Genomic DNA, 114730 nt, shown 5'->3' with positions numbered 1-114730 from the left:
TCGTTTGCTCGCAGCCACCCGCGGCTCCCAGGCCCGTATGATTTCAAGCTCCCCTGAGGTTGCTGCAAAGTCCTTCAAGGGCAGGCTGGGTCCCCGAGGGTGCAGAGACAACGTAAAGCTTGGGGCAAGACAGAAGGCACTGGGGTGGGGCCATGGCTGTCAGCTAGTGTTCTCCCCGGGAGTGCCAGCTCCTTTCTCCCTCCCTCCGCACCAGCCTGCTGTCCAGCACATCACCTGGATGGAGCAGGGTCCTTTTAAGGAAAGGGAAAACTGGTTTCCTCCCGACTGGCCACCTCAGCCCTTCAGACTGTCTCTTGTCCCTGGCCGGGACTGGTGACATGCCAGACAGCTCAGGAGTGTGAGGGGACCACTGATCAGTTCTGATTCTGCTCCAGGTCTCCTCTCTTGGGAGGATCCTGCATGCAGACTAGGATCTGATCCAATGCACTCCCTAAACGTGCAGTGAACTATTTTTACAGCTGAACAGAGGGACCAACTGAGATTAGGCTGATGCTGCCAACCCTCTGCTAGGCATATTCTATCTAGGAAAAGGATTTGTTACCAAGCAGAAGAGACATGAAGCTGCAGGCTCTTTTCTTGTGCAGTGAGGCATGAATCATGCTGAAACTTAATAGTATGGGGTTCGGAGGGAGTGAAAGGCCTGACCAACTGCACTGCAGGTCCCAGCAAATCCTTGTCCCTGCCACTGTGGCACAAGCTGGTGGCCAGGATTCTCTCTAGCAGCAAAAAAGAAAACCTCCTTTACAATTTCCAAGAGAAGTGGTGCTGGCTCCTACCCTGGGGGTCTTTAAGAGGAGGCTAGATGAACACCTTGCTAGGGTTGTTTGACCCCAGTGCTCTTTCTTGCCATGTCAGAGGGTCGGATTTGATGATCTGTGAAGGTCCCTTCCAACCCTATAAACTATAATTAACTATAAAAGCACTGCTCACCTGACTTCCACATGTCCCAACCTTTTAACTGGGGATGGTGCCTCCACCAAGGCAAACTAGGATTTTGATCTATTTTCCTATTGTTTAATTATTTCAAGTTCTTTGAAATGAAGCTCTTGCAAGGCAGACCTTGCCTCCTGAAGCATCCTTGAATGCTCTCAACATAGGCTTTCAATTCTCTTGAGCCCCTGGACTAATTGTGAAAAGGAAAAAATAAAATCACAGGTCATCCATTATTTCTTAATATAATTTAAATCTCCCCAGAAGGGTAATAATGAGTCACTGCTTACCATGATCCATTTGGTGCATGAGGGAATTGTTTCTGCAAGTAATGATAATTGCTTGCCCCATCACCTAGGAGCTTTGCCTGATCAAAGCTCATGTACAGGACTTCTGTGAACTATGCCACCTTCTCAGCAATCTTGATGTTGCTGCTATTACCTGCATTACAGGTGTTAGGTAGGTTGGCTACTGATAAAATGAGCAAGAGACAAGTCTACAGCTTGACCTTTAAATTATTTACACCCCAAAGTACAAGAATAAGCACTTATCCCACAACAGCGCAATACAGACTTTTACTTACACTGTCTAGAGCAGTAGGCATTGAGGGCTATAGGCCATATAGACGTAATAGAGTGGGGGGGGAAAGGTGAGGGGAGCATTGCTTTCTATGTTAAGGAGCAATACACGTCTTCAATAATCAAATTGAAGGACTGGGTCAAAAGAAATCTCACCTGGTTCAATGAACTGCCTGTTCTCCAAGAGTCTGCACAGTTCTGTCTGAAGGGTACCACATTTAGCATCAGATTCTTTTCAAGGCCTCTGTGGATTATACTATCTGGTTATCTTGATAACAATGAAGCAAGATTCATGGGGTAGTCATATATTTTATTGGTGCACCCTGTACAGCTGGGAGAAAGGTCAAACAAGCTTTTGGGCATCAAGTGCCCATCATCAGGTCTAGGAAAGAAACAGGGATTTTCCAAGCTAAATGTAAATTAGAAAAATGGCTTTTATTTAATGTTATTATGTTAGTGATACGAGCACTTGAAAGGCAATTGGACAGTTATGACATGCGGAGGAAAGAGAAGTTAGCAGAGGGAGAGGTAAGAGACAACTTATCATGAGATACGTTATTATGGGGAACACATATGAGGCCCTGGCATCACTAGAGGAGAGTGCAGCAAAAGCAGCTGCATCCACAGCCACCACCATGCAGATTGAAGGACAACTGGATAAGCGGAAGAAGAGACACCGAGTCATCATGATGGGCAACTCCCTCCCAAGAGGAATGGAGGGAGTCTTCTGTAGGCTGGATCCCACAGTATGGGAGGTATACTGTCTGCCCAGAGCCTAGATTCAGGACATCACTGTGAGGATTCCTGACCTCATCCGGCCCTCCAACTATTATCCCATGGTCCTCATCCATGTGGGTACAAATGATACAGCCAGGAGTAGTCTGGGCTGAATCATGAGTGACTGCAAGGGTCTGGGGGCCAGGCTTAGGAGACTGGGGGTGCAGGTGGTCTTGTTGATCCTTCTGGCCAGCGGTCACAGCCAGCAGAGACAGCTGTATTAGAGAAGTCAACTTGCAGCTCCAGAGTTGGTGCCATCATGCAGGTTTTGGCTTCTTCAAGCATGATCCACACTTTCATGAAAGAAGCATGCTGGGACAAGACGGTCTCCATCTCTCTTTAAAAAGTAAGAATCTGTTCTCTTACAGGTTGGATGATCTCCTGCACAGGGCTTTAAATTAGGTGCACTGGGGGGATGAGGATGCAGAAGACAGAGGACACCTAAGAACAACAAACGACAAGCCATGCACTGGAACAGTCCACGTAAGTACTGAGGGGCCGATAGGCATCAGGACAGGAGAGTACCAAGGGCACCTATCGGGTGACGTACGTGTCTCCATACTAATGCTAGAAGCATGGGGAACAAGCAGGAAGAACTCACACTCCTGCTTGCAAACAAAGACTTTGACCTGATTGAATTAACTGAAACCTGGTGGGACCCTACCCATGATTGAGCAGTAGGTATTGAGGGCTATAGGCCATATAGATGTAATAGAGTGGGGGGAAAAAAGGTGGGGGGAACATTGCTTTCTATGTTAAGGAGCAATACACATTTTCAATAATCAAGATGGGATCAGAGAAGGGACAAATTGAGATACTGTGGGTCAGAATACAAGAGGGTCAGGGTGAAAGGGACTTGGTAGCGGGAGTCTATTACAGACCATCACACCAGGAGGATGAACTAGACCTGGAATTCTCAAGACAGCTCTCAGAGGCAGTAGGCTCAAGGGACATGGTTGTCATGGGTGACCTTAACTGTCCTGACATCTGCTGAGAGGAGCAGTCAGCTAGATCTGACCGTTCACATAGGTTCTTAACCTGCATACAGGACCTTCACTTAATGCAGGAGGCATATAGTCCCACTAGGGGAAATGCTTTACTGGATTTGGTATTTGCTACAGGAGATGACCTGGTGGTAGATCTGCAGGTACAGGGTAATCTAGGAGATCGTGACCACCAATTGTTAGAATTCACTATCCATCAAAAGGTGGGAAAGATAACCAGTAGGCCACAAGTACTACACTTCAGAAAGGCTAACTTCAATGAGCTCAGCAGGTTACTAAGTGAGGTGCTGAAAGACAAGAACCTTGGTAAGATGGGAGTCCAGGAAGGGTGGTTGTTCCTCAAGGGAACAATCCTTTGGGCATAGAGGGGGACAATCCCATTGCACATGAAGGGGGGCAAAGGGGCCAAGAAACCCTCTTGGCTGAACAGGGAAACCCAGGAAAGCCCAGGGATGAAAAAAAGAGGCCTACAGACTGGAAGCAGGGGGTAGCCACCAAGGAGGAATATAATATACCTACTTGGCTTGCACTTGCAGGGAGTCAATTAGAAAGGCCAAGGCAGCAATGGAACTCAGGCTGGCAACAAAAATTAAAGACAACAAAAAGTCCTTCTTCAGGTATACAGGGAGCAAAAATAAGGTGCATGGTAACATAGGACCCCTACAGGACAGACTAGGGCAGGGGTTTTCAACCTTTTTTAGTCTAAGTACGCCCAGTGGCCAGAAGCCAAGCGGGGAATAGGGGCAGAGCTTGTGGCCGGACACAGAGCAGGGAGGTGGAGACAATGCATGGGTGAGTGGGGACGGAGTGCCACTGCCTCCCAGGACCAAGGCCGGGGCAGGGCAGGGAAGCTCACTGGACTAGGGGGAGGACAGTGGCGCCCCTCTGTGGGGCAGGGAAGCTCACTGGACTGGTGTGTGGTGGTGGCAGCTGCTGCGTGTGAGCTTCCCCACCCCACAAATGGGCACTGCTGCCCCTGCCCTGCCTTGGCCTGGCCCTGCTCCTGGGAGGTGATGGCACTCCATCCCCACCCACCTGTACCCCCTAGGACCAGTCCAAGTATCCCCAGGGGTATGCATACCCCCGATTGACAACCCCTGAACTAGGGAAATTAGTGACAGGGACAAAGCTGAGCTCTTCAGTGAGTTCTTTGCACCAGTATTCCTGAACACAGATAAAGACATATCTCCAAACTGGACTATAGACAAGCACAGAAGGGACACCAGCCTACCAACAGTTAGCATCAACCTTGTGAAGGGACACTTGGAGGGGCTTGATGTGTTTAATTCAGCAGGTCCAGATAATCTTCATCCAAGGGTGCTGAAAGAATTGGCCAGTGTCACAGCACAACCACTGACAAGAAAATACTCATGGCTCTCAGGACAAATCCCAGAGGACTGGAAAAGGGTCAATGTAGTCCCTATTTTCAAAAAGAGGTGGAAGGAGGATCCAGGTAACTATAGACCAGTTAGTTTCACCTCTATCCTTTGAAAAAATTATGAAGGATTATATTTGTGGGAGCCCAGCAGGAAAAATAATGCTGAAAGGCAGCCAGCACGGATTCATAGCAGGGAGATCCTGCCTGACAAATCTTGTTTCTTTTTAAGAGCAGGTCACAAACTGCTTAAAAGCAGGAATTGCGGTAGATGTAATATACCTAGATTTTTAAAAAGCCTTTGATACGGTGTCTCATCCCATTCTCATAAATAAACGAAGTGGCTGTGATGTAAATGATTACATGGTCAGGTGGGTGACGAATTGGCTTATGGGATGCATCCAGAGAGTGGTGGTGGACGGGTCGGTATGAACCTGGAAAGATGTGGGCAATGGTGTCCCCCAAGGCTCAGTCCTTGGACTAGTGCTGTTCAATATCTTCATCAGTGACTTGGACGAGGGCATGGAGAGCACTCTGTCCAGATTCACAGATGTCACCAAATTATGGGACAAAGCAAACACACTGGTGGACAGGGTATGGATTCAAGTAGATTTGGTCAAGCTGGAAGATTGGGCAGAACAAAATAGGATGCAGTTTAACAAAGTGCAAAGTATTGCACCTTGGGAGAAGGAATCACCAACACTTACAGACTGGGAGATGATTTCCTAAGCAGGACAAGAGCAGAAAGGGATCTCGGAGTCATAGTTGTCTCAAAGATGAACATGAGTCAACAATGTGATGAAGCAATCAATAGATCTAACCACACTTATCATGCATTAACAGGTCTAAGGTGATACTACTCCTCTATGTACAATGGTAAGGCTGCAGCTGGAGTACTGCATCCAGTTTTGGGCACTGTACTTCAAGAGGGGTGTAGATAGCCTTGAGAAGGTCCAGAGGAGGGCCACTCGTATGGCTAGGGGCCTGCAGGTAAGGTCCTACAAGGAGAGATCGAGTGACCTGGATCTCTTCAGCCTCTGCAAAAGAAGGCTGAGAGGTGAGCTAGTGGCCATCTACAAATTCGCCAGGGGTGTCGGGGACAGCAAGGAATAGGAGATACTTTATTTACCAAGGCACCCCTTGGAGTAATTAGAAACAATGGCCACAAACTGGCAGAGAGCAGATTTAGATTAGACATTAGGAAGAACTTCTTTACAGTAAGCATTACCAGGATCTGGAATGAGCTTCCAAGGAAGGTGGTGCTCTCTACTACCTTGGAGGTCTTTAAGAGGAGAAATGGACTTGATCTACTAAGGTCCCTTCCGACCCTAAAAATCTATGAAATCTATGAGCCATAAAACCACTGCCTGCTAAGTCCATGGTTTTTGGCATCCAGACAGCATTTATATTCACCAGCCATTTTCCAATAACAAGAACCAAAAAAAAAAAAAAAATCCCATGTGGTGCAGTCACATGCAAAGTGGTATCTTTAGCAGGAGACTTGACGCTGCTGAGTGAGTGCCATCTTAAACTGTGAAGAGCAAGGAGGATAGATGGAGTTAGAGACCTACCTCCATGACTAGCTTGATTCTGCCATGGAATTTGATGGCAATGAGGGTAAAGTAGTTTTCTCCAGCTGGGCATTCATAAATTGTAAGGGGCTGGAAGGGACTTTGCAAGACCATTGGATCCAGCCCCCCTGCACTAGGCAGGAAAGACAACTGGGGTCAGGTGACCCCAGCAAGGTGACCGCCCATCCTCCGCTTGAAGATTTCCGGAGTAGGTGACTGCACCACCTCTAGAGGGAGTTTATTCCACAGTCAGGGCATTGGCTGAGCATCATCCATTCATCTTAAAGAAGTACCTGCTCAAAGCCATATTTCTCAATAGACTTCTGCAAATCTTTGAAAAGAATCCCCCAAGGTTTAAATAGGTAAAGATTCCCCAAATAAGAAGCCTGCATTGATTATATTGGCAAACTTGTATCATAAGTATGTCAAAGGATGAACAACATTCCCCACCTCCCTCTGCCGACTCATTTCACTGCAGAGCAAAGGAGCAGCTGTGTTTTATTCCAGCCTTGAAATGTTCTTTGTTGTTTTCTGATGTTATCTTGTAGTCTGTGGGAATCAATGTCATTTGATAAAGGCTGAACTGTTGTTTTGCGTCTTCTCCCACCATTAGCATTCTCAGCAGCTGGTAAAAGCTACACTTGAAATGCATGAAGGAGCTAGAGATGCTTTTAAATGTTCTTGAACAGTCATTGAAATTATAAAGGCTAGTTACAGAGGGCTGTACAGCACTAGTGAAAGCTGCAGCCCTCTGAACTGTTCCCAATAGCAATAGCATAAGGGACCACTGACTCAGCAGTAGCACACATACCATTGTGCTGTGAACTTCTGCAGTACTGATGGAAGCACCCACAATTTTATCATAATTGTCATGGGATGGGGTCCCTAAGGATGGCTGTGTTACCCCTAAGGCCCCCCTGACCATGCCAATTCGGCCCGATGGGCACCCTCTATTCTCACCCGCCACGTCTTTTTGTATTTTTGTAATATACGGAGGCTGCCTTCATGTCCTGTTGGACACAGTTTTGATGGATTTCCCTGAACCCTGTGGTCCCATTTCAAAATGGGTGTTTCAGAGCACCCTAACCTTATGGGCTGTGTGTGGCTCCAGCTGCCCCTTTACAACGCCCCAAGTCTCGCAGATGGTACCGACATTATCCGGTCTAGGCTTTGTTGTAATGTTGCCCCCTTGTCCTGCCTGGTCTCGCCCTATGCTGGGGTCTGTGCATCCCAAATGCCATACCTTCTCTGGCACCAGGGTCCCCACGCTGCAGTGGGCCCCCAATGAGGCCTCCTCCTTCCACCAAATAGCCTCACCCAAACCACTGGTCTTATAAACAAAAATCAACCTGCAAGCCCCCAGGCTATAACATAAACTCCTGGGTAAGCTTTTTGAGAGAATTATCATAGCGCATGTCCTTGAGGGGCCAGCAGAGGAGATTATGCTTATGGGCAACCAACATGGATTCATTAGAGGCAGGTCCTGTCAGACCAACCTGATGGCCTTCTATGACCAAGTCACAAAATCCTTAGACGCAGGGGTAGCAGTGGATGTAGTCTTTCTGGACTTTAGGAAGGCCTTCAACACTGTCTCTCACCCCATTCTCATTAAAAAACTAAGGGACTGTGGCGTCGACACCTACACAGTCAAATGGGTCACTAACTGGCTGGAGGGCCGCACCCAGAGTGCTGGTGGATGGGTTATTTTTGACCTGGTGGGATGTGGGCAGTGGGGTCCCACAGGGCTCAGTCCTCAGGCCTGCACGGCTCAACATCTTCATCAACGACTTGGATGAGGGGGTAAAAAGCACCGTTTAAATTTGCAGATGACACTGAGATGTGGGGGGAAGTGGGCACGCTAGAAGGGAGGAGTAGGCTGCAGTCAGACCTAGACAGGTTACAGGAGTGGGCGGATGAGAACAGGATGGGTTTAAACACTGACAAGTGCAAGGTGCTGTACCTGGGGGGGAAGAACCAGCAGCATACCTACAGGCTGGGGAACTCCCTTCTCATCAGCGCAGATACAGAAAAGGATCTTGGAGTCATTATTGATGCCAAAATGAACATGGGCTGACAGTGTGGGAACACGGTCAGGAAGGCCAACCGCACTTCGTCATGCATCCACAGATGCATCTCAAGCAGGTCCAAGGAGGTGATCCTCCCCCTCTATGCAACACTGGTCAGGCCGCAGTTGGAGTACTGCATCCAGTTCTGGGCACCGCACTTCAGGAGGGATGTGGACAACATGGAGAGGGTCCAGAGGAGGGACACTTGCATGATCAGGGGGCAACAGGGCAGGCCCTACAAGGAGAGGCTATGGGACCTGAACCCATTCAGCCTCCACAAGAGAAGGCTGAGAAGGGATCTGGTGGGCATTTACAAACTAGTCAGAGGGGACCAACAGGCATTGGGGGAATCCCTGTTCCCCTGGGCACTTCCAGGAGTGAAAAGAAATAACGGTCACAAACTGGCAGAGGGTAGATTCAGACTAGACATCAGGAGGCACTACTTCACTATCAGGGTGGCTAGGATCTGGAACCAACTTCCAAGCAAAGTGGTGCTGGCTCCTACCCTGGGAGTCTTTAAGAGGAGGCTAGATGAACACCTTGCTGGGGTCGTTTGACCCCAGTACCTTTTCCTGCCATGGCAGGGGGTCGGACTTGATGATCTGTCAAGGTCCCTTCTGACCCTACCAACTATGAAACTCAAGCCACCCAGCTATAACATCACTCAAGCCACACAGGGGGTACTCTATCCCTCAACAGTACCAGAAGCTGCACCTGCAGTTAGGCCTCTTCCCTTTACTTCCTCTGGGAGAGCTCCTTCCCCCTTGGGTGCTGGCAGAGATCTACTCTCCTGGACTCTGGCCTGAGGTTTATATACGAGCCAGGCCCTGCCCCTTCTGGTCAGCTGACTGCTGGCAGGTGTGGGCCCACTAGCTCGTTCTGGCTGCCCTGGTAACCAGCAGCTAGGGCTCCTAACTCACTGGTAGGGCTCTCCCCCTAGCAGCTCCAGGCCTTAAAAGGAGCAGGACACCCTAGTGGCCTGTGACAATAATACCAGCGCCATGGGATTGTGAGCTTCCTCTGCAGCAGTGGCACAAGTGTTTGACAGCTCTGCAATAAGACCAGAGTACAAAGGGGTGAATCAATATTACCCCTTTTCTTTCTGTCCCAGAGAGAAAGAGAAACCAGTCAATTTGTACTGATTCATTATTAGAGCAGCAATAATCATCACATACCAAGAATTAGCTCAGTTAATTATCAGACAACTAATTGGCAGGCCAGCCCAAGATCACCTATTGACTCCTGGTAGCCAAAGAGCATTATGAAGCATTATAGATTATGGAGAAGCCTGTTGCCTTCAATGAGGGCTGAAGGAATCACACCTCTAAAACTCAAGCCTTGAGTTTCTATCAGCAGAGTGACACAGGACTTCTCAAAAACTGATGCTGGCCTGAAGCAGAAGTGCCTTGCCTTACCATGCTTGTTTGGACCCTGAAAGAAGGGTCTGGCTTGACCCCTAAAAGTGGGCCTGGTCTCGACCAAGCAGCAGGTAATGTCTTGTACCTGGAGGCCACTGCTGCTGGGTACTTCAGGGAAGGTCTGATTATAACTGAACCCCAAGGAATCAGACAGTACAGCCTGGGTCTGCTGGGCTGACAGTCAGAGACCCACCTTCTTACCCATAAGCAGACACCATCTGGCAAAGGGCTCCCCATGCCAACAATATAGAGTACAGGGCTTTCCATGCCTTCAATGTAGAGGTACTCTTCAAAATGTGGTACCACAGCTCTGGCCCTGCAATGCTGCCCTGGCCCCTGGAAGAGGATATCTGAATGGACACACAGTAACTTTGCCATAAAGTGCCCCTTGGTCTTCTTGCATGGGTGGACAGTGCACAGCTCTCCAGAGCATGCCAGATGATACTTTGCAAAGCATGCCAGATGATGCTTTGCAGCTCTTTGCCCTTTCAGATACATCAGGCATGTCTCAGCTAGTATTAAATTAAACTGCATCTGTGCCTTTGTACATGAGTAGCTCACTATTTAAGTGAGCCAACTCAAGGAGGAATGGGAACAGCAGATCCAGGATAGCAAAAAAGTGGAGTGATGGTGGAGAACACATTGCACGTGAGCTTACTGCACATGTGGCTGGCAGCTGGGATGAGCTCTCAGCAGTGACCTGGGGAGGGCAGTGTGGCTGCACCATTGTTCTGCCCTGGCACTAAATGATTAGTGTTGGCCTAATCATTTCTGCAATACTCCTGGAAATGAGTTTTGCAGAAATGATTAGGCCAACACCAAAGGATCAAGCAAGGTGTGAGCATACTGAACAGCCAGATCACTAGGAGGGCAGGGTGACTGTTCTGAATGCTGTCATGATCCCTGGATTCAGCCTTTCCCCTGAACACTGTCATGGTCTTGGCACCAGCACTCCATACAATGGGACTTGCTCTCAAGCTGCTGGAAAGCCTCACGTAGTCTCATCAGACTTTTGGTTGTCAAGTCACAGCCTACCAGTGGGCAAAACAGTCAGATATAGATCACGGGTGTGTCAAAGGGAAAGGAGGGGAAGAAACTTTGGGTTTCCTGTGTCGAGTAGGAAGGAAATGTACGGGCAAATGTCTCTTTGATGAAGAAGTGTAGCTAATGAGCATGGTCCCCTCTGGTGCTGTTGTGTTGTTTTTTTACCTATTGTTATGGGGGTCACTGCTCAATAGCAACCAGCACCCACTCCCAAGAAACGTGGAAGAACAAAAAGTCACAATAGCATATGGAAGGTCCAGATACATCTGTAATATGCAAAGCGGGGGGCCTTGCTGACTGCCTCATTCACCTGCTACATGCCTTTGTTGAAAGACCCCCGCTCATGTGTTTCCTCACTCCTCAACTGTAACAATGGGAACACTGTTTCCCAACCCCTCCTATTCAGTGGTGCCTACCCAGATCTCTAATCCGGTATATTTCTATCAAAGTCATCCCCAGGGCCTTGGAGACTATTTTTTAAAGCTACTTTTGTGGGGTTGGAGGCCTCAGTGAAAAGATGCTAATTTACTCTGGCTTAGTTTCTACTTATGTGATAAGAGCAGTAAGGTAACTAGGGTTTGGCAAGTAGGGCACAAACTAAGGGGGGCACTGGAATAGAGGCGGGGGGGGTGCAAGTCTCTTGCTATGGGAAGTAAGGGCAGGAGTCCCCTTATAAGCCTCATTCCCTACTCACCCCTTCAATAGGAGGCACTGTTGAAGTATGGGAGGTGTCAAATGCACCCCCCACCCCACCCCATCACTGCTGAGAGCTCATCCCAGCGTTCCAGCACCCAGGAGGTTAACACCACCCACTGTATAAACCCTGTTATGTCTGGGAACTGGTAATGGTGGAGGCTGCCAAGGTAGCAGGAGTGTGGGAGGGTCCACATACCCAGCAGCTGCCACGTTAACCCCATATCATATGGGGACCCCTTCCCCCACAGCAGCAGCCATTTCTTGCTGGCCCAGGGAACAAACCCTACTGGGTAGGCCTCTGAGTAAGAGCATGCAGACAGCCAATAACTATGGAGCAGCTGACACACAATAAACCAACCCCCTCTCACCCTGTGATATATTGTTCATATGTCTATACCAGTGTATATTACTGGGTTCAAAACTGTGCTGTTCAGGCAAAGCCCTCTGTGTCTGTACCTGGGGGGGAAAACTTCAGCTAAGGGAACAGCAGAGTGATAACTGGAACCCTACACAGATAGAGTGTGAGGCTGCGTAAACAGCAAAATGAAAAACAACACTGAAAAGGCAGAAAAGCTTAGGATCCTTTGGTTTAGAGAGGAGAGAGGTGGGAGGAGAAATGCATGGAGGCATCATGTAAGAACTAATAGTGATCTCAGATTTAATCTGTTGGAAGATAATCTTTTCTCACCTCTCTCAGGAAAGTGTTTGCTTTGTTTAGTGCAAACTAAACATTGATTTAAGCCTCTTCTGTTTCTCTCTAATTTGAAGCTGCTGTGCCATGAGCTGGTGTGTTATCCAGTGCTCCTGAGACAGAGAGGCTCTTTGCATCTCTCTCTGTCACTCTCCTTTTAAAATAAAGAGACAAGAACATTCCCTCAAAAAGGAAAATGTGGTTTAAAAACATTGGTTTCCATGCAGATGGCACCTTCCCAGCAGGAACTTTTCTGAACAAAGGAGCATTCATTAATGTATCTTTCCTAACCCACACTCCCCATGTTCACTGACAGCCTCTGCCTTCTATAAATAATGCCATGTTCCCACATACCTCCACATAGCACACCCACTGCATTCCTCACCAGAGCATTATAATGCAAAACCCCACAGCAACCACTTACCCCCCTGGGAAAACAATGCATCCTACAAATCACAGATGTCTAACAGGCATGCATGTTAATGCTACGGCTGTAAGAGTTAAGGGATTACCAGAAGGGAGAAGAGACACACTCTGGAACACCAGAGGAACCCTGCAGCTGGAGAGGGTGCTGAGCCAGGGCTGGTCTCAGGACCTTGCAACCAATGCAATTGACTGGGTCCCAAGCCCTTGCGGAGCAGTTTCACAGCTGCGGTAGGGTTGCCTAGTAGGGCCGTGCAAATTTTTGCTGGCTGTTTCAACTCTGTTTCAATTTGTTTCAAGCTCAAAACAGCGAAATGGAAACAAAATGAAGGGCTTTGAAACAGCCTTCAAACAAAATGAGGGCAGTCGAAACGTTTTGGAAGTTTTGAAACATTTCGAGTTTCAAAGCTGAAGCTGGGCTTGCCTGCAGGGAAGCAGAAAGTAAGGAGAGGGAGAAGGAGAAGGAGGGAAAAGAGGGGATATTGACTGTGACAGTTTGGCTGCCTGAGATGCTGCTGGTGCTACTTTGCTGCTTGCAAAGTTATTACCTGTTGTCATTTAAAGTGGTGGACCGGGCTGAGGCTGCAGGAGGCCTAACTGGGGCATACTACCATGTCGTGTAGAGCAGTGCTTCTCAAAGTGGTGGTGTGAGGCACTGGTTGCCGATCTGCAGCGAGTTGCCAGGAAAGAAAGAAGTATATTTTTAGAAGCATAACATTGATATGTCATAGTGCCACAGTTCATACGTTCCAACACTTCAGGTGACGTCACGTTGTGCGAGGTGAGGAAAGAGAAAGAAACAGCCCGTCGTGCATTTGGGTAGCGCTGTTACATGAAGTAGCTGCCACCAGCTAAACTGGGCACCAAAAAAATTGCCAGTGTGCCACATCAGATAGCTTGAGAAGGACGTGCGCACGCACACACCATGAGTTTTGCTTGTCAGCAGCTTGAGGTGCCATTTCGCAGAAAACCCTGCACCAATCTCCTTGAAACTCGGCAGGCTTCATGCTCTCAGAAGGGGCTACCATCCCTGCAAGTGTCATCCAAATCAAGCAAGAAATGACAAAGTTGTAGGCTGTTCCAGGCTTCCCCATTATAGCCTATGGGCAAAACGTTGAAACAGTTTTGATTCAAGGGAAGCAAGGGAAGGAGCAGTGCTCTGAAATGAAACCAAAGGTTGAAACAAAACACTGTCCCGAAACGGAAGTCGAAACAAAAGGGTGCTGTTTCTCACAGCCCTATTTGCCTCGTAAAGAGTGGAGGCTTCCTGGTGAAACTCTCCCCCCAGGTGAACCCTGCCCCTGCTCTGACTGTTACCACAGCACCTGTTCTGGCGCATTCAGGTCCTTCCCCCGCTGCTGCCCTACCAAGGCGAGCAAGGTCTCACCTGAACGGGGCGGGCGCCCCGCGCTCAGACCAGGCAGCCGGGCCGGCGGATGAGCCCGTCTCGGGACCGGAAAGGCCCCCCCGAGGAGCCAAGCCCTGCAGGACCGTCGCTCTCCGGCGATCAAAGGAGCGAGCAGGGCAGGGCAGGGCAGGGCGCACCGCGGGGGGCCCTGCCGCCCGCTCCCCTTCGTGCTACCAGCCAGCGGCTTTCCTCCAAACTTAGTAACGTGTCAGCTCGCGGCCGAGCCGGGCCCGAGTGCACTCAGTCCCCTCCGGCTGCTGCGAGCAGGTCGCTCAGTCGCCTCCACTGACGTGCTGCCGCCGGGCACGGCTCCCAGGCCGCCTCAGCGGGGGGCAGCCGGGGACCGGAGCGGGGCGGCGGCAGCTCGGTGACTCGGCGGCGGGGGGACGTGGCCCGGCCGGGAGCAGAGGCGGGCGCGGGGTGCCGGGCCGGAGCTGGGTCCGACGCGCACCCCCGGGCCGGAGCTGGGACTGGAGGCGTTTCCACTTCCCCGCCTGGCGGCGCTGCGCTCCCGGGGCTGTGCGGCCGCTGCCCTGGTGACGGCCTCGGCCCGGCCGGCGGGTGCTCCTCCCCGCGCAGGGGCGGCTCGCGGTGCGCGGCCGAGGCGGGCGGGCGGGCGGGCGCTGCCATGGCGGGTCCCGCGGTGCCGTGCCGCGTGCAGTACCTGGAGGACGCCGACCCCTTCTCGTGCGCCAGCTTCCCGGAGCCGCGGCGCGCGCCCATCCACCCCGTGCTGGAGGCCGTGCCCCTGGGCGCGCAGCTGCCCGCCCTGCACAGCCTGCTCGGCGCGCCGCTGCCGGTGAGCGGGACCGGGGCCGGGCGGGGGCAGGGGCAGGGGCAGCCGGAGGCCGGGGACGCTCGGCTCTCCTGCCCTTGCGGTGGGGACGGGGCGGCCGGGAGCCGGGGCCGGTCTGCCCCTTGGTCTTGGCGGCGGGGTGAGTTCACTGCTCGCCGTGTTGGGCCGCGAGGAGAGATCTGGGCCCTGGGTCCCCGTAGGCATCTCAGTTTCACGGGGCAGCTGTCCTGTGCTTCCCCTGAAACTTTCAGGCCAGAGTCCTCGTCTCCAGCAGGGACCTTGTCATGCTCGGAGGGACAGGGACGGTCACAGACAGTGCTGCTCGCCAGCCTCCTAGCACAGATCTGTTGTGCAGACCTGCTGGTGCTCCCGCGGGGCAGGAGGGGCAGCACTACCGCCTGGGTTTGCAGCTAAACCTTGCCCGGTGGCAAGAATTCGATGCTGCCGTTCCCAGGCTGTGTAAACCAGCAACACTTGCAAGTGGCTCTGGAGGAATGCCTAACAAACACAGCTGAATGGGAGGTTAGCTTGAATCTGTGTTATTCTGGCAGATGCGGCAGCTTCTTACTGCACTGCAATAGGCTTCTAGCATGGTGTGGAAAATCAGGGCTCCTTTTATCATAAGAAAGGTTGATCTACATCTCGGATCCTAATGTTCTCCAGCAGGGCTCTGAAATTTTAATTTGTGCCTTTATGGACCAATGGTCAGAGCCGCCTTGTGTTGATGATAGGCCCCTCAGACTGCGCTGCCACTTCGGCTTGGAGGGTGAGCCGCAGTCTCCCACTTGCTGATATGTATCATTGCCCACATTGCTGTATGAGCTGCTGCCATTGGAACATCTTCTGGAGGCAGAGGGTTGGATCCCCTGACCAGCTGGCTCACAAATAAGGATGAGAGAGGGTTTACTCTCCAAATGGCAACCTAGGTGATCAGCCTGAGGCATGAGTGGCCAGGCTTGGTGTGTGGCTTGTGACAGATCAGGGAGAGAACAGGCCGCGGAGAGAGGGCAGGAAGCAGAAGGCAGAGCAAGACGTCTGGTACAACACACTAGGAAGCAGAGAAGCAGCTTGGGTAGGGGAAGGGGATTGGAGTGGCACTTGATGAGAGTGTGCAACTAATTTGTGGCACACCTGCCAGAAAGGTTGATCCCCCACTGTTCTCTGGTATATTTTTTACAAAGTCACAGGGCATGGTAGGAGAGCAGTGAAAGGGTTTTACAAAAGATGTGAGTTTGAGCCTTTCTCTGGACTTGGGTTGAAGTCTTCCCCTAGTTTAGGTTGGGGAGTTAAAGGTGGCTGCTCTCTTGTGTGGTGTTGGCTGCAAAAACTTGTGTGCCTTAACCACAGCAGCTCAAGATGCTAGTCTCAGGTGGACCTTTGCCCTTTTATTTCCTACAAAACTGATTCCCAGATCATTGAATCTTAGAAAATAAAGCTGGAAGACACCTTTGGGAGACCACCTAGTCCAGTGGTTCTCAACCTTTTTTGTACCAAAACCCATTTGTAAATGTTGATGACCAGTCCTGACCCAGTGCCCCTTACTCCTGACCTGCTGTCCCCCACCCCAAGCACCAGCCGTCCAGTGTGTAGGGTGGGGTGTGTGTGGTGCATGGGGGGGCCCCAAGCAGCCCCTTGCAGCCTGGAACTGCCAGCTTGCAAGGAAGAAGCCACGGTTTTTCCCATTTTTAAAGTTTAAAAATGGATGAACAAAGTTTGTTTGCTACTCTTTCATATATTCTTGCAACCTACACATTCTGAAACACTGACCTAGTCCAACCCCCTGCCAAAGTCAGGATTGTCCCTGTCTAAACTATCCCAGGCAAATGTACCTTAGCTTCCAAGGATGGAGATTTCATGACTTCTCCACCCCAGTGTCTGTAGGTCCTAGCATGCAAGGGAATGCGTGCCCCCGGTGGCTGAGTGGGGCATGGTGGTGGTGGGACCATGGCTGCGGTAAGCGGGGAGCTCCTGCAGATGCCGCCGGCGCTGTCGGCGGCAGGGGTGGGGTGTCGAGTGCTGATCAGGGGTCAGGGACCACCCACAGACTCTTGCCAGCAGTGGGGGCCAGCAGCAATCTCTGACCGCTGGCAGATGCTGCTGGTGGTGTCGGGGGAGGGGGGGCTAGCGACGGGCAACTGCCCGCAGGCGCCGCTGACAGTGTTGGCGGCACCTTTTTGTAGGGGGTGCACCACCATGCTCAGGGTGTGCATGTGCACCCCCTATGCATTGCCAGTGGTGTGGCGGGTGTCACATTCACACTCCTTTGTTTTCCCAGCTTGTTCCCATGCTCAGAGTAGCTAACTCTCCGTTGTTGCAATTCAAGCCCCATCCTTTCTGCAATGGGTGCAGATACAGGTGACATACAGGAGGGAGAGACAAAAAATGACACGAGCAGTGCTGTGGCTGCTCATAGACCAAGCTGGTACAGAGTTGGAAGAAGGTGAATGAGGAGCAGATAAAAGGGATCTATGGAGTCCTCCAGAGAGGTATTAAAAACAAGAATAAGTTTGACTTGGTCCCTAAAAAGAATGAGCCAGCGGAAGCATCTAAGGATGAGAGTTAATGTTCAGGATATCCAGAATGTTTGTGCTCCATTGAATATGTCGGGAAAACGGCAGCCTCCAGAGAGCTTAGGATGTTGGAGGGGTGTATGTGAGCAAGGCAAGAGGAGATGGCTTGGCAGATGGAGGATAGTGACAGCAGGCTTGCAGACTAACAGTGACTGAGGGAAGGCCCCAGGGGTTTCTGGAGTATTTATTTGGGCCTTTCCTTGCAGGCTAAGATTAGCTGGAAACTGTTTTGTTTCCTTTCCTGAACTCTGAGTGATGAGTTGTCCAGGAGGAAGTGGATAACCATTGTTATGGTAAGTTTGGAATGCTGTCTAATTCCATGAGAGCTGTTCTCTAAACATAGCAGAAGGTTTCGCAGTGAGTAACTGTTCTTCTGAGAGCTCAGAAAACAGACTTTAGGCTGGGTTTTACTTTTCCTTAGAGAATGAGTTGTTGGAACAGTCCATCACACCTTGTTTTCATGATTCTTTTCCTTTGTATAATACAACTGAGCCTGGTTTTTAGTCTGAATGTCTTCTATAGTACTATAGGGACACATCCTGGCCAGCATGTCACTTGGCAAACAAGCAGTCGGTGTGTCTGGAGTCTGTCTCTGCTGATTCCCAGAGGGAAACAAAAAGGTTGTGGCTCTGGGTAGAGACTCCACACAATGTCAGTTTTCCTACTTCAAAGTGCTGAAAGAACTTTAGAGAAGCAGTCTGTGCTGAGATGACAAACCCCTGTGTCATGCCCACAGGGCTATTCAAGGTGAACAAAAAAGGTATTGAGAGACTGCTGCATAGCATCCTGGAGTCTGCTTAACTGCATGCCAGGAGCCTATAGAGCAGGGAAGGGTGTGAATAGGTAAGAATGAGCAGTGTAAGCAGGGAATTCTTGTGCAAAATAAAGACCACTTATATCTTCCCATTTCTGTGCTGCAGGCAGTTTCCTTTGGCAACAGGGAGTGGTTTGTCTTAGCTGATAAGGGTTGCTTGGCAAACCTTATGTTGATCTGTCAAGTGAAGTTCCTTGGACACAGCCCTATTTTCTGGAGCAGTGAATAAACTGGGGACACTTCATCTGTGTCCTATCATCTTTGCTTGATGGAGCAAAGTAGAGAGCCATAGCCATGTCTGATACGGGGAATGGAAAGTAAGCATCTGTACTGACTGACTGCAGCTGTAGAGGTACCCTCTTGCAGTAATACCTGCATTTAGAATAATTGTAGTGGGGAATCCCTCCTACCTAGAGCTGGTACATCTTATCAAATGCTATCCATGTAGATTCCATGTTATCCATATATCCTCTCCTCCGGGCACTCCCCAATATTTTTTTTAATGGCTCATCACTGGAGATGAGCACACCCTGCCCCATTGCAACGTATATTGCATAAGTATGTGATGTTTCCTCACAATATGGTATCCTTCAAAAAAAAAAAAATCAAATGTATGAGCAGCAGCAGAATAGCAAAGGCACGCTTAGATTCAGTGACGTGTGGTGGCAGCCATGTTGCAAGGTTCAGGATTAGGGTCTGTTCAGATAAATACCTGGGCTCTGAGTGCTCAGCTTTGATCACAGAGTCCAGAGATACCTCACCACATAAGAAATTCCTGCCCCCCCCAATTATATCTTTTACTCTTCTATGCATATGAAACATTATAACCAGAAGGAAATATGACTACATCCTGCTTGCCACCAAAAAACTTCAAGGTAAACAGACTATTCCAACTTTTCTCTCAGCCTAACCTGCATAAAATGAACTGTTCCAAACAGGAGATTTTACCACACCTGGAACTCTCCTATGAAATATGAACTTCCATTTCAGCCTAGGAGAACGCTTACAATCTTTTCTCCTTTGCCTGATGAAGGGTGTTTGTGCCTGAACACTTGCAATTAAATAATTTGTTTTGCAAAAATCTAGTTGGTCTAATAAAATATCTACCTCTAGTTCTTATTCCTTTCAACTTTGCTGCATTCCTCAGTCAAGCCCCATGATCGTTCCTCTGGTTGTTTCTCCAGGAGACATTATCTTCCCCTTGCCTTTATCCTGGGAAATGAGGAAGGCTACAGGGTTTTCACTTATCTCCAGTGTCTTGTGGTAATCCCACTATCTCTTCTCTTTAGAGGTTTCCTTTTTTTCTGTGTCCTTTGCAAATTCCCCTTCCTAGCAATTTCTTTTTTCCCCTGAAGTAGTGGGTTGCCTTTCCCATAAGGATACAGGACAACCTAGAGTTGTTAATTTGTTGATATAGGCCCTGCTGACCCTACCTCACATAGGCACAGATGCATGGGGCATGCTTCTTTTGGCTTCTGCCTGTATTGCAGATACATTCCTGATGGGAACAGAGTGAGGAAAGAGAAGGGGCTGGGAGGTGGGGTGTATTCAGCTGTGCTCACTGAGGAAAGGATCTTCACCTACATAGTAGCAAGAAGAGGTTGCTTTTCTCAAAGCAGGAGAGTAGAGAAGGCAGGCAGGAGAAATGCACCAGATACATTTGACTCTCACATGAGCTGAGAAGCTTGGCATGTCTAGAAAGTAGACCTTGTTGTTAGATCTTCCTCTGAACCAGACAAGCTCCCTTTTATCCACATCTGCATATATTTTTTTTTGGACTGAACCAGTGGAGTCTCATGTCATTGAAGTCATGCGATATTTTTTCCTCAGTGACTAAACAGAGTTAATTTGGGAACAAACAGCAAACGCAATGCCTGGTGGAGCAAACTTGGATTTCAGGCGTTTGTTTTCTTCTCTGAGCTGGACTGTATTTATAACAAGACCTTTTATCTTGAGCTGCGGGGCATGTAATAAACATGGCATGAGAGTTTGAATGGCAGAATTAGAGATTTCTAGAAGGGCTGTAAGTTTCTGTGGTATTTCAGAAAAGCTTGCTATGTGTAAAGGTGGGTGTTGGTTTTGTGACTACCTCATAGGAACATAATTATAAGGAGGGTCCTGGTTTTCTCTTTTAAAAATTGCAAATTCTCTGACAAAACCCCAAATTCTCTAATTAAAAAACCCCAAATCCACCTTTTTCTGTGATTAAAATGAAAAGCAACTCTGTATATAGGTATCAGTTGAACACAATGTTTTATTGATATTTACAATTTTAAAGCAATTTGGAAACCTACCAGTGCCTCCGTCACTATAATAAAATAATTTCTAAATATCTATGCATTTTGCCATTTGATTTTGGGTTTTTTATCATGGAAAATCAAAGCTCCCCCTGCAACTTTCACTGACCAGGGTGTGGGTCCAGCTGTGTCCGTCTGTTCCCCACCTCCCGCTTTGTGGCATTGAGTAGCCCTGATATGCTGGCACCCTGCCCATGCCATTGCCTCTCGCTCCCCACCCACAGCCCCTTGCTCCTCCCAGCCCTGCTGGAGGGGGCTTCCAGCTGCCAAGGCTATGAGGCCAGGGTCCTGGGTCCACAGCCCCCTGACCCCCGCAGCAGCACCTGAGCCCCAGCTGCCACACATGGGAGGTGGCGGCTGCTGCAGCAGAGCATAGTGCAGAATCCAGCTCCCTCTTCCCCCATGGGTGGTTTGGCCAGAGCAGAGCCTGGTGGAGAGGGGGGAAGGATGTGGGCTGCTGGGAGCCCTGTACCACCATGGTGAGGTGCCCCCTGCCCACCCATCAGCAGCAAGGGGCACAACTCTGTGCCATCACCCCTGCTGCTGCTGATCAGGTAGGGGTTGCCTCACCATGACTTCACAGGGCTCGCAGCCATGGCTTCAAGTTTCCCCACCCTGCCATGCCAGGTCCTGTCTGCTGGGCTGCGGAAGCCCTCGGGGAGGGCAGCAGGATGGGAAGCCCAAACCTGCAGCAAGCAGCCTGCACCCACCCCATCCCATGCACAAATTTGGGGGGGGTACTTCTCTGCCCCCCCAAGGCTCCCCCTGGGAGTGTGCAGAGCAGCAGGGAACCAGCTCCCCCAGCCTCCTGGACGAGCCACCTACAGCTCTGTCCCTCTCTCTGCCCAGGCCCTGTGCCCACGCATTCCAGCTCCAGGCCCCCCAAGTCCCAAGTATTACCCCAGCTGGGCAACAACCCCAGCCCTGGCCAACTCCCTCCCTCCCTCACTATGGGGGCCGCAATCCTCCCCACCTCTCCCGACCTACCTGTGGGGAGCTTCGGGAGCTGCTCTCCATGCTTCCTGGTGGCTGTGTGCATGCGTATGTGCACACATGTACATGATGCCTCCTGCCTGACCACCCTCCTTTCGCTCCCCCCAGCCCCTTGCAGCCTGCAAGGGGAAACCCACTGTTTCCCACGTTTTTCTCCTTGTGGTAAAACCCAGATTTTCTCCTATTTTTCCTTGGCAAATGGAAAACCTGAATCCCTGATTATACAGCTCTCTTCCCACTTATCTGTCACCCGGTTCCAGAGCTCAGTAGTTACATTTTTGCAGGTTATTGCCCATGATTTTCAGTTTCATGTGAAACTGCCTCTTGGGGAGCCGTATGGAGGGTCTTAGCCATATGGAAGGTCTTCTGCAGTTCTACTCTGATTGCAGACTCCCTGTGTTGGATTTACTTTTTCCAGCCTTCCCAGAGCACCCAGTGGAGGTAGAAAGCCAAATGTCACATCAATTTGACATTCTTGTGGAGCAGCCCAGTTGGCCTGGAAGAGCTGTCTCCTGCACAGTGGCCTTTTTGGTGGAGTTAGTGCAGTAGGGAGTGGGTTGGCCCCATATTTTCTCATTCAGAGCCCCTGTACCTTCCCTCTTGTGCCACAACTGGAAAAGAACAAAGCTTTTCAACTGTTGTCTTCAGTGACTGATTTAAACCTTCTTGAGGAACCATCAGTAGGCAACAGGTGCTATCTGAATTAATGGGAGCAAAACCTCCCCTAGAATAAGGCCATTTGACTTATCTGCAGTTGTTCTCAGGGCTTGTCTGCATGAGATTTCCAGTGGTGTTGCTACTTAGTGCCCTAATGTAAAGTGCGTCTCACCTGGTCACTTACAAAACTTAACCACCCTGGTGCAGCACATCTACATTAGGGGTTGGCCTTGCTTTAATGGCACTGATGTAATTCAGGCATGTCAAATAAGGTTCAATGGGCTGGATCTGATCCATGGAGCCCCTTTTTTCTGGCCTCCGGTGCTGGCCTTGGGTCTGAATTAACCTGGACAAGCCCTGTGCGCAGAACCCTGGACATGTGCCGCACATGGCACCCATTCCAGTCACTCTGGAACCAGTGCTGCACATGGTGTCCATAGGCACTACATGCAGCGTGGGTCCCAGACTGGCTGGAGTAGACACTGCGTGTGGTACAGACCCAGACCAGCTGCTAAGGGACGCTGCACGCAGCATGGGTCCTGGAATGGGTGCCGCACGTGCCTCCAGCTGGTCCAGAATGCGCGCTATGCACGGTGCTTCAGGCTGAACTGCACTGTCTTGACAGCACAGATTCGAGAGTGGCTGTAGCAGGGGCTGGATCTAGCTTGGGGGGAGGAGGGCAGTCTGTGAATTGACTCCATGTCACTCAGTTTGGCACCCCTGATGTAGTTACACTGGCATGAACTGAAAATGTTCTTCATTTAGAGCAGCTCATCATTCCAGGTAACAGTGAGATTTCACCCCTGGGCAGATTAGCTTGCTGTGCCCAAAATTATTACATGAACAGTCAAATTTTCCTAAGGAATTTGCTCCAAAAATTCATCTGGGATTATTAAGTATAAAACTTATTCCAAGCACTGTGTGCCATCAGTGTTGTGCATGATTCTCCAGAACAGACCTGTCTGATTTCAGACACCAGTAGGACTGCTTTTTGTTTAGTGAACTCAGAAGCAAATTCCCAAACTGTATCCCAAAGCCATGGGCAGGGACGTAGCAGGGACATAACCCTTGTACTTTCTAGTAAATGTTCTTCAATTATGTCCTGGAACTAAAAGAGGAACCCAGCTAAGCAAAGTGACACAACAACATACCCTGACCCAGCAGCATCCCCACACAGGATCCCCAAAGCAGGGCTTTGCAGGCTTCCTTCCTTCACCCCTCCACACAGCAGAGAAAGAGAAGTGACTGCAGCAGAGAGAACAAGGTGTCTGCAGCAATGGAGAAGGGACTTGATGGGCTTTTCTGCCCTGATGTCAGAAGGCCATTACTGAGAAGGGGCAGGAAGGTTTACTTTCTGTGGAATGGCACATCTTTTCCTTCTCACTTAAAGACCTGGCCAGAGTGAAAAGGCTAAGCCTCTCCTATATCTGAGGAAACCATGGATAGCTTTGTGCCTAGCCCATCTGAATTTGATTGGGCTGAACCACTTATGAGTCGAACTGTATCATAGAGCCAAAGTGCTGTTAACTTCCCCTTACTTGAATGAAAGACATTGTTCTGTGCGACAAAAGTAATGCGGACTCCAGAGTATATATCATTCTCAGTGCTATAGAAATGCATCTCAGAAAGCCTGGATCTCAAAGCTTGAGAGATTATTCATTTGCACTGGAACCCCGGGGCCATTTCAGTAGCTAGCAGGCATACTGTCTGAATGCTCCTCATGGTTTTGGTTCATGTCAGACAACATTTCATCTTTCTGATATGAAATCCACTGAAACTTAGTGTTTTAAGTAGAGGTGCACTGATGCATCGGTCCCATATTGTATCGGCACCAATATAAGGAAAATTGACTGTATTGGCAATCAACTGTTTTGGGCTGATTTGGCCTATAATGCCACTGATAAATGCCTCATGTATGCGCGCAACCGCAGCACAGCATACAGGCAGCCAAGAGCACAGCCTGGCAGCATGGAGAACAGCTGGGTCTGGCTGATAAGTCTGTTGTGAGGGAAGGGGAGTGGGGGCAGATTGAGGCCCTGCAGTGAGGGAGGGAGTGGGGCTGGGGCTGTGGCTGGGGCAGGCGCGGCACAGCATGGGACAGAGCCGCGACCAGCTCATGGGGGAGGCAGCTCCCGCTGTTGCACATACCCCAGGAGGGCATGTGCCCCCAGATCTATGCGTGGGGTGAGGGCAGGCTGTCGCTGTGGGCTGGGGCTGTGCAGAGCTCTTCCTAGCAGGGAGCTGGGCTAGGCTGCTCTAAGGGTGGGTGGAGGCAGGGCACTGGGAGGGGGCTATGGCAGATTTTGGAGTGCCTGCCCCAAGCGCAACCTGGCCCAGCCCCACCACTGGGAAGAGCCCAGCGCCGCCCTGGCCCGAGCCCACAGTAGCAGTCCACCCTTGACCCGCGCATAGATCTGAGGGCACATGCCCCCCATGCCCTCCTGGGGTGCGCACAGCAGCAGGAGCTCCCCCCCCTCCCATCCCCCTGTGCCCCACAAGATGAGCTGTTTGCAGCTCTGTCCTGTGCCTCAACCTGGTTGTCCAGCGGCTACTTCTGTGTCAGCCCTGCACCACTCCCTCCCTTACTGTGGCTGCCTCGATCTGCCCCCTTCCCTAACCCCTTCCCCCACAACAGACTCACCAGCCAGATGCCGCTTTCCGTGCTGCCCGGCTGCATATCAGAATCAGATTGGTATCGGCCAACGTGACTCATTAAAAATCGGCCATCGGTATCGGCTCAAAAATTCTCTATCAGTGCACCCCTAGTTTTAAGACATCTGGAAACTGTGCCAACAAAATTGTAACATTGTGTTCTGCATCATGTATGATGTGAAAACCTTTGTTATTATTATTTGCTGATTTAAGCTGATGTCATAACCTTTTTTAATCACCCTAAATCTCTTCAGTGTGGTTAGATGGCTCCATATACTTCACAGTTTATATATTTTTTAATCAGCAGTGTCTGTGCAATCATTTTTTGTACAAATGAATATTAAAGTAGCTAGTATGGAGCGATGATTGATTTTTCAAGTCCTAGTCACGGCACATGTAGCTTTCTTTTTTGCAATTGCAAAAGGTTGTAACAATGTGTTGGAGACTATCCCTTGCAGAAGCAGCAAGTTATTTTAGTACAATGTGTAACCTGTCCTGTCTGGTAAATTAGTGTAATTTGTAAGATGTTTTTGCACTAGTTGTGCTAGTAAAATTATGAGCATTTTCCCACTCAAAGCTGCTCTGTGGTTGCAGAAACTTTTCTTTTTACTGGCAGAGGAACACCCCCTTTCCGGGCAGAAGAAAGTTTCTGCTACCTACTGGAAGGAGGCTTATGTAGATAAGCCTCTACTTTTTTGCCAGCTGCAGTGGGCCTTTCAAAAGCTGGTGCCTTCCCAGGGTGTACTTTGTCCTCTCGCAGCGCACGTATTGACTTGAGCCAGGAGAAGCAGCTTAGTGTATACAAGGCCTGTGGTGGGAATTTCTTGTGTGATGACATCAAGTAGGCCCCTCCTCTTGGCTCTGCAAAGCCTTTTTCCCCCTCCATTCCTGAGACAGCCCATTATTTTGGTTTCCTTTACCCAGCATTTCAGCGGCAGCTTCATGCTTCTGTGTTTGCTGGCATGCAGAGTGCAGCCAGCCTCACTGGTTGTCCACTTGGTGAAGTACAGATCACCTTGCGGGCACCTAGTGTTGTCTATGTATTAGTGTCAGTTGACAGTCTTTTAAAAACATGTGGTTAGCCAAGCCAGTGAGGTTTAACTGGATCAAATCCCTGTCTAAAAGTACAATCAGGACTCGTGGATATCTTTTATTAGACCAACAAGATTTTTGCAAAAACATTTCTTTAATTGCGAGCTTTTGGGCACAAACACCCTTCATCAGGCATTGGAGAAAAGATTGCAAAAGTTCTCCTGGCTAGAAATGTAAGTTCATATTTCATAGGATTTCACAGAGGAGTCAATAGATGGAAAACTCTGGGCAGTCAGTTCATAGCTGGTCTGAAGCCGCTCACCTCCTGTGAGGATCTGTGATGATGCAAATTACCTTGAAACAATATCTTCCATGTGTCAGGTATTCAGGTTGTAGCCATGTTAGTCTAGAGGAAAAAGCAGTTGGGACTCATAGTAGAGATGTCTGAAAGTACAGTACATATATCAGTTTACCCAAAGTCTTTAAAAGTGTAAGCTATCTACCAGGTGCTGCTGTCATCAACAAAGGCTGGGTTCAAAATGTGGAAGTTCCTCACAAGACTACAAGTCTCCATTCAGAAGGCTGGGGAAGCACGTACCTCTCTTGGTAGACCGTAAACAAAGAAAATAGTGATTAAGGGCAAAGGGAATGCAATGTTAGTTTGAGAAAGCATAAGGACATCAACAACATGAAAATAATAAGTAAATCTTCCCCCCAGCATTTTGGGCCAGAGACCTTTGTCTCAGTTTTTTCATCCACTAAAGCTAAACTGAGAAAAAAATGCTGTCAGGTAGAAGCTTTCTTATGGGATTTGTACCAGTTTAATTGCATTGGTTAAAAAACAATTTAATGTGAGACCAGTATGTGCAACTTTCTTGTATGGATAAGACCTGCTTGTCCCAGATTTCTGGTTAAAGGGATATTCTCAGCATTGATAAGAAGCTGAACGTTACAGCATTCCTTGTGATACCTACCAGCCTAACTAGCCTGCTCCAATTATCAGATTGGTGCTGTGCCACTGGCAATTATTTTGTTTTGTAATAGTGATGGAAGCTGTGACTTCTGCCAGTAACATTATTGCCACCTCCTATCCCACTAAACTGACTACACTGACACTGTGCTGTCTTTGGGTCATTAAAATGCAGATGAAAATGAGAGCCCAGAATGTAGCAGTTTCCAGTGCTTTCTGGATCTCCGCAGAACCCACACCATTTCAAAACCCCAGATGTACCACTCCCCAGGACATTGCTGGTCCCAAGTATAGATTGCAACAAAACTTGAGGTATTCAGTTGCCCAGCATGGCTCTTGTGCCCCGTTGAACCATTATCCTTTCACCAAAACTATCCAGATCCGATACAGACCTCTTCAAATACTTCTGCAAGAGAGTGAGCTTATATACCTTGTAAAAGGAAGGTTAGATCCAGAAAGGGATGGTCTATGTATAATTCACAGCTGTATCATGGGCCACAGCATACAGGTCCCCTGCACTTGAATGAAGCATGGAAGCATATCACATTTTCAGCCATAAATGCAAATGGATTCTCAGCATTAACACTTATTTCCATCAGTCAGATGGCAGCAAATAGACTTCAGTAACTAGACACACTTGAAATAAACACTAGGGAGAGGTTGTTCAGTGGTATAGTCGTAGGTGTTTTATGCTGTCTGGTATTTCTAGCTTTAAAAATAAAAGATGGGGGGGAGGGAGAGAGGTTGATCCTTCTGTTCAATCACTTAAAGCCCCACCATTAATTCATACCTCTGAGGCTGCAGATGAAAGGCATAAAATGAGAGCTGTGCATCATCCTGCCCAGCTCTGTGGCACATTAGTTGTAAACCCAAATCAAGATAAGGGTGTGTACAGAAAAGCTTGGTGCATGTTTTCTGTATTTTAGAACACTTTTCTGAGAACAGGGGAGCCTGCATCAGTCGTTACTTCGTAACTTTTGTGTCTATCTGCTCCTGTAGCCATTCCAGGGCTACATCACTGTAACTGTAACCCTGAATGAAACACCCTTAAAGTTGCCAAGGTTTTGCTATATTTGTATCACTAGAGAAGCATGAAGTCCTAACAGTTACAGTATAACAGCTTGTATTATTTAATATTGCTGCAGTTGTTACCACTCTCTGTAGCCTAGGACAGACCTGTATGGGAATGCAGGGGCAGGCAAAATACAGCTCACAGGCCAGATCCAACCTGCCAGGTTATTCTGTCTGGTCCACAGGGCCCCTCCAAAAAACAATTATTACTGTCCTGCGGCTGCCCTTCAGAAAGCCAGCGGGAGGCAGGCTTTCAGAGGTCACACGCCATCGGACCGGGCAGGCTGCGTGTGTCTCTACTTCTGTGTGGCTTCCAGCACTCCAACCGGGAACTTCATATGGAGGCACCGAGTGCAATGGCTTGCATCTGGCCAACTAGTGAGTGGGGAGGGGAACTCCTGCCTGCAGGAGGGAGTGTGGGGTTTGTGTGGGGCTCCCCCACCACATGCCCCCCCCCTTCCAATGGCACACAACCTGGCAGCAGCTGGCCCTTGGTGTGCTCATGACCCATGGCAGGCAGAGCCCCCCAGCGACACGTGGCTCTAGTTGAACTCCTGGGAGCTGCACATGGTGCCATAGAGCCAGCCTGGCCTGAATCACTGGTGCACACCTTTGCACCAGACTGGGCTGGTGCCATGCCAGCACGTAGGGCTCCCAGAATGCAGGCGGGAGCCATGTGCCATTGAGCTGGGCTGGCTCCGTGCCTCCACACGGGGCCTTCAGCACTCCAGTGGGGAGCCACACTTGAAGGCAGGCTCCACACTGCCATGTGCAGCTCCCTACTGGAGTGCTGGAAGCCCCATGTGGAGGCCCAGCCCAATGGCACATGGCTTCTGCCTGCAGTGCCAGGAGCCCTGTATGCTGGCAGAGAGCCAGCCTGTGAAGGCATACACCAGTTGGCTGGGCTGGGTGGGCCCCATCCATCTATGTGAAGCTCCTGGGATTCAGCTGGAGCCATGTGCCACTGGGGGGCTCTGCCAGCTGTTGGCCAGGAGTGTCCCAAGGGCCCACTGCCTGCTGCTGCAGCCAGCGGTGGGAGGGGGGTATGGCGGGAGGACCCACACCCTCCCACAGACCCCATACCCACACACACACACCCCTACATGCCCTCACACCCCTTCACAAACTCCACACACACCCACATCTCCAAATCCCACACCTCATACACTCCTACACACAATATGCAAGAGTAAGACTTTATTTTGAGCTATTATGCAATCGCCTCTATATATACTACACAAATGCACATAAATCAGGACAAAAATATTTTTAAAAATACAATTAAAATATGTTATAGTAGTCATTTGATTTTTAGTAGTTGGTTTTTTTCTGGTTCCAAGATGGCAAACACACTGGTGTACTTCCAAGGGCAAAGGGAGGGACTTCTGGTGGCAAAGGTTAGGGTTTACAGGTGGGATTTCAGGTCTCAAAATGGCAATCCAGGGGCAGGACACCTGTCAAGGGCCAAGGCTACTTTTGAGGCCCTCCACAGCTCACCAAGAGTCTTTAAGCAGCTCTGCAGCTGAAATAATTGCCCACCCCTGCAGTAATGTTTGTCACCTTGCATGAGGTTTGTCTCAGCCTGATTCCCCAGTAGTTATCCACACATCTAAAATCAGAAAACACGCTTTGTATACACCCCTGTATCCAGAGCAGTGTTAGAATTATGTAGAACTTCAAATACTAAGTTGCCCCTGTCTGTACTATGTTACCCTTGTCTGCACTATACTTTACTGTGTCAAGTATATAAAATCCAACCTGAACAAAATTCCTAGGTATATAAATAATGAGATCTAGCCATGGTCAGAAAGGACAGAGGAGGGTTTGGTGGTTCTGGGCACTTCTGCAAATCTTTCTGTTCAAGACTATAAGATTTCTGCTGCTGCATTTCAATATGTTCATGAGACCCGTGTCAAATTGTGTATATTGTAGACTTGTGTGCTCAGCATTCCAAGGGCTCACTCACTTGCCATCTATTCATTTCTGTTGTGTGGTTTGTTTTGTCTTAATTTTATAAATCATGACTCTTGCTTGAATCTGTCCCATTTCACTGCAGATATGGGATACCAGCCTTTTCCCATTCCTAGTGCTAGCATATGAATAGCATCCCATGGTGGGGGCACCTGTAAGTGTACTCAACACCTGTGACTAGGGGGATTTCTTCTGAACCAACCAGGGCACCTGCACTTCAAATTTTGAGAAAGTTATTATCACCCTGTGAGCAGAGTGCCTACAGGGTATTCAGTCATTTTGGGAACTGCTACTGTGTTATGCCATGAACAGGCAAAGCACCTGGGATCTATGAAGTGATGTGATGCAAGAATTTCTTTAAATATACTAAGGATTGGAAAATAAGAACCATGTGGGCAATTAGGAGCACACTAAAGTTGGGAAAATGGCTGGAAAAAGAAATAGAAAGAAGTGGCTTCCTCAAAGCTGTGTTGGATAGAGACTATTGACAGCCAGCTCATGGAGTAGCCACTTGTGTGACAGAAGGCAAACAAGGAGATCAAAACTAGTGGAAAGCCAATGTTAATGCAGAAATGGACCAGTAAGTGTGTAGGGGCATGTTCCATTCTGTGGTGCTGGGATGGGCACATTGGTGAGCTGTGGGTTCTAGCAAGTCTTTTAGTAATGAAAAAGTACCAGGTGTTCAGGGAACAGTAGCTATTGTTTCAGGATTCAGAAAGAAGCTGTGGGAAAGGATGCAAAAACAACATACCTGCAGATGTACACCCTTTTATCTTGTACAAGGTTTCAGCATATTTGTGGTGCTGTTGCTTAAGGCTGCATTTGAGAAAGAGCAGCTGTAATAGGCAGGAGCTAGCTAGTAGTTATAAAAAACAGATCATGCCATAAATCTGACTGTTTTCTAAAATAATGATCCTCTTGAAATCCCTGTTCCTGTGTTTCACTAAATACCCAAAGATTGTAAGGAAATTGTTACAGCCCCTTACCCACAAGCTTCTAGCTTTATTTGTAGAGAAGAAAAAAAAAGCAGGATTAGGCACAGATTACATCAGGACTGCATCCAGGCTGTTATCCTGGGCCTCTTGAATAAATAGCAGTGACTGTGTGTAGCGTGGCTGCACACAGAGCAGTTAGATTACTCCACCTTTACAGCCCACATAGGAAAGATATTGAGTTAAAAACATCCCTGAGTGTTTGGAACCACTTAAAGAACTGAAGCCTGAGCCCTTCATGGTCCTGTATAGTATATATCTTTCTTCCTTTATCTGCTTTGCAGCATTAATTAAATGGAGGCAAATAAAATGACACTTTGTTTGTCTACATGAGAAAAGTTTAACTAAGTGCATGATTTTCAACCTAGTGCCAATCCCTGTGTGGTCATTCTTAGTTAACTTAAGTCTGTTCCAGTTAGCTGCTCTTATACATAAATAGCATATCTGCCCACAGTTGACTCACATTTAAGCAAATCAAGCTCAAATCTTGTGTTCAAAGTGATATGACCTCATCATGAAGACAATGCCTGTTCTTTGAAACAGTTTGAGGAATTCTTGGAACACCAGAGACTCGAAAGAACAGGTTTTGGTCTCCAGATGCACAGCTTTCTCCACGCTGACTAGACTGAGCAGTAACAGGGAAGATGTCAGGTGATGTTCACTTTGTGCATTTCCAGCTTTGACACCTACACAGAAATCCTCTCTTGCCCTTTCACTGTTAGGCAGAGACCTCTGATAGTAGATGACTGCTCACATCTACACCACAACAGTAGACAGTATGAACTTCTCTAGCCCCAGGTGAAGTTGGAGAGAATGTGAGCAAGTAGGTTGCTGTCTGACCTGATATATCTCTGCCTCATAGAACGTGTTATACCCAGACTGTGCTGGGAATGCACGTTATGTTAGGGACAATCCCAGACAGTAGAATTGATTCTTGCTCAAGATCTGCAAGGAAATGCATCACCATATGGTGCTGAGTAGAATAAAACCCTACGGTTAAGATGTGGCTAAAGAGAATACCATTAATCTGAGACATGGAACAAATTACAGCTTGACTCATAGTCCCAAGACTAGTTTGGAAAATGCTGGGCTTTAATGAATCTCTGATTACAATATATATATATACATATATATGTGTGTATATATATATATATACATATATATGTGTGTGTATATATATATATATATATATATATATATTCTAATATAATAAAGGGCCTTGTCTGTGTGTCTGTCAGTAATGCTTTTGACCAACTGCGCATGCACTGCTAAGAAGGCGGGCGGCAATTGGCTGCGTGGGCCCAAGTTTGAGCCCCTGTGGCAGCAGCGAACACGCCCCAGCTGACCAAGCAGCAGGGCTTCCCCATGCCTCCCTGCCTCGGTGGTGGTGCCTTCCCCCCCCACCTGTCCCCAATGCCCCCCAGAACAGCCAGCAGGGAGGGGAGTGGGGAAGTGGGAGTCACAGTGGTGGCTGTTCTCAGGGCTGGGCGGTGGAGAGGGAAAGGAGTGGGAAGGGGGCCCTAACAACAGCTGGCAGGGAGGGGGACGCAGTGGGGAGGGAGGGAGATGAGCAGGGAAGGGATGTGGTGGGGGGGGGGAGGGAGAGCAAGGAGGGGAAGTGTGGGGAAGCCCTGCAGCATGCAGGTTGGGAGAGGGAGCTATTTACATGGCTGGCCCCCAAGGGTGATTGGGGGGCGGGCAGGGAGGGGCCATGTAAATACTCCCTGAAACCCTGTCATTCATGATAGGCAATTGGCTATTATATATATAAAAGAACAGGGAAAGTAATGTCTCCAAGCTGCATCAGAACTCCTGCAACCAGAGAAGTTTCCCATCTGCATTTTGATTCCTGAAGACATTGATTTTTCCCACCTTGCTGCGATAGATGCAGGGTCAGACTAGGGAATAATGTGAGCATGGTCTGGAAATGAGTTCTGTATTGTATGTCTTCTGTGTGGTGACAACTGTGTGACTTGTGCTGTTACCTTTGTGTAATTATTTTCTTTCAGTTGTGAAAAAAAATTAGAGCTCCTGCAATTTGATTATTTTTTCTGGTTTGATTCTAATTTGCCCCGGGAACTGGTGTTACCTTCAAATGCACTTTTGCAACATCAGTTCTAGATTAACTTGCTGTAAGAATTGGAGCTACTTGGCCCCTAACTGCTGCACAACCTTGTCATAGGAAAGGATGGTCTACAGGAATCCATTTGTACACTGTAGAGATATCAATTGCCAAGTGTATCAGAATAATTTTTTTAAACATCATGGTGAAATTTCTTCCACCCTGCACGTTTGTGTCAGCAAGGTACAGAGATGGGCATGGAGTTTCTTGTACAGCTCTGCTCCAGCAGGTTCAGTAAGGTAGAGAGGAGGTGCTGGATCAGGGGTGGGCAGTTATTTCAGGTGGAGTGCCACGTGAATAGCCCTGCCCCTTGACATGTGCCCCGCCCCCTGGTTGCCATCTTGTGACCAGAAGCCCTGCCCTCTAGCCACTGACCTTTGCCACCAGAAGAACCTTCCTTTGCACCCAGAAGTACGCCTTTCAGCAAGAGGTTTTGCTGTCTCAGAACCAGAAAAATACCAAATTATATTCTAAAAAGTGAACATCTAAAATATTCATTAATTTGATTTAAAAAAATATTTTTGTCCTGATTTACATGTGTTTGTGTGGTACATAGAGGTGTTTGCACAATAGCTTAAAATGAAGTCTCACTCTTGTATATTGTGGGGGGTGTTTGTGGGAGAGCTCTGGGGATGTGGGTGTGTGAGGGAGTGTGGGGTGAGGGAGCTTGTGGGTGTATGGGTGGGTTTGGGGCTTGTGGGAGGAGGGTGGCTGGGGTGTGAGGGAGTGTGGGTGTGGAGGTCTGCATGTGGAGGTAGTGAGAGGGAGGTTGTGGGTGAATGTGTATGGTGTGCGTGTGGGACTCACCCTACAAACACACACCTCCCATCTTGCTCCTGGCCCTGGGATACTGGTGCATACCCATGCTCCTGTGGTCCAGCCATGCAGTCGGGAGCCACATGATGCAGAAGTAGCTGGTGGGTGGGCAGGGAAGTGGTGAAGGTGGGGGAGGGGGGCAGTGGGAGTGAGCGGGCTCAGCAACAGCTGGGCAGGAGCACAGGGCCATGCCAGTGTCCCAGGGCCAGAGGGGCCCAGAGCGGGGCAGCAGGAGTGCAAGGCCTGGGCTGGCAGGGGTCTATGGAGCTGGGCCGGGCTGTGCCAACAGAGAGAGCAGGAAGCCAGCCTGGCTTCAGAGCCCCTGCCGCCCTGGCCCCACTGGCCCTCCCGCCCCGCTGTCTCTGTGCTCCACGTGCCTGCTCATTGCCATGCTTGCCCCCCACACCTGCAGCTGCTTTCATCACTTCCCTGCCTGCCTGCCCAACACTCCTGCACCACGTGGCTCCCGGCTGCATGGCTGGACCACAGGACTCAGCAGGAGCTGGCTGCTCATGCTGCCCCTGTGCTGGATGATGCTAAGGAAACAAGTGAGACTTTATGCTCAGAATGAGGAGGAGAGATTTTTGGAGGTGCAGCATGAGGGAGCACACACATGCATGTGTATTTCAAACTGTCATTTCAAACCCATCTTTTCTTTCTCCTCACTGATCTTCCTTAGCTCTGTTGGGGAGACTTTTTGCAGCCCAGAATTCCTGCCTCTCTGCACACCTCTCTGTGTGGTTACCAGCCTGTTCCCTCCTGAGCTAGGCTTCCTCTGGCTGTCTCTGCCTAGAGAGGGACATCAGACCAAGGAGCACATTGTTTCACTACAGCATGGTCACTTACTGCATTTTTCATTCAAAAACATGGCAGAAACCCCTTTTAATGTAAATGGGGCATTAAAACCAAAACATCAAAATTCAGCACTGCGTAAAGAGGCTGAAGGAGAAGAATTAAGTCCCTGAGGGAAAAGGGGATGTGTAGAGAATGGCCGGCTCTTGCAGGTAGATTGTGTGAGTGTAAAATTCACCTTGGCCTCATCTGTACTTAAGAGCAGACTCTGTCTCAGACCCATAGCAGGCCAGGGGCAGGTGGAGGGTTAAATGGACATACAAGAAAAATAAAATACCAATCCATAATGCCTACTTATTTTGGCCCCAAAATTTCTGGGTCTAAATTAGGCTGTTTGTTTAATGTCTCTCCAAAGCCCAGATAGAGTGGGGGCAAAGTAATGTTAAGTTTAGCTGAGCCACTGAGAAGCCCTTCCTTATTCCTGCTCCGCATACATCAGATGCTGGAAACAAGGCTGCTTCCCATTTTAGAGCGGTGCTCAGAACATGCCCAGAGCTTCTCTTGGTTTCAGTCATGCTTACTGACATGTACCTATGGCCACTGTGAGGCAGGTATGCTGCCATATTTTCCAGACTTGGTGCTCACAGGGTAGGAGCAAGTGGGAGGGCATGCTACTCAGTGGTGGTGCCAGACCCAGCTTGGAGGCAATGCAAACATGCCCTCTGCATTCCTCTCGTAGTGCACTTCCTGGATGGGCTGGGGTGATGGTGGACCCTCCCAGTTGTGCTTTCTGCTATTGTCTGACTGCTCTCTGGAGGTGGAATTGGCTGGTGTTTGGCAAGTAGAAACATTGACAGCGAGCACCACTCCTATACAAGCTGAAGGGGACAGCTGCCAAAAATTTGTTGAGCTCGTTACAAAAGCCACCTGAGGCTCAGTTTACCTTGTGGAAAACATGTGAAAGGGGGGCTATGGTGGGAGCTGGGCTGACCACAGGACTGTTTGACAGCTGCCAGCTCCAGTCATTTGTCATTAACTGCAAGACCGTCATTGTGAACTGATGCTTCCAGTCTGTTCCCTCTGGAGTCTGCTGCCTGCACAGTGGCTCAGAGCAGGTTGGTGAGGAAGGTGTGATGGCTGCCCCCCATAGGGGTTTCCATGTGAATATGCCCTTTCAGAGTCTTAGAGTTAGTCCCCAGGTACATGGAAATGCTTGTACCAGACTCTTGGTACTGTCCAGTGGCAGAAGATCATGTTGGTGCAGATAAGCAAGGGTAGTATTCTTTGGGCCAGTCTGAAACATTTTAATCCTGTAGTCTCTGCAGTTGTTTTCCCTGTTAATGCCCCTCCCCCTTGCCTCGTAAAATGTTGACATCCACTTGGAAAAGAGGCTGTTATTATAACCTTCCCAGTGCAAACCAAGGCATTGGGTTGTCTCCTCAACATGTGCATAGACAGCCTGAGAGTTTGAGTATCAGCCCTAGGACTCACCATCCTGTTTACAACAGTTTGCAAAGTCTATTCAATTCCCACTGGTTTCAAGTTCAAACCATTGGGGTGAAGAATTAGGCCTTAAAACAAGCAAAAGTAATTGTGGTAGTTCTTGTATTCCATGTAGCTTGGCTATGTTTAACACAGAACCATTTGTCCCAGGACCTGCCCTACGATGAGCTCTGTGTATCTAGAAACCCCAGTCAATGCTTTTAGCTTACAGTAAATTCTGAAAATTTCCACTCATCACAGACTGGAAACATTAGGCTTCAGTTGCAGCTGCTCTGAGAAGATGGAGCGTGTGGGCTGGCAGAGCTGTGAGCTCCTGGCTGAGTGAGGAGGCCCCTGCCGCACTCCAGTGAGCTCGTTTTGCTAAGTATTACCCCAGCTAAAGGCTTTCAGTCCTTTGAGTGAGTCTGCTGCAGCTGGTTGTAACCTTCAATTTTCAATCCCACCATTCTTTGGCAACAGGCAACTATTCTACTCTGGCTTGGGTCCAGGGTGGATATCTTTAAGTGTCAAGTGAGTCTAGTGACATCATTCCCATCTGCCACCTATTCAAGGTTAGATTTCTCCCTTCTGTGACTTGCACCTGCAAATGCCTCAGAAGCAACTCAAGGTTCAGTATGGTCATGGTAAAAATGAGATTTATTCTCTGTTAGTAGAGAATCTGCATTCTTGAGCTAAATGGGAGCTTGTTGAATGCCTATTTGCTAAGTAGGAATGTAGGACCCTCTGCCTTCCCCAAGCTCATAGTCATAGGTGGTGGAAGGTTGGGGCTAACGGGGCTTAGCCCCCCGCAATGCAGCCAGCCTGGGTGCAGACTCTGGGTGGCTGCAGCGGGGGAGAGGGGTACACACAGACAGAGACAAGCAGTCAGACCCTGCAGGTGGCAGGGAACTCAGCCCAGCCCAGCTGTGTGTGGAGCACTGCCCAGCAAGTAAATGTGTGGACAGGAAGGGGTGTGGGGAGGGAAGGGGCATGGGATGGGGGCAGATTGAAGCCCCTGTGCAGAGGGAGGGGGTGAATGGGGCCCCGGGGTGGGTCGTGGGATGCTCACTGCCCAGGTGGCTTGTCCAGGGGCATAGGGGGGCTCCCGTCACTGCCCGCACCCCTGGGGCAGGCACAGGGGATATGTGCCCCTGAACTGTGCTGTATGCTTCTGGTGCCCCAGCAGCACAACACGGGCCAGTGTGCAGGAGGCATGTGGTATCACGCCGCTCCCAGGGCACTGGCAGCAGGGTGCAGACCCCTCCACTCTGCACATAGATCGGGGTGGGGTGGGGGTGGGGGTATATGCCCCCTGCGCCTGTCCCAGGGATGCCTGCGGCAGCAGGAGCCTCCCTGCACCCCTGGATGAGCTACCTGGGCTCCAAACATCCCACGATCTGCCCGGGGCCCCATTCACCCCAGCTCCTGCACCTGTCTTTGCCCCACTCCCTCCCTCACCGTGGGGGGCCTTGATCTATACCCCCCCCATGCCCCTTTCCCACAACAGACTTACTTGCTGCGGGGGGGGAGGGGGGCGGTGCATGCATGCATTCACTCACCCAGCCCCCTCCCCCCCCCAATCATATTTTCTTCCTCTCTTTCTCTGCCTGTGCTCATAGCAGGGCCTCTTGCCCTCTCCCCATGCTTCTGTGGAGTCAGCCCAGTCACACTGTCCAGGTTACACTGTGGCCATATACATGCCTACTCACTGCCATACAGGTCCCTTCAGCCAGATTTGCCCAGCTGTCTGTTAGTCCATCACATGTTGTCTGTAGTCCTTCTGTATTGGAATCAGCATTTGGATCGGATGCATTTCTCAAATATTCTAGATACCTATATGCATGTTTCTTGGCACAAAGTCACTTCACCTGTGTGGAATGGGGTATGGATACCCATTCCCTCACCCCTGTTCAAGGCTAGCTCCTATTCTAGTTCTTCACTATCCTTTGAAGTGGCATTTCTCCCTCTCTGGAGGGGCTCACTTGAAGCCAGTTCAGAATGGCCTTGAATTCCAGTTTAAATTGGCAGACCATTTTAAGATGCTTTCCCTCCATAAGTGTTTGATCAGTGGAAGGTGATCTGTCATGCTGATGACTGGAGGGGCCCAAGAAGCTGTGATGGATCATCTGCTTGTCACAGGCATGGCTCTAATGGCATCACAACCAGCTGTATTACTGCCAAGTCTGGACTTGTGTCAGGGCTTTTACTCTAAGTGTCCTGGTGTTTTGCTTGGGTGGACTTAATTAAACCAACCTGGGTTCCTGCTGCAGTCTCTGCTGTCCAGTGCAAGAACTCCTGCCCTGGGCACTGCTTCTGAAAGGTTCCCAGGATAGTCAAGCACATGAATCCTCAGAACAGCTTGTGTTTGTCCCCAGGGGCTGGTGCTAGGAGACTGCATTAGCCTTGGGGTTAAGATCCTAAATGAGAGCCCTGTGGTTGGAACATCCCTCAGTGGGAATTGCACTCTTGCCAAGCTCACATGGGAAACTAGCATCTGAGTTTCAGCAACAACAGTGAAAAGGGGCTGGCTTCCTCATCAGTCCAGATGCCCCAAATAATAGGCCCCAAAAGGAGGCATGACTGTTAACCCTAAAACACTGTGCTCTATTTACTGCTGGGCTATAAGGCTGGCACTACTTTGGGCTGAGTAAGGCTGGGAAGAACTGAAGGGCTTTTCCCTGCTGCATTTCCAGAGCAACAGTTTCTAGCCCATCTGGGAGAATGTGTTGGGCCAGGACTGGTTTGGAGGGGAGAGCACCAATTCCTACTAGTTCCTTCCTAGTCATCATCCTGTCCAAGTATTGACCCAGTCCAAGTGCTCAGCTGTGGGCAGAAATGGCTGGTCACAACTTGCAGCAGCAAGGCTAATGTTGGCAGATTACCAGATGTCCCCCTCCCCCCCATAATGGGGGACATGGGTGCTCCCATGCACAGATATTGGTTGGGCCTTCTGGGTGGTGCTTGGCCTCCAAATAAAGGGCTAGAACATGGGCATTCCTGGATTCTCACTGCACTCTGTTCATGCAGTCATGCTGTCCTCTTCTGTGCCATTAAGGTATTTTTGGCAGGATGCCTGCCATCTAATATTGGGGTATGTCCTTCAGGGAGAATAGTGGAAGGAGCAGCCAGCTGTAACTGAGATGAGGGATGAAATAGAGCAATTCTGCCTTCCAGTTGTTGGCAGGAAGAACAGGAAGCACTCCCTTAAAGCAGCTCCAGTGAGATAAAACAAAGGCTCTCAGCATCTCTGAACAGTATGCAAGTCGGTGGGGTGGTGATTGCCATCTGGCACTTGGCCCTAGAACTGTGGCAAGCAGGTCCTTCAATATGTGGCCACACTCTGTTGGGCTGAGTGGCAGTAGATTATTTGTCACTTTGGCAGATAAGGTCATTTTGGATACATCAAATTTGTGCAATTGCATGTCCAAGCCTTGTTCTTCCTTTGATGAAAGATACCAGGCAAAGGCTGCTGATGCATGTGGCACGTGGGCTGTATCCTGATGGGTCTGCACTGCTTGACATTAAGCAAAAGGAAATGAGTGGGAGTGCCTCTGCTTTGATTGGTCTCACTTAAAAGGCAGCCAAGGTAGCAGTGATCTCCAACTGCTATCATGAGGCAGCTGGTGATTTCGGCTGCTCTTCTGCCTATACATGGAACAGGGTAGCTTTGCACTTGGTGATTGATCTTGATGCAGCAAGCCCTTCTTAGTATATCATTGCTTGCCCATGCAGCTTAGGTGGTGGTCCAGCCTCAATGTATTTGGTGATAGCCTCTTTTTGCAATAGAAACTATGTTAATAACTGTAGCTACAAACATACCAACCTTAGCTATGCAGTGTACTTAGTCTGCCTGGATTCTGGTGATTTTCACATGCAGAATACGAGTGCTTTTGAAGATTCAAAACTCTTTAAAGGTTTGATGCCTTATTTTTGTATATGTGTGTTTAAAAAAAAAAGCAGACAATTTTAAACAGGATCTGCACACTTGAGTTGGAAGACAGCAAGCATTGGTAGCAAGTAACATGCAAGCAAGGAATCCTAGACGTGATTTTCCTTGTGACCAGTGACCTGTCCTGTCCATGGAAAGCTGACTGTAGACAGTGAGTGAGAGGAGATGTCATAAATGGAACTGGGCTTGCTGAAGGTCACATTACTGATACCATTGAAGAGCAAACTTTCCAAAGCATGGGAAAGGCACGGACTCTTCGGTATAGGATTTGCCAACTAAAAAGAGCAGGCTTAGTGGTCTGAACGGCAACTCCAAGGGACTACAATCCAGTTTGACTGCCCAGTTCACCTAGTGGCTGCATGCAGGTGCTGAAATGGTCCAGAGTGGGGGGTCTAGGGCAGGGGCGGGCAATTATTTTGGGCGGAGGGCCACTTACTGAGTTTTGGCAAGCCATCGAGGGCCACATGACAGGCAGCCAGGGGGCAGATAAATATTAATTTTCTACATTTTTTAGGGGTCCCATGGGCTAGACAGAATGGCCTGGCAGGCTGCATCCGGCCCACGGGCCTCATTTTAACCACCCGTGGTCTAGGTGCAGAGGCCTCTGGGGGAGGGCAGCAGGGCAAGGAGCCCAATCCCACAGCAGGCGGCAGCCCTCCCCCCATGGGCTCTGCTTCAGCCATGCCACCCGTGGGTGAGGGGGAGCTGAGCTTCATGCTGTGCTCCCTGCTCACGGAGCAGATTTTTCTCATGGTTCATTTCATTATGATGTAACATCAGAAGGGAACTCCAAGGTCAGCATTTCTCAATCTGTGGGTCGCAAGAATACATGAAAGGGACATGAAGAAACTTTAGAAATTGATTGTCCCTTAAAGGAAAGAAATGCAGGAAATGATGGCTTTTCCCTTGCAGGCTGGCAGAGTGCCAGCCTGCAAGGGGCTGCCTGGGCCCCCCGCCCCCCACACACCCACCCCCTGCCCCACACATAGAGGGGCTGCAGCCTGGGGATGGAGGGCAGCAGGTCAGGAGCAAGGGGTACTGGATCAGGACTAGCCGTTGATGTTTACAGATGGGTCCTGGTACAAAAAAGGTTGAGAACTATTGTTCTAGGTCAGGGGTCGGCAACCCCTGGCATGCATGCCAAGCGTAGCATGAGAGGACATTTTGCTTGGCACACCATGGTGCAGCTGTTTGGAGCCTCCTGGCTGCAGCTGGTCCTGGCTCTGGGGAACTGCTGCCAGCCGGGATCCCAGGCTGCTCCCAGCAGACAGCTGGGATGCTGCAAGCCCTGCTGGGAGCACCCTGGGCTCCAACAGCTACCCAGAGCTGGGGTAGCTGCTGGCAGCCACAGAGCCCAGGCTGTGGGGCAGGGGCTTTGGGTGGGGGGCAAGGGGCAGTAAGGCTGGGGGACAGGGGCTTCCGGTGGGAGGGCAAGGGGCACAAGTAGGGCATCCTGCCATGTACCCCTTGCCCTCATTTTGTTTTTCTGCCATGCCGGCACTCTGGCACCTTCCAAGGTAGGCATTGTGGTGTTTTTCGGCACTCCAGCCAAAAGACATTGCCTACCCCTGTTCTAGGTCATTGATTCCAGTCCCTGCTGTCTGAGGGGACCACATCCTATTATCTCTTTCATACCAGCTTCACCTTAAATCTAGTTGAGACTTTTGCCCCTGGTACTCCTTTCCTCACTTTTCATTAAGGGGGAAGTGGGTGAAAGCAGGAGCAAATATAGGATGGTGGATGAGAATGAAGATAAGGAAGCAGAAAGTACCACATCTGAGGTAGAAGCAGAGCGGAGCTCCATGTGATCGGACCAGGTCAATTGGGTAAATTTGGTCCTAGAGTTCTGGCAGGTCTGGCAGGTGCAATCACAGGTGTGACAGCCAGGCTGCCCCAGGACCTCTCTCCATTTTTTCTTGTACCAGCATTGACCTTTGGTTTAAAAATAGCTCTTTCCTCCTCCAAAGTATATTTATAGAAAACAATCCCGTAGGCTCTTTGCCTCTGTTTTGTTAGGCCAGACAAGCCAGCTTAGTGTCCTCTTGTATGTTTGGCTCTCCATTCCTCGGATCATCCTCCTCTGAACCTGTTCCAGTTTGAATTCATCTTTCTTGAACATGGTTCTTCAAAAACCTAGGGTTCATTTACCTTACAGCCGGTAGTGTAGCCTTGCTACACTATGGGTATTTCCCATATTTCTGAGCTTTTTTGGTTGCCACATGGGACTGAGAAGGAATATTTTTCCCTCCTGTTGTTACACATCTCGGGGGGCAAGGGCACCTTTCTCAGAAGCCCTGGGGATGGCTGCAGCTATGGCTGGGTTTTATGCTAAGGTGGATCAGTGCTATAGCTGGAACTAAGACCTGGAGGTTTCTCGCTAGAGGGTCTTGCTCCTTCCTTCAAGGTCAAACCCATTACCATATTTTGTCTGGGAGGAATTATCCCACATTAGGGCTATGCCTTCCTCTGTAAGTGAGGGGTGGAGGGGTGCTGTGGCTGCCTTCCTTGATCTCTTGAGCCTGTTTCAATGACCCTTGAAGCAGCAGGACATCGGATTCTGTTCTCCTCCTGCTTTACCTGTGGCAGGTTAGGGTACTATTCCTTGTGGTTGTCTGACAGTGTTGCCTGTGTAGATTTAGTAATAGGGTAGACAAGGATTTGCTTGGAATGGTTTGGATAGGAAGCATTGATTCTGCCTCAGGCAGTTGGTCAGACTAGATGACCTTCAGAAGTCCCTTCCAGCACTGCTTATCTATTATTTTGTGATCACATGCTTTAGCGCAGTCCAGATTTCTTACTTTCTAGACCAGAGGTGCTCAACCACTCAGTGGGGTGCTGCATGTATGTGCATGCATGCGCGCACACACACACACACACACACACACACACACACACACCAGTGCTCTCCCCCCCACCCTGCCCTGGCCTAGGGGTGGTGCCCACCCCACATCTCTGCCTGCTGCTCGGAAGGGGGCAGGCTGGGCAGTGCAGGCAGCTCTGCCTCCCTACTGGACTGCACCCCCGGCCCCTGCTTACCTGCCTCTGCCTGCAGCAGTGCCACTGACTTGGCAGGGGGGTGGGGGGGGTGCCAAAATACAAGTTCACCCAGGGCGCTATTTTCCCTAAGGTAGGCTCTGCATGGAGTCATAAATATAAATAAATAAATATGGCAACCCTTCCCCACTGCCAGATTCCCAGACCATAAGCCCTGCACAGCAGGTTGGGGGCAGGTCATGCCCCTTTCCCCCCACTCCCACAGCCAGATGAGGCTGGGCCATGGCCCTCCTGCCAGGCTGAATGGGCCTTGACCATGCCCCCTTACCCCGTGGGGCCAGATTGGGGCTGCTCAAGCCCTCTTCCCCCTTCTTCCACCTGTGGGGCTGAGCCACACCTCTTCCCTCTCCCTGTGGGGCCAGGTTGAAGCCAGGATGCCCCCTACCCTGCTCTGCACTCTTGGATGGGGCCCTCCCACAACTTCCCTGTGCTGGATCAGGACCCTCAGCCAGATCTTGCCTGTGGATAGCCTGGGCACTGTCTGTCCAGCCCACTGGCCAAAAAGGTTGAGCACCACTGTTCTAGACAAAGGAGATTAATCTATCAAGAAGCAGAATAGGTGGTTTCCAATTCCCTAACTGTCTCAGGTTCCTCCCATGGTGCTGCTGAGAAAGATAAATTCCCTGCCTGTAGTAGGGGCCTGGGTTCTTAACCCTACCCATGGCAGAGATGGCAGCCAACTCATACTGCCTTGCCATAAGGCTTGTATGACTGATCCCTATGAGTTGTCACCTTATGACTCAGAGAGCATGCTGTAAGGCTGCAGATCTGTGCTCCAAGTCAGAAGGCTGCACCCAAGACAGGCCTTGCGGCTATGATTTTGGTGGTTTGCTGTCAAGCAGCAGTGAACTAGGCTGGAAGCTGAATCAGGGTTTAGTCACGTATGTGGGTGAGTCACTGGCTCCTTGTGCAATGAGGACACGGTGCATGTCTTTTCTGTGGCTCCAGGCTGTGGTTGGTCACATCTCCCGAGTTTTTTGGGGTCTTTGTTCCCCACCCACTTTTATTTCGTCTTAGAGCCTTTTCTCTCACCTGCTGCCTGTCCAGTCTAACGGACTCTGCAGCTTCTTGCCCAAGGGCTGTTAGACATAAAAGAACACGTGTGGTTTGCCTAGCTCCCAGAAGAGGGCCGCCTTCTCTGAGGGCAAGAGAAAGTGGTAGGGGCAAGGAAGCAGCCCATGAGTCCCCTAATCTTGGACCTGTCAGCTTGGAGGATGGGATGGGCTAGGCTGCCATAACTGAGGGGGCACAACATAGAGTTTCTGGACTTATTGCTGAATTAAAGCAAGATGACCCAGTCGCTGAGCAGGCCCCGGCACACTGCATGGCTCCAGACCCCTGTAAAAGAGGATGGTAGGATCTGAGGGAGAGGGAAATACATTTTATAGGTAATGAGTCGCATGATCCAGAGGTAGGAGCAGACAGCTCTGGGAGTCGGACTCCAGGGTCCGATACCTAACCTGTTGCTGACACTGTCCTCCCTGCCTATGAAATAACCGTGATGATCACCATTGTAGTGTGCTAAGAGCTCTGCTGCTGTTAGACTGGGTGCTTAGCGCTAACCTTATTCTCTATGGCCAGCTGTTCTCTTTTCCCTCCTATCAGCCCTCTGCCCTGGGCCAAACCCCACAATGACCTGTAGGTGTGTTTGTGTCTGTAGCTGGAGGACTGCACACTGCAGGTCTCGCCATCGGGACACTACCTGGATCTTGAACTATCACTGCTGGAACAGAAAGATGAGCTGGAAGGGTTCTATGAGGAAGCAAGGTGAGCTATGGGAATCATGGATATTCCTGTCTGAACAATTGGGGTGGAGCCATCCTGTAGCCCAGTGAGCCACTCTTCCCTAGCACAAGACCTCCCAGTCTCTCCCCTCCTTCCCACGGTTCCTCCAGATGCCCAGTGTGCTCCATTCTTATGAAACATAAGGAGCCAAGTTTTTGGTGCTTGTGTCTTTCCTGGCTGCTCAGCAAGACAGAGCAGACAAGTATGAGGCCTAGGTGGGCAGAATGAATGACTGGAATTGGGGCTTGGTCTGGAAAAGTCACTTGGGAGATCTGCTCCTTTGCAGACATTTATATAGACTTAAAATGTGCTCCTGGGCCAACAGGCTAGGGCCATGCTTTAGGGTGTGAGCAAACTCAGGGCCAGAGTAGCAGGCACTGGCTGTGGGTCAGGACTGAGATACTCTGAGAAAGGATTGTGGAGACTCCAGGATGTGACTGGGTGTCAGGCTAGGTGGAGGCTCCAGGGTGTGACTTGTGTGCTCTCTCCTCTGTGTGACTGCATACTCTTACTGCCCTGAGAGCAGCTATAGCTGTCCTACCTTGTGTGTCCCAGAAGCACCTGGCAGCTTAGCATTTCTGCTCTCCTTGTTCCTGGCCACTTCCTCATAACCTGTTGCAGTTCTTAGTGGTGGGACTGGGTGCAGGCATGTATCCTCTAGAACTGGGGATGTGGGGGGGGTGGTAGAGGTAGAGGTGACTGCTGGGGAATCTGGGAGAGAAGAGGTGGTGATGGGGAGGGCGGCAGGCATTGTTTAGTGTGGGTCTAGGATTCATGAACATGTAAACTCCTAGTAGGTATACTGTAAGCAGGCTCTGGCAGCTCATGAATGAGGCTATTGGTGATGAAGATGTTCATGGTGACTTATTTGCTTTCTTCTCATTCCAGCAAAGGGAGGCGACCAACTCTTATCGTGCGCACTCAGCTTTCTGTTCGAGTCCAGGCCATCCTCGGTGAGTCATTCACCTCCTAGGGCTTGGAAACTCTGCTCTGAACCCAGTCTGTTTCCATGTTCCTTACATTCTAGATATTGGCTTTAACTGGTCCAAGACCACATAAACCAGTAGCTCGTCACTGTTAGAGTATCAGAGAACAGGGCTGTTTGGGAACTGGTTAATCCTGGTTTCTTAGTTAATTCCCAAGTGGTACTGGAGACTAATGCAGATACCTGACTGGCAGGTTCCTTCCCCATCATCCAGTGTGCATCTCTGCTCTCACTGGCTGCATGTCACTGTTGGACCAAGTTGGGTTCTTCAAGCCCCTCTCACTAATGAGGACCTTGTGAAAAGCAAATACCATAGAGAAGGAAGTTCTGAGTAAGCCACAGGTGCTAATTTTGACACTATGGGTGAAGCATGACCTAAAAGTACTGCCAGCATGTGATGCAGTAGGCTCGCTAGGCCTTTCAAGGGCAGAGCTCTAAGCAGACCTCCTACTTACGAATCCCCTTGGGGACAGGAAGTAGCTCAAATAAGAAGCAGGGGAGCAGGTGACTGCTGCAGAGACACGCCCCGAGTTGTGATGTGCCTGCCTTAGATTTTGCAATAGCACAATGAAGAGCCAGGTTTGTAGAGCCTGACATGAAAAGAGCAGTGAAATTAAATATGTATAGATATTACTGACCGTTTCCATTTGAAACGGAAAACCCAAATCCCTGCTTATCACTGTTGCCCTCACCCTGGGGCCTCTGTGGCCCAGAGGGTGGGACCCAGCACAGCAGAGCACAGTGGAGCCAGACAGGCTACAAACCCTGCACTATCATGGCCAAGTGCCCCCTCCCTGACCACCAGCAGCAGGGGCATGGAATTGTGCCCCTTGCTGCTGCCTTGCCAGGACAATGTACAGCTCCCAACAGTGGCAAGGAGCTTCCCTGCCTGGCCCCCATGTGCCCTGTCATGTCAGGTACTGCCTACTGGGCCACAGAGGCCCCAGGCGGAGGGCAGCAGGGCAGGGAGCCCAGTCCTGCATTAGTCAGCCTGAATCCATACCCATCAGGGGTACCAGCAGGGCCAGGGGTCTGTGGCTGAGGAGTGAGGGGCACCAGCAGGGATGTGGGGTTGTGGCTGGGGAGTGAGGGGCCTGGACCTGTGTCCTGGTGAGTGAAGGGGGCAGAGTGGGCTCAGGTGTTGCATTAGCTGTGTGTGGGCTCAGGGTGATGAATGTGCTCCTGGTAGTGTGTGCTGTAGCCCAACCCTGTGCCCAGGGAGGGTCTGTCTCCTTGTCATGAGGCTGCCCATGCTAGTTGAGGGTTTCATGGCGCCAGTAGAACAACTATTGTGGGAGTTTATGGTTGCCCTAACATGGTAGCAACTATCATTTCCATGTAGGGGGCTGAAAACTGAGATGGAAACCTGAACAGTCTTCGCAGCCATGGACACTGGTGGAGGAAGCCTTGGGTTGGGGCAGTGTGTGGCTGAACTGCCTGGTTGCTGTGCTCTGAATCAACAGGAACTTTTCACAGAGTCAGGCACTTTATTGCTAAATAGAGACCATTGGTAGTCTTGCTAGGATGTCACAAGGATGTGGGTCACAGAACAACCAGTGACACCCTGTGCAGCCTATGGCCAACTGTAGGTGGGGTTCATTGCCTTGGTTGTTTGGGTCTCCTGATACCCTCATCTGCAGACTCTCACTGTATATGAGACAGTTTAGTAGTATGAAAGCAGATGCCTTCAGTGGCTGGGACACTTCCTTATAAGTCTGCACGTTTCCCTGGTGGTGTCCTCTCAGTTTATGCAGGAGAGGATCTCTTTCAGGTGGTGGGGAAGCTGGAAGTGATGCAAGTCCTATTTGATGAATGGGTGTTATCCACAGAGCACCAGCATTTCAGCCCATACCATCTTGCTAGTGTTCCCCGGGGCTTTACATAGCTCTCAGTGGCCACCCTGAAACTCCAAAGGTGGAGGAGTGGCCCTTTAGGCTGCATCAGCAGAACAGGTCTGAGCTATGTCAGGGTGATATTGCTGACCCCTCCAGCCTCAAAGGAGTCTGTCTACCAGCATCCAGCGCCAAGGAGAGGCTAGACCAGGACAGAGGTGGCCAAGTGCAGCCTGCCTAGTGGGATCTCTTCCCCCTTTCTGTATGCTGCATCCTCTGCTGCTTGTCCCAGGCCAGAGGTGGCCACAGCTCCACAGACTATGGTTGTTTACCCTGAGAGCTCGTCTGCACTGATAAGCACTGCAGGAATTTCCTGTGCTGTCGTGCCTGGCTTTGGCTGAGGCATGCTGCAGGGCTGGAGGTAGACTGCACATGCTGCAGGACACACCAAGGCCTGGTCCACAGTCCAAGTACAAGGCTGCTCTCAAGTACAGCAGCTGAATCAGTGCAGGTGGCTTGACAAGAGAAAGAGGGTGAGTCTGGGAGCATTGCAGGGTGGAGAGCAGTGTCCCTTGGAAGGGGCTGGGGGGAGGTATTATAATGGAGGAGTAATGGAGGATGGGATACCCCAGCACAGGTGCTATGGTGTATGGTGAAGGCTGCAGCCAAGCAGATGGTGTCCATCTTCTGTTTCTGCTGCAGGATCCAGCACTATTTTCAGGGGAGGAAGAGGTGCTGCTGCAGCAGTACTAGGAGCAGAGCGCAGCCTATCCTCTTTGTCCCGTCTGCACCTCCCAGGGATGGCCTGTGTTGAGCTGCATGCTGGGGGAGATGAGAAGTGGTGCGGGCTGCAAGGAAGAGGGTGGCAGTCTGATTCCCTAAACTGACTGCCATTCTGCTCCCTCTGTCCTGAGTGTGCGATGGGCTCTGAGCAGCTCAGGAGAAGCAGTACCAAAGGAGGCCTGAGGGCCTCTTGTAGCTGGGAACACTTTGGTCTTTGGGCACCTGTAGGCACCCTCCTCAGGAGCTGCAGATGTCTCCAGGAGCCCAGTCCTGGCTCTGTTATGGACTCCCTGCATTTCTCTCAGTTCTCAGTTTCTAAGGACACCACCTGGGACAGAGGCTCTGACCTTTGACCAGGTTTCCACCCTCATCTGATGTCACAGTCACAGACAGATCCTGAGGAGCAGGGATCCTGTTTCCCTGTAGATACCACTGGTGATTCAAACAGAACCAAGGTTCTTGTACTCACTCAGGGAGAGGCATATCTCACAAAGGGAAACCAAGACACTCCCACTGGCACAGGTTGGTCTTGGAATTTTGACAGAGGTTACCAATGGGGCGTTGGTCTATAGAACTATAATAGTGACTTTCCCAGAAAGGGGGGGGGGGGGGGTTCCCCTGGCTAGGCTGTACTATATAATGAAACTCCTCCTTTCACTGTATTTCTTCCTCTGAAGAGTAGAGTAGGGGAGATCATCATTTCAGAACAGAAGTGTTTGAGGAAGAGAAACCTGAATCTGAGCTGAGTTACATGAGGTAGGTTCTTTAACAAAGAAAGCCTGAGCTCTCTGGTGGGTGCCACTGGTAGCTGTGTCTCCATCAGGGAGAGAGCAGCACAGCAGTTATTTATAACCCTCTGAGTGCTGAGTAAATGCATCCTGGTTGGGAGCATGGAGCTGGAGCAGCTGAGGAATTTCTGACAGTGTTTCCCTATTCAGTACCTTCAGCTGGCACCCTCTGTGTGATAGCTGCCATTTCCTGCACATCATAAACTTTAATGGATGTAGCCTCAGTCCCCCTGGAAATACATGGAAAAGTCAAACTGCATCCCTTTGCCAAGGGAACTCCTCCCTATGTCTTTTGCTGCCATATCTGTCACACGCAGGATATCATGGAACATGTTACCAAGTGAGGGTGGATGAAGAACACCGACGACCGTAGGCTTCCCATTTCCTTTTCCTCCTACCTGTGGTGCTTTAAGTGTTCTCTTAACCCCTTTTGCCCAATCTGGAGTCTCCAAGCTCATGTAAATGTAACCCAGTGGCTCTTGAGGACCTAAGGGGTTAAGCTTCTTCAGCACAAAGATTTGCTGTACCAATATTTTTGCTTGTTGGACTGAAAACATGTTGCATACTACAAATATTCTGGGTTGTCCAGGCAAACGCTAAAAATAGCCTTGGAAAGAACAAACAAGTCTCTTGTGGACAAGAAACCCCTAATGGTGGGTCAGGCATCCAGTTCTGGGAACCAGCATGGGAACTTGGAACCAGTGCATCCCCCTACTTCGTTCTGGGTGGGAGGAAGAACAAGTATTGCCCAGGGAGCTGTGACAGTGAGACATGGGCCTGTGGGTCTTCAGCCATGGCCTCTGGTCCTCTTGGTCCAGCTGCACTCAGATCTTTTCTCGCCAGTACCAGCCAGTTATTGAAGATGCCATGAGATGACCTCCAGGGGATTCCCTGGAGCTGCTTGCAGCTCTTGCTCTAAACCAGGGGTGGGCAAAATATGGCTCATGGGCCACATCCGGGGGTGCTGGGCCATTCTATCCAGTCTGCAGGGCCCCTAAAAAATTTAGACAGTCAATATTTATCTGCCCGTGGCTCCTGTCACCTTTGACAGGAGTCAGGGGCAATAGGACCTAGGGGAAGTCCCAGCAGGCTCCTGCAACAGCGGGGCCCACCTGCCCCCCGCCCCCTCCCCCAGCCAAAAGCCCCTGCCTAGCAGGGGCTTCTGGCCTGGGACCCTGAGGCTGTTAGTGGCTGCACCGGTGTGGGAAATTCAGGTAAGAAGTGGGGGAGGCAGAGGAGGACCGTGGGGATTGCCCCAGTCCTCGGGGCTGGGCCAGCTCCTGCTGAACCCCATGATTTGGCCATGCAGCCAGGAGCCGGAGGGCAGGTGGGAAAGGGGTGGCGGGGTAGGGGGGAGTGGAAGCGAGCAGGAGCACGGGGCCTGTGTCGGTGTCCAGTGCCAGCAGGGCCCAGAGTGGGGCGGTAGGAGCACAGGGTGGGGGCTGGCAGGGGCTGTGGAGCCAGGCTGGGCTGCATCAGCAGGGAGAGCGGGGAGCTGACCCAGCTGCATAGAGTCCCTGCCAGCTGGGACCCCGTGCTCCTGCTGCCCTGCTCTGGGCCCCACCGGTGCTGGCCCTGGGACACTGGCATGGGTCCTGCGCTCCCGCCTGGCTGCTGCTGGCTCCCATGCTCCCGCTCACTCCCAGTGCCCTCACCCCAGCCCTACAGTATAGGCGCGGAGCAGCGCTCAGCCCCGACCCTGCACACCCTGCACTTGCCCATCTGGACTGAGCAGTGGCAGCAGGGAACGAGCTGGTGCTTAGCATGGGGGAAAAGCACCCCCACTCAGGGGTACACTTCCTAAAAAGGGGACTGCCAGGGGTACACTTATTTTAAAAGGTTGAAAACCCCTGCTGTAGAGGGATGAACCAATTTCTGTGCTTAGGACATCCTGTCAGACAGCAGGAAGTCCGAAAGGAAACCGGCCATACAGCTATAACAAATAATGAATCCCAGCTCCACATGTTGTCCTGCCAGACATGAACCAAAGGCCATGTCAGAGGTGCACCGAGACAGCAGTGTTAACAAGTCAGCTCTGACAATGAATCACACATACTGCCCATAGGATTGGCCAAGTAAAACACACAAAGTGAAGCAGTGCTGCCAGCTATGTGAGAGCAGAGGGTCAGGGTAAAGGTGTTCTGTCCCCCAGCAGCAGTTAGCAGAAGCTTTTTTTCCTAAACTGGAAACTGGGCTTTAAAACACTGGAGAGTTACAAGCATAAAGCTGAAAATGGAGGGTGGGAACTGAGTTGCTTGAAAAGCAAGTTTTGATGAAGCCAGTCTCCGGCTGACCTGGTAAATGGGATGGGGAGATGCAGATGTTGCTGGTGGCCATCTAACAGGGGTTTTGATGGAATTCAAAGCCTGAGTTCAGAGGTGGGTCTTTCAGATTTTCTTCAGCATTGGCTTTTAAGCCCAAGCCATCTCTCTTTTGTTGCAGCTGGTTCATCACTACTTATAGCCAGGGATCTTGGTTTTCTCTGATAAAAAAAAATCCCCAATTTTCAGGTTAAAAAAAGTAACCCCAAATCTACTTTTTTATGTGATTTAAAATGAAGCACGACTTATATTCTGTGCTTAGGACATCCTGTCAAACATCAGGAAGTCAGAAGAAAACCAGCCATACAGCTATATTCTTTGCTTTTCTAAAGCCATAGAAAAGCCATACTCTGTGCTTTTTTTAAACCACAGAAATATAAATATATATATAAGTAGTGTTTCATTTTAATCATGGAAAAATGTGGGGTTTGGGTTACTTTTTAAATCCAAAAATTGGGGATTTTTTTTATCAGAGAAAACCAGGATCCCTGCTTACAGCTATGATGAGAGCCACAGGGACAGATAAATATCTCCAATGTCACAGTGAAAATGCTGGTGAATACCTGTGCCCTGGCTGTGTGTACTCCTAGCCCTCTGGCTACACTTAATTTCCTTAAGTCAGGGAAGGTGAGATCTAGGCTGCTCAGTCTTTGTGCAGGTCCTCAGCACTCTGTCTTTCTTCTGCTGGAGCATGGTTGCAGGCAGGCTCTGCAGAGCTTCTGGATCGTTTCTGCATCCACTGCCTGAGATTCACTTGGCCTCTTCATGCCCACTTCCTGACTCTCCATAGAAGCTTTGTAATGTTTCCTCTGTACCCACATGGCTGATTAAACCTTGTTTTACACACATTACGGCATGAACAGTACTTCTCAGGAAAGCTTAACAAAGCTCAGGCTGGCCCTCAGAGGCATCCTGGCAAGGGCCTTCTCCAGCTGTAGTAAATGCTTGTGCTTACATGGTATTTAGCAGCAAGGCAGGTGCTGCCCATGCAGGAAGTCTTGGCACTTTATTCCGTGCCCATGTTATACATATGTTGAAGGGTGTCTCTCAGCATCATTATGTCCCTGCAGAGGGATATGAGCAATCTGCAGCTCTGACCATGCAAAGCTGTTGCAAGAATAAGTAGAACCTGGGGTAATTCAGCCAGAGCTTGTCAGCCCCTGTGTTGGATTAATTGAATGTCTCCTCAGCTTACCTTGCCTTTGTTGCTGGTAACTGCCCATTTTGAGCTTTCCTCCTACATCTGCAGGTTTTGAGTTTTGATTCCATATTGTGATCCGTAAGTCCTCACCCTGCAGGTGAAGCTCCAAGGCAACATTTTACTACCTACTGCAGAGCTGGGAAGACCCATCTAGGTTAAAGAGAGCCTCTTTCCACTGTTCTACTTCAGCCTCTTTACTGTGGAGATCTTGCTTCTAGAGCAACCACCTCTGCTTCCCAGATAGAGCCATCAGAAAAAGACACCAGTACCCTTTAGTCATACTCAGCCCCTTTGGACCAGCAGTAGACCTCTGTTCTTGGTGACATCTGGCTTTAACCGTCCTCATTTACATAATGAGATTTCCTGCTGTGCTGGTTTCAGACCTAACCACCGCTAAGCAAATATCCACAGGCTAGAGGGAAATCCAGATGAATAAAAAACTTGAGCCTTCTAACACAGTAACTGGCTGCTTCTCAGAGCAGAGGGAGTTTGAGCTAGGAGTCCCCAGTCACTGTTGGGCATAGGCTTCTCTAATGTTTGTTGGATGAGGTGGGGCTGGAGTCTGCTGATAGCACTGCGTTCTTACTGCAGCAGAGATGTAGCTTTCACTGCAGTTGACAGTTCAGTCAGATTGATCAGCTGTGAAAGCCTAAGGCTGTCAAACCGTGAGGAGTGTTGCCATCGCCAACCCCCACCAAACCCCTGCATGGCTGTGTTCTGTAATGTGCCCTGACCCTCGCCCTGTCCAGGACACTGGATTTCCTCTCACTCTTCCTGCAATGAGATGAAGGATCACCCTGCATTCCCAAGTTTGGTCTTGTATCTATACTGACAACAGGAGGTCTCAGATAGCCAAGGGGCCAGGGCAGGAGAGGCCTCTAAGCAGCATCAGTGGCACATTTCTAGAAGTCCATGCAAGAGAGCCTCTCAGGAGCAGAGGGAAGGGAGCAGCAAAACGTAGATGTAAGGACTTGCTCCCCCACCCATAGACATCTGTTATTCCTGTGCTCTGACCTCCAAGATGCTGAGTCTCATGTCACTGGTGTGATGTGCTGTGAGCTAAGAGAGGAGTCAGTAGCTCTCGCATGTCAGATCCTCAGCCACTGGCTTCAGAGGGTAGGAAGGAATCTGCCGCCATGTACAAAATTGCACAACCTGCCATGTGTGCTAAGGAGAGGCTTTGCCCGTTCTCTGGTTTACCCAGGTCTGATTGCACCAGGAGACCAGAGGCCAGCCAAGACAGAGCCCTTGTTTGATGCACCAGGGTAGATTCCTTGCTGCCTGCAGTCAGATCTTCTCATTGTCACTTTTGCCAGATAAGAATGAACATCATCCTCTCTGAAGTGGGGATCGTGTTGGTGCTTGACTTTCCTGCACCTCTCAGGCTCCATGGTCTGCAAGGTGCTTTGCACCTCAGAGGCAGTGCAGACAAATGTGACAGAGAGCACTATTCTGCTCAGCCACACTTTGCACTACTCAAGGTGCCGAGGTCAGAGGAGGTCAGCGGTTGTGTTTCTGTCATGTCCTATGATTTCACCTTTTGCCTGAATGGAGAGTCTTAAGCAATGCTCACCTGTGATGGCACAGCACCTTGTCATGCTGCCTGCTCAGGCCAGACTGGGCATGAGCCCAGGTGCAGCTGACTTCTGTTGCCTCTTTGTTAAAGGCGCAGAGAGGCTGTTGCTCAGCAGAGTTCCTGTTTCTTCTTTGTTCAAGAAGCCAAAGGAGATATTTGTTTCATTGTTGTGCAACAAAAAAAAAACATGAAACAGGAAGATGACAAGTTCAAAATAGCCAGCCCAGGCCAGTCCCCAGCTGTTTCCTGACTGCCACTCAACCCATCTGCAGCTCCCAAGCCCTGAGAATGACTGGGCTGTGGGGGCATAAAAGCTCCACATTAGTGGTATGGAGGGAAGGTGTGCAGGCGGGCTGCCTGCAGCCAGAAGCGGGAGGAGCGTGCTGCAGAAATGCTTCTGAGGCCTCACACAGACTTCCAGGAAGAACCACACACAACTCTGGGCGGAGACTGGGTAGGGCAGTTTCACTCCCCAGAGAAGTGCTGCCAGAGCTACTCAGGGCTGGAAACAGCGGCTGGGACTGAACCTCCACCTCCACCTCCGCTGCAGGCACTGCCTGCAGGTGCAGTGGTGGGCCAAGCTTGGTGTCATGGTGTGGGGCAGCTTGCTGTGGAGGTTTTCTGGGGGCAGATTTTGGACTGGCTTCCTGACTGCTGCTACTCCTGCTTTGCTGGCAGGCTGACTGGGCCCTTCATCTGACCCATGATATATTTGGCTAATGACCAGGGATCCTGGTTTTCTCTAATTAAAAAAAAAAATCCTGAGTTTTCAGGTTAAAAAAGTAGCCCAAAATGCACATTTTTTGTGTGATTAAAATGAAACACCACTAATATATAGAGATATGTATTAGTGGTGTTTCATTTTAGTCATGGAAAAAATTGGATTTGGGGTTACTTTTTTCAATCTGAAAATTGGGGATTTTTTTTATCAGAAAACCAGGATCCCTGGTCATGAGGCCCTACATGTTGAAGAGCATCTGGTGTGGGGTAACAGGGAGTGCAATACCCTGGGGCAGGGCCTGAATGATTTGGTTTTCAGTTCTGAGGTGGGTCGCTACCTTGGGTCTGTGCTTTGGCCAGGAGGGAGCATTGCTTTAGCTACTGCATGAAGGCGCTGGGATGGCGGGGCTGGGGCCTCTCTCCTCCCAGGCTCTGCTGCAGCCAGTCAGTTTGGGAAGCACTGGGCCTTGCCAGCCCATGTGAGTCAGCAGTTTCAGTCCTCTCCAGCCTGTTGGAGTTTATACGCGTGACCTCAGGCTCAGAAAAGTATTTATGAGCTGTGGCTTCATGGTAGGGTCATCTTTTGCACAGTTTCCAGCTCTGTGCCTCATGGTGGCACTTAGCTCATCATCCTGCCTGTATTAAGAGAATGGGCTGCTTTCAGTTTTGGGAAGGTGGATGGGAGCTCTGCTCACGGTGTTTGTATAATCCTGTAGGGGTTTTGGCAGAGAGGGCATCACCCTGACTCCAAAGTCCCTCCATGTATGGGGAGCAGAGCACAGCAGTTATTTTGTGGTGGGGAACTGATTGCCATGGGGGGTGGAGCAGGGTGTGAGCTGGTTCAGGGGGTCAGATCTGTCCCCTCTCTGTGAAGACCTCTGTCCAAGCTAGCCCAAAATTAGTCCTTTGGGAAGCTTCTGAAGCAGCTCTTTCCATCACAATAAACTTTTTGAGCCCTGTGCTTCTCTCTGAGGGCACCAATAGTGTCCTGCCTCTAAGGGTTAACGCCTTGTTAAGTGTCCCCATGGGGGAAAGTCACCAGCTGGTAGGAACAGAAAAAGCCAAAGCAGGGTCTGCTGTACTGCAGGGGAAGGAGTGACATTGGGGCAAGGCAGATCTGCAGCCACCTCTTGTCTCAGGGCTGTGCAAAGGAGCCCCCCCACACACACACACGTGCGTGTGCACACACAAACACTGTGAAATCAGTGTCCAGTCAGAGCCTCCCATCTTTCACCTGTTGTGTAGCTTGGGAGAAGGCTGCAGAGATGACCAGCTCCTCCAGCCAGTCTTAGCACTTGAAGATGCCACTGAAGCAGGGACCTCCAGCCACTCTGACAACCTGGAGCCCGCTGCCTATGCTCTGTGGCTGAGGCGCCATTCACTCCCAGTTCTTTGCCTCCCTGCCCTGTCTCTTCACCTCAGCTGCCCTCCCCCTCTTATTCTTATTCCTTTCCTTGGCGCACTCACTCAAGTTTCTTTCCATTTGGCCAATCCCCCCCCCCACTAAACTTATCTTACAAAAGAAGCTGTCCTGCCCAGGGCCATCCCTGGTGGGGGGAGGGGTGAATCGGGGCAATCGCCCTGGGCCCTGCACTTGGGTGGCCCGCAGAGCCGGGCAGAGAGGCGGCGGCTGCAGTTTAGCCCACCCGCCGCCTGGCAGGTTGGACGGCTCTTTGCCTGTTCTGGCCAGAAGTTCCAGCCACCGCGGCCGGTGTGCCAGGGCTTTCACTCCGGGCCCGGCATAAGTGTGCCAGGGGAGGGGGAGGGGGGCCCCACACCCTGCTGGGATCATCTCTGGTCCTGCCATTTGGTGCCATTGCACTGTTCTCTCTGACAGCTTGTTCTGCCCCTTCCCCATGGGGTCCTCCTGGGCTGTTTGACCGCCAGCTCTTTGGGGCAGGGATCATCTGTTACTGCATGTGTTGGGCACCTAGTGTAATGGGGTGTCATGTTTTGTACCCCTGAGGCGGTACCATAGCAGCCATGGTTGATCTCACAAGGTGACGGGAAATGCTTTTGGTGCCTGATACACTTTCCAGCTCAGCATCAGTGTGGAGTTGTGGGAAGCTATTCTTAGCTTGGGGCTGACCCCTCCCCCTCCCCTGCCTGCCTGTGTGCCTGGCTTGGCTGTACCTCCCACCCCCACCCTACCCCCAAGGGATTTTGAAACTGGGATAAACCAGCATGATGGTGGCCATGTCAGTTCCTAGGGCCAAACCAGCAGACAGGGCTGTGCTGGCTGAGGACACTACTGCCCTGCCTCTGACTCCAAGGGGTGCGTCTTGGCCAGCCTGTGCTCGCTGGCAGCTTTGGGGATAGTTTACATCCTTAGCTGTTGCTAGGGGAAACCTGAGGCCCCTTGTTTAAAACTGCCTAATGGAATAGCTGTGTCTGTCTTGTCCCATTTCAGAAAAGCTGTACAACTCCCAGGGGCCGGAGCTGAGGCGCTCTCTTTTCTCCCTGAAGCAGCTCTTTCAGGTACAGTCCCTCAAACCCTGCAAAGCATCCTGGAGCCAAGCCCTCAACCCAGAGCCATGGGACCTCTTGAGCCTGCTGCTGTGCGCCAGGGCTCGTGTGCTAGTGTCACGCTGCACTGGGGCACGCCGGAGATTCTGGGCTCACCTGAGGGGCTGGGGTACTTCACAAGCCAGTCTCCTCAGTTACTAATATGAATGAATACTGAATGTCACTGTTTCATGCTGCCTGCCATTTTGCTGGGCTGCGTGTTCCTGTTTTGTGGCAGCTGGAGGTTGGGCTGCTGGAAGTTGGGACTTGGTGCTTTTGGCCTGGGGGCAGTTGGGGTTTGTTATATAGCTTCTTCCCTCTGCATGTCTCTACCATGGGGAGGGGGGTGTACAGCAGGAGCCTTTGGACTCTTTGTCTTTGTAGCAACTATCTCTTCCTCTGGTTGTTGCCTTAGTGTCATTTGTAACATTTGACTGCAGCGGCCTTGCAGATGATCTGGAGGTTCCTGCTGAACCGATCTGCAACGAAGTAGTTAATGTTGACATTTAGCCTGTTGTCTTAGTGTGGGCAATGTGAGGTGGCCCCTTCCTCTCCGAGCCCTGCTCTGTGCAAATGAGTCTACCGGTTGCACTGCGTGGGCAGCCCTTGGGCTCCCCCAACTCTAACACCCTTGTCTATCAATCCCTGCCATTCTTTCCCATCCCCACACCATTGCAGGCTGCCGCTAGGGGAGCTGCTCATGAAGTCGCTCACGCCCTTGTCTCAGGCTTGGCCTCTGTCTTGTGGGAGTAGATCAGTGAGCTCTCTGGTTTGTGCTGCAGGAGGATAAGGACCTGGTGCCGGAGTTTGTGAACCTAGAGGGGTTGACGTGCCTGATCAAAGTGGGGGCACAGGCTGACCAGAATTACCAGAACTACATCCTGCGAGGTTGGTAACTGGAGCAGCCCTCTGCCCAATGCCATGGGGTCATGTCTGGAATTGGAGGCAGTGGGAGGGGGAGAGACCCACAGCCCCCAGTGGCAGCACCTCCTAGCCAGGTCCTCATGCATGAGGAAACTGTGATCATGGAGCCAGGCTGGGGCAGGGAGAGAAACACATTTCCTCCTACTGAGCCATGAAGTGCCATGACTCTAACTGTGCTTTTCCTTCCAGCACTGAGTCAGATCATGCTCTTTGTGGATGGGATGCAGGGGGTGATTGATCACAATGAGACAGTGCAATGGCTCTACACGCTGACTGGGAGCCTGGTGAGTTCCCCCAGCTATGCACCCCTGCTCCGCAAAAGGATTAGCTACTGCTCCTGGGCACATGCTGCCTGTCACTGTTCTGGGGAGCCTGGCTTTGGCCTTCCACTTACCCTTCCAACACAGCCTCCTTAGGGAGTGCACTGGCACAGTGCCTCAGCTGTGCACCTTGTCATGTACCCTCCCTAGCTGGGTACCTGTCCCAGCACAAGACCTGTGCTTCGCTTCCCTTCCAACTAGGCTCTGCACAGTCATTGAGGGCTGTCTACTCAATGCTCTGTCCTCAGGCCAAGTGTAATGGTGTAGTATATTTATATGCCTGTAGGGCCACTGTCCCCAGGCTACATGTGCCTTCCAGTGCCTGGCAGAGAAGAGCAGAGGGCAAGATGGACAAGAGCAGGCTCTGTACACTAACCTCTGGAGCAGGCAGCATTGTCCTTCTGGAGACACAGCAGCTCACTGGTGTCTTACTGGAGCCTGCTGCTGCCCAGCTTTGGACCAGGAGTGGCTTCTATGTCACAGGGAGCCCTGCAGCCTCCTCTCCATGATAAGGGCAAGGGTGGCTGCAGTGACTTCACTCTCCGATAGGCTCTGGACTTGTAGGGCAAGTGTGGAGCCTTTATCCAGCTCATTAAACTTCTGGCCTCAGCAGAGTATGTCCCCCTGTCTCCCCAGTACCGCCTGGTGGTGAAGACAGCACTGAAGCTGCTGCTTGTGTTTGTGGAGTACACGGAGTCCAACGCCCAGCTTCTCATAGAGGCTATCAACATGGTGGACCAGAAGAGAGGTGAGAATGGTGTCTACACACCCCATCTGGACCTGGAGCAGAAGTAGATGGGGCCTGCCATGCTGGAAGTGCCTGTTTTCTCTCACTTCCTGCAGTCTATATGCCTGGAATTAAAACCTGTGTGGAGGCCTCTTGCTGGGCCCCTTAGAGGGTCTCTAATAACCCTTGTGGGTCTATTCTGGAAGGCACACAGGTATGGTACCAGTGTATATGTTCATGTTTCACTGAGAGGCAGAAGCAGTCCTGACCCTTCTCTTGCCCTTGGGGTTACCCCTGTCAGTATGGGGGTGGGGGGAAAAAATAGGGTGGGAGGTGCCATAGCCTCAACTTGGAGGTGGAAAAGGGAACAGGGCATTGCTGGTAATCAGAACCTGCTCCTCATTCTCCTGCACTCAGGACTGCATCACTTGGACAGCTTGTGGATAAGTCTTGTAGTGCCAGGCTAATGCTGGCTGGGCAGTTTCAGCCAGCATTATAGTCACAGCAGGCATGCCATGGCTCAGGCACTAACTGTTTGTTCCCCATGTGCCCCCTTTCCCCTCTTCCTTCAGCTCCCTTCTGTGTCAGTCCAGTGGAGAGCAGCCTTAGTCCTGGGACCACCTCCTTGACTACTAAGCTATGGGGTGTCAGGGGCCTTCTTGATCTGAGAAGGGAAGTGTTGGTCTAATTCTGTCCCTTCATGCCTCCACGGGCACAGAGCAGCCTCTAACTTCAGGGGTGGGCCATTTTTCCAGACATGTATTTGTACTGGTGATGCTGTTAGTGCCCAGCTCTCAGAGAGCCTTGCACCAACATTTTGTGGGTGCCATCATGGTCACCAAAGAGCATGGCCATCCTTCAGGGGAATGGGCTGAGGTATCATATTGGAGAGAGACAGGGATAGAGCAGGCTGTGGGTGATGTCCCAGGTAGGAGAAGGCACTGCCAAATGCTCTCTAGCACTAACAGACTCATTGTCCCAGGAGTCACAGGGTACAAGGTTGCTGCTCCTGGGGCTTGGTGTTGCTCTCTGAGCACTACTCACTGCATGAGCCTGATGCTCCATCTCAAGGATGTGCCAGGCAGTGCACCCTGTGCTTGGCAGTCCCAGCAGGTCAGGGCATTAGTGGTATCTAAAGTTTGTTGAGGCGGGGAGAGATCCTTCTTTCCACCATCTAAGAATTAAAACTGTATGAATGAAAGCATAGGCACAGGCAGGAGGGAGATAAACCTGATTTGAGTGCCCTCTTAAATTTTGTTTGTGGCCCTTTCATATATTCTTGCAACCCACTTTTGGATTGCAACCCACAGGTTAATAAACGTTGTTCTTGAGAACATGCCATATGCACTCTTAGCCTTACACTAGTTGCCCTACCTCTGGCCAACTCCATGCGGCATACCCCACCATGGCATGGTCTATATATGGTGACAGGACAGGAGCTGAGCCAGGGCCCATGTCAGAGAGACAAACCTTTTCCTCTTGGCCAGGCATGGAGGAAATGGAACGTTTGTGGTGGCAACTAGTGTTGCGTGGGCTGCAGGAAGGCCAAGCAACCAGCAAGAACTCACACAGCAGGATTCCTGAGAGAGCAAGCGTTTCTGCTGTCATCTCCTTTGGCCTCACTACATTTACTTATGCCCAGCGCTGAACTGGAAAGCCCTGGCAGTTGAAGTGCAGTGCAAGGAAAGGAGTCCCATGTGGGGACCCCCTGTGGGGTCCAGGAGCAGTGCCCTCAGAGGAGCTGCCCAAAGCAGGTCTGTGATTGCTGCATGGAACAGGCAGAGCAGTACAGGCCCTGCCATCCCCCAGGGATGCTCTGGCTGCTCAGCATTGAGGACCCAGGGAGGACAGGTTCCAATGAGGAAGCTGGCTGGAGCAGGAGACCTTCCCAGCCACAGGACAAATGTGGCCAAGCTCCCAGGCACTCTGCACTGTGTGTGCCTGGCTGCTCCTTGCCACCTGATTGATGGCACTGCAGGATGTTGTGTCTGGGACAGAGCCCCTTGGTGGATGCTGAGACATGGAATCCCTTTTCATAGCTCCCTGCAGGCTGCAGTCCTGGACCACTAAACCTCCCTGTCCACATGTGGTGCATGCCCTGCAACTTTTGCCACTTCTGCCCCCCAACATTAGCCTCTTCATCCAGGCTGAGTAACTACAGAGGTGGTACCATGTGGCTCAGTGCCACCCTGAAGGATCCTGGGGAGGTGTGTGGGACCTGGTGCTGGGAGGAAAGGCCTGCCCTGTACATAGGGTTGTCTGCCATGTATGTGTTGCTGTCTCCTAGGTGCAAATCCATGGTCAAACCTGATGGCAATCCTAGAGCAGCGCAATGGGGCTGACACAGAGCTGCTGCTGTTCACCATCATGCTCATTAACAAGGTTAGTATGACAAGGGTAGGGGTGGCCTTAGACTGACCTATGCTGTGCCACCCCACTAGCTCCTTCATGGGGTCTGATTTCCCTCGACTCCTCCAGAAGCAAAGCACAGATGTCTGGGCCTCAGTTTTTTCACAGCCTGGAAACAGCCTCTCCCCACAATCTGAAAAGGCCTTGTAGCCACAGAGGCTGCTTGGCTGGCTGCAGTGCCCATTGATGGCCCGGTCCCGATTGTGTTGCTTTGGTGTTTCTCAGACACTGGTGGCCCTCCCAGACCAGGACTCATTCTACGATGTGACGGACTGTCTGGAGCAACAGGGAATGGAGAGCATCATGCAGCAGCACATGAACAGCAAAGGCACTGATCCTGACTTGAAGCAGCAGTTTGCAATCTATGAAGTAAGTTGTGTTGCTTCTTGCAGTGCAGGGCCCAACCCCCATCATGTGCTGTTCCTAAGAGTGCTGTTGTTCTTGATGCTATGAAGGGAAAGACCCCACACTTGAGAGTCCCATCCGCTTATACTGGCAATTCTGGGAACAGGGTGGACACCCCTAGCATAATGTTCCACCTACCAATGAGATGCCCTCAGGAGTCAGAGGAGGGCATTGGCCTGAGCATAACTGTCTCTGGGGCTGCTGGCACCCAGACACTTCAGCCTCACTGAACTGAAGATGTGCCCCCCACATACTGAGATTGCATAGAGAGGACCCATGCAGTCGGGCCCTGGAGGAACCTGGCAGAAATCCCATTCCCTCCCAGTAAGCACTGGCATTGTGGGCACATACAGTAATGTTGTTGACAGCACCTTGGATGCCTCTTGCTTGACAAATGTCCTACATCCTGAGATCCTAGCCCTTCTCCATGAGGAACACAGTAGCAGTATTTTTTGTCAGTCTCAGCCTTGTCTCATCTTACTGAATACCTCTCCAATGGGAAATGCTCTCCCTGTGGCACCACTTCCCTTCCTTGTCCTCCTTCCTCCTCTGCCACTTTCCCTTCACTGGCTTTGTATCTGTTTCTCTTCCCTGGTCTTTGTCATCTCATCTCCATTCCATCTGTTTAGAATGATGATCAACAGTGAAAGAGTGAATGATGAAATGACAAGGGGCATCCTAGACACTCATACTCTCATGCAGGGGAGGCTGGGGAAGGCTGAGTGAATTCACATCATGGAGGTTTTGGCTAACTCCAGGCCTGGATGCACAGTGTGTACAGTGGTGTAACCTGCCTTACACTGGGATAAACAAAGCAGCAAAGGATATACAACATACAGCCGTACATTGTTATAACTGACTTGAATCAGATAAAGGGACCCCAGGAAAAATCAGGGGTCAAACTGCACTGCTGTCAATTATCCTGAGACTTGTCAGGATTTGTTTTTTATCAGTAAATGTTGATAAACATCGCTCTCACCTCACATTCACAAACCACCAAAAAATATTTCCACCATTAATAATCAAAATTTATAGAAAGGGACATAAAAAAATGATGGCTGATGGAGTGTGTGATGACAGGGGGAACAGTCCTACAGAACTGTGCTGACTGTAGTTTGGACTGCAACTCCCAGAAACCCCAGGGGACTGGAAACAACAGAAGAGGAACTGACAAAGCTGATGAGGGAGCTTGTCTGCCCCCACACCTCTAATTTCATGCAGTTGTGAAAATTGAAATAAATTAAAATTAAACATCAATATTGTCCATCGAAAGTATAAAAACTATTGAATTCTGCCAAGTCTAATTAAACTGGAGTCCTTGTTGCTTGTCTACTTCTGTCCCAGAGCATCCCTTCACTTAACAGATGCTTAGGCTTGGCAGGACTCTATTTTTATTGGTAAATGTCGATAAATAGCAATTTCACTTGACACTTGCAGACCAATGGAAATAATAATCGAAATTTATAGAAGGGGGACATTAAAAATAAAATCCAGGATGAGTAAGAAAATCCAGGGCAAGGGGTGCTGCGTGCATGCACATGCATGCACGCGCAGTGGGCCAATGCTGGTGGGGTAGGGGGAGCCCTGGCTGTACCACCTGCACACTGCTCCTCTGGCAGCAGCTTGAGCAGCCACTGTGGGAACTGGGGGCTGTGCTGGGAGAGCTGTGCTTGGAAGCAGGGTTGGAGGGGCAGGGCTGTTGGCAGCTGAAAGCCCGGCCACCACTGGATCAGGCACAAAATTCCCACTGCGCCTGGCCCCTGCCTGATCAAGGCAGGGGCCAAACTCCCACCAAGCCCAGCCCGACCCCTAGTTGATCAGGTATGCTTTATTGATTTATGAATATTTACTTTTGATATTTTAATGTGATTTTATAAAGCTTTTAACAGTATACTGTCATTAAATTATCTGCCCCCCACATCCCTAATTTCCCACAATCCTGAAAATTTAATTTGATAAAAATTGATAGAAATGCTTAAAAATAAAGATCACTTTTAGCTGTTAACTTTATAAAAAAATAAAAATTGAATTCTGCCAATCCTGCATATGGTATTACTGGCTTCCCTGCCACCTAGTGGGAAGGTATGGTAATAACACTTATTGTAACTGCTTCCCCTGTATAATTGGTTGCCTATCTGCTCCAGATGCTGGGGTCACTCACATCGGTGCATAAAAACTTGTAAGTGACATGAATATGCATGTGCTGTATGGCTTGTCCCTCCAGAAATTAGGTTGATGTTGGTTGAAGCTTGAATGCTATTTCCACAGCTAGAAAGTCTGGAAAACTATTCTGGGGTTTAGGTGGAACCTTAGGCTCTGTACTGTTGGAATGTACGTTGCAGGCCGATAAGCAGGGATCCTGGTTTTCCCTGATAAAAAATTGCACATTCTCTGATTAAAAAAATCACAAATTCTCTGATAAAACCCCCCAAATCTAGGATTAAAATTAAAGGCTCCCCACAGCCCCCCGGCCCTGCTGGTGCCCCAGGCTTTCTCACAGCCCCCCAGCCCTGCTCACGCTGCTCTGGATACTGCACTGCTCTGGATCCATGCCAGCGGGGACTCCATGTCTTCCCCCAACACCTCCCCATTCCCTCAGTCCCCAGCCAGCTTCCCTGCCAGTCCTGCCCTGCAAGCTGCAAGTCCCACTTGCCTCTCAGGCTCCAGGAACGAACAATGAGCCCAAGCTGGGCCTTGGGTGACTGAGAGCCTCAGGCCCTGGCCTTCCCCTTCTCCCTCCCCCTTCAGGCAGGGTTGGGGGTTTCCTGCCCTTGTATCAATCAGCTCTTGCAGGCTGAAACTCTGCCCTCCTGCAGAGCTCTTTGCAAACGGGAAATCCACAAGTATCTCTGCTACAAGGAAAAATCCATTTTTTCTCTGATAAAATAGGGAAATATATGTTTTTTTCCTGTTTTTCTGTGGGAAATGGGAAGCCCGGATCCCTGCGGATGATGAGGCAGGGTCTGAGCTGGCAGCCAGTATGGTGGCAGTGCATGTGAACATGTGAAGAGTGTTGGAACATAGCAGAGGGAACACAGAGTATTTGGGGGCTTCTTTGCTTCTGCAAGAGCACACACTGCCCATGTCCCATCCTCACCTGTGTTCTCCACAGAGTGCACTCAGATATGAAGATGGGGTTGAGGAGTCGCCATTGGGAGCACGCAAGGAACGAAGGAAAACAGATGAGGGCCGGCGGGGCTGGCGCTCCTTAGGGGGTGGTATAGATGTCAGTTTCACTGCCAGCTCCCCAAGCCCAGTCCAGGAAAGCAACCGTCTGGCTGAGAACTCCAGCACCTTGATAGAATCCCTTGCCAAAGACCTTCATCCCCCAGCACTCTCGCCCCCTGCAGAGGTTGTTACTGAAAGCAGCCCAGCACAGTAAGTACAGCATGTTCTGCAGGGGAGGGAGGAGGGAATCTATTTGTAGGTACCTGTGAATTAGGCACATGAGGTGGTACCTCGGACCAGGCCAGTGTCTGTATGACGCTGTGGTGTACAGAGGTCTTTTGGGTGGGAGCTGTATATCTGGTACAAGACTATTTAAAAATTTAGGGCTGTGCAAAACTGCACCATTTTGTTTCGACTTCTGTTTTGCTGTTTTGAAGGGACAGTGTTTTGTTTCATCATTTAATTTTGTTTTGTTGAAACTGTTTTGCTATTTCAACACATTTCAACATTTCGCCCATAGGCTATAATGGGGAATCATGAAAATGCCTATAACTTTGTCACTTGTATCCTGATTTAGATGAAAATTGCAGAGATGGTAGCCTCTTCTGAGGGTATAAAGCCTGCCAAGCTTCAAGGAGATAGGTGCAGGGGTTTTGTGAACCTGCGCCTCAAGCGTTGAAAGCAAAACTATCATCCTTTGCGCAGATCTGGAGGCCCGCACCCCCAAGAGGGCTGTGGGGCTATGCCAGACTCCTCCTGGGGGTGCAGGCCCCTGGATCTGTACACGGGATGACAGGAGGCTGCCGCTGCCACCTGGGACCGGTGCTGGGCACAGCCCGTGCCTAGCACCAGGAAGACTGCAGCTGCTGCTGGCCCCAGGCAGCAGCGGCAAGCTTCTGTCATCCCGTGTGCAGATCTGAGGGCCCGCACCCCCAAGGAGGTCTGGGCTTGGTGGCAGCACTGAGAAGGTAGGTGAGGGGGCTGCAGTGAATTTTGAGGTGGCAGTAATCCCCTTTCCATTGCTATGGCCTGCCTCAAGTGCCGGGGAGAGCCCGATGCTGCCCCTGCTGCAGCCCAGAGAGTGACGGATGCCACCTGCCTGCAGCTGCTGGGCTGTGTCGCGTCGGGGGTTTGGGGCACAATGCAACCCAGCAGCTGCAGGCAGACAGCACCTGCCACTCTCAGGGCTGCAGCAGGGATGGCACCGGGCTCTTCCCAGCACTCAATGGCAGTGCTGGGAGGGCAGATTGAGCTCCATGGGGCTCGCAGAGCCACTCGGAGCATAGCCGTAGCTCTCCCTGCCTTCTGTCGCCGGGCTGAGAGCCACTGGCCAGGGCTGTGCTCGGAGCCAGGGCTGTGCCCCAAGTGGCCCTGCCACTGGCCCTCCACCACCTCCCGCTGCCTCCCCCAGCTAGGCTTACCTCCGTGGGTCTGTGGAGCCTCCAGCCACTGGGCTGTGCTCAACAGGATTCACAAGGCTGTGCTCCAAGCAGCTCCGCTTGAAGCTCAGCCTGGCAGCAGGAGGCGGCGGAAGAGCCCGTGGCAGAGCTGCTCGGAGCCCAGCCCTGGTGAGCACAGTCTGGCAGTGGGAGGCTCTGCAGCTCCACAGAGCTGAGCCTGGCGGTGGGAGGTAGCGGAGATCCACTGGCCAGGGCTGTGCTCAGAGCAGCTCTGTCACTGGTTCTCCACCGCCTCCCACCACCAGGCTCAACTCCATGGGGCTGCAGAGCCTCCCACCACCGGGCTGTGCTCAGCAGGGCTGCGCTCGGAGAGGCTCTGCCACTGGCTCTCCTGCCACCTCCCACCACCAGGCTGAGCTCCGTGGGGCTGGAGGAGCTGCTTGGAGCACAGCTCTGGCTCTGCCTCACCTCCCACCGCTGGGCTGCTTTGAAACTCAAAAAGTTTCAAAACTTTTGAAATGTTTTGAGTGCCCTCATTTTGTTTCGAAGCTGTTTCAAAGCCTTTTGTTTCATTTCGATTTTGCTGTTTTGAGCTCAAAACATGTCAAAACAGCTTTGAAACAAAACACCCATCAAAATTTTGCGCAGCCCTACTGATTATGTGTGGGGAGTGGGGTTTCTGCAGAGTACAGGGTAGACTGAAACCCAGCTCAGTCCAGTGGCTGTGGTTGGTTCCTGGCCAGGTAGAAGCCTGTGTGCTATCAGTTTGCATCATATTCCTCAGGGTTTCATTGGCCCCAGGCTTTCTGCCAGGGCTGAAAGCCCAGCTGGGCATGCTTGCACTTCTGCAGCAAATCCTAGCTTCTGTGGTGCATAACACTCGCCTGCCAAAGGTGTACATATCTGATTTACCTGCCCATAAATGTATTGGAGCCAGAGCTTGTCATAGCTTTTGCAAGACTGTGCTTGTGCCTCACTGGCCTGTGAGCTGCAGAGGTGTGGAGAGTAGCCTGTTCACAGGCTAGAGGAGGTGCATTCTCACCCTGCATCACTTCTTTTTCAGGCCATGCTTTCAGAGCGTTTACAACAGTGCCTCTAATGTGCAGCTCTCTGTGCCGGCTGTGGCAGGGGAGAGGGAGCAACCCAGCATCGTTGGGGAGAGGAGCATTTACAAGTAAGTCAGAGTTGCCTTGGTGTGCTTAACCAGTTGTCACTCCCCAAAGTTTGTTTCTTGGCCTGGCTCTTCTTGCATGAGAGACCCTGGGCCCAAGGACCTGTCTTTTCTGGCTAGCTGGGAGCTGTTCCTGTGGAGACTACATGTTGGAAGTGTGACTCTGGGGCCTTCTCTCAAGACCACAGAGACCAAGGATAAGCAGGCCTCCTGACAGAGATGCCCAATGGCCTGAGCTTGGACTATCCCCAAGCTTTGGGTTCTGCTGGCATATTATGTGATAGATCACTTGCACTGCTCAGCCTGAGCTATTCCTGAGGGAAGGCAGGGTAGGGTTTATCCTCAAGCTCTGCTGCTTTGGGAGCATGGCTTTCACTGCACACCCAACAGTGATGACCTCTAGGAAGCAGCTGGATACTGAGACATGTGTGGATAAGCCACCCTAGGCATAGTGCCTGCCCAGGAATGGTATTTTGTGGGGGAAAAATGAAGGATCCAGAAGGGGCCCAAGAGTTCTGGGAGCCAGGACTCAGAGATACTGGGGCATGCAAGGCATGAGTTGGAGTGGCCCAAGTGTTTGAAAGGGCATGGGGGAAGCTGTTGTGTGTGGAAGTAGAACTGCAGGTAGGGAGAATGGGCAGTCTTGTGTGTGATACCCAGCTTATGCTGCTCACAGTCAGATGTGCTAAGCTGGAGCCTTGCTCTGGGGACAGCAGTATCCAAGTACCCAAAGAAGAGAGCAGGACCTGGAGGCTTCCTGCCTGTTGGCCTCTAGTCTCTGTTGCCAATGGTTGGATAGAGGCTGGGTGACTGTGGAGAGGCACATGGGGGGATGGAGGAGGGGCTTCAGCATACTGTGGGGGTCCTAACCCACACCTTAGGGAAATGGCTTGTGTGCTTTCCTGAAAAGCCTCCTCCTCCTCTTCTGCCAGAGCCTTAGTCCCTAGATGTGCCCTTGGCAAGCAGTGGGCAGTGTTTCAAAGCTCCACCTCTGCCCTCTTTGCTTCTTTTCTCAGCACTGATTCTCTTCTGCCTAAACTCTCTTTCCTTTTGCAGACTGCACCATACTACCCCTATTTGGTAAGTGACATGGGCTCTGCGTGTGTGTGTGTGTATGTATGTGTGCGTGCATGCGTCCACACATGTAATGTATATGTGTGTGACACTTTTCCAGCATGCTGTGCCTATCTGCTGTTCCAGTGGTTTTCTCCCTCTGCCCAACGGGCTGCTGTGGTGAAGAGGCCTCCCCCCTCTCTGTGCTGGGCTGTTGGGTGTGCACTGCACTAGTTTCTTTGAAGTGTGTTTGGACCCCTGAAGCAGCTGGGTCCAGGCCTGGGTCTGCTCTCTGAGTGATGGCTGCACAGTTCCCTCCTCCAAGAATGTGCCTAGCCCTGCCTGGCTCCCCCTTCATCAGGCCATAACTCACATTTCACTCAGTGACCTAGGCCACATCCTGCAGATGGACCGACCTCTGAAGCTGTTGGGTGTGACATATGTTGTGGGACAATAGCCAGGGTCCTTAATCTATGGGCTTGTCTTGTCCTGGGTACAATTGACCCCACAAAGGTTACACAGGAAACACTTCTGCTCATTTGTACAAGGCTTGGTATGCTGGCTTCCTATCCTCTTCCTGTCCTCTCTGTGGGGATTCCAAGCACTACAGAGCCCATCTGACTTCCTGCACTTCTGTTTGGGGTACCCATCTATTGGAACCTAGCAAAACCCAGCACCAGGGCAGGCCAATGTGTAGAGCAGGTGCAGGCACCTACCTTCCAAGCTGGCTGCCTTGCTTGGGCACTCATCAGAAACTTGAAAGGTTGGCGGTCATCCCTCACAAAGGAATGAAGAGTGGAAGGAGCTCCATTCACTGCCCTGGGACCCGCATCACAGCCCTACAGATCCCCCAACTGCTTTTAAAACTGCCTGACCATGCAGCTGCTGAGGGGATCAGAGCACTTGTATGGTTATCCAGCAAAGATAGTGTCAGCCACTGGGGGTGACCAGAGTGTCCCTGGCCAAGATGAGAAGGAGAGCACAGCAGCAGGGTGAGATCACCCAGGTCTGGGCTGTCTGGCTTCTACATGGCACTGGGGATCTCTGAGTAAAAGGCAGCAGCCTGTCTGGTTGTTGCTGGATCTCACTTCTATGGCCTGGGCTTTTGGTCAGCTGGAGCAGCCTCCTGACTGGGGTTTTTCTAACTTGGTTTGTGCTAGTGCAGGGGTTTTCAGCCTTTTTTGTTTGGTGTACCCCGGTCGAGAAGCAGGGAGTCCCCCAGTCAATTGACAAGTAGGGGAGAAGGGAGAGATCAAAACCAGAAGCACCAGTGGCAAAACCGGAAGTGTCACCACTTCTCTGCACTGCTGCCACATACCCCCATGGGGCCTTCCCAAGTACACCCAGGGTTACGTGCACTCCTGGTTGACAACACCTGTGCTAGTGTGTAAGAGGTGATCTTAGCAGAGGGGCTGATCCCAGTGCAGTGGCCAATCAGCTGGGGTTGGTAATGCCTGAAATCCCAGATGTCTAGCCCTTCGAGTAGCCCCGCCTTGGCGTGTGCTTGTGCCCCTGTGCGCTGGGAGTCCTTCCGCTGCTCTGACCCTCCCTGCCTGGTCATGCTGGCTACTGAGCTCTGCAGAGAGATAGAGGTGTGAGTATTGAGGCTCATAGGGGAGATGTTGTAGACCAGCAGTGACAAGTAATCGTTTTAGACAGCCTGTTTTGCAGCACTGTGACCAGGGACCAGGGCTGGCAGTGGTTGGGAGGAGAAGTGGCAGAGGAATACAGAAGTAGTGGCAGGTGCTATGCTGTGTAATGTGAATCCCCAGGCACTGTCCTGACACAGAGTCCTGAGGCTAGGAGCTGAGGTGGCTGCAGTGTGACAGCATGCAGAAAGCATGAGCGGTGGGGCACTGAGGGAAGCCGGTGCTGACTCATCTTTTCTCTCAGGCAAGAGGAGAACCCCCCTTTGCATGGGGACAAGCCCATTCTGAGGAAGTTTGAGTAAGTACAGATGTGTGCCTGGCTCCAGATGTGCACCTTGTCCAGTGGGCGCTAAGCCTGGGCAGAGCCAGAACTCCAAGGGACCCTTTGGTGCCAGTCCGTGCTGGGCTCCATGTAGGGCCTCTCTGCATTGGAAAGTAAAAGCTGTAATGGAATCTGGGACTTACTGGCTCGCTCCCACATGTCTTATCCCCCTGCCAGTGCTCACAGCTATTCTGGTGCATGCCATACTGAGGAGCAGTGATGACCCTGGTGATGTGATGGGTAGCAGTGTCTATGTCTTGAGGAATGACACAGCAGGGCTCAGGGCCAGAGACGCTGGCCTGAAGAGAGGTGGAAGGCTGGTTTCCTTAATTGATTTCTGCTTGCTTTAGAGGGGAGCAGGAGACAGTAGGCCTGGGCCCTGACAAAGGTACTCGTACTCCCTGGGGGCCAAGGCTTACATTTCACCCTTCAGCGATTTGCCTTGGAACCCTGAGCTTAAAATATGCATCTCTGTTTGAGGCAGGGGGGCTTCACGGGGTCTGCTCTTCCCCCTCCCACTCTGGAAGCCATTGCTAGAGCCTTTGCTATGAAAGAAAAGAGTAGTACCTTGAGGCCAGGATCCTGTCCTTATCTGGAGTAGCCCCAGTGACTGGTGTGAGGACTGCTGCTGAGCTAGGAAGGTGGTGGGGATGGGTGCTGGGAGCAGGCAGGGTACTCTGATGTAGCAGGTTTGGAGCATTCCAGTAGTCAGAGAGGCTGGCCTCATTACAAGCTTCTGGCTTGTAATCTAGGCTAGCGAAAGCTGGCAGATTTTAATGTTCAGTACTCCCAGTGTACATCAGCTTGAGCTAGAGCCAATGGCTTTCTGTCCTGGAACACTCACCATGGGCAGCAGTGCATTGTCTCTTTGTCCATTCATTGGACTGTAAGATGCAGAGAGGCAGGGCATCTGCACAGGGAAAAGCTTCCCCCAAGTGCTGTCATCTGGCACTGTGGCGAACTTGTCTCTGTTGGAGGTTGCTGTGAGGGCTGAGTCCTTGGATTTTGTGCGGTGAAAAGAAACCATCCCACTGATAACCTGTGAATGAAGCTAAACCCGTGAGTGAACCCATGAGTGAAGCTATACACCTCCTTCGTAAGTGGGGCCCAGACTGTGCTGCATGGTTCCCAAATCCTGAAGCCCGGTAGTGGTGCCAGCTTCTCTGCTGGTGCTGACTTCCTTTCACCAGCAGAGAGTTGCTGGGCTACAGTGTTCTGTATTGGATGATGAGCAGGAATCCTGGTGTTCTTTGATAAGCCTCACAAATTCTCTGATAAAACATCCAAAATCCATGATTAAAATGAAATGTCACTATATATATATAAATATAGATATGTATCAGTTGAACAAATGTTTTATTGATCTATTTGCAAATTTAAAGCCATTTGGAAGACTACCAGTGCCTCAATCATTATAATAAAATACATTCTAAATACCTATACATTTTGGTATTTGATTTTGGGTTTTTTATCATGGAAAATCAGAGCTCCCCCTGCCCCCTTCATTCACCAGGACACAGGTGCAGGCCTATCACTCCCAAGCCACAGCCCCTGATCCCTGCTGGCGCCCTTCACTCCCTAACCACAATCCCCCAGCCCTGCTGATGCCCCTGGGCCTCCATCCACAGCCCGCACCCCCTCCCCAGCCCTGCTGGAGGGGGCACCCAACTGCCAGGGCTGTGGGACCAGGGACCCAGGTCTGCAGCCCCCAGCCTGCCACAGAAGCACCCAAGCTCTGGCTGTCACCCATGGGAGGTGGTGGCAATTGTGGCCTGAGTGGGGAGTGGAGCCCGGCTCCCCTTCGCATGTGGGGGTGGCAGGTGCAGATTACCCGCTGTAGGCTCAGGGCTGCTTGCCCTGATGCCCTCCCCTGGGGGCCTTCGTGGCCCAGCGGGCAGTACCCAGCACAGCAGGGCAAAGCAGGGAACTCTATTGCTGCTGCTGCAAGCCCCACACCACCCTGGCAAGGCACCTGCTCCCTGCCCATCTGCCAGCAATGAGAGGCACAACTCCATACCACCACCCCTGCTGCTGCCAGACAGGCAGGGGGCACCTTGCCAGGGCAACACAAAGCGTGCAGCGTCAAGGAGCTTCCCCACCCGGCCTCTGCTGTGTCCTGCTGCACTGGGCCCTACCCATCAGGCCACAGAGGCCCCATGGGAGGGCAGCAGAGCGGGGAGCCCAAGCCTGAAGCAGGCAGCCCGCACCCAACTCTGCCCCCCAGACTAGCCTCCCATAGCCCCATCCCACTTCCCACCAGGGCCCTGCAGCTGTGCATTTTGGCCGTGGGCCCCAAACCGCACACACGCCCCAGCTGGGCAGCAGCCCCAACCCTCCCAAACTCCCTCCCTCCCATGAACGCTGCATGCCCCCAGAGGCTGGGGGGGCATGGCGAGCTCCTGCAGGTGGTGGTGGCACTGTCGGCAGTGGGAGCGTGGTGGTGGCAAGTGGTGAGCTCCCGCAGGTGGCCACAGCGCTGTTGGGGGTGGGGGATGACAAGCGGCGACCACCCACAGGCACTGCCGACAACGTTGGTGGTGCCTTTTTGCAGGGGCGCACTGCCAAGCTCAGGGGGTGCATGTGCATCTGCGTGCACCCCCTATGCGTCGCCAGTGCTCCCTCCCTCCCTATGGGGGCCTCAATTCCCCTCCCCTCCACCACTTACTTGTGGGACCCACTCTCCAGGCTGCCTGGCACTCATGTGCATGTGCATGCACATGGCACCCCCTGCCTAACTGCCCTCCTCTCACGCCCCCACCCCCTTGCAGGTTGGAACTCTGCCAGCTTGCAGAGAGCTCTTTGCAAAAGTGGAAAATCTGCATGTTTCTCTGCTAAAATGAGAAATCCGTGTTTTTCTCAGTTAGAAGGGAAAATCCACATTTTTACCCGTTTTTCCATAGAAAACATAAAAAACAGATCCCCGATGATGAGTCAGACAGGCCCCTTAGGCTCATGTGTGATAGGAGTACTGATTATTTTTCCAGCCTCTTCTTCTCCCTTTCCCATCACTCAAGTTCTGCTGATGTTTGACTCATAGCACAGAGCACCAGTAGAGCAGACACTAGGGGAGCTGGAGGCATTGGTTTCTGGACAAAGGAGGGTCAGATGCTTTGTAGCGGGAAGTCACTGAGAGAGGGAGACTTGAATCAGCGCATGTTTTGCTAAAATGGTCCACAATGATAATTAATTCTGTGAAAATTCCCAGGACCTGTGATTGTCACTGACTCTTAATTGTTTCTGGTTTGTGGTTGCATGAGATATTATTAGATTCTCATGCATCTAAAATGTCAAGAGTGAAAACAAATTGGTGTGAAGCCCAGAAAAATGAGGACCCATCCATGCAGTCTCCCCTAGTAAATGGGTTTACAGGTAACCACATCTTTCCTAATCTAATGGGGCTAGGGGAGAAGAGCCATCATTTAGGGAGGGAAATAGGTATTGTGCAGCCTGCTTTGATATACAACCTTGAACTTGGCAACCCAAGTGCTGAAGCTGCAGCGATCCCTCTACTCCTTTAGTGGTTGCTTCCATAACAACAGCTGGCTGGTTATGGAGTGTTCCCAGGGCAAGGGTGTTGACTTGTTCCCTGTACAATGGACCTGGCTGGTGCCCTGTTACTCAAAGATAAAGCAGGTGAAGTACTAGCTGAAGACACAGGGCTTCCTTGTGTGAAATATCTCTGAGGTCCAGTAGCACCATCTGACAGGAAGAGGAAGGAGAAGGCTGGTAACTTGGCTGCCCATTGGGGATGGTGTTGAGGGGAGCACTGGCTTGAGAACTAGATGGTTGCAGGGACCTGAGATATGAGCATGTCCAGGTCTGGCTCTGGGGTCGTGCTGAATGTCCTGCCCTGTGCAAAAGGTGTTTCCTTGTAAAGTAGTGCCTGCTCTTCCAGGATGTAGTTGCTGCTCTAGAGTCCATGGGTCCATGTCTTGCCCCACATGCTGCCATTTGCTGATATCTGGCTCCTTTTGCAGAACTCGCTTCCTGGAAAACCTTGCTGCATCCCAAAAGGAGAAGATTTCAGCCATGGCCAAGGGGCAGATTGACATCTTCACTGAGGTTGCTCTTGGGCACACTGCAACCGTGTTTCCACCTAGAGGAGATGGCAGTGTCTGTGAGCCTGACACAGAGCTGACTGCTACAGGTACACAGCTCTCATGTATGCCTGAGCCCAAAAGCACCTCTCAAGAGGGGCAGCGTGCATCAGCTGGAGAGTCATCCCTCAGGGTGGAGGCATGCTGGGTCACCAGGGAGGCAGCTGCTTTCCTCTTCAGCTGTTCAGTCATTTCCAGTTCTTATCTCTAATCAATACCCAGCTGACCAGAGCCTTCAGGACACATCTCTGAGTCCACAGAATCATACTCGACTCTCTCCTGTCTGGAGTCAGAAGAGTTTAGTGGCAAGGCTTTTATGTGTTTACACATATGTGTCCAGTAGGGCTGTGATCCTGAGAACACCTCTGCACTACAGCAATGGAATGATGGTCTCTTATCAGTATCCCCCATGAGCTGCACGCTCTGGACAGCAAGATCCTGCATTCTCTCCCCACCCCATGCGACTCCCAGAGCCAGACCCCTTTTGAGATTGTGCATGTGCAGAGCAGCTCAGAATTCCCACGTACAGGTGTGACTGTGTGCACTAGTCCCTGTGTGTGGGGCCCACAGGGCCCCCGCCTTTGTATGCAGAACCATGGAATCCCCTGCATTGACAGAACTGTTTCGGATCTGGCATTGCTCCTCAGGATGTGCAGCCCTGCAGGGAGAAACTGCACCCTTGTTGACGTGACTGCCCTAACCCTGGGACTGCTTTGGGCTGTGAGCAAAGTCCCCTGTATGCATTACGTACACTCAGGCTGGGCACATGATGACAGGGTCATGGGGGCTGCAGGTGTGGAAACTTTTTCTGCCTAACGTCCCTGGGCTTCCTAACCTCTACTCTCTCTGTATTGCAGGAAGGAGGAGCAAAATGGAGGAGCAGAACAAAGCGGTTAATGAGATGGAGCCATGCTCAGCCAAGAGCACACAGGGGAGAGATGAGAAGCAGGGCAATACATCAGGCAAGGACTGTCCCTGAGCCCAGCCACTGCCAAAGGCTTCTACTTCCCTGCCTCAGTTATCAAGGCCCCCTGCTCCTTGGCTGTGAGCCCCAACTCCCAGCCACACTGGAACTGCATTGTGTCTTCACAAGGCCCCCCTCCCAGTATGCTATAGCTTGAGTGTTTGCTCTCTGTGTCAAGTCACTGTCTGCTTTTCCACCCCAGACACAGCTGCGTGCAGGGCTGGCGGATGGCATCAGTGAAGCTAGTGTGCAGCGGGATGGTGACCAGTGGGAGGCTGCAGGGTGCCAGGGGCTTGCCAGTCATGGTGGCTGCAGCTGGCAGTGTTCCCTGGAGGTCAGGCTCCTCAGCACTGCCTGTTCTGTCCTGTGCTCACACACTCAGCACTGTACCACAACTGCTTGGCTGCAAAGGAATGCTTGCCAAGGCCAATAGCAGCCACACTGAGGCGAGCAGACCGGCCTGCCTTCTGTCTCAGGGCAGATTCAACATGATCCTTTCCATGCTGTTATTCTAGTGCTGGGCAGTCAGCATCTGCTGCTGTAGAGACACAGGCATCATGCAGCCATGTGACCTAGGGCAGGGAGCAGGAAGAGAGCTTCTGTGCAAGAGATCAAGAGCAGGGTTCACAGAGGTGGGCAGGGACTGAGGGACTTAGCTAACACCTCAGAGAAGGAGGTGCCTCAGGACTGCACCATGGCACTAAACCACTAGAAGGGTGAGTGCTCTAATCACACTTTGTCCCTGTTCCCTGCAGGGCCCAGCCTCCCCTGGCACGAGAGCACCGAGTCCTGCAGCACCATCTCCTCCGACAAGAAGTTCATGTTAGGCATGCCATTTGGTAAAAAGTGCATGGAGTCAGGGAGGGAGCAGCTCTTCCCTGAAACACCAACCTCATCTCTGCCCCTGGCAGAGGCCAGAGACATGCCAAACCATGCTGACACACAGGGCCTGGCAGGTGCCTGGCCCCACAGCAAGGCCCCTGATGCCCAGGGCAGGCTGGTGCAGGCCCAGTCCAGTATTGATGCAGACATCAATTCTCAGAACTTGGAGAGAGCCCTCGTGACCCCATTCAAAAAAGATTCTGAGTTCACATGGGATTGGCAGGAGACCAGCTCCAAGGCACTGAAGATCAAGGACCTGGACTTCTCAGACCTTTGCAATGAGGAAGATTTTGATGTCTTAGATACAACAACAATAGAAAATGGCTCTTTACATGCGCCTCCCCCTTTGCCTCCTGGTATTGGGCTGATGGCTGAAGGAGGCCCCATGGCATTGCCACCACCACCCCCTCCTCTTGGCTGTCCTCCACCTCCTCCCCCAGTCCCTGGCTGCCCCCTGCCCCCACCACCTCCTGCACCTCTTGGGTCCTCCATACCCAATGGCCATTCCCCACCCAAGAAAAAGAAGACTGTGAAGCTCTTCTGGAAGGAGCTCAAGCAGCCTGATAACTGCACTGGGGCTGGCAAATTTGGCCAGGCCACCGTGTGGTCTTCCCTGCAGAGAGTGGAGATTGATGCTGCCAAGCTGGAGCATCTCTTTGAGTCCCGGGCCAAGGAAGTGCCAAGTTCCAAGGTAAGTACGTAGGCTGACAAGCTGACAGGCAGCCCCACAAGGTGAGCACAGGGGCAGGACAGCAGGGTGTATGTTGAGTGCTGTGGCTGAGGTAATGTCCAAGTAAGGAAGAGTCCAAAGTCCAGCCTAGGGCATTTCCCCAGGTCCTTCATGGGGCAGCACCTGTTGTGGCTGTTTTGTTTGGCATTTGGAGGATTGCTGGTGACTGGGAGCCTGCTGGGGGAGTGGGGAGTAGAATTAATTCCATTTATGTAAGCTCCTCCAAAGGCCTTGGAGGGCTCAGTCCCTCATTTGCCAGTTCCTCATTTGCCTCAGTCCCTCATTTGCCAGTCTCTGGCCATATCCCTGCCAATCAAGGCTAAGCTGCCTTCCCAAGGCAGTGCTGGAGGAGCACAGAGTAAAGCTGTTCAAAAAAGAAGGAGAAAAAGATAAGAGCAGGGGCAGGTAAGGTTCTGCTGTGACCCCAGCTGTGCAGCTGGTGGGCATACAAATATGTAAGTTAAGGGAAGGGGGGGGGTGGATTCTGTGGCTTCTCTGAAAAGTACAACACGGCTAAAGTGCAGAGAAGACCATTGAAGCTGTGGGTAGCACTTTCACTTTGTTAAAGATGAATTAGCAGATCCTGACTGCCCATGGCAAGATAAATTTCTGTACCAGAAAATCTGTGCCTGTGGATGCTCAGTGGTCTGGGTGCATGCAAGTGGGGTGGAGAGCAGTTGCTGTGCTCTGAAGTCTCCTGCACTGGCCTTTGGGTACACACATGGCCGTATGTGTGTTATGGGTGCTCCTAGAATTCAGAGGAGACATTGAGCATGTGTTGAGGTTGCCTGTGAGGGTCTAACCTGCATTTCAACACCAACATCCTTTGTTTCCTATTTGTCCATGAAGAAAGCTGTTGATGCGAAAAAGACAGTCATCATAGTCCTGGATCCCAAGAGGAGCAATGCCATTAACATCGGCCTGACGGTGCTTCCGCCTGCCCATATCATTAAGACAGCGATTCTCAACTTTGATGAGTTTGCTGTTAACAAGGAAGGAATTGAGGTAAGGCCTGCAGGGTGTTGTTCCACCTACCAGTAATCTCTTAAACATTTGCTCTACAAATAGAGGAAGTGGCATCTTGGCCCCACAAGCACACCCCACCTGCCTCCAGCTTCTGCAGACCTTTAGCCCCACAAATGCATCACCTCAGTTCCTTCAGAAATGTTAAGACCAGAAGAAGACCACTCCAGTCATCTAGTCTGACCTTCTGTATGACTCAGGCCAGAAACACTCACCCTCTGGCTTTCATATCAGACCTAGTAACTCCTGGTTAAGCTAAAGTATAGCCTGGGGAAGAGAGAGATTTACTAAGTCTTGATGTAGATGGCAAGTAGCTGAGATACCACCATGCCTACAGATAAATTAATCCCAAGGTTTCATTCTCCTTACTGTTAAATACTTGCTATTTTCTGTTCGTTGTATAATGACTTCAGCTTCCATCTCTTGGATCTTGTTCTGCCTTTGTCTACAAGGGGTTTAAGAGCCCTCTAAGATCAGAAATCCTCTCCTTGATGGTCCAGGAACATGTAGGGCTATGGTTCTGCTGGAGGCATCTGACCACCATGCACCATCCCAATTACCAGCCTGCCATTTCTGAGGGAAATGGGCAACACGGCTTCTAATGGAGCCTCTCCAGTTTCCCCTTTTCTCCTTCCAGTGGTATATGTCTGACCTGGGGAGGTGGGGTGGGGAAACATCTCTCCTGTTAAGCATATGGGAGCTGATGCTTCAGGCCAGGGCTGTGTGGTTTCTCATGGGGACATCCTTCTAGATGTTTCTGTCTCATGGAGTTGTGCATAGGGGTGATGAGGGTTGGCTCCAGTGAGACATTCTCACAGAACATGAGTATTTCTGGGGGCACTTGCCAACAGTGTCTCCCCAGGTTGACCTGCCCCTCTGCATCTCCAAAGCCAGTGCATTTGATGTGTTTGCATTTTGCCTTTTGCTTGGCTTTGGCAACTTGACACATACAGATTTGTGAGGATAAGTTGGGCATTTCCATAACTTCCTTAAGTTCTCAGGTAGTTCCTTTGCTAGCACTTGATTTAATTTTGCCAGGAGCTGTTTGTTCTTTCCCTTATTCACCACTAAGAGTTCCCTCAAGTGAGACTCTGGTCACCTGACAACCAGAAGGTGATTCCCAGAGTGCACTTCAGAGCCTGATTTGGAAGGAGCTGTCTTCTGCTGTTGCCTTTTTGATAGCAGTGCCATCACATACAGCCCCTCAGCAGCAGAGGGCAAGTCCACTCCTACTGCTCAGCTTGCCTGTGCTCTCACTTCTGCCTAGATATATGGGAGAAGCCAAGGTGCACCCACCAGTGTGGTCATTCTTCCAGAGAGCTCAAACTATTGAGGGTCAAAGCCACATGCCTGCTGGGAAGCTTGTTGGACCCAGGTCCTAATAATGCTGGCTCAGTTCAGGGTGTGAAGGGAGCAGGACAGTGGTTTCTTCAACAACAAGCCATGGCCATAGTGAACTTCCCACTCTGTGGGATCCACAAATGCTGCCACTGAAACCTGTGGTCCTAGCCATGGAGTTCTTATGTGGAGTTGCTTCTCTGGCAACTGAAGCCCAAGCATGGCCTCTGATATATGGCTCTTTGCACATTATAGAAAATCCTGACCATGGTCCCAACAGATGAGGAGAAGCAGAAGATCCAAGAGGCACAGCTAGCCAATCCAGAAGTCCCCCTCGGGTCAGCTGAACAGTTTCTGCTTACCCTCTCCTCCATCAGTGACCTCGCAGCCAGACTCCAGCTCTGGGCATTCAAACTGGACTATGAAAGCATGGAGCAGGTAATGAGGCAAACCCAACTCGCCAGCCATTTCCCCTACAAACCAGATTAACCATGATCACCTTAGTGTGTGTGTTGGCAAGAATGCTAGTCTCATGAGAGCAGCTATGACACGTTCCCTCTGTGTCTCAGTTGTGCCTAGAGATTATCAGCTGTACATGCAAACACTGCTTCATTCTCAAGCCATCTTATTACTATTTGGATTGGTTATAGATGCATATCCAGGTTCCTGGCCAATGGCCCAGTCCTATAGCAAATGGGACCTGTTGTCCAGGCTGTCTCATCTCCTAATCTTGGGGATTCTTTTGGCTATAGTTTATTTCCTGTGGTAATTTCAGGAGGGATCCACATCCTCTGTCATGACTCTCAGCATTGGCTGTTCCAAGCTGGGGTACTTTCCCTCTCTTCTGAGCCTTGCTCACTCTCAGAGGAAGTGGAGCCACGCTTGCTGTGGTGAGGTTGCTGTTTCCACACAGCATCAGGAGTGAATGCCATCACACTCCAGGTCAAGTATGGACTGGAGCAGGGTGTCACAGTGCATGGTTGTTTCCTTGTCCAGGAGATTGCTGAGCCTTTGTTTGACCTGAAACTTGGGATGGAGCAGCTGGCCAAGAACTATACCTTCAAGTGCATCCTGGCCACTTTGCTGGCTACAGGCAACTTCCTGAATGGTTCCCAGGTAGGACCACGGTGGTAAAAGGTCCTTGGGAGACTGCACTTGGAGCTGGGAGTGCTCCAATTATAGACTAGTAAGGCTGGAAGGGACTTCAGGAGATCATTTAGTCCAACTTTCCTGTTCAAGGCATTATCACCCCTATCTAAACCATCCCTATTAAGTGCCTGTCTAACCCATTCTTAAGAACATTCAAGGATGGAGCTTCCACAGCATCACTGGGTAGCCAGTTCCAGTGCTTAACCACCTTCATAGTGAGAAATTTCTTCCTAATATCTTCCTAATCATCACCAAAATTGCTCTCTATCCTGAGATAAAAGCCCAGTTAAGTCTGCAACATCTATTTTCACTTCCCTTAGCTGGAGGAGGTAAGGCAATTGCCACAACACTCAGGGACCTAATGTGAGACATGTGGAAAGGAGGGCCTGGGATTAATATGCCCAGCTGATCAGGTGTTGGGTGAAGAGGGTGCTGAGGTAAAGTGATACTGATAAGAGACCATCAGGGAGCAGAATCTGGGACACAGTCCTGGATGGCCCACAGATCTTGATGGATCATCTACACCCCTCCTGGTTCCAGTTAGTGTAGCTGCTTCAGTGTGGCACTGAAACATGAACAAATGAGCTCTGCTGAAAGAAACTAAAAAGAAACTAAAAAGGGAAACTAAAAAGAGTACCTCCAGCAGAGCTAATTAGTATGGCTGTGTTAATCTGATGCTACACTGAAGCAATGTGATGCTGCTGAAGTTAGAGAAGGCCCAAGGTGGTTCATGCAAATTGGAAGAACAAACAAGGGAAGCCAGTGTTTTGTGAATGAGAGCCCTAGTCAGGCTCTGTTAGGTGCTGTACAAACACATGGTGGAAGGTTCTTCAGCACCAAAGAGCTCCCTCAGAATAGAGAACCGTGTGAGGGGAAATGGAGTCACTGAGAAGGAAGTGACTTGGCAAAGGACCAGCAGGGCAGCAGCAGAGCTGAGAAGATGGCCCACAAGACTTTGCTAGTTCTCCAGCACTACTGGGGATTCCTAATACAGAGTAATGGGGTTTGTACCCAGTGCCCTTTGGCTGTGCAGTGAGGAGCACCAGGGTTGTGGGGTGTGACAGGGGGCAAACTCCCTAAGCCCAATTATAGCACTGGCCTGCCTGCCTGTCTTTGGGCAAGCCACCCACCTTACTTTCCTGCCACGCCTTGTTGTAAAGTAATTAAGATGTTAAGTAGGTAGGAGGCTGCCCTTTGGGTGCCCTGATGTCCAAGGGTGGTAAACACATGACTCCGACTTCCCATTATCGTGTCCCATGCCTTGCAGATGTCTCCGTGAGTTGTGCTGTGCTCCAGCTTGAGGCCAGGCCCAACTCAGCAGTGTTAGGCCTCTATAACTCAACAGAAGCTGAGCGTACAAGCAGGCCTCAGCCAAAGCTGGAAAGCCAATAAGCAAGAAAAGCTGCTGGCAGAGGCAACTTCATAGTTGGTAGGGTCAGAAGGGACCTAAGTAGATCATCAAGTCTGACCCCCTGCCATGGGCAGGAAAGAATGCTGGGGTCAAATGACCCCGGCTAGGTGATTATCCAGCCTCCTTTTGAAGACCCCCAGGGTAGGAGCAAGCACCACTTCCCTTAGAAGCTAGTTCCAGATCCTAGCTGCCCTGACTGTGAAGTAGTGCCTCCTGATATCTAGCCTGATATCTAGCCTATCTAACTGACCTAGTTGGTAGGAAGGAGAGAGGGGTTGACCTGGGCTCAGCCCTTGCCCTTCTTCTTTGGGGCATGCCCTCCCTGGGGGGAGATGCTCTGCTGAGTCTGTTTGGTTTCAGAGCAAGGGCTTTGACCTGAGCTACCTGGAGAAAGTCTCTGAGGTGAAGGACACTGTGCACAGGCAGTCCTTGCTGCATCACCTCTGCCAGATGGTGGTGGAGAAGTTCCCAGAAACCACCAACCTCTATTCGGAGATCGCAGCCCTCACACGATCAGCCAAAGTAAGTTTCAGTTGAGTGCCAGAGCTGGCCAAGAGTTGACCCATTTCAGGTGGTCCTGGCTTTCCTGCTTTTGCCCTTTCCCCTGCTGACCTGGGGAACAAGACAAGGGCCTGGGCCTGGAGATGCTGCAGGCCCTCCACCATGCTGCAGACCCCACAGTCCCAGGGAAGGGGCCAGGGGCCCTGCATTCTCACTGTGTCTCACATGCTGCTTGTACAGTGCCTGGACCTTGGAGAAGGATGTGGGAAGATGCTGATGTGCTTCTCCTTCAGGTCGACTTTGATGAACTTGCAGAAAGTCTGGTTCAACTGGAGCGAAGATGCAAAGCATCATGGGACAGCCTGAAGGTGATAACCAAACACGAGTACAAATCTGTTCTGAAGAGCAAACTGACGGACTTTCTGAAGGAAAGCACCCAGAAGATCATCATCCTGAAAGTGGTGCACAGGCGTGTGCTGAACAGGTCTGTCACCACCCCACTGGAGCTGGTATGGGCAATGCAGGGCTCCAAAGTTCCTGGCTCTCTTTCTCATAGCCACTGTCTCATCCTTACTGGGATGAAGGAGGGAGCATGTGGGTGTTGAGTCTAGGTGGCAGGCAGTGGTGGCTGGTGGTTATGGTTGTGGATGCATGGACATGAAGGGGCAGGGAAGGAGCTAATAATGAGTCAGGGTGAGGTGGGGACAGGGAGGGAATATGTACTGGGAGAATGGGGGTGGTGGGATGGAAGTAGGAGTATTTGGTAAGTGGGATGGAAAGGGAGTTTGTGGTTGGTGAGACATTGCAGGGGAAGGAAGAGAGCATGTGGTGGATGAGGGCATGTGGTGGAGGCTGGTGAATGGGAATAGCAGGAGCAGAGGAGGAACACATGGCAAGTAGATGTTGAAATTCAAAACATTTGACTTGAACTGAAGTATTAGCCCATTGACTGGGCCTGTTCTGCCACTGCACCCAGCTTACTTGGGGAGCTGCACCACCTTCTGTAGATGTTCCTGTGGAGAGACCCAGAGTTCAGACCTAGTCCCAGCAGGATGGGGGTGTCTGAATGAGCTATTCCAGATCTTAGGAGGGTGGGAGTGTCTGAGGGAGCTGTTCTGAGTCCCACCAGGGCAGTAGCACCCAAGGGAATTATCTGAGGCCCCAGGAAGGCAGGGATGTCCAAGCAGGCTAGCCCAGGTCCAGCTGATAGGGATGTCCGAGTGATGTAAGTGGGAGTGTTTGGAAAGAGGTGCCATGTCTGGCTGTTCATACTCTTCTGCCTTCTCCCAGTGATTTGCATAAGACCTTGGGTGCTTCCAAGTGTACCTGGGAGGGTGTCAGGGTGAGACTGGACCCATGTGCAGCCTTGATTTCCCCTGCTTAACCTGCTGGGCCATGCCTCTCCAGGTTTCACTCCTTCCTGCTGTACCTGGGCTACCCTACCAACGCAGTGCGAGATGTGAAGGTGACTCGCTTTTGCAAGACCCTGCGGGAGTTCGCCCTGGAGTACCGCACCTGCTGGGAGCGTGTCCTACAGCAGCAAAAGAAACGGGCTGCGCACCGTGAGAGGAACAAGACCCGGGGCCGGCTGATCACAGAGGTAATGGGCCAAGGAGCACCCCAGGGAGCCTGAGAACACTATTGCCTTCTCTCCTTCCCCACTATCCTACTGAGCATCTCCTCTTGCTGCAGACAGAGAAGTTCTCCAGCATTGCCAGCAGCACTGAGACCAGCTCCCCTGTGCCTGCAGTATCCACTAGCCCCGAGCAGCAGGCTGAGGCAGGCCATGAAAGCATGAAGAGCATGCTGATCTCCTCCACAGAGACTCCTGCCCGGCGCAGCAGGGCCAGCCGAGGTAGGGGCCATGCTCAGCCCAGTGCTGGTATTGCAACTGGCTGGGGAGAGGGAGAGCAGGAGCCAGGAGCTGGCCTGGCCCTGGCTGTACCTGTACTGGTTCACAACCCCCAACTGTCCCCTCTGGGCTTTCAAAGTGTGTCCAAGGGCTCCTCACACTGTCTCAAGATAAGGCCCAACAGGCTGTGCTATGAATAGTGTATCCATCTGGTGCAGCTTGCTCTTTGCCATGTAGATCCATTCTGCAGCAGCCTCTCAGTTGCCTCTTGGTGCCCAGTAAAGCCCTTTGCTCGTGGAGGTGTCAGTGGCAGGGATGGGACAGGCCATGCTTGTTCCTGGCCATGTCTCAGAATATGCCTGGCACTAGTCTGGTGCTGCTGTCTGGGCAGCCAGGGATGGCAATGCCCAATAGAGTGAAATGCCACCTTCCACAAACCGCTGGGGTCCTGCTGACTAGGCCACGTACCGAGAGCTTGATCTCCTGGGGCATAAGGCCAAACCAGCCAGTCAACCGCCCCTGCCTCAAGCTTACATGCTATTCCAAGTCTGGTGAAGGGATGAAGGAGCTCTGTTCCTGCTGCTTTCTGCATCCATCAGGCAGCACTAGGAATTTGCCATTTGGCTGCTAGTAAGGGGCAGAGGGGCTTACTAGGCAGTAGGGAGGTGTAGGGTTACCAGGCCAGGGGGAGGGGTGGTGAAGCTGGTGTTCTGGGTTAAGAGTACAAAGGATGGTAGCTTTGGGGGAATGTTCAAGACAGCTACAGGTGGGGGTCTGCTGCTTGGGAAGGGAAGCAGTTGAGTGGGTTTGAGGACTTGCTGGGCAAGTTTGGATATTGGGCAGGAGGGTCTGGAGAAGGAAGGAGCCAGATAGGGCTGTGAAGGAGATGAGTCAGAGGAGCTACAGGAGAGGTTGATAGCAGAGCTGGCAGCTCTGGTGCAGGTGGCTTTGCACCCTGAGATCTAAGGATGCTGACATTTCCAGTGGTCCCTCTGCAGGTGTGGGACAATCCAGCCCCTCCAGTGGGTCCCCAGCTCAGGAGGACACTTCCAGTTCCCCTGATGATGCATCGGATGAAATCATGGATCGTTTAGTGAAATCTGTCACTCACAATCCCAACCCACGGCCAGGTGCCGCCAAGGAACGCAAGAGGTCACGTGTGAACAGGAAGTCCTGTAAGTCAGTCCCCAGGCAGTCTCTCTCCCAGGCCCAGGCAGGGCCACCATGGCTGTGCCATGTCCCCTGAGGGGTGGTGGGGAGTGCTCCTGCCTTCTCTTCCACACCACTTCCAGGGGGTAGCTGGGAAACAAAACTGTTGGCTGCATCCTCCATGGTCTCTGGTTGGACTGTGGGTCAGTGTCACATTTCCAGTTCCTCATATATGTGAAGCCCAGTGTCAGACTTCTCCGAGCAGCTGCTCCTCTGTTGCTGCCCATAGGCATCAGAGAGTCATGCAGGGGAGGGGCCCAGGCTCCTTTTCAGTCAGTCTTTTCAGATGGCCCCTCATGTGGATTTTACAGAGGGTAGTCTCCTTCTGGTACAGCCATGGGACCTGTGGGAGGGGGTTGATGGACACCTGTCCTGAGTGAGCAGAGGTGATGTCAGGGAGGGGAAGGAGGCAGAGTGCTCCTGCTTGTGTGCTGGGTCTCTAGTGACCAGGTTTTCTAGAACCAAACTGATCCCTGCAGCAGGCCCCAACCTCTCATACCTTTGCTTTCCTCTCCAGTGAGGAGGACCCTGAAGAGTGACCTCAGCGAGGACGTGGTGAAGGCACTGGGCCTGGCCCGGACTCCTGGTGTGGATGTGTGAAGGCTGCCATAGCAAGCAGAGTGTGTTGTGAAGGAGCCTGAGCATGGCCTGTGCTGCTCCCCCTCTGTGCTGCTCCCCCCCTCGAGAGCGAATGGAGCTGTGAGTGTGTGGGGAGCCCCCCTGCAGAGCCAGGACAGTGCTCTGTGTCAAATAGGAAGGTGGGCAGGTGGTCATAGAGATCAGGACACATGAGGGGGCATTGAGCCACTGGGGCTGAAGCCCCAGTTTGCTTGTCACCACAATCCCTGCCTGGGCCCCAAAGCCTGTGCCATGTGGTGGGGTCTCCTACAAGGGCTGCTGCTTTCCCTTCACTCTGCCACTCCCTCCCCACCCCCGCTTCAGGTATCTGTGCCCTGCTGCCCACACAGCCCAGCTGTTGTGTGGTTTCCTGCCACAGTGCTGAATCTTAAAGGGCTTTACCTCAGGGATGTTGCAGCTTTTGAGCACCTAGCCAATAGCTGAGGAACTCTGTGCTTAGAGAGGGAAGTGCTGTGGGCCCAGCCAGCGTGGAGAGCAGCTGGAAGCAGTAGGGGTAGGGGACTGGAGAGAGTTTCTGAAGTGGATGCTTGTGGTACCCCCCCACCCAGACACACCTTTGGGGAAAACCCCATTTCCTTGTTTTGCCTCCTGCCCCTGCTTCCTTCCCTCCAGGACACTGCACTCTGGTACATCTCTGAGCTGTCTCATGGATGCAGTCAGCTTTTACCTAGGGACAGGCTGCTGGCTCTTCTATCTCATGCAGTCCTCTGTTCATAGTACAAGGCTTCTGCCCCAACATGCTGATGCCCCCTTGTTTGTAAGCTAAGGCAAGGGCATTGTGTGTTGGCTTAGGCTGTGTGTGCTGAGGAGGGTGTCATGTGCTCTGTCCCTGATGGAGAGCTGAGCTGTTTGTGTGTGTGGTTGCTCTGGATTTGTAGTCTGAACTAGGATGGTGTGTATGGTGGTCACCTACCACTAGCCCTGTATCTGAGGTAGTCCCAGCCTCAGTGCTATGGCTAGAGAAGGCCCATGTTGTGTTATATGTGCTGACTGCACTGAATAAAGACACTTGACATTGCTTGTCTGTGGTTCTCTTTTTAATACACATGGTCTGGACCCAGATGTGTTCGTTGCTACCCAAGACTGGGAGACCGAGTACAAATCTGCCTGCTGCACTACTCACCTTGTCCCACAGCCCTTCTGCTGGGCCTGTCAGGCACTCTCCAAGGACGGAGAGAATTGCTCTGCTTTTTCCAATCCTTTCCCACCACAACAGCCTTGCATTCAGAAGATGATGGCTACAAGGAATTTAGAAGGGCAAGCATGAATTAAGCAGAATCACTGTGGGTTAAAATCACTTAAACCGAAGGATGCTACAAGGGCTCTGGGGGGTAGAACAGGGAATCTGCTGTAGCTTCGCTGGGTTAGATGTGGACATGGACTGAGTTTTTTCTGCAGTGTTATCAGAGAAAAAATTGCTACTGGGAATTGTGTCACAGGAGACTGTAGCTTCCTGGATGAAGACTAGAGAGCATACCCTGCTTATAATGGTGGGGCCCACCTATCTCTCAGTGCAATAGGTGACAGATTTCTTTGCCACGTAGTTACTGAACTGGTAAACCAATGATGTATTTGTATATAGCTTTGATAAGTCAGAAGGATGTTGTAGGAGGGCTGGTCATAAGAAATAACCTTGTAGTGAGTTATCACAACTTGATTCAGTTTCAAAGAAACAGAAGGATAAACAAAAGCAGGTCTGTAACTAAGGTTCTTGATTTCCAAAGGGCAAGGTTGAATAATCTAAGTGAGCCAGTTAGTTAAATCAACTGGATTGACAAGCTTAGGGCCGTGCATGTAGAGAAGGCCTGGATTTTATTTTTTTTAAGTCCAAAGTATGAAGCTACATGGAATTTACATCCCACTAGGGAAGGACCCAAAACCAGTTGGATCAATAACCATTGAACAAGAATATTAGAAGGAAGCAAGGAGCCTGTAAGCCATGGAAAAAAAGGTTGATCAGCAAAGAAATCTGCAGCTGAGAGGTCAGGAAGTATAGAGATAAACAGAACTGGCAAAAGTCAAGCTGAATTGGACTTTGCAAAGGAAATTTTAAGAAAATAGTAAAAGTTTTCCCCCCCATATAAATAAAAAGGGGAAAGACAATGTGGAGCTGCTCTGTAGTTAGAATGGGGCAGAGATGAAAGATAATATAGGTGCAGCTCAAAAACAAAATGAATATTTTGCCCCTGTTTTCAATCAAGAGGATAATTTCATATTTTCATAGTTCTTAGGGTCGGAAGGGACCTAAACAGATCATTGGGTCTGACCCCCTGCCCTGGGCAGGAATGAGTGCTGGGTTCATAACACTCCAGCCAAATATCCATCCAGCCTCCTCTTGAAGACCCCCAAGGTAGGAGAGAGCACCACCTCCCTTGGGAGTTCATTCCAGAGCCTGGCAGCCATATCATAGAATCACAGAAGTAGGGTCAGAAGGGACCTTGTAGATATTCATCCAAGCCCCTGCCTGGGCAGGAGGAAAACTGGGCTCAAATGACCCCAGCCAGGTAGGCATCAAGCCTCTTCTTAAAGACCCCCAGGGTAGGAGCCAGCACCACCTCCCTTGGAAGTTGGTTCCAGATCCTAGCTGCCCTAACTGTGAAGTAGTTCTTACGGATGTCTAATCTAAACCTACTCTTCAACAACTTGTGGCTGTTATTCCTTGTTATGCCGGGGGGCGCTAGGGGAAACAAGGTCTCCCCCAAACCCTTCTGGTCCCCACTAGTGAGTTTATAGACAGTCACCAGGTGCCCCCTCAGCCTTCTCTTGTGAAGGCTGAACAGGTTCAGGTCCCATAGCCTCTCATTATACGGTCTGTCCTGCAGTCCCCAGATCATGCGGGTGGGCCGCCTCTGGACCCTCTCAGTGTTGTCCACATCCCTCTGGGGTGCCCAGAACTGGACACAGTACTGCAGCTGTGGCCTGACCAGTGTCATGTAGAGGGGGAGGATCACCTCCTTGGCCCTACTTGAGATGCACCTGTGGATGCACGATAAGGTCTGGTTAGCCCTGCTGACCATGACCTCGCATTGTCGGCCCATGTTCATCTTGGAGTCAATGATGACTCCAAGATCCCTTTCTGCCTCCTTGCTCTCAAGAAGGGAGTTTCCCATCTTGTAAGTGTGCTGCTGGTTACTACTGCCCAAGTGCAGCACCCTGCACTTGTCAGTATTGAAACACATCCTGTTTTTGTTAGCCCACCCCTGCAACCTATCCAGGTCTTGCTGCAGTCTTTCCCTCCCTACTAGTGTGCCCACCTCACCCCAAATTTTGGTATCATCAGCAAATTTGAACAGGTTGCTTTTCACCCGGTTGTACAAATCGCTGATAAAGAAATTGAACAGTGCTGGCCCAAGGACCGAGCCCTGGGGGACTCCGCTGCCCACATCCCCCCAGGTCGAATATGACCCGTCCACCACCACCCTCTGAGTACGACCCTTCAGCCAATTTGCAATCCATCTGACCGTGTAGGCATCAATGCCACAGTCGCCTAGTTTTTTAATGAGGATGGGGTGGAAGACAGTGTCAAAGGCCTTGCTGAAGTCCAGAAAGACTACATCCATGGTGACACCTGCATCCCATGCTTTTGTGACCTGATCGTAAAAGGCAATCAGGTTGGTCTGACATGACCTGCCCCTAATGAAACTGTGCTGGTTGCCCTTGAGCATCATCCCCAATGCTGGCTCATCACAGATGTGCTCCTTGATGATCTTCTCAAAGAGTTTTCCCAGGATTGAGGTAAGACTGACAGGCCTATAGTTGCCCGGGTCCTCCCGCCTCCCTTTTTTAAAGATGGGGACCACATTGGCTATCTTCCAATCATCTGGCACCTGGCCCGAGCACCATGAGCACTCGTAAAGCCGTGCCAAGGGCCCTGCAATAACCCCTGCTAGCTCCCTCAACACCTTGGGGTGGAGAGCATCTGGACCTGCTGATTTGAACACGTCCAGCCCCTCCAGTAGCACTCTAACCCGGTCCTCCTCAACCTTAGGTCTGGAGGCGTTCCCCTTGAGTCTGTCTTGAATCACGGTGGGGGAGTCCCGGTCCCTGCACAAGAAAACGGAGGTGAAGAATTTGTTAAAGAGGTCTGCTTTCTCCTCTGGCGCAACCACCAGATTGTCCAGCATATCTTGCAGGGGCCCCACATTTCCTGGTGCCTTCTTCATCCTCCCTATATATTTGAAAAAGGACCTTTTATTATCTTTGATCTTAGACGCTAGTCCTAGCTCTATGTCCGCCTTAGCTTTCCTAACAGCCCCCCTACAGGCCCGAGCAGTGGAGGTATACTCCTCTTTGGAGATAGCCCCCCCCCTTTCACTGGGCGTACGCCGCCTTTTTGGCAACCAGGCATTCCCGGACGTCCTTGGTGAGGCAGGGGGGCTTTTGGGCACTCTTGCCCCCCTTGCTTCTTGTTGGGATCGTCACCCCTTGGGCCCTGAGTATCGTCTCCTTAAGGAACGACCACTCATCTTGGGCACTGAGTTCCCCTGCCCTCGAGAACCCCAGAACCTCTCCCACCAATCTCCTCAACTCCTTGAAGTTGGCCCTCCTGAAGTCTAGGGCTACCCCCTTACTGCAGGCCCTTGACACCCTGCACTGGATGCTGAATTCCAGCAAGCAATGATCGCTATCACTGAGGTGGTCAAGGACCTGGAGCCCCCTTACCAGATCATCGCCTGTGGCCAGGACCAGGTCCAAGAGGGCATTTCCTCTGGTGGGACTGTGCACCTCCTGGGTTAAGTGGAAGTCCTGTATCTCGGCCAGGAACCTCTTGGAACGGTCCGACCTGGCTGACTGCTCCTCCCAGCAGATGTCCAGGTAATTTAGATCACCCATGACAACTATATCCCTTGCCTTAAGTGCCTCTGCAAGCTGGCCCGAAAATTCCCGGTCCAGTTCATCCCCTTGGTTGGGGGGTCTGTAGTAGACCGTAACTGTAAAGTAATGTCTCCTGATGTCCAGCCTGAACCTTCTCTCTGACAATTTATGGCCGTTATTCCTAGTAACCCCAGATGGTGCCCGGCGACAAAAAGCCTCCCCCAATTCCCACCTATACATGTCTTGCTGGTTCCTTCTCCCTAGATGCAGCACCTTGCACTTGTCTGTGTTGAATTCCATCCTATTCCCATCCACCCACCTCTGTAACCTGTCTAGATCTAGCTGGATTCTGTCCCTCCCCTCCAGCGTGTCCACCTTGCCCCACATCTTGGTATCATCAGCGAATTTGGACAGCGTGCTTTCCACACCCACATCCAGATCTCTGATAAAGGTGTTGAACAGTAGAGGCCCCAGGACCAAGCCCTGGGGGACTCCACTGCCCACATCCCTCCAGGTAGAAAACAATGCATCCACCACCACACTCTGGGTGCAACCACCTAGCCAATTTGCCACTCATCTGACTGTGTAGGCATCAATGCTGCAGTCACCTAGTTTTTTGGTTTTTTTAAATGTGGTGGGAAACAGTGTCAAAGGCCTTAAAGTCCAGGAAGATGACATCCACCTTGATGCCCTCATCCAGGGATTTTGTGACCTGATCATAAAAGGAAACCAAGTTAGTCAGGCAGGATCTGCCCTCAATGAACCCATGTTGGTTGCCCCTGAGGATTACCTCCCCTACTGGGCCCTTGGAGATGTGCTACTTGATCATTTTCTCAAAGGTCTTCCCAAGGACCGAGGTAAGGCTGACTGGCCTATAATTGCTGGGGTCCTCCTTTCTCCCCTTCTTGTAAATGGGGACCACATTGGCCCTTTTCCAATCCTCTGGTACCTGGCCAGAGCCCCATGAGCACTCAAACAGCCATGCTAGGGTCCCGCTGTGACCCCCGCCAATTCCCCCAGTACCCTCGGGTGAAGAGCATCTGGACCTACTGATTTAAACACATCCAGCCCCTCCAGAAGTTCCCTAACTAGGTTGTCCCTGGCCCTAGGCATGGCGGTGCCTCCCCTGGGTCCATCCGTAATCCTAGTGGGGGAAATGCCCTAGTCCCTGTTCAGGAATATGGAGGCAAAGAATTCGTTAAAGAGGTCAGCTTTTTCATTTTCTGCAATCACCAGATTGCCAAGCCTATCCTGTAGGAGCCCCACAATATCTGGTGCCTTCTTACTCCCTGTATATTTGAAAAAGGACTTTTTGTTATTCTTAATTCTGGTCACTAGCCCTAGCTCCATCTCTGCCTTGGCCTTCCTAACAGCCTCCCTGCATAATGTTGAACACGGGAGCCAAAGTGGGATGACTAAGGGCATGGACATGGAAATTACCACAACCGAGGTGGAAGAACTTGAGGTGTGGGTGACTGGATAAATCTCCATCCTCAAATTCTGAAAAAAGTGGTAAGTGAAACTTCAAGTCCAGTAGCAGGGACTATTAATATTGCTATCACTTTGGGCTGGCATGATGTGATCAGAGGATGCCAGTTGCAGCATTTTCCTGGAAGGAGAGGAACATCCATTCAGCTAAAGGCCCATTAGTCTGTCCATAATAGTGTGCACAAAAATGCAAAACAAATTTTGACAGAATAAAGATGTAGAAGTAAATGGAAAATTGGATAAAATACAATACGTTAGCCTGGCCTCATATCTTTCTCTGATAAAAATTGATTTTCTAAACACATGAAATCTCATTACTCTGTACTTTAGGAAGGCAGTTAATGCAGTACTATATGGCAATGGTTCTCAACCTTTCTGGTACCAGGACCCATTTGTAAACATTGATGGCCTGTCCTGACCCAGTGCCTCACTCCTGACCCACTGCCTCCAGGACCCAGCCCCACAGTGTGTGGGCCAGAGTGGCGGGGCATAAGGAGCCTGAAGCAGCTCCTTGCATGCTGGAACTGCTAGCCTGCAAGGTAAAAGCCACAGTTTCTCATGTTTTTCTCCTTTAAAGGAGAATCCATTTTTAAAGTTTGTAGATCCATTTTTAAAGTTTATTTGTTTCATATATTCTTGTGACCCACTTTTGGGTCACAATCCATGGGTTAAGAAATGCTGCTATATGGGAACTCGTTAGTTAAACTGAAGGAGATGGGGATTTAGTACAAGAGCTGTGATGTGGATAAGAAATTGAATAAGGGGGAGGTGACAAGGGGAAGAATCAGTCTGGAGGGAGATTACTAAGAGAGCTCCACAAGGCTTGGTCTTGGGGCTGAACTACCTTTTGTGCCAAGGTCATTAATGGCAATTAGGAGTGTACTAATGAAATGCGTTGATTAAGCAAAGGTAGGAGACATCATCAACTCAGTGGAGGATAAAGATGCTATTCAGAAAGCTCTGGATGACTGAGGACTAGAGAAATAGGATGAAATTCAAAAGTGCAAAGTGGCAAGTTATGTGCTTGGGGGCTAACAAAAACTGCTGCCATGGGCTGGGCCATCATCAGTTGGAAATGAATGAGAAAGAGAAAGACTTGGGTATTGTAGGTTCTCATGGAGTAACTATAAGCCAAGATTTTGTGGCCACAGAAAAAGGAAATACAGTCTTAGGATGTATCAGGAAAAGCATTTCCAGTAGAGAGAGGCAGATATTCGTCCTAACATACCAGGCCCTAGTGAGACCTCATCTACAATACTGCAATTCTAGTCAGCCATGTTCAAGAAAGGTGAATTGAAACTGGTAGAGGTGCAGAGAAGGGCTGCCAGGATGATCAGTGAGGATGAGGAGCCTGTCACAGGAGAGTAGCCTGGAAGCATTTGGCTTGTTTAGCCTGGTGAAGTGAAAGCTAGGAGGAGGTGTGATTGCTGTGCATAAACACACTGACAGGGGTGGGGTGGGGGTAGGACAGTTTCCATGAGAAGGGAGAAAAGCTATTTAAGAACAGTGTTGTCAGCAAGACATATGGGTATAACCTCACCCTGACTAAGCTGAGGCTAAATAGTAAGCAGTTTATGAGAGAGCAGTAATAGTTACACCAGCCTCTGGACAGGAGTTGGGGAAAGGGAGAAAGATCTAACCATGCCTAAAATGGAATTTGCGTTTATTGGGATTGCAGGACATGCTTGCCTGCAGTACCAGTAACATCATGACCCAGTGAGTGACCTCAGGATCAAGCTCCTCACTGTGCCACCCCTGAGTCCCTGCTGTTATCTACTTGGGAGAAGGGAAGCCCCATGGCTGCCCAAGTTATTTCTGAAAGTGTCTGTCTAGCTCTCCTGTCCTCACTGGGGCAGTGGCCTGGCCTGCTGACCTGGCTGGTTTCCCCAACATCTCTCCCAAGCAGCTGCTAGACACTAGAGCATCTGTTCCCCACCCTCTCCTCTGCATCTTGGGCAATCCTGCAAGGAGTCCCTGAATGCTCCCAGGTCCTCGGCTCCAGATCTATTTGGCTACTGCACCTTTGCCTGGGGGCAACTGCACTTCTTAGAGACCCTGCATTGAGTTACAAGGAGGAAGAGTGTCAGGGCTATGCTGAGGTCAGGGGGTCCAGATGACTTGCCTGCAGCCTATCTCTCAGCCCCCTTACCTGAGATGCCAACCACTAGCATAGTCCCACTTACACCAGCTGGCTAACCAGGCAACCAGAACAGAGGTGCGAGTGGCTATTGCTTCCTGCCAAGATTTTAAACGTGTCCCATGATCAGTATCTGGACAAAGCCAAACCTTTGCAGGGGAAGGTCGGTTAGGCACTGCCGTTCTCACATGCGTGCATGGTTCGCATAGAAGGCAGCCAGCAGAGACAGAAGAGCTGAGCAGTGAAGCCAGAGCTCCCCAGGTGGGCAGCCTGCCAAGTTTCTGCACTGCCAATGCTGGAGCTAGGGCTGAGGATGCTTCTCTCCAGTCAATAAGAGCCAGCTGGCAATAGCTGCTGCCAGAGGATGGCTCTTTGGCCTGAAATGACTGGAGTTTCTCAACCCAGAGAAGGGATAGGGAAGTGTAGGGAAGTTGCCCAGTTGGGAGTTTACTGGGTGCAAAAAAAAGGCACTTGAATCAAAATCTCTGCCTACAGGGACATGGCCAAAGGAAGTTGGTTTTTACCCTCTGTGCTCTGTCACGTGCCCATCAGTGTCAGAGTCTAAGAGCACTGGAGAGCTGGCACAGCAGAGCCACACACCAAGGCCTTGATCCAGCTTGCTCCCTCTAAGAAATCAGAGCTCCTTGTCACTCCCTACTGCAGAGATCAAAGCTGACCCAGCCCTGTGCTGCCCTGCAGTGGTAGATGATCTGGTTCTGAGACCATGGCCAAACAGACTAACCTGCAATGCCTCATTGTTTCCTCATGCTTGCCTGTCTCCATTTTTGCCTTATGTCTTCTCCGCAGATCGTAAACTCTCTAGGGGAGGAACCATCTCCTGGCCTTTGTATGGTGCCCAGCACAGTGGGGTTCTAACTCCAGAGGTGGTTTCTGTGGGAATACAAGAAATAACTAATGCTAATTCTAGCTGCCAGCAGGTGGAGTGCAAGCCACACAGCAAAGACACAGCTGGCAGCCAGAAGCCTTTCCACAGGTCCCTATAAATCTTTTATAACTGGGTAGCAGCTTTCTGCAACCAAGCCTAGATGGTGACAGGCTCTCTGGACCACAGCCAAGGGCCTACCGTGCTGTGAATACACAACCCCTCTAATGTTTCCAACTGGGACAATCATTCAGTGAGGGGTGGTAATTTCTAGCCACATTGTTCTGGGCCCAGGCCAACACCTTGCCCATCAGGGTATACATGGAGCTGGAGAACTAGCATAGCTGGCCCACTCCAGCCACCCAGACACAACCCAACTCTGCAGGGCTCAGCAGGTGCTGCAGATGGTAGGAAGGGGTGCCAGGATATTTCCCCTCTCTCTAAGGAAAAAGGCCCATTACTCATCCCCACCCCACCCACTGTGTTGTTTTGTAGCTGAAGGCCTGGTTCACATATGCAGCTCTGGGCAGAAGCTCAGTCAAACCCTTGCATGGCACATGGACACAGAGCCTGGAGCTGCCAGCCAGCCATTCAACCTATGAACCATGTGCACTGGCATCTCTACATGGCCTCCCTATGCCTACGGGGCAGCACTCTCCAGGGACAGGCTGTGTTGTAAGCCATGGGGACTTTGCCTGGTGGGATCTGTGATGGAAAAGGGGAGAGACTCCACATGACTGAGTCCCCTGGCTCTCCCAGCATCATCTGCTCTGCAGACAGACCAGGGCCCCCCAGCACACTGTCCTATGGCACAAGCCCTATGGCACACCCTGGCTGGCAGCACCAGATCCACCACCTGTAGCAACAGGACATACCATCCATTGTTACACTGCTTGAAGAAACTGAGCACACGAGCTTTGGCTGGATGGTTGAAGAGGTCAGCTGGGCACAGTAGCAGACTCTGTCATGCCATTTCCCAGCAGTGACCACAGGAGTCAACATGGATTACATGCTCCCCTGGTCAGTAAAGGCCACCCCAAGCATCTGAGTCACAGCAACTGAACTTCCTGCATACACCTGCAGGGACTGAGGTGGAAACTACAGTATCTCAGAGCATGAATCCCGCCTCTGAGCTACAGGGCCAGCACTCTTACTCCCTGTGACTCAGATGGGAAAGTGTCTCTGCTACGGGGGCACCAGCTCCTGAGCAAACCTACCATTCTCCCACATACAGGAAAAAGAGGAGAATGGCTTACCTCTTTAGGTATATCTGCCCCTGGTGACACAGAGATGCTCCAGCAGAGCAGCCAGGAGGCATTCACATGCTCTGAACTAGATGGATGGATAGGTGTGTGGAGAGATGGATGGATGCAAGAAAGAGAGGTATGTACAAGGCTGAATGGATGAGTTAGGTGTATTTAGGGATGATGATAGCCTTCGTACCCAAGGATGTCTGGAACTCACCATTCTAAATTTTGCAAGCTCAAATTTGGCCATTACTTCCAGCTGATTGGTTGCTCATTCTGCCCCATTGTCACTCAAAACCCTCCGTGCACACCGTTCTTCCCCTCAGTTTTGTCTTTCCAATCCGGGCCCTTTTATCTTAGCCTCAGGCAGTCCAGGAGAACCTGCTGACTACCAGGCTATAAGGAGGTTCTGGGAAAGAAGTGGTCTTTCTGAGTGTCTCCTCTTGAAGTGGCTCCAGCAACAGCTGCAGCAGGAATTTACCTGGCTCTGACACATCCTAAGCAAGTTCCTCAGTGATGAAAAGGTTCAGTTCCAATTAACTAAATGGCATTGTTCTAATGAAAAAAGGTTTGATGAAAAAATTCTGAACTAGCTTATCTGTACAGCACTTCACACACTGCAGACACTATTGGATAATCATGGAATTACAGACTAGTGAGGACCGTAAGGGTCCTCAAGAGACCATCCAGTCTAAGCCCCCCTTTTCAAGGTAGGATTATCCCTATCCATAAGTGGATTAATGCACAGGTGAGCTGGGCACAAGCCCCGGGGCCCCTACCCATTCAGGGCCCTGGGATTCTCATCAGCAGGGAAGTGAAAGCAGGGTTTTAAACTTGGTGCATTTTTGTCTTCCAGCAGGGACACAAAAAAAGCGCCTAGTTTAAGACTCCAGCTTTCACATTTGTTTCCCTGCAGTCGGGAGTGGAGCCCCTCCCCAAATGGGGCTGTGGGGGTAAGGCTGGGGCCAGGCCAGCCGGGAGTGCTGCTCAGCACCGAGCTGGGTCAAGGGGCCAGGCCGGGAGTGCTGCTCCATGTTTCTGCAGGCAGGTGGTGGTGCTGGGGGGGCCTTGAGGGGTTGTAGCCCCCCAAAATTCACCTTAGCCCCCCATAGCCACCCTTCCTAGCATCACCACCTGCAGAGGCGTGGTGCTCCCGGCCAGGCCCAGCCCAGCCCCATACGTGTGTGCAGTTGCACAGACATAGCCGGGCAGCAGCATCTGCCAGTCAGTGCAACAGTCTGGGAGAGAGTGAGATGGAGCCATGGGTGGCTTGTGGGGGGGCAGGAGAGGAGAGGAGGGGGGCTACCTCAGAGTGATGGAAAGTGGTGCAGGGGGGAGGTCCTGTGAGTAGAAAGTGTATGGCTCTTTGTGCGTGTGTGTGTGTGTGTGTGTGCATGCACATGCACGCACATCTGCTTGTGTGTGTGTGCATCTCTGCATGTGTGCGTGTGTGTATGTGCACATGCCTGTGTATCTGCATGCATCTCTGTGTGCATGGGCATGTCTGTGTGTGTGCCCGAGTGTGTGTGTGTGCTTCTCTGTGTGTCCATCTTCACGTGTATGTGTGCATCTGTTTGTGTGCATATGCATGTGTGTGTACATGCATGTGTGTGTGTGTGCATGTGTGTGTCTCTGTTCACTGCAGGGAGAGTGTGTCTGTGTGTCCATATGCAGAGAGTGAGTAGAGTGTGCACCCGTCTGCATCTGTGTGTGTGTGTCTGTGGGCGTGTCTGTGTGTGCATGTGTACTCATCTGCTTCTGTCTGTGTGCCTCTGTGTATGTGTGTGTGAATCTGTGTGTGTGCATGCACGCCTGTGTGTCTACGTGCATCTCTGTGGGCTTGTCTGTGCGCGCACATGAGTGCGTGTGTGCATCTCGGCATGTCCATCTCTGCATGTGTGTGCATCTGTTTGCACGTGTGTGTGTGTGTGTGTATGTGCATTCGTGTATGCACCTGCATGTGTGCATATGTGTCCATGTCTGTGTTCATTGCAGGAAGAGTGCGTTTGTGTCTGTGTGCAAAGAGTGAGTGAGAGTACAGCGCATGCCTGTCTGTGTGCATGCCTGTGTGTGTGTGTGTGTGTGTGTGTTTGTCTACAGTGGGGGAGGGGGGCGGGGAGCAGGGAGAAGAGGCAGGCATGTGCCCTCCCCACCCCAGCCTGGTGAGGTGCACCCAGCCTCCCCTGCCTGCACCAGGAGGGGAAGGGGCCCATTCCAGCCCAGCTCCCATCGGGGCAGGAGGCCTTCAATTTTGTGTTCATCCAGGGCCTCAGTACACCTTAACCCACCTCTGTCCCTGTCTAAACCATCTTTAGTTTAAAACCCCAAGTGCCTGTCTAACCCACTTTTAAAATCATTCAAGGATGGTGCTTCTACAGCATGCGTAGCCTGTCCCAGTGCTTAGCCACCGTCATAGTGAGAAAGTTCTTCCTAATATCTTCCTAATCATCCCCACAATTGCTCTCTGTCATGAGACAGAAGCCTAGCCAGACCTGCAACTTCTATTTTCACTTCCCTCAGCTGGGTTTTCCTTGGCCAGTTCCTTCAGGAGAGATAAGGTATCGCTCTCAGCTGGATTCAGCCCTCTGGGAGAGATGCTGCCCCCTTTTAGTTACCACATAACATCACATTTTCCTCAACTGACTTTTTACTGCTTGGGATCCTCCATTTTACCTTTGCCATGACTTGTGTGCTAAACACTTTTATTGTGCAAAAGACAAAGAATCCATCTGGAGCCACACAGCAGAGCAAGCTGCTGTATTGACCGCAGTGTAAGAAGGCTCCTTTGTCAGCAGACTGGCGGCCGAGGTTTGGAAGACACTTAAAAGAAGAGCAGCCAGGAATCTGCATGGGAAGCACCGGGAGCTCCTCTCTCTAATCCCTTTCTGGACAACCACAGGCATAGCTGATTTGTAGGACTGTGCGAAACAGTAAGCGTTCGCTTCGGATTTGGATTTGGCTGATTCAGAGGACAGTGATTTGATCCAGAGATTCACATCACTGTACAAATTTGATTCAGCTGAATCGGATCCAAAAGACTCAGTGCTGCTTTGGAGATTCGTCCATAGACTAAACAGGCAGCTGACACAGCTGCCTCCAGCTGGTAAGTTTGTTGGGGTTGGGGGAGTGGGGAGGGAACGGGCATGGGAGAGGGAGGGATGGGGCTCGGGCTGGGACAAGCTGCCCAGTCAGGGCGGGGGTCACGTTACTCAGGGAGGGGGGCGAGGGCTGCGGGATGCAGGCGTGGCTGCGCTCGGAGTGGGTGCTCTGCCCTGCTGCCGCTTGCCCAGCCAGGGCGGGGGGGCAGGCTGGGCAGCTTGTCCCAGCCCCAATCCCTCCCTCCCCCATGCCCCTTCCCTCCCCCAACCCAGGGACGATGCATAGGGGTGCGTGCGGGTGCATATGCATCCCCTGAGCGTCGCGGTGCACCCCCTATAAAAAGGCGCTGCAGGCAGTTGCCACTCGCCACTCCCCCCCACTGCTGCCAACACCACCAGTGGTGTCTGCGGGTGGCCGGCAATCCCTAGTTGGTGCTTGTGACCCCCCCGCTGCCGCCAACACTGGTGGTACCTGTGGGAGCTCCCACTTACTGCCGCCGCGCTCCTGCCACCGCCATGCCCCCCCAGCCACCAAGGGCATGCATTGTTCATGCCCCAACCCCAACAGACTTACCAGCTGGAGGCAGCTGTGTCAGTTATCTGTTTAATCTATGACTGAATCACCAAATCTTTTCTGAAGCTTTTCCAAATTGATTTGGATGCTTCAAATTGATTCAGAGCTTTTAATTGCTCTCCCAATTCAATTCGGATTTGGAGATTAGGTCCCCAAATCAGGCCAAATCTCCTCCGAATTGAATCAGCTACCAAAGCTTTGCACAGGCCTACTGATTTGTTTGTTTGTATTGCCAGATTGTGTAAAAGCAGCCCAGCTCAGTTCTAACTGGGATGGGCCCTGCTTCTTTTGCCATTTAGGCACAGCTACAGTGAGTGACAGCAGTTCATTCTGTCTGTGCACTGGCCACAAGGTACCAAGCCCTGGAGAGTGCCTACAGCTGCTTCTGGTTCTCTGCTGCTGCATAACCCACATGCCACCTGGGCACTGGGATGCATGAGTGGCCTTGTGGTGAGTGGCAGAGTGTTCTGTTCAGGGCTGTACAAAGCCAGCTGTTGTATGGCTGCTGGCGGGCAAGACAGCACATGGTCCTTTCTGCTTGGCCTGTGTGACCATGAAGTGAGTGTAAGGTTCCATTTCCTGCTCTGCCCCACATCAGCCTGTGCACTAAGTGCCCCTGAGTTCCTGACTCCCTTTCCTCAGGGCACCTGCCTGCCAAGGGGCTCTGGCCCGGGCAGGGCTATAGCTGCCACTTTTACCTGGGGCCTTGCTGAACAAATTGGTGCACTGATGTGGTCTTACACAGGCCCTGAAAGTTACTGGACTCCCTTGTATCACGTGAAGCAGGCAGGTGAAGCCTTTGCTCAAGCTGGGCTACCTGCACCAGCTAGGAACCTTCTTCTAAGTTCCAGCCCAAATGTAGTCCTGGCCACTTTATCCTCATCTGTTCCTGTGCCAGTGCTGCCCTTTGACTTTAGTTCTTTTTGTTTCCTGGGGTTTCATAGATTTCATAGATTTTAGGGTCAGAAGAGACCTGTTAGATCATTGAGTCCAACCCACTGCCCTGGGCAGGAAAGAGTGCTGGGGACCCCAGCCAGGTGTTTGTCCAATCTCCTCTTAAATACCTCCAAGGAAGGGGACAGCACCACCTCCCTTGGAAGCATATTTCATATTTTGGCAACCTTCATTGTAAAGATTTTTTTCCTGATGTCCAGTCTAAATTTGCTGTCCTTCAGTGTGTGGCCATTATTTCTAGTTACCCCAATGGGCGCCCTGGTAAACAATGTATGCCATATTTCCTTCTGTCCCCCCTGATGAGTTTGTAGATGGCCACAGGATCACCTCTCAGCCTTCTCTTGCAGAGGCTGAAGAGATTCAGATCCCTCAATCGGTCCTTGTAGGGTTTTTCCTGCAGGCCTTTAACTAGATGGGTGGCTCTCCTCTGAACCCTTTCCAGGTTATCTACATCCTTCCTGAAGTGCGGTGTCCAAAACTGGATGCAGTACTCCAACTGCAGCCTGACCAATGCTGCATAGAGGGGAAGTATCACCGCCTAGGATCTGGTTGTGATGCACCTACTTATGCAAGAAAGAGTATGATTAGCTTTACTTATTACTTCATCACATTGGCAACTATGACTCCGAGATCTCTTTCCGCAGTTGTGCTACTTAGAATGGTACCTCCCAAGCTATAGGTATGTTGATGATTCTTCCTCCCTAGGTGCAACACATGGCACTTATCTTTGTTAAACTGAATCCTATTCTGTTCTGCCCACTTCCCCAGGCTGTCCAAATCTGCCTGGATTTGCTCCCTGCCCTCTAGTTTGTTTACCCCACCCCATAGTTTGGTGTCATCTGCAAACTTACACAGAGTGCTTTCTACTCCCTTGTCCAAGTCACTAATGAAGATATCGAACAGTACTGGTCCCAGGACAAAGCCCTGGGGGACTCCACTGCCCATATTTCTCCAGGCAGAGACCGACACATCCACCAGCACTCTCTGGGTGCGTCCCATAAGCCTGTAACCTGTAAGCAGGTTAGAAACATTTGTGAACGGGCAGACATGACTGCCTGTTCCTCCCACTGGATGTCTGGGAAGTTTAGGTCGCTCATGACAACCAGGTCCTTTGAGCGCGCTGCCTCTGACAGCTGTCTCAAGAATTCTAGGTCTAACTCGGCTCCCTGGTGTGGGGGTCCGTAATAGATCCCACAACCAAGTCCCTTTCTCCCTGACCCCCCTGTAATCTGACCCACAATACCTCAATTTGCCCTTCTTCTAGGCCCAACTTAACTACAGAAGATGTAGATTGCTCCTTAACATGAAGAGCAATGCCCCCTACCACTTTTTTTCCCCACTCTGTCCCATCTGTACACCCTGTAGCCCTCAATGCCTACTGCCCAGTCACGGGTAGGGTCCCACCAGGTTTCTGCTAGCCCAACCAAGTCAAATTTTTTGTCTGCAAGCAGAAATGCAAGTTCCCCCTGCTTGTTCCCCATGCTCCTAGCATTAGTGTAGAGACATCTAAGCCCCGCAATAGGTGCCCTTACTATTTCCCCATTCTGATGCTTAGCAGAGCCCTTGGTACTTACTTGGACTGTTCCAGTGCCTGGCTCATGGTTCATCATTCCTGGCCTCACCCTGTCGTCAACATCCCCATCCTCCGACAAACCTAGTTTAAAGCCTGCGTAGGAGATCAGCCAACCTGTAAGAAAACAGACTCTTACCTCTTGGAGAGAGATGTAGCCTGTCACATCCAAACAAGGCCTTATGTGGTCAAGGAATCCAAACCCCGCACGATGGCACCAGCTCCGAAGCTGTGAGCTGACCTCTCTAATGCAGTTGCTGTGGTGCTGTCCATGACTGCTAACTGGGAGGATGGATGAGAAGACCACCTGTGCTTCTGAACCTCTGAGCCTGTCTCCCAGTGACATGTAGTCACTCGTGACCCTTCCTGAACTACTCTGGCCTGCATCATTTGTTTCTACATGGGTGAGGACCATGGGATAGTAGTTGGAGGGCCTAATCAGGTCTGGAATCCTTGTTGTGACATCTCAAATCCGGGCTCCGGGCAGGCAGCAAACCTCCCGTACCGTGGGATCTGGGCAGCAGACAGCTCCCTCCATTCCTCTCGGGAGGGAGTCACTCACCACAACGACCCATCGTCTTCTCCTCCGGCTGCATGGTTCTCCCTCAGCTTGCTTGGTGGTGGCTATGGGTGTGGCCTCCAGTGCCATGCTCTCTGCCAGTGACACCAGGGCCTCGTATCTCCTCTCCAGCTGCACAGAGAGAGGCGCCCTGGCAGTGCGATATCTAGCCCTCAAGGTGACTGTCTGCCATCCGGCTGCATCGATTCCCTCCTGTGATGCCTTCCCTCCAGGTGTGTGATCCTGCAGAGAATGGAAGTACCCATCAATCTCTTCCTCAGTCTCCCTGATCCCCGCAGCCTGCTCGCCTCTGCCTGGAGCTCCCTCCAGGGCCTCAAACCAGGCACATGTGGGACAGGTGAGGGGACTCCCGGCACTCCCACTACCCCTGGGCCCTCAAGGACCTGCAAGGCAACCCCTGCAGGCAGGGGGCCCTGGTGCCGCCAACCCACTCAATGGCTTTGTCTGGTTGGATGCCTCAGAGGAGGCCCAGGTGACAGGCAGCATCAGGGCAGGGTCCCTGGCTGCGCTCCGAGTCACCACCCCCATTAAAGACTCCCTCATGTACACTCACCTGAAGACTCTGTCCAAAACCGCCAATGCAGGGAGTCTCAGGCCCCTCCTGCTCTCCCCCCTGCGCAAACTCCCGCACAAACTCCAGCACGCCCCTAAAGAGAACGTGATGGGCTGGTCAGTCCCAGGGTGACCATGAGTCACAAATACTATGTAACCATGAGAAAGGCACATGTGATCTTAGGGTGTCAGGTGCGATTATTGTTTGGCAGCTTTCTCCTGTAACGGGTGCAGGGTAAATATCGTGTCAGCAGTGTTGTGTGATGAACAAAAACCACACTGGGATTCAGGGAGTGTATCATCTGCATTAACCCGGAGTCTTCTCACCAACAGCTTACCAAGGGTCTTACCCACAATGGAAAGGAGCAAAATGCCATGATAGTTGCTGTAGTCATGTCTGTCTTCTTTATGCTTGTAGAGTGTTATGATTTTGGTATCTTTAAAATCCTGGGGTAAAGTCTCATTTTCCCAGCAGAAAGTAAATAGGTCTAGCCAAGCTTTCTGAAGTGTAGGACCGCTATATTTAAGAACTTCTGCTGGGATTTCGTCAGCTCCACCTGCCTTTCCATTTGTTATTTCCATGAGTGTGTTCTCAGTCTCCTCCAGAGTTGGGAGATCTTTGAGTTCATATTGAACTAGTCCTTGAACAGTTCAGGCTACTAATTTGATCATATGTGCACTACTCATGATTGAGGAGGGTAGTAAAATGTTATTTCTATCTTTCTAATATCATATTGTGTTCAGTCAGAAAGGCGGTGCTGTCAGTGGACAGGATTGAACAGGTATTGGCTCTTTGAGGTCCATAAATGGACTTTAACTCCTGAGGTACATCACAAACAGGTCTAGGGAGGTGATACTTCCCCTCTATGCAGCACTGGTCAGGCTGCAGCTGGAGTACTGTGTCCAGTTTTGGGCACCGCACTTCAGGAAGGATGTAGATAACCTGGAAAGGTTCAGAGGAAGGCCACCTGTCTGGTTAAAGGCCTACAGAAAAAACCCTACAATGACCAACTGAGGGACCTGAATTTCTTCAGCCTCCACAAGGGAAGGCTGAGAGGTGATCTTGTGGCTACAAACTCATGTGGGAGGAACAGCAGAAAATAGGGGATACAATGTTTACCAGGGCACCCACCAGGGTAAATAGAAACCATGGCAACAAACTGAAAGAGAGCAAATTTAGACTGGACATCAGGAAAAAAATCTTTACAGCGAGGGTTGCCAAAATATGAAATACGCTTCCAAGGGAGGTGGTGCTGTCCCCTTCCTTGGAGGTATTTAAGAGGAGATTGGACAAACACCTGGCTGGGATCATCTGACCCCAGCACTCTTCCCTGCCCAGGGCAGGGGGTCAGACTGAATGATCTAATAAGTCCCTTCCAACCCTATGAAATCTATGAAAAAACCTTGATTGTTATTTGTATCAGTAGGAGCTTGTAGTTCTGTTGCTTTGTTTCTCCACCAAGTGTCCTCCATCTCCCACAGCTTTTTCTGCACTTCAGATTTTAATTCCTTGAAGGCTTCTGCAGCCATGAGGAAGGAGGGGTTGTTCAGTTTAATTTGGTGCATGGCTTAATGGGCCACAAGGAGTGATTGAATATTGTTGTCATTTGTATCAAACCAGTCCACATTTCATCGAGTTGAGACACCAAAGACTTCTTTAGCTGTTAATTGCACTGCAGTTTGAAAGGCGCCCTACCTTTCATCAACAGTTCTGCTTGCCCTTGCATTGGCATAGTTCAATGGTGCAGCATGAGATGAAGTTACTAAATGAGCTGTCCCCTCTTCCATGCAAAGTTTTGATACAACAACACATCGGTTTGGTTTTGGAGCAACCTTCTGTCCTCTTTCACAAAGGAGTGTGAATCCTGACGTTTGGTTTAGTACGGATAAGCTGGTGATATGTAAAGCATTCTGTACTTTGCATAGCCCTAGTAATGTAAACATTCCTTGGGTCATCACAGCGAGTGATAACATAGTCTAGAAGGTGTCATGGTCTTGACCGAGGGTGCTGCCAAGAGTAGAACCACTTTTCTGGCATGTTGAAAAAGGTATTCATAACAGCAAGGTCCAACTCTGTGCAGAGTGTTAGGGATAATTCTCCATTTGTGTTTAGAGACCCACACCCGAATTTCCCCATGACTGTTCCAAGTGGTGTAGTCATCTCCAATGAGTGCCTTGAAGTCACCCAGTGGTAGGATTTTATGTTGGGTATATTTTTTAGAGTGTCATTTAGCTGGCTGTAGAATTGAGTCTTCCTTTCTTCAGGAGCAAGTAATGTTGGGATGTAGGTGCTTGTTATTTCCAGAAAGTTGTTGTGGGACAATGGTATCCACAATGTCATTAGGCGCTCACATATTGATACAGGATGCTGTGGTAGTTTATAAGCAAGTCCTACCCTGTGTAGGCTGGTATTTTGGTCTAACTTATAACCTGATCACTAGAAAATGTATTCATGTGGTCTAGTCTTGGATAAGGCAGCAATATCTATTTGATACCTATTTTGCTACTAATGCAGTTTTTCGTTTGAATTTTTTTTTTAAGTCAAGTAGTGTATGAAAGTTCCAGCATCGGATTATCAGTTTCTGTCCATTTTTTATTGTTTCTCCCACTTAAAAAAGAGATCCCATTGATCATGGGAAACCAGCCAGGAGTTGGTGACAGGAAAGTAGAGAGACATGACAGGAAATCCTCTAACCAGACAGGGCCCTGGAACTGGGACCCTGTATCAAACCACCTTGTGCAACAGATGGGTGCTTGAGAGCTGTTTAGCAGCAAGGTGAAAGACCACTGGGGAAGGAGTGAAGAGTAGCATGCCCTACCAGGGATAAGGATTGCTTGAGTGGTCTACCAGAAAGCAGTGGGTGAGGTGAACTGAAAGCTCTGTCACAGCAGAGTCCTCTGGAAAAGGTCCATGAGAGCCTCTAGATAGGAGAAAAGCTATGTGTAATCCACCACAGACTAGACATGTGGGAGTAGCTACCACCTGACCTGTCCCACTGGGATGTCAGGAGTGAGCTATAGGAGCCAGAATCTGCTACACTTGCACAGAATACAGGATTGTGAGAACCGTGGCATGGGGAAGTTGAGATAGTGGGGTACAAAATTAGGTACCAAGTGAGGGAATAGGTGAATGAAACAAAGCTTGGGGTGACTGGAAGAGAAGATGGAAATGGAGTGAGAGAGCCTGTGTGCTCAGAGACATATGGTCACAAGGTAAGAGACAGGTGCTTGCAGCATGACAGAGGTCATTTACAGGACAGGAGCATGGATTAATCAAGTAATGTGTTGTATACTTGTAGTAGAGAAAAGAATTGCTGCAGAAACCTGACAACAGTGAAGAAAGGTAACTGAGATGACTGCTTGCAAGCTACCCTTGCCATGGAGGGTATATGTGTATACACTTCTAGGCAAGTGTGATGAAGGTTTCAACATGAGTGACACCTGAGATGGTGTCTGAAAGGCACACATTCTATTCAGAAGCACTTCAGTAGCTGGTGTGTTACAGGCATGCCTGTGGGACTCCAGACAGGAAATGGCACCTGGCCATTGCTACGGTGGTATGCTATCTAATGTGATTCAATCTGCTGGAGCCTGGGGGAATAAACCAGCAGTTCTCACAGATGAGAGAAATGCCCTCACTTGAGGCGGCCCCATTGTGTGAAGAACTCTGCAAACAGAGTACAAGGTTTCCCCTTGAATAGCTTACCCTATAAATTCATAGACATAAAGCCAGCAGGGTCTATCATAACCATCCAGCCCCACAACCTACGCTCCTGGGTAATGTAGAGCAAAGCTTTCTGGAAGAGACACCCAGGAATGGGGAATTTATCCCTCCACGTGAGTTATTCCAGTGGTGCTTTGCTCTCTTGGTTTGAAAAATGGACAAGGGTAAACAAGCTGTGATGAGACAGGTCAGACACAGGCTGCAGAAGAACTATGCATCCTCAGGCAATGTCTTGTGAGCATGGGGCCAAGTCCACCGTTTCTCTTTAGTTTTCAATTAGGTTTTACTAGATGGGGATGTGCTACATTCAAAGACAGAAACCAAAAAGGAGTTGGTGGGGACCAGAAGGGAAGAGGCTGGGATGGAGAGGATGTTGGCTGTTTGCTCCAATCATCAGGAGGTAAGTGAAGGCAGAGTAAACCTGTTAGACACAGCTTTGTGCCAACCTTGGCATGCAGTGGGCCCTTCCCCACAGCACAGGAGGTCCATATTCCCCTAGAATATTTGCTTATTCAATCTCCATGACACACTCTTTGTCCCTTGCCCCTACACATGAAGACATACATGCAGAATAGTGAGGGACACACCTGTGCCCACTCATAAACACCAGTGATTACTACTTCCAATTCCCAGCCATGAGCTGATAATGACTACTGCCATCCACTTCTCCCTCCTCCTCCCCAACACCAACACATGGCTACTTCCATTCCTTCTGTACACACTGATAAAGGCTGCTCCCATCCCTGGGCATACATCCCACTGCTAGCACCAACAACACATCCTTCCCTATCATGCTTGTGTGCATGCACACAAACATTGGAGTTGATTACTTCCATTCCCACTACCCATCCCAGCTCCCCCCCGGCATTTCTATAGTGCTAAACACTATCTGAGTAAAATATTCCTGTCAGAAGAGTTTCCACTGGAAAGCTCAACAAAATGTATTGCAGAAATGTTGAGTCTCAGCGTGGAGAAGTTGACATGAATGTATTCTAGCTTTCTCTGCTAGAACATTTTGTTTCCATAAGGTCCAATCTCTCTTTCCCTTTATTCATTATTCTTCAACTTATTAACAATATCAAAATATATAAAATATCTGACTAGGAAAGTGAAACACTTTGATGGTCCAAAATAGGAACTTTTCAGAATCTCTGTTCCATGGGAAAGGTAGAGATTGCAACCTGTAGTCACAGCTTAGAAAGGAATTTCCTCTAGAGATAGCAGCCGCACCCACAGGACAGAAATCCCATTTTACAACCAACTCAGCTAGTCAGCCTGCTTTCCCAAATGCACCGATTCCTTTGCATGCCAGTTGGTGTCATGGCAATTGAAGGTAAACTCTGAAGTAAGATGGGTAGTGCTATGTTCAAAGCTCAGGGATAAGGGTAAATGTGGATGGGATTCAATTACATCCAGTTAAAACACTGGTGCAGAAAGGTTTGACATCTCTATGTCATGCTAGAAAATCTTTGACACTATATGCCTGTCCAACTTTGCACCAAGCTTATTCATTATGAGAGCTGCTAAATAGGGCTGTGCAAAGCTTCGGTCCCTGATTTGATTCAGCGGAGATTTGATCGATCCCTGCATCCCCCAGCTCGGTGACTGATGCCTCCTGGGTCTGGGAGGGCACCTAGAGTCCCCCTGCAGCTGATCACTGAGCCGGAAGGGCACAGCTGGCCCTGCTACACACTCCCCAACAGACCTGGAAGTGATCCACTGCCAGGTTTGCCGCCCAGCAAGCGGGGGGGGCCCACCTGGGCTCCTGTGAGATGCTTCATCTGCTCCAGCATCGCAGCATTATGAGCTGCACCTGGTACCTCAAGGTATGTAGAAAAAACATTTAAAGCTGTTTCATAGTTGGTAGGGTCGGAAGGGACCTGAGCAGATCATCAAGTCTGACCCCCTGGCATGGCAAGGAAAGGATGCTGGGGTCAAATGACCTTGGCTAGGTGATTGTCCAGCCTCCTTTTGAAGACCCCCAGGGTAGGAACGAGCACCACGTCCCTTGGAAGTTGGTTCCAGACCCTAGCTGCCTGGGCTATGAAGTACTTCCTGATGTCCGGCCTGAACCTACTCTCAGTCAACTTTTGGCCGTTATTCCTAGTTACTCCGGGTAGTGCTGGGGGGAACAGAGACTCTCCCAGTCCCTGCAGGTCTCCCCTGGTAAGTTTATAGATGGCCACCAGATCCAATCTCAGCCTTCTCTTGTGGAGGCTGAACAGGTTCGGGTCCCATCCCCTCTCCTCATAGGGCCTGCCCTGCTGCCCCCCAACCATGTGAGTGGCCCTCCTCTGGACCATCTCGATGCTGTTGTAACCCAGGCAGTACTCCAAGAGGTACCCCCTCTCCAATTGAAGGGATCAGAGCAGGTGCACAAGCATTGTAGAAGGTGTAGGAACTCTCCTCCCCCTATAGAGCAGAGCCAGACCACCAATGGGGCCTCAACCATATACCTTTTAATGAGAGAACAGTACTGGGAACATAACAGGCATAATCAGGGGGTATAGGGGACACTACAAGGTCCCGAGGGGGCAGGCTTCAACAAAGGTTAGACACTTACAATCATTGACAAAAGACAGGGTTAACAAAATATAAAACACAAACAGCAGAACAAACAGTACTGGTTGGTGAAATATAAAAGGCACAAAATACAAAATGTCAAATAACAAGGAATATAGGGCCTAGGTACCTGGAGGTGGGGGGAAAGAGGGAAAACACAATGGCCCCTTTCCACTGCAACAAAGATTTCTCCCTATTATTTCACTCAGCCCAGCAGGGACTTGAACTCAGGCCTCCCACATGGTAGGTAGAAACACTACCCCACAGCCTCCAGTACTAGTAGTGTTCCAAGGTGCTAGAAGTCTTGACCTTCCCAGAGCCCTGGCCTCACGAGCTGCCTGACCTCTTATTGGAGGAGCTGGAAGCAGACCTGGGAACCTCTCAGGTCGCTGCTCAGATCCTTGCTGCAGCAGGGGACCCTCTCCTGCTAGCCGCAACCTCTCATAGGGGATCCTAGAGCCCAGTGGGAGCCTCTTCTGCTGGCTGCATGCTGTGCTGCTGAGGGTTCAACTGCTGCCTGCAGGTCCCACTCCTTCAGGTGCTTCTGGGGCAACTGCTCCCACCCCACTGGCCCAGCTCTTACCAGCTCTTTGAAGCTCCTTCCTTGTGGTCCCTTGCTGGTCCCCCCTGAGTCAGCTGCGCTGCCCCTTTTATCCCCCTCCAGGTGACACAAGGGGCCAATCAGGGGACACAGAGGGTGAGTCTCTGGGGCCTGATTGGTGAGCAAAGGGAATCCCAAGTCCTCCAATCATCTTTTACCCCTCCAAAACCCCTGGGCCAAATCATTACCAGATTGGTAACGAAAGGGAATTCCAAGTCCTCCAATCATCTTCTGCCCTTCCAAAACCCCTGGGCTAGGTCACTGCCAGCTAGCCCATCACACTGTCCACATCCCTCCTGAAGTGAGGCGCCCAGAACTGGATGCAGTACTCCAACTGCGGCCTGACCAGTGTCGCATAGATAGGGAGGATCACCTCCTTGGACGTGTTCGTGATGCATCTGTAGATGCATGACAAGGTGCAGTTAGCCTTACTGACCGTGTCCTCAAACTGGCAGCCCATAGTTTCATAGTTGGTAGGGTTGGAAGGGACCTGAGCAAATCATCAAGTCCGACCTCCTGCCATGGGCAGGAAAGAATGCTGGGGTCAGATGACCCCAGCTAGGTGACTGTCTAGCCACCTTTTGAAGACCCCCAGGGTAGTAGTGAGCACCACTTCCCTTGGAAGTTGGTTCCAGATCCTAGCTGCCCTAACTGTGAAGTAGTGCCTCCTGATATCTAGCCTGAACCTACTCTCAGTCAACTTATGGCTGTTGTTCCTTGTTACCCCCAGTAGTGCTCGGGAGAACAGGGACTCTCCCATTGCCTGCTGGTCCCCCTTGGCCAGTTTATAGATGGCCACCAGATCCCCTCTCAGCCTTCTCTTGTGCAGGGTGAACAGGTTCAGGTCCTGTAGCCTCCCCTCGTAGGGCCTGCCCTGTTGCCCCCTGATCATGCAAGTGGCCCTCCTCTGGACCCTCTCGATGCTGGCCACATTCCTCCTGAAGTACAGTGCCCAGAAATGGACACAGTACTCCATGTTCATCTTGGAATAATGACTCCAAGATCCTTTTCTGCCTCTGTGCTGATGAGAAGGGAGTTCCCCGGCCTGTAGGTCTGTTGCTGGTTCTTCCTCCCTAGATGCAGTACCCTGCACTTGTCAGTATTGAATCCCATCCTATTCTCATCCATCCTTCCCTGTAACCTGTCCAGATCTAGTTGTAGCCTGTCCTTACCTCCTATCGTGCCCACCGCTTCCCACACCCTAATGTCACCTGCAAATTTGAACAAGGTGCTTTTCACCCCCTTGTCCAAGTCACTGATGAAGATATTGAACAGCGCAGGCCCAAGGACTGAGCCTTGGGGGACCCCACTGCCCACATCCCTCCAGGTCAAAAATGGGTGTGGCCCTCTAACCAATTTGCAGCCCATCTGACTGTGTAGGCATCAACGCCACAGTCACCTAATTTTTTAATGAGAATGAGGTGAGAGACAGTGTTGAAGGCCTTCCTAAAGTCCAGAAAGACTACGTATACCGCGACACCTGCGTCTAAGGATTTTGTGACCTGGTTGTAAAAGGCAACCAGGTTAGTCTGACAGGACCTGCCCCTAATGAACCCGTGTTGGTTGCTCCTAAGCATAATCTCCCCTGCTGGTCTCTCACAGATGTCCTCCTGGATAATTTTCTCAAAGAGCTTCCCCAGGACCGAGGTAAGACTAATGGGCCTATAGTTACCCAGGTCCTCCTTCTTCCCCTTTTTTGAAAATGGGGACCACATTGGCCCTTTTCCAGTCCTCTGGCACCTGGCCAGAGCACCATGAGCGCTCGTAAAGCCATGCCAGGGGTCCCACAATGACCCCTGCCAATTCCCTCAACACTCTGGGGTGGAGATCGTCAGGACCTGCTGATTTAAACACATCCAGCCCCACCAGAAGTTCCCTAACTAGGTCCTCACTAACCCTAGGCCTGGCGGAGCCTCTCCTAAGTCCGTCCGGAATCCCAGTCAGGGGGATGTCCTGGTCTCTTCTCAGAAAAATGGAGGCAAAGAATTTGTTAAAGAGGTCAGCTTTACCATCTGGTGCAACCACCAGATTGCTAAGCATGTCCTGAAGGGGCCCCACGTTACCTGGTGCCTTCTTTTTACTCCCTATATATTTAAAAAAGGACTTCTTGTTATCTTTGATCCTGGTTGCTAGTCCTAGTTCTGTCTCCACCTTAGCCTTCCTAACAGCCCCCCTACAGTCTCAAGCAATGGAGATGTAATCTTCCTTGGTGATAGCCCCTCCCTTCCACTGTACGTCTCCTTTTTAGCTTTCAGACGTTCCTGAATGCCTTTGGTGAGCCACGAGAGCTTTTGAGCACCCTTGCCTCCTTTGATTCGTGTTGGGCCTGTCACCCTTTGGGCTCGGACGTCACCCATGATGACCACGTTCCTTGACTTAACTACCTCCATGAGCTGACCTGTGTCTATGTCTGAATCACTACTTCTCCGAATCAGCATTGAATCTTCGGATTTGGATTTGGCTGAATTGAATCAGGGACAGTGATCTGAATCAATTAATCAAATCACTGTCCCCAGTTCAGGCCAAATCCGAATTCAAAGCAAATAGGGCCTGTTTCACACACCCCTACTGCTAAAGCAGGGGATTGGATACACTAAAGAAGAAATCAAAATGCCCCCAGCCCCCCTCCCCCCATTCCCCTTCCGTCACATTTCTAAGGCAGTGCCAGGCAGGTGGAATATGCGAATATGCCTTATTTGAAAGCCCTGGATTCTAAAGTCCTTTGGTCATGTAGTAGGGTTTGGCATAAGCATCTGCAGCCATTTGCAACTGGTGCCACCTTCGTTAGGGGGGGCATGTGTGTCCCCCCCCCTCCCCCCGTGACCAGTCCCCACTGACTGGGGGCAGTCCCCTCATGGCCAGTCCCACTGACAGGGGGTGGGGGTACAATCTGGCAGACAGGGGAGAGGAGTCCCCCGTGGGCAATCCTGTAACAGCTGATCACTGTGATCGCTGCAGCCGCTTCCGGGAGTGGCTGTGGCTGCTTCAGGGAGCGAGCATCAGCCGATCGTTGCAGCCACTCCCAGAAGCAGCTGCAGCCACTTCCAGAAGCGGCTGCAGCGATCGCAACAATT

At 50.9% G+C, this 114730-nt stretch overlaps 1 protein-coding gene and 1 long non-coding RNA gene across 2 annotated transcripts; one reads left to right on the top strand and one right to left on the bottom strand.

The window, feature by feature from the left end:
* Positions 1–1945: 1945 nt before the first annotated feature.
* LOC132243571 (uncharacterized) lies at positions 1946–14583 on the bottom strand. Its single transcript, XR_009455208.1, has 2 exons — positions 13982–14583; positions 1946–13753 (listed from the first exon to the last, which is right to left on the bottom strand). It is a non-coding gene; the product is annotated as an uncharacterized LOC132243571 (long non-coding RNA).
* A 31-nt stretch (positions 14584–14614) lies between these two features.
* FHOD1 (formin homology 2 domain containing 1) lies at positions 14615–87889 on the top strand. Its single transcript, XM_014595363.3, has 23 exons — positions 14615–14801; positions 44693–44799; positions 45706–45770; positions 57434–57501; positions 58311–58416; positions 58642–58736; positions 59409–59520; positions 61787–61881; positions 62134–62277; positions 65426–65691; positions 67945–68055; positions 75054–75223; positions 76031–76135; positions 76893–77710; positions 78599–78754; positions 80366–80548; positions 81107–81226; positions 83031–83192; positions 83465–83655; positions 84579–84771; positions 84864–85026; positions 86022–86198; positions 86750–87889. Exons 1-23 carry the CDS (start codon positions 14631–14633, stop codon positions 86830–86832), a joined length of 3861 nt encoding a protein of 1286 aa, XP_014450849.3. The 5' UTR covers positions 14615–14630; the 3' UTR covers positions 86833–87889.
* Positions 87890–114730: the final 26841 nt, after the last annotated feature.

This window comes from Alligator mississippiensis, chromosome 10 (assembly GCF_030867095.1).
Source record: "Alligator mississippiensis isolate rAllMis1 chromosome 10, rAllMis1, whole genome shotgun sequence".
Lineage (NCBI taxonomy): Eukaryota > Metazoa > Chordata > Crocodylia > Alligatoridae > Alligator > Alligator mississippiensis.
This window is presented reverse-complemented; position numbering and strand designations above follow the sequence as displayed.

Coding starts and splice junctions, on each gene's coding strand:
- FHOD1 (XM_014595363.3), top strand. CDS start 14,631: ATGGCGGGTCCCGCGGTGCCGTGCCGCGTGCAGTACCTGGAGGACGCC. Junction 58,417..58,641: donor CCAGAACTACATCCTGCGAG/GTTGGTAACTGG, acceptor TTTTCCTTCCAG/CACTGAGTCAGATCATGCTC. Junction 86,199..86,749: donor ACGTGTGAACAGGAAGTCCT/GTAAGTCAGTCC, acceptor TTTCCTCTCCAG/TGAGGAGGACCCTGAAGAGT.